Source organism: Bos indicus x Bos taurus, chromosome 5 (genome assembly GCF_003369695.1).
Source record: "Bos indicus x Bos taurus breed Angus x Brahman F1 hybrid chromosome 5, Bos_hybrid_MaternalHap_v2.0, whole genome shotgun sequence".
In the NCBI taxonomy this organism is placed as follows: domain Eukaryota; kingdom Metazoa; phylum Chordata; class Mammalia; order Artiodactyla; family Bovidae; genus Bos; species Bos indicus x Bos taurus.
The window spans coordinates 89,684,108-89,824,238 of NC_040080.1; the positions used below are offsets into that span (position 1 = coordinate 89,684,108).

The window sequence follows — 140,131 nt, forward strand, 5'->3', positions numbered from 1 at the left end:
ATTAAATGTTAGTGTACACTTATTCCACTCACACAACCCATGAGGGTTTGACTCTCACAGTATTGAAAGTAAGAAAAGTCAGTAGTGCTGAGACTGCCAGGGGCCAAGTAAGAAGGAGGCTAGAGGAGAAGGAAAACAGATTTGAGTGGCTAGGGATGCCTTTCTGTGTCTGTGGACTGGGAATGGGGGTGGGGAGCTGATTCCAAGGGCATAAAGACAAGGTTGGCCTCATCTCTTCCTCTCTGTTCTTGGCAATAGCCAGTCTAGCTAGAAAGAGCAATCTGTCAAGTCTAATTAGAGTAGAAGAAAGTGAACAATGAGCGCCCACCTCTAAAATGACAGCCCAGTTTAGTGGTGTGGAGGAGCTTGGGAGGAGGCGTGCTTTGTCTGCTTGGAACTGGTTCCTTTAAATATGAATCCCTTCTGAACTCAAACTGCAAAACAACTTAAACTGGATTCTTACTTACTTCACTAGAAATCTTCAGGTCCCCACGCCTTTGAACATAGGCACATCCAGCAAAAGCAGATGAGAACCTGGCTCTGTTTCAAAGGTGAGGCTGTAATTGAAAATAGTTAGATCATGCGGCGTGCTGCTGTGGTAGGCAACTGATATTTATTAATGTGTTCATGTTTCTCTTTTGTGCTTAATTATATTGGTGATAGTATTTCTCATATTATTTTTGCAATCCTTTTTATTATAAGGTTTATAATTGGCTACTCAAATTTCAGAACAGCCTGAAATTTTAGTAGCACCACAAATAAGCACATTTTAAGATGCAAAAAAAAAAAGTGTAATGCATTTTTGGCTTATACTTTAAATGGCCTCTCTGTTTGGATACTGTAGTTTTTGTACCAAAAGTAGGTTTTATAAGAAAAGAACATATTTTATAGATGGAATCAAACAGATATATTCCTTAAAATAAATACATGAATACAGGTTATTTAAGCTTAAAAACTACACATGTGCATAACTATAGCTTCAAGTAACGTAGGCCTATTATTAGCAAATGTTATCTGAAGATTAATGGTTTGTTAATTTAACTCTGCCTCATTGTGGGGCATTCAGACATCTAAAAGTACATAAAATAATCATTGTCTGAAGTGGAGGAGAGAGAATGGGAAGAAAAACACAAACACATTTATAAATGTCAGTCTGCATGATTTTGTTGTTCTTTCCTGAGCATTATTTCATTTACTCCTCAAAGCACCCTCTGAAGTATGTTACTATTATCTTGATAGATAAGGAGACTAGGGCCCTGAGAAATTAGCCCAAGGTTACAGAGAAATGCAGTCAGGCCTTGGACCCAGTCATCTGGCTCCAAGCCTAGTATACTTCACAGCCCTGTAGTTCTGGTAGAGTCAGGAAACATTACGTTTAAAAAACCATACAATTGATCATGATAATGCCAGCACGAGGAATCTCTTCTAATCTATTGGTCTCTTATGGACACGAATGAGGCAGTGGGTGTTAGTTTGTGTATTTGTATCATTTACTTTTTGTTGCTAACCTTTCATTTTCTAACAGTATCACTTGTTTCTTTTCTGTCCTTTTTTTTTCTCTTATATACACATTATTTGAATAAATTATTTAATAAAAAGATAACAAAGAAGTCTGCCAATACTGTGCACCTCAGCCTGGACCCAGTCCTCTCTCCGGATAAACCTATTATCAATTTGAGGTGTAACCAATTGTTTTCTGTGTGTGTTTGCATAGATGTGTGTGTATTCGTATTACACTGTTTCGTATCTAAAACATAAATGGTACCATTGTTGTACTTTTAATTCTGCAGCTTGCTTGCCTTTCTTTCTTTTTTTAATTTACTATGCCTTGTGGAGATCTTTTCTTAGCCACATATTTAAATCTAATTCATTCTTTTTGTTACATCACATAGCATTTCCTTTTACTGTTTCCTCTCTACCTTGCCTCAGCTTTTGAAATGGCTTATTCCATAGTGAGTCAACACTTAATTGTATCTGCATTTATGGGACAAGTAGAGACAAGCATAAGCTTTATGGCTCACTGGAGTGTTAGTAAGAGAGGAAAGAAACACAAGAAGAACTCGTACCAACACTCTCAGCGGAGGTGAGATGCTTAGGGCAAGGACAGTGTTATCAGATTTGTTGCCTCTCAGTTTAGCATTTACTTTTTAAAAAATTAGCCCGTTCTCCAGAGATATATTCCTGAGATATACCCAGAGATATATAAGAGACAGTAGTAGCATACTTGACAGTGCTATGGGGATTAAATGAGATAACATACAGGAAAGAACATCAAAACCACGCAAACCGAAATGTGTACCTTATGAACTGTGTCTGCTTACTTTCTTCCCTCTCTCCCTCCCACTCCAGATATTATGTTGTGAGGCAACCCCTCAAAGACGGTAGTAAATGGAACTAGAAGTGTCATTATTAGATATTCTGGAGCAGGAATGTACTTCAGAGCATGCACCTTGGAGCTGGATCTCTCTCTAGATTCAAGTCCCTGATGTGACTCTCAATTAGTTGTGTGACTTGAATAATGCCTTGCCATATGTAAAATAACGATAGTAATAATAATAAACCGAGCCTGTAGGGTTGTGGTGAGGTTTAAATGAGATAATTTGTGTGATGTATTTATAGTTTCTGGTCTAGCAAAGTCAGCTGCTATGGTCATTATCAGAGAAGCTGCAATACCCCCACTTTCATTTTCTGTCCACAAAGTACCACTATCCATTTTCTTCAGATGTGACAAAAAAGGCAGGCCTAATCTCAGGATTAAAGCACAGCCTATATATATATATATATATATATATATATATATATATATATAATTCCCTGAGCACCTACTGTCTAATACCCGCTGGACACACTGTGCAAAACGTAAAGGCAGTGCAAGCAAGACATGGCTCTTGCCCCAAAGTGCTTGTTAGTTGTTAAATTGAAATGCCTTAATGTATGAGGTTAACACTGGAAAGAACTTTGAACCGGTCAGATGAAAGGCGTTCTGTAATATACTCTCTGGGTAACAGGTAATAACCTAAACACAGGGTAGTATTATGACTATACGTGCCCAGTGCTATTTTATCCAATTTTTCTGTTAATTACAAAGGTATATATAATCCTTTAACACCTGCTCATTCGTTTCTTGTCTAGCTTCAGAATCATTTTAGAAGCTTAGCTGTAGAACTTGGGCCATCAGATCACGTACTTACACTGGGCTGGTTCCCTGGCTGGAGGTTGTTCTCACTTCCTCTTTAACCTGCTGGAAAGAGCGAGGTTCCCCAGGAGCTGGTAGAGAGCTGCTCTCCACAGGGCCCCAGGATTGAATACAAATGTGCAGATATTCTGTTACTCTGGACAAAATACCTGATATTTAGTGAGCACATAAAATCCCCAAAAGTTGGAACTGTCTTAAAGAGCCTGAGGATGCCACTTGAAGGGACCAAAGGTACTTTATTTTGGGAGGAAATGAACCTACAGCATTTCCAAAATATTAGCCTAGTCCTCAGCCCATTAAGCTTCCTCTGACCAACAGAGCCCATTTTCTGTTGTGTGGGCAAACCCATTCAAGCAGGCCCAGACAGAAATTCCAACTGGATAGAAAAGGCCACCTCAGCTGTCAAGCACAGAAGCCATGTGTAGCTTTGGTTTAAGAATCAGTCCAGGGAGCAGATGCTCCGAGTGCCTGGGGTGTGGCAGGCCTATTCCTGGTACAAGAACAAACATCCTTTCTCTTAATTCCACGCATAAGTCAGGGGCAGACAATACTGAATGTTTTTATCTTTAAAGGAGCTATATTAAATCATTCTTATGAGAAAAAAAAAATCACTTGTAGTATAAAAAAGTGTGACTTCTCAGAGAGCCCGTATTTCTTAGCAAAGGAATATGCTCATTAAATCATACCTCTGTAAGGAAGAGATTCTTAAGAATAGAGTGCATGACATCTATTATTAGGTTAAGAAGGATTCAAAGCACTGTCTCTATTACCCCTTTCAGAAGATGACCTTTTTATTATATTTTTATTTGATAAGGAGGGGCACCTATTTGAAATTTTTGCCTAGAAACCCAGAATAAAACTTACAGCATGTTAGAATTGTAATGAGTTTGCCCCTGCATTTCACAGTCAGAGTTCAGGGCTCTGAAAAATATGCTGTCCAAATTTTTATTGGGAATTAACTTCTTTTTGCCTTCCTCTGAGAGATGAAAGCAGCTGGTTATGAGACTTAAGAGAGAGCCTATTTTCCAAGGAAGAACAAAGAGAAAGCAGGCACCCCTCCCCCTCAGAAAAGCCACTTTGCTTTGTCTGAGCCGACTCCCTCTGAGGACTGTGGCAGGAGAGGCTCAGAGCTCTGTCCCTGCCGATTAGTTTACTAACACATGGTTCAGCAGTCCTGGGGATGGGGAGGTGTGTGCTCGCCCGCACAGTATTAATGTTATCAGCTGCCCTGTTCCTGTGTCCTCGCCCCGAAGGACACTTCTGTAACAGTAACACTGAGGGAGACAGCTCCTCCTTTACTCCTGTTTCTCTGCAGATAAACAAATGTCAGGCATGTCTTGGATCCTGTCCCCGACTCAGTCAAGTTACTGTATATCCATTACTCTTCTTTGTACTCCAGACACTGTGCTCTCAGTGTTCATTTGGTTGGATCCAGATTGTGAAGGCTACAGTAGTCATAAACAGGACTTGGGGGCCCAGCTTTCCTTCTGGACCCTCACGAAGCTTCTCTTCCAGTCAGGTTCCTAATTTCTGGTGCTACTGCTCAAAAGAGAGGGCCTGCTTTGAACCAGAGCCTATAATAAATGCCTGCAGCTATGCCTTGATGGGAGATGGAAATTTTCATGCCAAGAGAACATCGACCTGATAAACAGCATGATTAATCTAAATAAAATTGTCCACCTATGGGTCTTCACTCCCTTAAAAGAAGACAAAGGGGGATGTACAACTCTTAGGCTTAATGCACTGAATCTCTGCAAGTAGAAGGGAGGAGAAGGTTATTAGCACACCATTTGGGCAACGTGAAGGACAGGGCTCTGTAGGGGAAAGCATCAGCTTAATGAAGGGCAACCTAAAACTCTATACAGCATAAAAGGAGGGAGGCTGCGCTTTGGCATCATCTTGCAAGTTAACAGTTCCCAACAATCGCGCTGGGTCAGGAGCAGAGACGCAACCGTCATCTTCTTTCCGCGGGCTTCAGCCATAGGGGGAGAAAGGTGGTACCACACTTCTCTCCCAGTGGATGACGATGACGTATTCTAGGCCGATGACTGCGGAGGCTCCTGTCAAATGAGTGAAGAGAAAAAGGAAGTGGGGAGAGGAGGAGGGACTCTAGAAATGAAACTGCAACAACCCTGGAATAAAAATGAGGGGCCATAATGAGAAATGATAAGCACAATCACCTTGAAATTCAACCTTCTGCCCGTTTTTTCCCAATTTGCTTCTGATCACCTTTTTTTTTTAATTTTGTAAATAAAGCAGGGTGGGATAAATGAAAGAGAGCCCTTATAGGATTCTATTTTTCACTCTCCTTTATGGATTGCTTTAACAATTATATCATAATAATAAAATCCACCATTTTTAGCTTTAGGAAGTGTTAACAACAGTGAAGGTATTTGAAACACTGTATTCCCAAACCACAACGGGCCTCTAAGATTTCTCTTCTCTACAGAAAGACTTATCTGGTTGTGCCCATTACTTTCAGTTTTGTTGGGGAAGGGGCATAACGTGCAGCATCTTGACTGTAAATGTCTGTGGAGAGTAACTGTCCAGGGAGCCATGCTGCAGCCTCTGGGAAGATCCGAGCTTTTTCTCTTTCGACCAGCAGGCGGCGCTGTTTTTCACGGCCACCGCCCCGCCCGCCTCTAAGGTCACTTCCGCTGCGGCCCAGCGAGGCTCTCCCCTGCCACTCCTTGTTGGTCTTTTTGAAGCTGCCTTTCTTTACCTAGCACACACTGCTAGCGTTTCTGAACCACTGTGCTCTTGTGACAGTTTATGCTACTTGAGAACTTCCTTCCGGAATCATTTGTGAGAGTGGAGATTCTTAACAAAACAACCCCCCGCCCCAACCCCGTATTTGGGATTGCGTCATCGCTGATTTTTTTTTTTTAACATCTCAAATGCATTTCAATTTAAGTCAAATTAAAAAAGCTTATGACTCAACAAAGAAGGCAATATATATTGAAACAGAATGCTTTAAAAAACAAATTCCCCTTCCTGTTTATTCCAGACGCTTCTCCGGGTTTAGAGAGCGGGTCGCGAAAATTCAGCTGCGGCGCCATCTGCTGGAAGCGCCGCGACGCTGCAAGGAGCTTGCCGGGGAAGGAGGAGACGAGTTGCAGGTGAACGTCCAGCCCTTTGCCCAGAGAAGGCTCTGACACCAAGGTAACATTCAAATGCAGTCCGCTTGTCTAAAAAGAGACCAAGTTGACCCTGCAAGAAAATGGCCTCAGTTTTGAGGAGCCCTGCGGCCTAAATGAACTGGCATATGGTATATGGGTGTTAGGAAAACCTGGGGCTTCCCGAGAAGAGGAGGCTTAATTCATTTCATTACCCAGCCGCCAGCCCTGCCATATTCTCCGGTGCAACGCTGAAAACTAAAACCGTATTTCCCATCAGTGCACATGAGGAGGTATAAGGTGCAGAAGTCACAAGGCATTTGTTCTGTTGAATGGAACTGATTTTGCTGAATGGAAGGAATTTTAAAAGATGAAGAGGGTGACAGAAATTAAATTAATCTGGGAGTGGGGATGTGTTGGAATGTGGCCTTGGCCATGGTTTGATACAAGGTCACTAAGACGCACTACCATTTTCCAAACTCTTGAGTCAGTTCTGATTTACTTGATGATTTTTCTGTTTAGGAGACTGCAGCCTTTTTCCACACCAGGATCTAAACCTATTTGCAAACACATTTATATACAGACTCCAAAACAAACCTCAATTTACCGTTGCTGGGAACTTTGCTAAAGGCCACAATCAGAAAACTCCTGGGGAACTGGATGAAAGCAAGATTTAGAGCAGAAATACAGTTGGCTCACCCATCTGGAGAAATATGGTGTCACTGATAGGAAACATTTATAATAGGAAAATGTTATCAAACATAGTCCTCACCCTCCAGAGCTTGATAATAACATTCTAACAAAAATGAGTTTTTGTTTTCTGGGATGAGCTCATAATGGGTTTCCTGAAAAAGATGAAGTAGCTTTACCAACAATATAAACCTGTTGGAACCTAACTGGTGATGTAGTTCTTGGGGTCCATGTCATGTCACTTTCGTATGCAGTCAGTGTTTTATAGAGACATCCTTTGGTGCTTGTATATCTAAGCCCTCATGTAGGAGACCTACCTGATTCTACTGCCATAGTGAATTGTGTCACAGAGAAAACGGTAACCCTCCAAGTGGATGCTGGAAGAAAATAAACTAGGAAATCAGGAAGAGAAATAAACTGACAATCCACTGTGATGATGTAAGAAAGGACTGTATCAGAGAAGATTCAGTATATATTCTGTTTTGAATGAGCAAAGAGTTATTGGGTGTCAAATTGTTACCAGTAGAGGAATTATTTAATGGCTGATGCCGCATCTATTAGACCTCGCTTCTACTACGGCATTTGTTGAGGAGAGTCTTTCATAGAAATAAACAACTTATAACACATCAGGAGAGTGAGTGGTGACATGCCATGGAATTGAGCATCTCTTGGTGAAGGTGCTTTCACGGTCTCTGGCTTGGAACAGTGCAGGAGGGCAGTGGAGGTGGAGCACTGAGGCCCAGGCAGTTTAAGCCCTCATGGTCCCTTCCTTTTGCAGGACACAAAGCAGTCCCTAGAAACTGAATTTCTCTCTTCTATGGTGTTTCTTCTTTCATTAACTTGTTTGTTTAGAGGGTGCCTGCACCCTCAGAACAGAGCCACATATACAGCCTGCCCTGGCCTTCCTCACAGATGTCTCAAGAGTATTCCTTGGGCACTATTTCTGGTGAACCCAATATAAAAAGTCTACCCATTCCCCCAGCAGTTGAGCTTGGGATTCAGATATTTTGTGTTTGGCAAAAAAAAAAAAAACACACACACACAAGGGAAATTTTTTCTAGAGATGACCTCTCCCTTGACTTTCAGCCTATTCTAAATTGGGCTTTTGAGAGAAATGTGATCCTTCGTTCAAAGACATGAAACAGATTGAGCTTAGTAGAAGTTTCTGTCTGGACCTTAGGGTTAGGTAAGTGTGTCTCTCGTGATGAAAATCCCGACTTCACAGAGGACTTGCCTTAACAACGTCAGTTCAACTCACTGTTGTTCTCTCAGCACCAGTCAGTCTTCTCCTCCCTCCCTGCAAAATGTCAGGCTAATGCCTGCTCATCAGTGGGTCTTGTCTTTCTGGCTACTTCCTCCAAGATTTCCTTGATTTCCCCGGGTGAAGGGAGGGTGCCCCTGCTGAGCTCCCCTCCCCTTGTGGTTCCCTGTCATCACTCTGTCATAGCATACTGTCATTGCTTATCTGTCTCCCATAACAGACTCTTAAATCCTGTGAAGACAGGGTTAAGGCTATTATTATGTTTATTTTGCATCCTTAATGCCTAATTAGTGCTTCAGATCAAGCAGATAATTAGATAGGCGTTCAGCATACAGAGATGACAAGGAAGGGTATTTCTGATAGAGGGACTAACATGAACACACACAGGTATAGACTTGGAAGAATGGCCAAAGCCTGAGTGTGGTTTGGCCAAAGCCTGAAGCCCCTAGCTCCATTTTTAAATTAAAGGCAAAGGCTAAGAGGAGATTAGGTGGGAAAGAGTCTGAGGTGGTTACGAATATTGTGAATGTTTGTTTAAGGCAGTGGTCATCAGAAGTTGAAATAGTTGCGAATGATGACATTTCTGGTATATTGTCTATCAGATAAGTACTGTACATGTATTTTCATCAGCAAGGAGGAGTCACAGAGCTAGCCCATTTCCCTTATGAAAAATACCACTACGTTGGCAAAACCGATTTACATGATCAAACTAGGCAGTTAAGTAGGCTTATTTTCTATTAGGAAAAGTTAGCCTCCATTTATGGCACCCCACTCCAGTACTCTTGCCTGGAAAATCCCATGGATGGAGGAGCCTGGTAGGCTGCAGACCATGGGGTCCCGAAGAGTCGGACACGATTGAGCAACTTCACTTTCACTTTTCCCTTTCGTGCATTGGAGAGGGAAATGGCAACCCACTCCAGTGTTCTTGCCTGGAGAATCCCAGGGACGGGGGAGCCTGGTGGGCCGCCGTCTATGGGGTTGCACAGAGTCGGACACGACTGAAGCAACTTAGCAGCAGCCTCCATTTAAAAACTTTTTTTGGTAATTTTTGGTGATTTCCTAGCTCTGTTTTTAAATTAAGAACACTATATTACTTTAAGGTCTTCCAGCACCTCACTTGTGACTTCTAATTCTAAGACAGTCACTGTCCAGGGCACAGAGGGTTGCTGGGAATCTGTTCAGGGGATGAAATAAGGCTCTGCCCTTTTTGGCATTTCTTACCGGGATCTCAAGAGACTCTGCCTTGGGCATAGTACATTCTCAAATCATCCCTTCCTTTGGTAACAAATCAGAGTTCAGGGTGGCTGAGGAGTGCCTTTCTCTTGTGAAGGGTTAGAACAGTTGCAAAGAGGAGGCTGGAAAAGAGAAGTCAGCTCCATGTCAGCCGTGATCTGTCCACCTGACAGATCACTTCCAGGAGAGGACACATTTGGTAGCTCAGAATCTGGAAATGGAGCCTCTTATACCATCTATGGGGTGTACCTTAAGGGTACCTAGATCCCAGCTTGAAAGCTGTGTTTCTGTTTTCATTGTTGTTGTTTTAATTATTTATTTGGCTGGGTGCTGGGTCTTAGTTGCAGCACGTGGGATCTTCCTTGAAGCATGCCCGATCTTTAATTGCAGCATGTGGGTGGGCTCTTAATTGCCTTACCAGGAATAGATGGAAGCTGGGCCCCCTGCATTGGGAGTGTAGGCTGTTAACCACTGGACCACTGGGGAAGTCCCTGAAGACTATGGTTTTTAAAAAAACCTGGATTTTATCCTATAGAACAGTGGTCTCCAGAGTGGAGTATATAAAAGGTACAGAAAGGAAATATTACAAATTCTACTTGTTAAATGTCATCCTCTTAAACTCTCTATATTGATAGATGTTTATGATTTATATAAAGTAGAAGTATAATAGTGTATAAATAATTTAAAAATAAATTATGTGTGTGTGTGTATCAGAGGATGTGCAAACATTAGTCTACCGGTAGGCACATGCAATTTAAAAAAGCCTTTGGACTGCTTTTAGGGACAGTGAAGAGTCACTGAAGGTTTCTAAGTGAGGGAGTGAAAATGAGCACCGTCATTGCCTGCATCTGAGAACGAGGAGCAGTGCCCGGCATCCAGGGAGACACATGGAGGTACTGCCTCCTTCAGAGCTGGCAGCCTGGCTGACGGGTACAAAAGCAAGTAACAATAGTGAGTGCTTGGCTAAGCAAAGGGAGGACAAAAAGGCATCACTTTAAAACAATGTGGAGGGGCTTCTCTGGTGGCCCAGTGGTAAAGAGTCCACCTGCTAATGCAAGAGACATGGATTCGATCCCTGACTTGGGAAGATTCCACGTGCCTCGGAGCAGCTAAGCCTGTGTGTCGCAACTACTGAGCCCACGCACCCAGAGCCCATGCACTGCAGCTAAAGAAGCCACCACAGCAGGAGTCCTGAGTACCGCAGCTAGAGTAGCCCCTGCTCTCCCCAACTAGAGAAAAGCCCTCACAGCAACAAAGACACAACTCGGCCAAAAATAATAAATACATAATTTTTAAAAGATAAAAGAATGTGGAAAGAGCAATTGTTTTTTATTGTTTTTAAACATGTATTTCCTACAGAAAGAGCTGAATTTGCAGTAAAGCCCTAAGATGGTGATAGTCTTGCCTTGCTATTTGCATTTCAAATTCCAAGCATTCTGTTTAGTCGTTCCTTTTTCTCTGTCTTTAACCACCAAATTGATGTTTTATTTCTGACTGGGGGGACCATGCTTTTCTGTTCTTAGAAAGTGAAAAAAGTGACAGTTGCACAGTCATGTCCGACTCTTTGCGATCCCATGGACTGTAACCAGCCATGCTCCTCTTTTTATGGAATTCTCCAGGCAAGAATACTGGAGTGGGTTACCATTTCCGTCTCCAGGGGATCTTCCCAAGCCAGGGATAGAACCTGGGTCTTCTGCATTGCAGGCAGATTCTTTGCCAACGAAGCCACTTGGGAAGCCTTGCCATGCTATTTTCATTTCAAATTCCAAGCATTCTATTTAGTCTTTCCTTTTCCTCCATCTTGAACCACCAAATTTATGTTTTATTTCTGATTGGGGCGGGAATCGTGCTCTTCTGTTCTTAGAAGAAATACCTAAAAGCTGAGAGTTTGTGATTAAGAAGGGTTTATCTATTGTGTTGGTCTTTCAGAAGATATCAACATAATGGTTAAAATGTCCAGGGAAAAAGGAAGTTAGGGGAGTAATTTCAGTAGCTTCTCCATATTTAGAAATTCTACTGTGATCAGAAGTTCCCAGAGAGAGAGCCATTTTTAAAAGTTCCCAAAGAACATCATCATAAGGCATAATGATACCTTAATAGTTGTGTATAATAGATGCACTCTCAAAGGATTTTCATGGTATTATCCTTGTTATTCTCACCAGTTATGTCTCTATTGAAGTGTGAGGGTGATAAAAGAGATCCAAAAGAGTCCCAGGCTCCATCTGAATGGAAGCTTAGACTTCCTGAAAAACAAAAACACTGTTGGAAAAGAATCCTGAAACATTCATCCAGATGCTTACTCTTACCCCTCCCTACTCACAGTAACACCATAGGTATTATTTTTTTAATGATATTGATTTTATTGCATCATTTTACAGATTAGAATGCCAGATATAGTGGATATAAATATGAAAAGAATCAAATTCTTACAAATAATACTTTGCTGCTACAGTATTGAATAATTAGTGGAGGTTGTAATTATAGTACAGCTTTAAATAACATTCTCATAATGGATTTAACACAATGAACCAACCAGGGCCTAAGGTTTAAAGTTCTGCAAAGAGAAATCTGGGACAGTGTGAAAACTCAGAAAGTTCATCCTTCAGCTACGTGCTTCATTTAACCGTAAATCCAGCAACAGAAACATTCACAAAACTTGCAGCGACCCCTGATGAGAGATCTTTTAAGAAACAGGCAAAATAATAATATGGAAACCTGGGTTAGTTTCCCAGGTAGATTCATTCCATCCCATCCCTGTCTAGTCCTATCCTTCCTACCCGAGAACTCTGTACCTGAAGTGCATTATTATGTATCCATAGGCGTTGTTTTAGCCATTTAACAGAAGAAAAAAAACAAGACTTGGGCAAGATAAATATACTTCCCGAGTACATAATTGCTAAGTGGCAGACTTAGAATTCACCTGATGTCTGTTTTACTCAAAGCCTGTTTGACTGCCTGGGAGGCAACTGATAATTTTTGATGGGAGAATCTCAGTAGTGTGGTAGAGTAGAAGACAGATAACACAGGGTTTGCTGCTGCTGCTGCTAAGTCACTTCAGTCGTGTCTGACTCTGTGCAACCCCATAGACGGCAGCCCACCAGGCTCCCCTGTCCCTGGGATTCTCCAGGCAAGAACACTGGAGTGGGTTGCCGTTTCCTTCTCCAAGACAGGGTTTAGTCACTCATTATTCAAATATTTATTGAGGATGGTGGGACTTCTAGGTGTGGTAGAGTGAGGCGGTGGGCAAATCAACTCTCCCAAAAAGCAACTACTAAGCTGGAAAAAATGGATGAGGACAACCATTTTAGCACCCTGAAAATCGACCAAAGGCACAGAATAATGTGAGAAGCGTTTGTGTTTGAACAATTGCTGAAATGTAGTAATAACAGTGGGAATCTGTGACACGCTTGCTTGAGGATGCTCCCGTTTTCCAGCCCTGCTGCCAGCCTTGTCACCATGGAGATTTTGCCAGAGGTGGGGATACTGTGAGGACTGGCAGCTTGGCTGCCCGAGTCAGAGGGCTCACTTAATAGGGAGCAGGAAAGGACCAATGGTTCTACTAACGCAAGGTTCTAGTTGTTGGGGGAAGAGTATTCCTGGCTGAAGTGTGTATATTTGCAGCTGAGAACAGAGGGCCTAAGATAGCCGCATACTCCTGGCTGACCGCGAGGATTTGTACATGGAGGAGCTATGAAAGGGCCCAGTGGAAAGTAAAAGTAAAAACTCAAATAGGATTGAAAACAGCCTGAACTTTAAATGTGCTCCCCTGCCCACACACCCATTACCAGAGGACAGAACCAATTTCTGTCTGAACACTAGCTAACCACTAGGCTACTTAGACACAGGAATGACCCCTAGGAAGCCAGACTTAAAAAGTAAAAACAAGAGAAAATAAACTGAGCAGGATATCAGTAGCCATACCCTTCAAAGGGGACAGATTTAATTGATTTAACTAAAGCAACTTGCTAAACACACAAATGCAGAAGATAGCCTGGAGGGAGAAAAATTGGAATCCAGAGTTGCTACAATACAGTATTTAAAAATCTAGCTTTCAAATAAAATATGCGGAGATAGGAAAGTATGACCTGTTCTGAGGAAAAGCAAAAATCAGTAGAAACTGTCTTTCAGTGTCCCAAGAAGTTGGATTTAGCAGGCAAAGATATCAAAGCAGTTATGTTCAAAGAACTAAAAGAAATTGTGTTTAAAGAATCGAAAGAAAGTAGGACAGTAATATTAATAAATGAAGATACTCAATAAGAAAACACATTATTTAAAAAATTTTTAATGATTAAAAATGTAGAAATAATACTTGAAAAATTCACTAGAAGGGCTGAAAAGCAGATTCAAGATAGCAGAGAAAAAGAAGCAGTGAATTTGAAGAGAGAGCAATAGAAATTATGTACTGAAGAACAGAAAGAATGAGAATGGAACAAAAGTGACCAGAGCCTCAGAGACTGGTGGGGCAACAGACCAACATACGTGTAATGGAAGAGGAAACAAAAGGTTAGAAAAAAATACTTGAAAAAATAATGTCTGAAAACTTGGCAAATTTGATTGAAAACATTAATCTACACATGCATGTAGCTCAACCAACCCAACTAGGATAACTACAGAGATCCGCACCTAAACACAGCATGCAAACTGTTAAAAACACACAACAAAAAGTCTTTAAGGCATCAAAAGAAAACCACCATCATGCACAATGGAACATCAGTGTAATTACTAATTTCTCATCTGAAACAATGAAGGCTAGGAGGCAGTGGAATGGAATATTCAAAGTGTGAAAGACAAAACTATCTACCAAGAATTTTTTTTCAACCAAGAATTTTATATCCCACAAACCTTCCTTCAAAAATGAAAGAGAAATTAAGAGATACCCAGATAAACAATTTTGAGGAAACTGCCCTCAAGAAATGCTAAAAGGAGTTCTTCAGGCTGACAGGAAAGGATATCAGATGATATTAATAACCCAAATCCAAAGGAAGAAATGAATAAGTAAAAGTTTTTAAAAAGAAGAAATAAAGAGCACTGGAAATGGGTTAATATAAAGGATTATATAGTGCTATAGCTCTGTACTCAATATTTTATAATATCCTATAAGGGAAAGGAATCTGAAAAGGAGTATATATGTATATTTATGAATCAGTTTGCTGTCCCCCTGACACTAACTCAACATTGTAAATCAATTATACTTGAATAAAAAAAGACAATATAAATATATATTTCTTGTTTCTTCACAAAACGTCTTTTAAAAATATGAAATTGTATGAAGCAATAATTATAACACTATATTGATGAGTCATAATGTGAAATAATAAAATACCTAATAATATATTGAGTAGTATAGATATAACTAGGGAGAAGGCAATGGCAACACACTCCAGTACTCTTGCCTGGAAAATCCCATGGACGGAGGGGCCTGGTAGGCGGCAGTCCATGGGGTCGCTAGGAGTCGGATAGGACTGAGCGACTTCACTTTCACTTTTCACTTTCATGCATTGGAGAAGGAAGTGGCAACCCACTCCAGTGTTCTTGCCTGGAGAATCCCAGGGACGGGGAGCCTGGTGGGCTGCCGTCTATGGGGTCGCACAGAGTCGGACACGACTGAAGCGACTTAGCAGCAGCAGCATAGATATAACTATATGATAAATAATATTAAGTGTTAATATGAATATATATTTGAGATATTAATATATATTATAGCCCAAAGGAAAGTGTGGGTAGAGTTATATTGGACCAAAGTTTCTATATTTTCCTGAAATTAAGTTAGGATTAATCTGCAATAGATAGTAGTGAGTTAAGATGTATTTTATAATCTGTATAGTAACCATTAAGAAAATAATTTTAAAATATATGGTAAACCTACATAAGATTTAAATGGTACACTAAAAATATTTATTTAACACAAAAATGGCGCTGGTTCAGAGTGGCTATAGTGGAGACAATGAAAAGTGGAAATACAGTAGATATATTTCAAGGTAGATCTAATGGGATTTGCTGACATACTGATGGGAGTGATAGTAAAAGACGAGTCAGTGATGACTCCAAAGTTTTGGGCTCAGGTGACAGGAAAAATGACATTGCAATTAATTGAGATGGGAAAGGGAGGAGCATGTTTAGGCAGAAGATTAAGAATTTAGGTTTAAGAATCTATTAGATATCTAAGCAGAGAATTCCAACAGGCAGTTGGATACACGGGTCTGCAATTCTGGAAAGCATTCTAAGTTGGCAACTTACGTATCTATTGGTGTTCAGTTCAGTTCAGTCACTCAGTCGTGTCCAACTCTTTGCAACCCCATGAACTGCAGCACGCCAGGCTTCCCTGTCCATCACCAACTCCCAGAGCTTGCTCAAACTCATATCCATCAAGTCGGTGATGCCATCCAACCATCTCAGCCTCTGTTGTCCCCTTCACCTCCTGCCTTCAATCTTTCCCAGCATCAGGGTCTTTTCCAATGAGTCAGTTCTTCGCATCAGGTGGCCAAAGTATTGGAGTTTCAGCTTCAGCATCAGTCTTTACAGAGAATATTCAGGACTGATTTCCTTCAGGATTGACTGGCTTGATCTCCTTGCAGTCCAGCGACTCTCAAGAGTCTTCTCCAACACCATAGTTCAAAAGCATCAATTCTTCAGCACTCAGCTTTCTTTATAGTCCAACTCTCACATCCATAAATGACTACTGGAAAAACCATAGCTTTGACTAGATGGGCCTTTGTTGGCAAAATAATGTCTCTGCTTTTTAATATGCTGTCTAGGTTGGTCATAACTTTTCTTCCAAGGAGCAAGCGTCTTTAATTTCATGGCTGCAATCACCATCTGCAGTGATTTTATCACAGACAGAAAATAAAGTCTGTCACTGTTTCCATTGTTTCCCCATCTATTTGCCATGAAGCAATGGGACCAGATGCTATGAGCTTAGTTTTTTGAATGTTGAGTTTTAAGCCAGCTTTTTCACTCTCCTCTTTCACTTTCATCAAGAACTCTTCAGTTCCTCTTCACTTTCTGCCATAAGGGTGGTGTCATCTGTGTACATGAGGTTATTGATATTTCTCTCAGCAATCTTGATTCCAGCTTGTACTTCATCCAGCCTGGCATTTTGCATGATGTACTCTACATAGAAGTTAAATAAACAGGGTAACAATATACAGCCTTGACGTACTCCTTTCCCAATTTGGAACCAGTCTGTTTTTCCTTGTCCAGTTATAACTATTGCTTATTGACCTGCATACAGATTTCTCAAGAGGCAGGTAAGGTGGTCTGGTATTCCAATCTCTTGAAGAATCTTCCACAGTTTGTTGATCCACACAGTCAAAGGCTTTGACATAGTCAATAAAGCAGAAGTAGATGTTTTTCTGGAACTCGCTTTTTTGATGATCCAGCAGATGTTGGCAGTTTGATCTCTGGTTCCTCTACCTTTTCTAAATCCAGCTTGAACATCTGGAATTTCTCAGTTCACATACTGTTGAAGCTTGGCTTGGAAATCTTTGAGCATTACTTTGTTAGTGTGTGAGATTAGTGCAATTGTGTGGTAGTTTGAACATTCTTTGGTATTGCCCTTCTTTGGGATTGGAATGAAAACTGACCTTTTCCAGTCTTGTGGCCACTGCTGTGTTTTCCAAATTTGCTGGCATATTGAGTGCAGCACTTTCACAGCATCATCTTCCAGGATTTGAAATAGCTCAACTGGAATTCCATCACCTGCACTAGCTTTGTTTGTAGTGATGCTTCCTAAGGCCCACTTGACTTTGCATTCTAGGATGTCTGGGTCTAGGTGAGTGATCACACCATCGTGGTTATCTGGGTCATGAAGATCTTTTTTGGATAATTCTTCTGTGTACTCTTGCCACCTCTTAATATCTTCTCTTCTGGGATTTAGGTCCCAGAAGAGAAGAATGGTATTTAGGTCCATACCATTTCTGTCCTTTATTGTGCCCATCTTTGCATGAAATGTTCCCGTGGTATCTCTAATTTTCTTGAAGAGATCTCTAGTCTTTCCCATTCTGTTGTTTTCCTCTATTTCTTTGCATTGATCACTGAGGAAGGCTTTCTTATATCTCCTTGCTATTTTTTGCATTCAGATGGGTATATTTTTCCTTTTCTCCTTTGCCTTTTGCTTCTCTTCTTTTCTCAGCTCTTTGTAAGGCCTCCTCAGACAGCCATTTTGCCTTTTTGCATTTCCTTTTCTTGGGGATGGCCTTAATCACTGCCTCCTATATAATGTCACGAACCTCCCTCATAGCAAGACTAGATGAGTACATAGAAATGAAAGGAGACCTTGAACCCTTGACATTAGGAGTTTAGGAGGGACTTTCTTGATGATCCAGTGGTTAAGACGCCACACTTCCACTGCAGGGGGCACAGGTTTGCTACCTTGTCAGGGTACTAAGGTTCCACATGCCATGTGGTGCAGCTAATAATAATAATGAATTGTTGAAAGAGTTTAGGAACCAAGAAGGAAACAACAATAGCAACTGAGAAATTACAGCCAGGAAGAAAACCAGAAAAAAAACTAAATGAAGAAAGTGTTAAGTGAAGTGTTTTACAGTGTCAGATGATGCTGATATTTTAATTAAAATAACTGGGAACTGACCATTAGATTTGGTAAACTTGGGGTCATGGGTGACCTTTTGAGAAGTGATGAGGGTTAAAGGGTGATTCCAGTGGGTTCAAGGAATAAGGGGTGGAAACGAGGTATTGTTGGTACATAATTTTTTGCTATGATGATAAGGAGAAAATGGGATAATAGCCACAGGCAGAAGTGAAATCGAGAGAGGTTTTGGAGATGGAGGAGCAGGTCTTAATGCTAAAAGAAAACATAGACTAGAGGTGGGAAATTGATGCAGAAGACAGAAAAGAGAATCACTAGAGTAAAATCCTTGAGTGGGCAAAAGTGAATGGGATATAATGTTGTTCAGCTGCTAAGTTGTGTCAGACTCTTAGTGACCCTGTGGACTGCAGCATGCCAGGCTCCCCTGTCCTTCACTGTCCCAGAATTTGCTCAAATTCGTATCCATTGAGTTGGTGATGTAATCTAACCATTTCATCCTCTGCCACCCTCTTATCTTTTTGCCTTCCGTCTTTCCTAGCATCAGGCTCTTTTTCCACTGAGTTGGCTCTTCACATCAGGTACCCAAAGTATTGGAGCTTCAGCTTCAGCATCAGTCCTTCCAATGAATATTCAGGTTTAATTTCCTTTAGGATTGACTGGCTTGATGTCCTTGCTGTCCAAGGGATTCAAGAGTCTTCTCCAACACCATAATTCAAAAGCATCAATTCTTCAGTGCGCAGCCTTCTCTATGGTCCAATTCTCACATCTATACATGACTCCTGGAAAAACCATAGCTTTGACGATATGGACTTTTGTCGGCAAATTGATATCTTTGCTTTTTAATATGCTGTCTAGTTTGGTCATAACTTTTCTTCCAAGGAACAAGTGTCTTTTAATTTCATGGCTGCAGTCACTGTCTGCAGTGATTTTGGAGCCCAAGAAAATAAAATCTGTCACTGCTTCCACTTTTCCCCCATCTGTTAGCCATTTAGTGATGGGACTGGATGCCGTGATCTTAGTTTTTGTTTTTGTTTTTTTTTTTAGTTTTTTGAATGTTGAGTTTCAAGCCAACTTTTTCACTCTCCTCTTTCACCTTCATCAAGAGGCTCTTTAGTTTCTCTTCGCTTTCTGCCATTAGAGTGGTGGTGTCTGCGTATCTGAGGTTGTTGATATTTCCCCTGGCAATCTTGGTTCTAGCTGTGATTCAACCAGCCCAGCATTTCACATGATGTACTCTGCATAGAAGTTAAATAAGCAGGGTGACAGTATACAGCCTTGACGTACTCTTTTCCCAATTTGGAACCAGTCAGTTGTTCCGTGTTCAATTCTAACTGTTTCTTCTTGACCTGCGTACAGGTTTCTCAGGAGACAAGTAAGGTGCTCTGTTATTCCCATCTCTTTAAGAATTTTCCATAGTTAGTTGTGATCCACACAGTCAAAAGCTTTAGTGTAGTCAATAAGGCAGAAATAAGTGTTTTTCTGGAATTCCCTTGCTTTCTCTATGATTCAACAAATGTTGGCAATTTGATCTCTGGTTCGTCTACCTTTTCTAAACCCAGCTTGTTCATCTGGAAGTTCTTGGTTCACCTACTGCTGAAGTCCAGCTTGAAGAATTTTGAGCATTACCTTGCTAGCGTGTGAAATGAGCACAATTGTGCACTGTAGTTTGAACATTGGCATTGCCCTTCTTTGGTATTGGAATGAAAACTGACCTTTTCCAGTCCTGTGGCTACTGCTGAGTTTTCCAAATTTGCTTGCATATTGAGTGCAGCACTTGAACAGCATCATCTTTTAGGAGTTGAAATTGCTCACTTTATTTGTAGCAGTGCTTCCCAAGGCCTACTTGACTTCACACTCCAGGATGTCTGGGTCTAGGCACAGACCCAGATCACATCATCGTGGTTATTCAGGTCATTAAGACCTTTATTGTTTAGTTCTTCTGTGAATTCTTACCACCACTTCTTAGTCTGTTCTGCTTCTTTTAGGTCTTTACCATTTCTTCCTTTATCATGCCCATTCTTGCATGAAATGTTCTCTTGATCTCTCCAATTTTCTTGAAGAGATCTCTAGTCTTTCCCATTCTTGTTTTCCTCTACATTTTTTCATTGTTCAGGTAAGAAGGCCTTCTTATCCCTCCTCGCTATTCTCTGGAACTCTGAATTCAGTTGGGTATATCTTTGCCTTTCATATACAAGTGGAAATATTGACCTTGAATGAGAGCATGGACAGTTTATTGTCAGAAGCTAGAAGACAGGCAGGAGTGCGTGGGACAATCACAAATAGGTAAATGTTTAAGAAGAACTATCCCAAATTTTGAAATCATGCTAACAGGATTGCCGGGTATCTTTTTAGTGAAGAGCTGGGCTCTGTCCAGCAGGCCCTCTGGGGATTGTCTCATTTTCTAAGGGCAGCCACCTTTGCTTGACTTTCTACTTATTACTGATTAGGATTGTTTTTTTAGTGTTTTTTTTTTTTTTTAAGGTATATTTATTTATTTTTGTCTGAGCTAGGTCTTTGTTGCAGTGCACAGGCTTTCTCTAGTTGCGGCAAGCAGGGGCTACTCTTTGCTGTGTGCAGACTTCTCATTGGGATGGCTTCACTTGTTTCGGAGCACAGGCTCTAAGCGGGTTGGCTTCAGTAGTTGTGGCGCACAGGCTTGGTTGCCCTGCAGCGTGTGGGATCTTCCTGTATCAGAAATCAAACTCGTGTCCCCTGCATTGGCAGGAGGATTCTTATCCACTGGACTACCAGGGAAGTCCTGATTAGGATATTTAACAACCCTGTTTCTTATAGAAAACTTACAGTGATGCACACTGTTCATCCGAGAGAAATACAAATGGTTTTTGCCCTATGGAAAAGATAGCCTCACAGGTTATGATTTTTTTGTTTTCCCTTGAAGGGCATTATCAGTTTTGTTTCTACCTAGCAGCCTTATTCTAATATTTTTAAGGTACCTTTCCTGATGAAGTATAACAACTCCTGTTCCTTAAATGCTCTTTGCACCAACTTTATAATTTTACTGGTTCCTTAGTCAGTAAATCTTGAGCACATGTTTAATTCTCTATATATATGTTATGATTTTAACTTTTTAAAATATATGTATTTATTTATTTGGCTGTGCCAGGTCTTAGTTGCAGCATGCAAAATCTAGTTTCCCAACCAGGGATTGAACCCAAGCCCCATGCACTGGGAGCTTGGAATCTTAGCCACTGGACTACTAGGAAGTCCCATGATTTTAACTTTTTGAAAATTATGTTTTAGCAAGGAAAGCATAATATTGGGAGCTTGTGGACAGCCTCTTCTGATTGGTTCTATTTTCCCAGTGAATAAAGATGCAAAGTTATGAACTGAGCATGAGAATGGGAAGAACTTTGGAGGGTTTGAGGATCCTGAAGAAGACGTTTAAAAAAATGTTTAGGAGAATGGGAAAGTGAAGGGACTTAGGGAAATACAATATAACTGCTAAGCAATGGAAGGCCCCCTGGAGGGTAGTGATCATGAATTTTAAGTGGATCTGTCAGCTCGCCACAGCCATGCCTGTAGGCATGGGGTAGGTAGAGATTTAATTAGGTTTGAAGTTTTGCTAAGTGAACACGACAAAGAAAACGGAACTAGGGAGTTGCAGGTGTAACCACGAGTGTAAGATTATAGTGATGGACTGTGCGAGGAGAGGCGTGAGGACAGAGGGTAAAGAACAGTGAAACGGTGGCATGATCGGCGTCTCTCAGCCTCCTTAAGGGGAAGCATTGTTGGGATTGATTTTCTCTTACTGGAAAGGTGGAGATGGTAATTGGATGGTGGGATGCTTAAAATGGAAAAATTGACCCCACTGGGGTCAGTGGGGTGGGGATACTTATTAAAGCTAAGCAGTAAATGGGTAGATGGAAAAACCCACTGCTGCTGCTGCTGCTAAGTCGCTTCAGTCGTGTCTGACTCTGTGTGACCCCATAGATGGCAGCCCATCAGGCTCCCCTGTCCCTGGGATTCTCCAGGTAAGAACACTGGAGTGGGTTGCCATTTCCTTCTCCAATGCATGAAAGTGAAAAGTCAAAGTGAAGTCGCTCAGTTGTGCCTGACTCTTAGCAACCCCATGGACTGCAGCCTACCAGGCTCCTCCATCCATGGGATTTTCCAGGCAAGAGTACTGGAGTGGGGTGCCATCGCCTTCTCCGGGAAAAACCCACAAATTTGAATAAAAGGGAAGAGATATAGGATAGTAACTCAAACAGGAAATGACAGTATGGTGGTTTAGGAGTAATTTGTGTAAACAAAGAGAATTAAGGGTCAAGCAAAGGGGTTAATTAATAAAGCAAATTCCCAGAGGCTGTCAGCAGGAATATAAACTAGGGCTCAAGTGGGAGGGATTAGTATTAATAAAATTGGAGGGGACATTAGTGAGAAAAGCGAGAGAATAAGGAACAAGAAAGACAAACAGTTTGTGGAGAATGGGATGAAAGCTATTGGAGCTCAGATTGAATCATTTAATCCTATCACTACATTAGGAATCTAGGTTATCTGCGGGGAATGAGCAGGTAAATGAAGACTAGGAGCTTGAAGGATACAGAAGCAATTGGAAGCACCTCTTTCCTTGGGAAAGGAGTAAAAGATGGATAAGAGTTGTACAGCAGTGAGGGGTGAAGAGTAAGAGAAGTTCAAGTCTTTGAGGAAGGTGATAGATTAGCTTAACTTCCTGTGTCTCTCTGTAAAGGTGGAAAGCACAATGAGCTACTTCTATGGGTTGATTTATATAATGTAACAGGTTATAAAGGGAGAAGGCAATGGCAACCCACTCCAGTACTCTTGCCTGGAAAATCCCATGGACGGAGGAGCCTGGTGGGCTGCAGTCCATGGGTTAACTAAGAGTCGGACACGACTGAGTGACTTCACTTTGACTTTTCACTTTCATGCATTGGAGAAGGAAATGGCAACCCACTCCTGTGTTCTTGCCTGGAGAATCCCAGGGACAGGGAGCCTGGTGGGCTGCCATCTATGGGGTCACACAGAGTTGGACACAGCTGAGGCGACTTAGCAGCAGCAGCTACAGGTTATAAAATTGATCACATAGAAACAATGGTACCTTAAATCATTCTTGAGCTCCAGATACAGACCCCCTTACTTACTAAACCTAGTTGTTTGTTCTGATGGTGTCCAAAACACTCTACTGGAAGGCCAAAATAAATCTAGCTTCAGCCTCTTATATAATAAATTAATAAATAAATAAACAGAAGTAACCCCAACCCCCACCTCCTCTGGTATTTCCTATTATGATTGCCAACCTAGGCTCCAGAGGTAGGAAATTCAGAGCCTTTTCCTATCCCTCACTCTCCAATCCAATTAGACACTAATTTCTACAAATTCTACATTGTAAACACCTCTAAAAGTTTGATACTCCTATTGGGATTACTTATAAACTGTTGTGAAATAACATTCATATTTTATGTCAAGACAAGAAAAATCTAAACATAAAAAAGTCTTTCTGCCTGTTGTCCTCCCCTCCCACTGTGCGTTTTATATCTACATCATGATTGACTAAACCTCCCCCATCAGCAGGAATACCTGCTCAACCATAAAGAGAAACCTTCTCCTAGCATCAACAAGACAGCTCCTTAAAAGATAACATTCCTTCTTGAGCTTGTGAGTGGTCACATGACTCACCACAAGGACACCTAGATCTAGATCATGTAAACTGTCAATAATACTTCATTTAGTGTACAGCCCTCTGTCTCAAAAAACTTACATAACTGTGCCTTGACTGCTAATGGACAGAAGAGTTCTCAGAGCTTTCTGAGTTGTGCTTTCTGGGTTATGATCCTCAAATTTGGCTCGAATAAAAATTTTCATTCCTTTCTTAGATTGATTGATTAATTTTTCATTGGCACTGTCCAGAATCTTAGGTTTGCATATGCCAAATTGGGACATAAGGGAATGAGGCAGATTAGTTATGTTCTAACTCAGGCGTAGAGGAAACTAACTCTCTCAGGTCAAATTCCTTGGATGGCTAAACTGTAATGGGCTTACAGTCTCCAGTTCCAATTTGTACAGGAGCACAATATATGGTCTCACATCAATACATGGGGCCTTGGCACTTCCCTGGTGGTCTAGCAGCTAACACACTAAGTTCCCAATGCAGGGAGCCCAGGTTCGATTCCTGGTCAGGGAACTAGATCCCACACTCCACAGCTAAAAATCCTGCATGCTGCCACTAAGACCTAGTGCAGCCAAAATAAATATTAAAGAAAGAAAAGAAACAAAAACATACACTTTAAAAAAATACTTGAAATGTATTAATACTTGAAATGTCTTAAAATGCATCTCTAGTCTAGACTTCTTTCCTCAAGATGGTTTTGAGTCTCAGTATCCTTTTCTGCTGACGGTTTTGAGTCTCAGTATCCTTTTTTGGATGTGAGAGTTGGACTGTGAAGAAGGAGAATTAATGCTTTTGAACTGTGGTGTTGGAGAAGACTCTTGAGAGTCCCTTGGACAGCAAGGAGATCCAGCCAGTCCATTCTGAAGGAGATCAGCCCTGGGATTTCTTGGGAAGGAATGATGCTAAAGCTGAAACTCCAGTACTTTGGCCACCTCATGCGAAGAGTTGACTCATTGGAAAAGACTCTGATGCTGGGAGGGATTGGGGGCAGTAAGAGAAGGGGACGACAGAGGATGAGATGGCTGGATGGCATCATTGACTCGATGGACGTGAGTCTCAGTGAACTCCGGGAGTTGGTGATGGACAGGGAGGCCTGGCGTGCTGCAATTCATGGGGTCGCAAAGAGTCAGACACGACTGAGTGACTGATCTGATCTGATCTGATCCTTTTCTGCCACTGGGCTGTTGTCAAGCACTCCTAGTTCTACCGAGGCTAGATTCCCTAATGTAGAAACTTGAGAATTCGTGTTGGAAGTCCTGGTTCCTTTCCACCCTAGGATTCTTATGCATATTGATTCATTGCCTCCTTAAGTTCTCCACTTGATGTCTGTTAGGCATCTCATCCTCACCATGTTCAAAGCAAACCATGAACTTCCTGTTCCTTACCACCCTTAGACCTGCTCCTTGCAAACTGTTCCTCATCTTAGTATCAGCTCCACTTTTCCAGTTGTTCAGACCCAAACCCTTGGGGTCACTCTTAAAGTTTTACAATTTTATTTTATATATTTACTTTTGGCTGCACTGGGTCTTTGTTGCTGCATGGGTTTTCTCTAGTTGCAGTGAGCAGGGGCGACTCTCTAGTTGCAGTGTATGGGCTTCTCATTGCAGTGGCTTCTCTTGTTGCAGAGCATGGGCTCTAGGGCCTGTAGGCTCTCCAGTTGTGGCTTGAGAGCACTAGAGCATGGGCTCAGTAGTTGTGGCACATGGACTTAGTTGCCTGTGGCATGTGGGGTCTTCCCAGATCAGGGATCAAATCCATGTCCCATTCACTGCAAGGTGGATTCTTAACCGTTGGACCACTGGGGAAGCCCCAATTAGGCGGGGAGCATTCTTGAATGTTTTCTCACAACCCACATCCAATCCATCAGAAACTCCTAACCCAAATCGGGCCACATCTCATCATCTCCTCAGCTGCTGCCCTGGGTTCCTGCTCAGATTATTACAGTAGCCACTTAATTGGTCACCTGCTTCCATTCTTACCTCCCTAGAGTCTATTCTAAGCATAGAGGCCTGAGTGACCCTGTTAAAACAAAAGTCTAATTTTATCATGACGTTGGGCCAATGACTTCCAACCTCATGCAAAGAGAAAGCCAAATTCCTTATGGTAGCCTCTAAAGACCTGCACAGTCTGGACTCCCCTCTCTCTCTAACCTTTTCTTCTGCTTTTCCCCTCATTCTCACTCTCTAGCCATTTCCTCTGCCTGGAACACTCTTCCCCCAGACAGTCACATGGCTCAGCTCTTCCTTCAAGTCAGAGAGGGCTTCGTGTTTAGCTAAAACAGCACTCATTACTCTCTAGCATCCTCACTAGATTTCATTTTTCTTCCTGCGTCACTTCTCTTCCCCAAATGCAGTATGATCTCCTCAGAGGCTTTGTCTTTTCCTTAATTCCTAGTACAGTGCTTAGTACACACTAGGGGCCAGATAAATATATGTTATGTAAAACAGAATAATGTAATTTTGCATTTCTAGAAAATCTTTATGTTTTCAGGGCACTATGTAAAGTAACTAAATTATATAAGGAAACTTAGAAGCTATGTTTTATTTTACAAATGATGAAACTAAGATCCATTCAGTAAGTTGTGCTAGAACTAGAATCTAGATCTCCCAACCCTGAATCCAGAGATCTACTTATTCAGAGATTTGTTTTAGATCAGTTATTATCCTCACACTGCCAATGGGGAAACTCAGAGGCAATATAGGAAGGGACCTTACCAAAGGTCATCTTATCTATTCACACTAGAAACCAGAATTCCCAGTTCCTAGTAGTTATAATGGCTTTGAGAGTTTACATTCTTGTCAGTGAGGAGTCAATAAAGTTGTTACTTCAATAGGTTGTTATTCTAATCTTTGCCTCCCCAACCTGCCAGAGTCTTTCATTTTGCATTTCACTCTGTCTTTGTCTCTAGAGGTCAGAATGATTCTGTTGCTGTCTCAGTCAATTCAGTCACTCAGTTGTGTCTGACTCTGCGACCCCATGGACTGCAGCATGCCAGGCCTCCCTGTCCATCACCAACTTTTGGAGCTTACTCAAACTCATGTCCATCCGGTCAGTGATGCCATCCGACCATCTCATCCTCTGTCGTCCCCTTCTCCTGCCTTCAATCTTTCCCAGCATCAGGGTCTTTTCAAGTGAGTCAGTTCTTCACATCAGGTGACCAGAGTATTGGAGTTTCAGCTTCAGCATCAGTCCTTCCAATGAACACTCAGGACTGATCTCCTTTAGGATGGACTGGTTTGATCTCTTTGCAGTCCAGTGGACTCTTGGGAGTCTTCATCACTACAGTTCAAAAGCATCAATTCTTTGGTGCTCAGCTTTCTTTATAGTCCAACTCTCACATCCATACATGACTCCTGAAAAAACCATAGCTTTGACTAGACAGACCTTTGTTAGCAAAGTAATGTCTCTGCTTTTTAATATGCTGTCTAGGTTGGTCATAACTTTTCTTCCAAGGAGCAAGCGTCTTTAATTTCATGGCTGCAGTCACCATCTGCAGTGATTTTATCACAGACAGAAAATAAAGTCTGACACTGTTTCCATTGTTTCCCCATCTGTTTGCCATGAAGTGATGAGACTGGATGCTATGATCTTAGTTTTCTGAATGTTGAGTTTTAAGCCAACTTTTTCATTCTCCTCTTCCACTTTCATCAAAAGGCTCTTTAATTCTTCTTCGCTTTCTGCCATAGGGTGGTGTTATCTGCATATCTGAGGTTATTGATATTTCTCCCAGCAATCTTGATTCCAGCTTGTGCTTCTTCCAGCCCAGCGTTTCACATGATGTACTCTGCATAGAAATTAAATAAGCAGAATGACAATATGCAGGCTTGATGTACTCCTTTCCGTATTTGGAACCAGTCTCTTGTTCCTTGTCCAGTTAACTGTTGCTTCTTGACCTGCATACAGATTTCTCAGGAGGCAGGTCAGGTGGTCTGGTATTCCCATCTCTTTAAGAATTTTCCACAGTTTGTTGTGATCCACACAGTAAAAGGCTTTGGCATAGTCAATACAGCAGAAGTAGATGTTTTGCTTTTTCAGTGATCCAGTGTATGTTGGCAATTTGATCTCTGGTTCCTCTGCCTTTTCTAAATCCAGCTTGAACATCTGGAAGTTCTCAGTTCATGTACTGTTGAAGCCTGGCTTGGAGAATTTTGAGCATTACTTTGCTAGTGTGTGAGATGCGTGCAATTGTGCGGTAGTTTGAGCATTCCTTGGCATTGCCTTTCTTTGGGATTGGAATGAAAACTGACCTTTTCCAGTCCTGTGGCCACTGCTGAGTTTTCCAAATTTGCTGGCATAATGAGGGCAGCACTTTCACAGCATCATCTTCCAGGATTTGAAATAGCTCAACTGGAATTCCATCACCTGCACTAGCTTTGTTTGTAGTGATGCTTCCTAAGGCCCACTTGACTTTGCATTCCAGGATATCTGGCTCTAAGTGAGTGATCACACCATTGTGGTTATCTGGGTCATGAAGATCTTTTTTGGATAGTTCTTCTGTGTATTCTTGCCACCTCTTCTTAATATCTTCTCTTCTGTTAAGTCCCTACCATTTCTGTCCTTTATTGTGCCCATCTTTGCATGAAATGTTCTCTTGGTATCTCTAATTTTCTTGAAGAGATCTCTAGTCTTTCTCATTCTATTGTTTTCCTGTTACTGTTGCTGTCTAAGCATTAATAAATAACCACTACTTTCAACCTAGACAGCATATTAAAAAGCTTTAGAGACATTACTTTGCCAACAAAGGACTGTCTAGTCAAAGCTATGGTTTTTCCGGTAATCATGTATGGATGTGAGAGTTGGACTATAAAGAAAGCTGAGTGCCGAAGAATTGATGCTTTTGAACTGTGGTGTTGGAGAAGAGTCTTGAGAGTCCCTTGGACAGCAAGGAGATCCAACCAGTTCAATCCTAAAAGAAATCAGTCCTGAATATTCATTGGAAGGACTGATGCTGAAGCTGAAACTCCAATACTTTGGCCACCTGATGCGAAGAACTGACTCATTGGAAACGATCCTGATGCTGGGAAAGATTGAAGGCGGGAGGGGAAGGAGACAACAGAGGATGAGATGGTTGTATGGCATCACTGACTCAATGGACATGACTTCGAGTAAACTCCGGGAGTTGGTGATGGACAGGGAGGCCTGGCATGCTGCAGTCCATGGGGTTGCTAAGAGTCGGACAAGACTGAGCGACTGAACTGAACTTTTTCTTATACTTGGACTTCATCTTCTTTGACTTCGATAACAATGAGCTTGGGCTTCCCAGGTGGCACTAGAGGTAGAGAACCCTCCTGCCAGTGCAGAAGACAGAAGAGACATGGGTTCAATCCTTGGGTCAGGAAGAACCCTTGGAGGAGGATATGGCAACCCCTGTAGTATTCTTGACTGGAGAATCCCATGGACAGAGGAGTCTGTGGCCTACAGTCCTTGGGTCACAAAGAATCGGACATGACTGAAATGACTTAGCACGCACACAACAATGTGCTTGGGGTTAGGCTGTGGCTTTCTTCAGTCTGCTCTAACAAAATCCCATAAACACGGTGGCTTATTAACAACAGAAATTTATTTCTCACAGTTCTGGAGGCTGGAAGTCCAAGTTCAGGGTGCCAGCGTGGTCAAATTCCAGTGCAGACCCTCTTCCCCGTAGTAGACTGCCATTTTATCCTTGTATCCTCTCAAATGGCAAGAGAGCTCTCTGGGTCCCTTTTATAAGGGCACTAATTCCATTTATGAGGGCTCCACCTCATGACCTAATTATTCCCCCTTAGCCCCACTTCCAAATACCATTACAGTGAAGGTCAGGATTTCAACATATGAATTAGGTCGGGGTCGGTTGGGGGAGAGGGGCAGGGGACAGAATACATTCAGTCCATTGCAGGCTCCCCAGGCCCTGATCAGAGGCCATGAAACCCCTCAATTAAGCAAACCAGCATCAAGGAAACAGGTTTCATGGCTCGTTAGGTGACCTACATTCCAGGTTATTTTTTTTTCCTCTTTGAAACAACTGTGGTTTACTATCAGTTGTTTCAGGCACAATAAAGGGAAAGAGCAGCCTGAATATAAAATTTGTTTCTTTGTTTTGAACACAAAGAATTTCCTCCTCCTCTTTTTCTTTTTCCCACAGTGTGTGAACCTGGCTCTGTCCCTTGGGTTCAGTACAAATAAACGGAGCTGCTGAGGGAACAGGGTAAGCAAGCTGATTTTTGTAGTTACAGGCTGTCCCACATAACCCATTTACAAGGTCAGTAGGGACCACAGCTTACCAAAACAAAGAGGTATGTAATTTTAAATGAGGAACTCTTGATCGATCAGAAACAAGCAAAGACCTTCCAGGGTTTCTAAATGGTTTATATTCCTGACTGTATTGCAACAGAAAATTGCTGGAGGGTAAGGAAAAAAGAACACAGACTAGAGGATCAAAATATTAAAGTGCTGTAAAAATAGAGTTCTGAGTACAGCCGGTGTCTGTTAGAACTCTGTACCAGCCTCTTTCCTTCATTGTATTCTTATAACTGAATGGGATCATTACAGGTTTGGATGATTTGGAGAAATAAACATGTAATTAAAGTTGTAGATATAAAAGTGGTTTCATATGGATGTTTTTAGAGAGAAGAACAGTGGTTAAGACATGAGAGCTTTAAAACCAACCTCCTGAGGAAAGGGCTGAGGATCCCAGCGAGGAAGGCTGGACTGCAGGCAACATGGGCCGGCATGTGCCTTTAGATAAGTTACTTCAACCCACGAGCCTCAATTTTCTCTTCTGTAAAGTGGAGATAACAGTAGTTTCTACCTCATAACCTCATAGACTTATTGTGACAGGTTAACAAGTGAAGGTGTGTAAACTCTTCATCCTGAGGGTGGAAGCTGAGTGGAGACACTGGTCCTGGAGGTGGGATGCTGGGGTGGAGTGTGGCTAAACAGGAGTTGGGGACTTCTATAATCAAAGAAATAAAAGCATTGGAAAAGAAGATGTTGATTGGGATTGGAGGGGCTAAGAGGTAGTAACACTTTCGTAATTTTGAAAGCTGAAATTGGGAGGAGAAGCCAAGCTGGGCTTCTGGGCTTTGGCTGGCTATGAGGAGAGCAATGAATCAAGCTCTGAGACAAAAAAAAAAAAAAAAAAGTCCTTTTTTTTTTTTTTTTTTCAATATCAGAGTTCTAAAGAACTAAGAGAAATGTCCCGATTTGGACTAGAGTAGAAGTAGGGACAATGGAAAAATGTTTTAACAACCAGCTGAGAGTGGAGATGAGAGCCTAATTTGTAGTATTCACCAGTTTCCATGATGTAAATACATCCGTCATTGCTGATTTCAAGCTGCCAATGCGATGTCTAACTGGCTCACCAAATTCCTAAAAATCTAAATTGTTGGCTCTAGTAGGCTCTCTCACACACCAATGAGTAGGAGGATTAGTATTACAAAAGAATCATATGGGGTTCAGATTAGGAAGCAGCCCACTGACTTGAAGTGGGAGAAACAGACACTGCTGCTGCTGCTAAGTCACTTCAGTCGTGTCCGACTCTGTGCAACCCCATAGACGGCAGCCCACCAGGCTCCCCGTCCCTGGGATTCTCCAGGCAAGAACACTGGAGTGGGTTGCCATTTCCTTCTCCAATGCATGAAAGTGAAAAGTGAAAGTGAAGTCGATTAGTCGTGTCCGACTCTTAGCAACCCCATGGACTGCAGCCTACCAACTCCTCTGTCCATGGGATTTTCCAGGCAAGAGTACTGGAGTGGGGTGCCATTGCATTCTCCGGAAACAGACACTGGAAAAGGCCAAGTGCTTTCGGCCAAATTAAACTAATTATGGGCTTCCCTGGTGGCTCGGACGGTAAAGAATCTGCCTGCAATGAAGGAGACCCGGGTTTGATCCCTGGGTTTCCCTGGAGAAAGGAATGACAACCCAGTCCAATATTCTTGCCTGGAGAATTCCATGGACAGGGGGGCCTGGTGTGCTGTAGTCCATGGGGTCTCACACTTTCATTTCACTTTTTCACCTGAGTAACACGAGACTCTTTTACCTCTAAATTTCCCGACTGTGTACAATTTATGCAGTGACTCCCTGGACTTGAGGTACTACTGGACTAATTAGGTAGGAAAAAACAAGTATTCGTGTACTTGAAAATGGCTGGCTCTGTGTCTTAGGAGGAGGTAAAAAGATAGCAGGAAAGTGAAAGAGGAAAGATTATCCTAAGATTCACAGTCTCTGAGTAAACCGCCCCCACCATCTCAGCTGCTGGCAAGGAGGTACAGTCACAAGGAAAGAAGTTTCTCAGGGGCCTTTCCACTTTGGGCTGCCAGGGGCTTTTTAGGTACATGAATAAATAAAATTATTAAATAAACATTGCTATAAATAGAAAAGAGTTCCAGACTCCAGGATATGGTCTACTTACTGAAATAATAATGTAGATGATTGGAGAATGTGAGTAGTTCTTTTTAATTTTCTACAAGAGTATATTACCTGTCTATCCTGAAGGGACAGGGGAGGAGAATCATGGAAATGGGTATTAATTACAGGAAAGATCAGAAAAAGCTTAAGAAGGATTGGCTCTGGGATATAAAGTGGGAATACAGAGGAAACACAACCTACTCAGTTGCTTCATTTGGTCAGTGTGAGGAAACGACCCCCAAATACAGTATTTTTAGGGATTATAAGGCAGGTTTGAAAAAGCCATGGGATGTCTCAGTGGAAATAAAATGTGAACTTTCAGAGATGAAAGCCAGTCTTCTGTGGTAGTCTCACAGAATGGAGCTTACATTTCACATAAAGTCCTAATGGAAGAGAAGGCCAAAACCCTGCTCCAGTCATGAGGGAGGAGAAATTCAAAAGAAAATATTTGCAGAGAACAGTAAGTGAAAGTTAAAGGATCTGAGGATTATTTTTCCCATATTACCTAGAAGATAATGTCCTGCTCTTCTCTATTTACAAAGGGTAAAGAGAAGAAGGGAAAAAAATGCTTCAAAATACATTTATTTTATTTTATTATTATTTTATGTAGAGGGCTCCCATGCCCCCTGCATTGGGAGCACAGAGTCTTAACCATTGGAGGGCCAGGGAAATTCCAAGATTTTAAAAATGCTTATCATAAAGAAGGTGGTTGGACATAACTGTGAGGAGTCTTGGCTGTTCTTTGGAGGTCTTGAAAGTAGGACAGATTCTCTTTTTCTTATTATATTAGCCTTGCCTTGAAAAATTCAACAAATGACTTCTAGGACATCCTTTCCTTGTGAACTAGTGCCAGCAGCAGGCTAACATAGGGCCAAGAAGTAAAAGAGGCAACTGCCATTTTAGGCATTTGTTCTGGGTTCCACCTCTTGTGGTTCAGAGTAAATTATTTCAAGTCTCAAGACCTTATTTCCCACAGTTCCAAATAAATATCCTTGTTAAAAACTTATTTTTGAAAACTTTTCCAAGGCACTATTGAGTTGAGTTCAGTTCAGTCGCTCAGTCATGTCCAACTCTTTGTCACCCCATGGACTGCAGCTTGCCAGGCCTCTCTGTCCATCACCAACTCCCATCTCATCCTCTGTCGTCCCTTTCTGCTCCTGCCTTCAATCTTTCCCAGCATCAGGATGGTTTCAAATGAGTCAGTTCTTCGCATCAGGTGGCCAAAGTATTGGAGTTTCAGCTTCAGCATCAGTCCTTCCAATGAGTATTTAGGACTGATTTCCTTTAGGATGAACTGGTTGGATCTCCTTGCAGTCCAAGGGACTCTCAAGAGTCTTCTCCAACACCACAGTTCAAAAGCATCAATTCTTTGGTGCTCTGGACATGGAACTGGACATGGAACAACAGACTGGTTGCAAATAGGAAAAGGAGTACGTCAAGACTGTATATTGTCACCCTGCTTATTTAGCTTATATGCAGAGTACATCATGAGAAACGCTGGGCTGGAAGAAGCACAAGCTGGAATCAAGATTGCTGGGAGAAATATCAATAACCTCAAATATGCAGATGACACCACCCTTACGGCAGAAAGCAAAGAAGACCAAAGAGTCTCTTGAAAGTGAAAGAGGAAAGTGAAAAAGTTGGCTTAAAACTCAACATTCAGAAAAGTAAGATCATGGCATCCCATTACTTCAAGGCAAATAGATGGGGAAACATTGGAAACAGTGGCTGACTTTATTTTTCTGGGCTCCAAAATCACTGCAGATGGTGACTGCAGCCATGAAATTAAAAGACGCTTGCTCCTTGGAAGAAAAGTTATGACCAACCTAGACAGCATATTAAAAAGCCAACAAAGGTCCGTCTAGTCAAAGCTATGGTTTTCCCAGTAGTTATGTATGGATATGAGAGTTGGACTATAAAGAAAGCTGAATACTGAAGGCACAATTGGAATAGGAAATGTTTTGTTCTAAATTGCTATATGAGCACAAAATATCCCTATACATTACTGCTGCTGCTGCTGCTAAGTCACTTCAGTCGTGTCCAACTCTGTGCGACTCCTTAGACGGCAGCCCACCAGGCTCCCCTGTCCCTGGGATTCTCCAAGCAAGAACACTGGAGTGGGTTGCCATTTCCTTCTCCAATGCATGAAAGTAAAAAGTGAAAGTGAAGTGTCCAACTCTTAGTGACCCCATGGACTGCAGCCTACCAGGCTCCTCCATTCATGGGATTTTCCAGGCAACAGTACTGGAGTGGGTTGCCATTGCCTTCTCCGTATACATTACTTGTAACATGTAATTTGTAACTGGACAGAAATAAGTTCTTCAGTATTACTGGTAGCCTAGCAGAGAAAACACTAAAAAACCCAAGGTTTGATTTTATCTGAATTCACTTCTCTTTACTATGTGTGGATCCTATATATGATGACATAAAGCCCAAGCTTCCCTGAGCTGGAGTAAGTATTCAGCACTTCTTTCCCTAAAGCATTGTAAGACTCCAACAAAAGTCCAATATATAAGAATGTATCTAATGTACTGGTGATTCCAAGAAGACCCTGACTGAAGCATGTTTTCAACTTTGCTCATTTTTGTACAACTCTCATGTACAGCAGAAGTCTCAAGTCAGAGTATTTCAGAATATTAGGGCTGGAGGAGGCCTTAGAGATGACCCTGTGTATGCCCCTGATACTGCACACACAAAGCCTGGGGTCCAAGGAGGAGGAGTGCCCGTCCAAAGTTATAGTGCCAAAAATGGCAGAGCACTAGCTCTCTCTTAATAACTCAATATGTTTGTGATCAGTTCTGGAAACTGTCAGCTAGAAAGTAAGCCTTTCCTCACTCAGTAATTTTTAGACCCATAAAGACCTGTTTACATAAAGGTTAAAATTTTAACTGTCCACGAAGGAAAAAGATTCCCCACCCCTCCAAAAATAAAATCCAGCAGGGGGCAGAAAACTTAAATGTGGATCCCAACTTAAATACGGATGCTTAAAATGATTTTCACATGCAAGATGCAGCTTCATCTCTGAATTTGTCTGCCACCACCACCACCTTAGAACCACGTGGTGCCATACTAGGTGTATGCACTCTGAATTATGTATCTCATTTAGTCCCTACAACAGTGTATCGACCTATGAGTTATACATTGTCCCCATTTTATAAGGGAGGTAATTCAGAGATATTAAGAAATTTGCTGAAGCAAAATTTGCTAGAAAGCAAAAAATGCCAGAATCCAAAACAAGGTAATCAGGACTACAAAGCCCTTAAAGATAGTGTGATTCCTCAGGGGCAATCTGCTTGAATGTGAGGAGATAGGGAGTTAGAGGAAGAAAAAGTATTTTGTTAATGAATCATATGAAAACAGAATCTAAAAATAAAATGCCTATTAATATATTTTTTTAACTTTTTATTTTGTATGGGGGTATGGCCAGTTAACAATGTTCTGACAGTTTCAGGTGAACAGAGAAGGTATTCAGCCATACATATACATGTATCCATTCTCCCCCAAACTAAATGTCAATTTTTCACTCACCACACTGAACTATTCCCATCCAGGTTACTAGTGACTTCTGTGTGGCTAAATCCTTGGTCATTTTTGAGTTCTCATCTTGTTTGGCCTACTGGTAGCATATGACACTGCTGATCATTCCTTCCTTAGTTTCCAGGACTTCACACTCTCAGGTTTCCTCTGAACTCACTGACTGTTCCTTCTCAGTGTCCTTCATGGGATCTGCCTCCTCTCCCAGAGCTCAATCCTTGGTCCTCTTCTCTCCTGTTTCTATACTCATTTCCTTAGTGATCTCGCCCCATGTCATGCCTTTAGGATGGCACTTAGATATATATCTCTACCCAGATCTCTCTCCCTTGAGATCCAGACTCTCATATCTAGCTATGTCCTGAGCATCTCCACCTCTACATGGACATCTCAATGTCTGGATTTAACATCACCAAAGACAAACCCCTGATAATATCCCCTTCCAAGCCTGCCCCATTCCCAACATTTTACATCTGTTGATGGCAAAATCATCTCTTACTCATTCAGGCTACAAATCCTGGAAAAATGCTTGGCTTTTCTTCCCCCTCATATGTGAGCCTTCAGGAAATCATTTTGGCCCTATCTTCAGAATGTAACCAACTGTAACCACTTTCTGCCACTTCCTCTACTACCACTCTGGTCTGAGTTTCCATTATCTCTCAAAGGGCACTGCAGTAAGTTACCATCCTCCTTCTCCCTGTGCCCTCCTATAATCTGTTCTCAACACACCAGAGGGATCTTAAAAAAAAAGGTAGTCAGATCATGTCACCACTGTTTTGTACCCTACTTTGGCTCCCTGTGTCAGGGGTAAAACCACGGGACCTTTTTTTTCTCGGTTTGTTGCTTTACGTACTGAATAGCAAAATCAATCAGCCATGCGTATGCATATATCCCTCCCTTTTGGACTTCCTTCTCCTTAGGGTCACCACAGTGCATTAAATAGTTTCCTGTGCTATACAGTATGTTCTCATTGGTTCCCTATTTTATTCATAGCATCAATAGTGTAAATGTGTCAATCCCAATCTCCCAGTTCCTCTCATCTCACCCCCTTTTCCCTTTGGTATGCATATATTTGTTCTCTGTGTCTCTGTCTCTATTTCTGCTTTGCAAATAACATCGTCTATACCATTTTTTCTAGATTCCACATTCTGTTCTGTTCAGTCGCTCAGTTGTGTCCGACTCTTTGCGAACCCATGGACTGCAGCGCACTCAGGCTTCCCTGTCAGTCACCAACTCCCGGAGCTTACTCAAACTCATGTCCATTGAGTGGATGATAGAATCCAACCATCTCATCCTCTGTCATCCCCTTTTCCTCCTGCCTTCAGTATTTCCCAGCATCAGGGTCTTTTCCAATGAATCAGTTCTTCACATCAGGTGGCCAAAGTATCGGAACTTCAGCTTCAGCATCAGTCCTTCCAATGAATATTCAGGACTGATTTCCTTCAGGATTGACTGATTTGATCTCCTTTCAGTCCAAGAGTCTCTCAAGAGTCTTCTCCAACACCACAGTTCAGAGGCATCAATTCTTTGGCGCTCAGCTTTCTCTATGGTCCAACTCTCACATCCACACACGACTCCTGGAAAAACCATAGCTTTGGCTAGATGAACCCTTGTTGGCAAAGTAATGTCTCTGCTTTTTAATATGCTATCTAGGTTGGTCATAGCTTTTCTTCCAAGGAGCAAGCGTCTTTTAATTTCATGGCTGCAGTCACCATCTGCAGTGATTTTGGAGCCCAAGAAAATTAAGTCTGACACTGTTTCCATTGTTTCCCCATCAATTTACCATGAAGTGGTAGGACTGGATGCCATGATCCTTGTTTTTTAAATGTTGAGTTTTAAGCCAGCTTTTTCACTCTCCTCATATATGTGTTACTATACAATCCCTGGTGGCTCAGATGGCAAAGTGTCTGCCTACAATGTGGGAGACCTGGGTTCAATCCCTGGGTCGGGAAGATCCCCTGGGAAAGGAAATGGCAACCCACTCCGGTACTCTTGCCTGGAAAATCCCGTGGACAGAGGATCCTGGAAGGCTACAGTCCATGGGGTTGCAAAGAGTCAGACATGACTGAATGACTTCACTTTCACTTTCTACCATGTTTATATTTCTCTTTCACTTACTTCACTCTCTATGGCACTCTCTCTAGAACCCCAGGACTTTGTAGTAGCTTATATGAAGCCACAAGATCTGGCTTCCATTGCCTCTCCAACCCTCACCTCCTACTGTTCATCTCTTCCAGTCAAGCTGGCCTCCTGCTCTCCTTCCAGGAACACTAAACTCTCACCCTTGCCTGGGGGGCCTTGGCTCCAGCTTCTCAGTATTCTGCTACTGCTCTGCTCACAGGGTCCTGACTAGCCCCTCAGGATCATCAACTCTGTTCACATCTCACTTAACATTAAGGCTAACCTTGACCATCTTGCTTACATTGCAGCCTCCTCCCACACTCTCCCCTCCCAGCACCCTCATCCCACTTTACTTTGCTCTTTTCTTCTATAGTTTACTTATGTTCATTGTTTATCTTTCTTCCCTATCCTGCTCTAGAACATTCACTCCATGACACAGAGACCTGTTTTGTTCACATACTTATTTCCAAGCACCTAGAAACTCTGCTAAATATATATTTGTGGAATGAATTTAAAAATGGGAAAGCACTACCTATTAAGACTAAAATATCTAACAACAGACTAAAGTGCTAGTTATTCCAAATTTCAGAATATCTCGCCACACAATAGGTGCTCAATAAGCATTTGATGAATGAAGGGAATTATGTACTGTAATTTGAAAAGGAATCTCTGCACACATTTCCACAGCATCCATTTTGTGTGTATGAGTTGGAGTGTATCTTGAGTTCTGCCTATTCAGTATCTGAAACTCATTTTGCCGTTTTCTACTTCAGGAAAACGCTCTTTAACATACTCTTCTACTATTCAGTAGAATATTTCTTTTTTAAATTGAAGTACAGTTGATTTACAATGTTGTGTTAGTTTCAGGTGTAAAGTGCTTGAGTTACATATATATATATGTATTTCAGATTGTTTTCCCTTGCAGGCTATTGCAACATATTGAGTATAATTCCCTGTACTGTACAGTAGGTCCTTGTTCATTATCCATTTTGTACATCAAGTGTTAGTCACTCAGTCGTGTCTGACTCTTTGCCACCCCATGGACTGTAGCCCACCAGGCTCCTCTGTCCATGGAATTCTCCAGGCAAGAATACTAGAGTGGGTAGCCATTCCCTTCTCCAGGGGATCTTCCCAACCCAGGGATCAAATCCAGGTCTCCTGTATTGCAGGCAGATTCTGTACCATAGTGTGTACTTGTTAATCCCAAACTTCTCATTTGTCCTTCCTCTCCCTTCCCCTTATGTAACCTTAAGTTTGTTTTCTATGTCTGTGTCTGAGTATTTCCATAAATTCTATGACTCAGAGGTGGCTGAGGAATTTAAGAATTAGGATAACATGATGAAAGGGTTGCAGGAAGGGGAACCCCTTCCAGCAGTCTAACACTGAGAAATGAATCATCCAAGGAGACACACGTACTTATTATTGAAAGGTAGAGTCTGGCTGCTCGCTGCCCAAAAGTCAATAAACAGGCCCGGTTGGTGGCAAGGAAAGTTTGCTTTATTTCAGATGCTGGCAACTGGGGGGTGAGGGGGTGGGCAGACATCTGTCCAAAGGCTGATTCCCACCCCCTGACAAGCAGGAGGAGAAGCTTTTATACAGAATAGGGTTTGGCTACATACAGAAACAGCATAGTCAGCTCTGACAGTCATCTTCAGATTGGTCATTAGTAGTCTGACTAGCATCATCTTGATTGTTTTAGGTACAGTTAATCTTCAGTTCCAGAGTCTGTTTGTTCCCATTTGTTTGAGAACAGTTCTTGGAATTGTGGCAGCTCATGTCCTGGGTACAGTCTGGTCATTATGTAGTTAACTTTTCCACCTGGGGTTTCAGTATCTGTAAGACAGCTCACAGGATATGGCTCAGAATATTATCTGTAGTCCTTGAGAAGGAACTAAAGGTCCTTGACTATGCTTAGTGACTACATTATTATTATTTCATCTCCTTTGACTGTTTTCCTTTGTTTCTGCATTTCTCACTTCTCTGATGAAATGTATTCTTAATGCTAAAGTTTTCCACAGACAACAGGCAGGCAGAGAACATGGCTGGGGGGAAGGATCATAGTGTCATGCTCAGTTTCATGCTGATAGAGCAAAAAGAGATTTTATTGAGAAGGGGTGCCTGGGCAGAGAGCAGGAGGGTAAGGAAACCCAGGAGGTCTGCTCTGACACATGGCTCACAGCCCAGATTTTATAGTAATGGGATTAGTTTTTGACTCAGGGTCCTTCCTGGTGGTGTGCACATCACTCAGTCAGGATGGATTCCAGCAAGGAGGATCCTGGGAGGTTGGTAGGACACTAGGCATGTCGTTTTGAACTTTTGAACTTTCCTGAATTCTCCGGGTTGGTGGTGGCTTAGTTTCCTGTTCCTTACCAGGACCTCCTGTGGTAAAGTAACTCACATGAATGGTTATTATGGTTCCTGGCAAGGAGGGGGATTCCAGTCAGTATTTCCCTTAACACCTCCCCATTCAGACACTGCATACTCAAGATGCTTCTTGGTAATCAAGGCAGAGGTCTCTTTCTTCTGTAATTACTCCCTGCTGAGATTCTTTGCCAACTGAGCTGGGGCTTTCCTGGTGGCTCAGCTGGTTAAGAATCAGCCTGCAATGTGGGAGACCCAAGGTCTATCTCTGGGGGGGTGGGGGGGGGTCAGGGGGTGCGGGGGGAAATCCCCTGGAGAAGTAAATGGCAACCCATTCCAGTAATTTTGCCTGGAAAATCCCATGGATGAAGGAGCCTAGGGGCTGCAGTCCATTGGGTCGCAAATGGACTTTATTTCTACTTTATTAGTAGAAAACAGAAAAAAGTCTCCCAGGCCTTTCTTGAGTGCCAAAGAGCAAGCGCAAGCAGTTACTAATAGGGCAACAGAGTTACAGGACACCTAGTTCTTCCTGAAGCCATAAAGATAACAATCTGATGCATTATCTTTGAGTTATTCTACAAAAACTAAAGACAGGCACCCAGGAGGCAGTAAATACAAGTCCACCACAAGCACACAGACTCCAGACTGGTTGGAACCAGAAGGTTGAGATTCTGGAAACACCACCCTGTTACCTCACCACTAACCAATGAGGTCCAGGAGCTGGTCAAGCAATCTATGACCCATTTCGCAGTCTTGCCTGAAAGTGATTGGAGGGTTCAGGTCTTTTGTGCACCCGACATCTATTCTTGCTTTTAGCCTTTGCAATAAATCTTTTTCTGCACCAAACTCCCAGGTTCTGGATTGTTTGGCTTCAGTGTGCCAGGGACACAGGAACTTGGGTTCCGTAACAAAGAGTGGTATACTTAGAGTAAGGCAGTGCAAGGCAGTTGAGGGCCTAACTCGCTCCAGCTGTGTGACCTGCAACTAGTTTAATTACTCTAAACCCTAGTTTCTTTATCTGTAAAAACGGGGGTAAGGCACAGCATTTGTCTAATGTATGACATGTGATTAACATTGTCTGAAAAACAAACAACTCTGCATAGTAAGCATCTGAAAAGTGAAAGCTGTTATATGCACGTGTGCTCAGTCATGTCAGACTCTTTGAGACGCCAAGGACCGAAGCCCACCAGGTTCCTCTGTCCATAGGATTCTCCAGGCAAGAATACTGGAGTGGGTTGCCATTTCCTACTCCAGCAGATCATCCCCACACAGGGATCAAACCTGCTTATCTTGCCTCTCCTGCATTGGCAGGCAGATTCTTTACCACTAGCGCCACCTGGGAAGCTGGGGTCAGTATAATTAATTCCAGGCGGGGGAAAAACTGCTTTTGCACCAATTGGAAGGAGTTTGCTGTTGGGAAAGAAAACGTTCATTTAAAAGGAGGTAGGAAAACAAGGGGGAAAAAGCAACAAAAAAGATGAGATTCAAGATTTCAAGTAGGTTTGTGGTGATTAGGACCTGGAATGGGGAACCATAGGTCTTCCTCTTGGAAGTCCCTCAGCTGCGAGAGCTGGGGCGCCGGGGTTACCCGCGGTGGAAGCACTGGATCGTGTGGGAGGTCCTGATTGGGGGTGTGCGGCTGGAACTGGCTGAAGGCCACCTAGGCCGCCCTCCAGTGCAGGGTAGGGGGTCTGGAGCCCGGGGACCGGGCGGGCAGCGAGAGGGGCCGCGCCTCCCTTTACCTGGCGCCCCTCCTCGCTTACGTGTCGCCCACTGCCGTCCCCACCCTTCGCCTCCCTTCGCCTTCCAGTCGCCCAGTGCACCCTCTTCCTCACCCCACCGGCCCATTCTACGGCCCCTGGATTCCTCCTCCCTTTCCTGGTGGTTCTGGCTGGGTCCGTAGTTTGGTTTGAACTTTTGAACCCACCAATGAGCGCCGTGCGCCCCTCCTCTCTCCGCCCGGAGGGTAAAACCCGGCGTAGGGCTGGGAGGCTGGGCCGCGGAGGCCGGGGCGGGGGCGGGTGCCCGCCCTCCTGACACGTGGCCCGGGTAGGGGTTTATAGGATCCCTCCCGGCCCCGGGCCTCTCACTACTTCTCCCCCGGACTCCTTAGTAGTCTGTCAGTGGGAGATCGTCGCGGCCGTCCTCTCCCCTGTTCCAGCCCCGCAGAACCGTACAAGTCTCCGTTATGGTGAGTGGGGGTCCCCGGGCGGTGGTGTGGGGGCACAGTGCGGAGTCCCAAGGGGCGTTGGGATCCCAGTGCGAGTGCAGCCACGTCCACGCCTCCGGGCAAACTGGTTTCTGGTGGCCGGGTTGGGAGAGTCGAGTTCACCTGGCTGACTCCTCGTCGGGCTCGAAGACGCGGCCTGGGTACTGCCTTGAGTGGAAGTGGAAAAGCCACTTGATCCTAGAGAGGGGCTATTCATTGATTCGTTCGGGGCCGCTACTGCCCCAGAAAGGTCGGAGAACCTTCGCACTGGCTCCCAAGGACTTGTGAAAGCTACAAATCCCTCCCATTTCCTGAAGTGATCTCACCTTCCCACAGCCTTCGGCAAAGGACCCCTGGAGCATCCCGTGTGCTCCAGCATAGTAGGTGCAGACGTTTCCTGGCGACCCCTCTCGTGTGCCCTGTGATTTGGTGCTGAGTCCACCTGTGGCCAGACTCTGGGAAAAGTTTCCAATTGCAGCTTCGTCACCTGTGGCCGGGATGGCGGGGGTTGGGTGGGCGAGGGGAGCTCTTGAAATTGCACCAATCCACTTGAAGGATGAAGGCAGGCTCCTCCTTTGAAGGCAATTACTGTCCCGTGTTTAACCCTGCATTTCTCGCGTTAATGTAGTGGGGTGTTTAATAGCTGAAACTTTCTGATTACAGGTTTTAAAAAGTCCATAAAAGAGATATTTAATTATAAAGTCACAGAGTAATCTAGTAATGACATAATATTCTTGCTTTTAAAGAAACATGAAATTACACACAACTTGAGTATTTTCTATTTAGTTGCCACAGGTTTTGGAAACAAGTATCTTAGGAAACATCTGTTGGACGTCTATCTAAAGCAGGCCATGAGTATCAAATGCATCAAAATACCTTTTTTTAAAAAGGAATATAGTGAATAAATATTTACTTTTTTACGGACTACTTCAGTTATCAAAGGATGTCTGACTGTAACACTTGCTTGAGTGCTTTTTACTAAGCCAGACCAAAGGACACTGGTAAATGTGTAATTGAGAAAATAGTGGGAGTGTTTAAAGGGCAGGAAATCAACAATAGCCCCAAACCTATGAAGACATACACTGGTTAGACTCTTATTTCACAAGGGACAGGTGCTGATTATCCTGTTAAGGCTAGACTAAGTGACACCATCACCGGTATCTCACTTCATTTTCCAAGTGGCCAGGGGAGAGTGGAGGGCAAGCAGTGGCCACAGCCTAAGCCATACTGTTGCACAATATGAAAAGTTTTTGAACTCAAAAACTTCATTAGAAGTGCTTCATTACGATGGCAGGGTCTTCTCAGATACTTATCTCCTTGGACCTGGGACTGTCATGGGCAAATATCTGGTTCTTTCGTGGTTTCTAGGGCTGTGGAATGTCCAGAGTCCAGTTAAAGGTAAACACGATGCAGTGGTTAAAAGTCATGGGTTCATCACAACAAACACCCTTTTCTCCCACAGCCTTAGAGCTGGGCAAGTAGATGCAGGTTAATAGTAAGCATGCTGATGTCAGCAGAGGATAATTGCTTTATGGGGAGTATGGTGAGAAGGAGGGAACCATAAGTCAAAGGTTATGAGTAATTGGAGGTTTTGTCTTGGGGTTATGAGACTAGGCCCTTTGACATCTTAGGTGATGTTGAATTTTCTTTAGATTCCTGTTGTTGTTCATTTGCTAAGTCACGTCCGAGTCTTTGCGACCCTACGGACTGCAGAATGCCAGGCTTTCTGGTCCTTCACTGTCCCCTGGAGTTTGTTCAAACTCATGTCCATTGAGTTGGTGATGCTATCTAAACATCTCACCCTCTGCCACCCACTTCTTCTTTTGCCTTCATCCTTCCCAGCATCAGGGTCTTTTCAAATGAGTCGGCTCTTTGCCTCAAGTTGCCAAAGTATTGGAGCTTCAGCATCAGTCCTTCCAATGAATAGTCAGGGTAAATTTCCTTTAGAATGGACTGGTTTGATCTCCTTGCAGTCCAAGGGACTCTCAAGAGTCTTCTCCAGCACCACAATTCAAAAGTGTCAATTCTTTGGTGCTCAGCCTTCTTTACACTCCAACTCTCACATCCATACATGACTATTGGAAAAATCACAGCTTTGACTATGTGGACCTTTGTTGGCAAAATGATGTCTGCTTTTTAATATGCTGTCTAGGTTTGTCATAGCTTTCCTTCTAAGAAGCAAGTGTCTTATTTCATCGCTGCAGTCACCGTCTGCAGTGATTTTGGAACCCAAGAAAATAAAATTGGTCACTGTTTCCACATTTTCCCCATCTATTTGCCATGAACTGATGGGACCAGATGCCAGCTTTTTCACTCCTCTTTCACCCTCATCAAGAGGTTCTTTTCTTTAGTTCCCATTCTCTTTATGGTATCATCTGAGGTTACTGATAGTTCTCCTGGGAGGCTTGATCCAGCTTATGATTCATCCAGCCTAGCATTTCACATGATGTACTCTGCATAGAAGTTAAATAAGCAGGGAGGTAATATACAGCCTTGATATACTCCTGTCTCAGTTTTGAACCAGTCCATTGTTTCATGTCTGTTTCTAACTGTTGCTTCTTGACCTGCATACAGGTTTCTCAAGAGACAGGTAAGGTGGTCTGGTATTCCAGTCTCCTTAAGAATTTCCCACAGTTTGTTGTGATCCACACAGTCAAAGGCTTTAAATTCCTATTAGCAGCTTTCAGAACCCTGAAACTCTCTTATTTGGAGAAAATGTAATAAGAGATATTTGATGTGGATACTTGAAAGACTTTCAAGCAGCTAATTTGATTTATGATGGAAATACAGTAGATATCCTCTTTGTTTTCCTCTTAAGTCTGTGGGTTTAGATTCTATGTTCACTGCCTTCTTTTGCCAAGCAAGAATGAGTTTGGTAACTTACAAATGACCCTGTTCAGCAAGTAAAGGAAAACAAACGCTTGCCTAACATCATTAAATTTATGAAATTATAGACTCTTCTTCCACAGCGCCAGAGACAGATGTACATTTTACTAGAAAACAGCTGATTCCTTAAACTATTAGTGAAGTCTTGGTGACACTTCTAGCTTTTGTTACCCTATCTCCATCTGCCGACCCTCCCCCACTCTCCCCTCAAGGTGTGTGGACAGTGAAGGAAAATATTTTTCCCTAAGATTAAATACTTCCACAGGGATAAAAGGATGCCTTTGACCACAGTTTTTAAAGTCCAGGTAACTGCTGCTTATCTGCTGTTTTCTCCATGAGTCATACAGCTGTAGTTTGCTGGTTTAAGCTGGTTTTAAGGGAGAGGCAGAAGCTGTTTAAAGAACAGAATAAAGAGGGATGGGAATGAGCTGTACTTACAGTCACACAGGGAATGAATCAGAGCTGGAAGGAGGAATTTTGCATGCCTCTAAGGAGTCAGCAGGCATATTTCCCAGGAGTTGGGGAGAATCTATTGCTAGAGTAGCTTGTGTCCTTCTGAAGGTAGACACCTGACCATGAATATCTAATGTGGCTGTAAAGGGAAAGTCTGGTCCCTGGCCTTGTCTAGTTGTTCATTAACATGTCTGTGGTTTTCCAAAACCTTTTCTCTGAATTGGCCTGTTTGTGAAATAGTGCCTGGGCAGGCATGGCCTCCAGAAAGGTGCTGATTTGTCTGGAAGGTTAATAGTCATTTCCGTGTGACTCATTCCTGAATGTCCCATCTGACGGGTCACATTCTAACACTTCCTTCTTCCTTCCCACAGCGTGAGTGCATCTCCATCCACGTTGGCCAGGCTGGTGTCCAGATCGGCAATGCCTGCTGGGAACTCTACTGCCTGGAACACGGCATTCAGCCCGATGGCCAGATGCCAAGTGACAAGACTATTGGGGGAGGAGACGACTCCTTCAACACCTTCTTCAGTGAGACGGGTGCTGGCAAGCATGTGCCCAGGGCAGTGTTTGTAGACCTGGAACCCACAGTCATTGGTGAGTTGACCTCAGTAACCCCAGTGAGATCCCAGGGATCGGGGACAGGAGGTGTGTCCTGGGAATTCCACTGATGCCCTGCGATGGAGCAGACTTGTGTGGGTTGTTAATGATGGGTGGCTGCTTCATTTTCCTTTTCCAGATGAGGTGCGCACTGGCACCTACCGCCAGCTCTTCCACCCTGAGCAACTTATCTCAGGCAAAGAAGATGCCGCCAATAACTATGCCCGAGGTCACTACACCATTGGCAAGGAGATCATTGACCTCGTCTTGGACCGAGTTCGGAAACTGGTAAACGAAGAACTTTTTTTAAAATAGGATGAGCGTTTTCTCTTAGAGTTTTGAGAGACCAGACTATGGGAATCATTCTTTGCGCACCAGAATGAACTTTATACTGCCCAGTGTAACTTGACTTCTAAACCAAACAGTGCTGTGCTATGGGACAACTTTTTGAGGCTGAAGTAGGTGCTGCTTGGCCTCCTCCTATGTCTTCTAAGGCAGATTTGGGCAATTGCTCACTCAGTGAGGCCAGTTTACCTGAAGTCAAGTGAGTACCAGGAAGCCTTAACCGTTTTACTGACACTTAAGCCCATTAAACATCCTTGTTCATCTTAATCAGGCAGCTTCCTGCCTCCAAGCTGAGGCATCCCTTTTTAGGTCATCTTAGTCTCAGGGGTAGGTGGCTAGCTCTGAATGTAACTAATTGGTCAAACTCATAAAAAGTGGACAGCTGCCCTATGTTGGAAAGTTACAGCAAAAGAAGCTGATGTAATACCGACTAGAACTAGCTGGCGTTGGTAACTTCCAGCAACACTGAAGGTGGAGTCAAGGGAGCTCCCTTGTTACAGAAGCAAGTATAAGTCACTGGAACTTTGAAAGTATTAAGATATAACCACAAAAAGTGGTACCCTTGTTTTTCTACTAGAGCTCAGGGCAGTGTAGATTAGCCTTGAGGCAGAAAAATCTAAGGTAACTGTATTCACATCGGTAAGGTTGAAAAGGGTGCTGTTCAGATCATTTTAATTAAGAGTCTGGCAATCAGATGACTCTGTTCCTTAGGCATATGGGCAACTTGTAACTAATTAACTAAAATCAAGAATGAAGGCCTAGGTGGAATAGCTTGTCAGGAAAATCCTATAACACTAAGCCCGGCAACAACAGGTCTATTTTCAAAATAATGGCCTTACATTGTTCTTGGCTTCATACTTTGAGATGTTTATCATAGTCTTCCTAGCAAAATTGGGCTAATGGTTGGCTCCTCTGTTTGCAAGTGAAGCTTCAGCTACAAGCACTGACTTGGAAATCGGGCCCTGCCCTAGGGACAAATAAACGAGTGAAAGTCATTGAGGTTCTATAGTGAAGTTCATTAACCACCAGAACAATTGCATTTGTCCCTGGTGTTTATTACTGTGTCCACAAGAGTCTTAATGGGTGGAAACTGGTAAACTAGAGTCTGCCCCTTACATTGATCTCATTCAGAGGGTGGATAGAAGTGACTAAGGGCTCAGTAGAGAATGTCCACAAATCTTGGAGCACCTTAAAGTGAAGACTGTCCAGAGAATACTCTGTCAGGTTAAGATCATCCTTTCACAGAGGAGCAGTTTGTTAGCCAGAAGAGCTCAATTAAGTGGTGGAAAGCCCCCGTGACACAAGGACATGGATTTGTGACCGTGAATCCCCTTTCCCGGAATGAAGAGACTTGCTGCTAACCTGTGCTGACTGTGCCAGGCACTATTCCAGTACTCATTTAATTCCCAGCAACCTGAAGCAGGTTACTGTTCTCCTCATTTAATAAATGAGAACACTGAGACTGAGAAATGAATTTGGTCAGAGGCACATGGCAAGGAACTGGTAGAGCCAGAGCCAGCCTTATTCTAACACCAGGGCACTGGCTCTTCACTCTGCTCTTGGATTCAGAAAGCAGCTGCCAGAATTTTTGTAAGACATCATTGTATGGGGCCGGTGTGGCCTCAGGCCTGCTGTTGGTAGCTCTCCAACTGATAAGAGGTTGCCTTTGGTCTGTGGTCATGGCACGGGCAGCAGAGGTGAGCCTCCCGGTCACCAAAACTTGTGCCCGGCATCCATTCCAGACTTCGTGATTCCTCTGCCTGCAGAAATGAAAAGAATTCATTAAAAATAGCCTTTTCACAGATCCCCTCCCTCCAGCCCCCAAGAGTTGATTGTGAAAGTTTCTCTGAATCACTTAGCACTTAAAAGCTCTTTAGGTCTGCTTTCTTAGCAAATATTGTTCAGAAATTTTCTGATTGTGTTTATATTTTGAAGATCTTGATCAGTGCGATTATGGATTCAAAGAAATCACTGCAGCTGTCACCAAGACTAAAATTAAAACTTTTTTCTTTTTTCAGGCTGACCAGTGCACGGGTCTTCAGGGCTTCTTGGTTTTCCACAGCTTTGGTGGGGGAACTGGTTCTGGGTTCACCTCCCTGCTGATGGAACGCCTCTCTGTCGATTATGGCAAGAAGTCCAAGCTGGAGTTCTCCATTTACCCAGCCCCCCAGGTTTCCACAGCTGTCGTTGAGCCCTACAACTCCATCCTCACCACCCACACCACCCTGGAGCACTCTGATTGTGCCTTCATGGTAGACAATGAGGCCATCTATGACATCTGCCGTAGAAACCTCGACATTGAGCGCCCAACCTACACAAATCTTAACCGTCTCATGAGCCAGATAGTGTCCTCCATCACTGCTTCCCTGAGGTTTGATGGCGCCCTGAATGTGGATCTGACAGAGTTCCAGACCAACCTGGTGCCCTATCCCCGCATCCACTTCCCTCTGGCCACATACGCCCCTGTCATCTCTGCTGAGAAAGCCTACCATGAACAGCTTTCTGTAGCAGAGATCACCAATGCTTGCTTTGAGCCAGCCAACCAGATGGTGAAATGTGACCCTCGCCATGGGAAATACATGGCCTGCTGCCTGTTGTACCGTGGTGATGTGGTTCCCAAAGATGTCAATGCTGCCATTGCCACCATCAAGACCAAGCGTACCATCCAGTTTGTGGACTGGTGCCCCACTGGCTTCAAGGTTGGCATTAACTACCAGCCTCCCACTGTGGTACCTGGCGGAGACCTGGCCAAAGTACAGCGAGCTGTGTGCATGCTGAGCAACACCACAGCTGTTGCTGAGGCCTGGGCGCGCCTGGACCACAAGTTTGACCTGATGTATGCCAAGCGTGCCTTTGTTCACTGGTACGTGGGTGAGGGCATGGAGGAAGGAGAGTTTTCTGAGGCCCGTGAGGACATGGCTGCCCTTGAGAAGGATTATGAGGAGGTTGGAGCCGACAGTGCGGAGGGAGATGATGAGGGTGACGAGTATTAGCATGTCTGCTGCAATTTCATCTTGGGACTGTATTATTTGTGTTCCGTGGAGCTGCACACTGTGGCCCTGTCTTATCAATAAAGGTGATATTTCCACCTCCAAGGTCACGCTGTATCATAGTAAATATTTACTTACTGAAGGCCAGTTTGGGATGGAGGAGGTTGGCAATTTCGAGGCAACAGGCTCATTGGGCCAGTGCTTTTGAAATTTTAATATGGATGTGAATCTCCTGTAGATTTTAAAAAGCAGACCTCAATCTGTAAGTCTGAAGTGGAGTTTCAACAAACATAGTGCATTTTTTTCTTTTTTTTTTGCCTTTGTTTTTTAAAGCTCTCTGGTGTTTTGATTTTATTTTTAGTTAGAGGATAACTGCTTTCATTATTGTGTTGGTTTCTGCCATACATCACCATGAATCAGCCGTAGATATACATGTGTCCCCTCCCTCTTGACCCTCCCACCCCATGCTACCCTCTAGGTTGTCACAGAGCACTGGGTCTCAGCTGCCTGCATCACACAGCAAATTCCCACTGGCTGTTTTACATATGGTAATGTCTGTTTCAGTGCTACTCTCTCAACTCATCCCACCCAAAGCTCCTGGGTATTCTTGGTCTGCTGTGACCACATGTGGAGGAGCGAGGGGTTAGGTAACATAGCTAATAAATGGTGGAGCCATAACTCAAGTTGCCAGGATGACTGCCAGAACCACTGCAGTCTTTAGTTCATAAAGTGTTGGAATCACATGGGAAGGGCTTGGAACTGTGCTGATTGTTCATCCTTGGCCAAAATCTACAATGGCAAACTAGGACGGTGCTTTCAGAAGTCACTGCTTGGAGAAAGTAGAGCAGGCTGAGACACGAAAGTACAGTTGTCTCGGGTGTTAGGATATTGGTCCCTGACCCAGTGTATGTCATGGGGAATATGTGAAGTAGGGGAATAATAAGGAAAATTGAAGGAGTATGTACATAACAAAGGTTGAAGACCAGAGCTCCCTAATTTGGATGCTTTTCTGAGCAGCTGCTGGAAGCTGTGTGGTTCTTGAGCAGGGCAGGAGGCAACTATGAGAAGCTGAGGGTGGGGGAAGAATGCGCGGGTGGCCTGAGAGCTTGGTGCTCAGGGACCAGTGCTGTGGCCTCTGAGGCTGAACTGAGCAATGAAAGAGGACAGCGATCATCAGAGGGCCAGGTCATGCGGAAGGGAGGAGCCATTTTTGATGCTTAGGTCCTGGCCTGAATGGGAAGGCCAAGCAAGTGGCAGGAGGTGAGGGTGAGTTCAGGTCTGTTCACCTTTGCTCCAGGACTGAGCTTATTCAATGGCGCTCAGCTACCATCTTTCTTTTCCCACTGGTGTTTTCACCTCTTACTCATTGCTAACCTCTGCCCCCTTACTCTTTAAGGACAGCATTTGAAACATGCACATTCTGGGAGTTCCCTGGTGGCCTAGTGGAATTGGCGCTTATCAGTGCTGAGGGCCCGGGTCCAATCCCTGATTGGGGAACTAAGATTCCACAAAGCACATGGCACAGCAACCCCCTCCCTCAGATGCACATTCTGTCTTGGGGCACAGCTTCCAGCCTGAGCTCTCTCAGCTTTGTGCTCGGAACGGTTGTCATGAGAGCAACCGTTGTCTCATGCTTCAGGATGATGCCCAACCTGCCCCATCCTTGAGTACAGCCAGCCACTGCTACTCAAAGTGATGACTAGATCCCTTCTGCAGCCTCAGCCTGGGCGTCCTGGGCTGAAACAATGAACCTCGGAGAGGCTGGCCACTCTAGCTGCACTCAGACCTTCCCAACCTGGGGTATCTGCCAATTGCTACAGTGCGAGCTCTGGAGGGAACAGGACATCCAGGTGTGAGAAGGAAGAGACAGATCATCAGCTTAGCTGAGCACAGCACCCCACGACACCTGAAAGGTCCATTCTCGGAGCCTTCGTGTCCCAAGCTGGAGACTCTGAGAATGGGGTTCAGGGCTTGCCTGTTCTCCTCCTCCTCCCTCAGCCTTCAGGAGAGCCTGGCAGCACCTGCAGAGCCTGAAGCCCTGGGTTCAGTGCACATCCCCACCCCCCGCAGCCCCTGGCCAGGAGCAAGCCCCTCCAATTACCTCCATAAGCCTTACAGGTGAATAATCTGCCAAGATGTGGAAGGGGCTGGAAACCTTTAAGCAGCCGCAATGGCGTGGAGGTGAAAGAAGAGTTTAGCTGAGAAAAAAGATTCCAGTAGAACAGAGCCTGGGGAATTGGAAAGGGCAAAGTGCAGGAGCTTGCAGAGGGATCTGTCCTTGTAGTGATGATCCCCCCACCCCTGTGCTGGCGAGAGTGAATAGAAGTTAGCCTGCAGCAAGAACAAATATACCCCAAGGTCTGTCACTGCTTTGTGGCTGATAATCATCCCATCTGCCCTTGAGCACAAATGGAAAGTCTGCACTCAGAACTGCCCCCAGGGCTGAAGCCACGGGGGTTTGATGGGGATAAATGGAGAAAGTGTAAGGGGGTGCAGCCCCAAAATTGGCTATCCCTGATAGCTCAGTGGGTAAAGAATCTGCCTGCAATTCAGGAGACCGGAGTTCTATCCCTGGGTCGGGAAGATCCCCTGGAGAAGGAAATGACAACCTACTCCAGTATTTTTGCCTGGAAAATCCCATGAACGAAGGAGCCTAACAGGCTACAGTCCATCAGGTCGCTAAGGGTTGGACACAACTGAAGCAACTTGGCACAAGTGGGCGTAGGCATGCACAGGAGGCCTAACAGGGCCCAAAAAGGCAGGCAAATTTTGAGTTGAATTTTGAATGTGGTAGATGCAGAATGTGTCACTTTCTTCTGATTGGTTAGTGGTGAGGTAATAGGGCAGTGCTCCAGGAATCTTGTGCTCAACCTGAAGTTACCATCCTCCACCTGGGTAGGGGCCCTGGTTCTGCAGAACTCAGAGACATTGTTATGCATATTGCTTGAGTAGGAACCAGGCTCCAAGGCTGTACAACCAGTTGACTTCTATTTCTGCATCCCCTCCCTTTCCTGATAATCAACTATTTGAATCCGCCCTTTGGAGTTCAGGGAAGGTCAAGGAGGCCGAATGAAGCCTATATCCTACAAACAAGAAAAGCAAATGAAATAAAGGACGCTTCTGAGGAATAAATCGTTGTATGGAAGGTCAGAGTGAAACTGAGCTGGACCTTGCAGGTCCTGCCCAATTTCAAAAGGCCCTCCATATCCCCTGTATCTTATTTGTAGAAAACAGAAAAAAGTCTCCCAGGCCTTTCTTGAGTGAAAAAGAGCAAGCCCAAGCAGTTACTGATTAGGACAACAGAGTTCACAGGACACCTAGTTCTTCCTGAAGCCATAAAGATAACAACCTGATGCATTATCTTTGAGTTGTTCCACAAAAACTAAGACCCCACCGCCAAGGAGGATGTAACTACAAGTCCACCACAAGCACACAGACTCCAGACTGGTTGGAACCAGAAGGTTGAGATTCTGGAAACACCACCCTGTTACCTCACCACCAACCAATGAGAAGGTCCAGGAGCTGGTCAAGCAATCTATGACCCTTTTCCATAACAGTTGTCTAAAAGTGATTGGAGGGTTAGGTCTTTTGCGCACCTGACATCTATTCTTGCTTTTAGCCTTTGCAATAAATCTTTCTCTGCTCCAAACTCCTAGGTTCTGGATTGTTTGGCTTCAGTGTGCCAGGGACACAGGAACTTGGGTTCCATAACAAAGAGTGGTATACTTAGAGTAAGGCAGTGCAAGGCAGTGAGGGCCTAACTCGCTCCAGCTGTGTGACCTGCAACTAGTTTAATTACTCTAAACCCTAGTTTATCTGTAAAAACGGAGATAAGACACTGCATATGTCGAATGGATGACATGTGATTAACACTGTCTGAAAAACAACTCTGCATAGCATCTGAAAAGTGAAAGCTATTATATGCACGTGTGCTCAGTCATGTCAGACTTAAGAGACCCCCAAGGACTGAAGCCCACCAGGATCCTCTGTCCATAGGATTCTCCAGGCAAGAATACTGGAGTGGGTTGCCATTTCCTACTCCAGGGGATCATCCCCACACAGGGATCAAACCTGCTTATCTTGCCTCTCCTGCATTGGCAGGCAGATTCTTTATCACTAGGGCCACCTGGGAAGCTGGGGTTAGTATAATTAATTTCAGGCGGGGGAAAAATTGCTTTTGCACCAGTCGGAAGGAGTTTGCTGTTAGAAACCAAAAGGTTCATTTAAAAGCAGGTAGGAAAACAAGGAAAGAAAAGCAATTAAAAAAGGTGAGATTCAAGATTTCAAGTAGGTTTGTGTGATTAGGACCCGGAATGGGGAACCATAGGTCTTCCCTCTTGGAAGTCCCTCAACTCCGAGAGCTGCGGGCGCCGGGGTTACCCGCGGTGGAAGCACCGGATCGTGTGGGAGGTCCTGATTGGGGGCTGTGCGGCTGGAACTGGCTGAAGGCCACCTAGGCCGCCCTCCAGTGCAGGGTAGGGGGTCTGGAGCCCGGGGACCGGGCGGGCAGCGAGAGGGGCCGCGCCTCCCTTTACCTGGCGCCCCTCCTCGCTTACGTGTCGCCCACTGCCGTCCCCACCCTTCGCCTCCCTTCGCCTTCCAGTCGCCCAGTGCACCCTCTTCCTCACCCCACCGGCCCATTCTGCGGCCCCTGGATTCCTCCTCCCTTTCCTGGGTCTTCTGGCTGGGTCCGTAGTTTGGTTTGAACTTTTGAACCCACCAATGAGCGCCGTGCGCCCCTCCTCTCTCCGCCCGGAGGGTAAAACCCGGCGTAGGGCTGGGAGGCTGGGCCGCGGAGGCCGGGGCGGGGGCGGGTGCCCGCCCTCCTGACACGTGGCCCGGGTAGGGGTTTATAGGATCCCTCCCGGCCCCGGGCCTCTCACTACTTCTCCCCCGGACTCCTTAGTAGTCTGTCAGTGGGAGATCTTCGCGGCCGTCCCCTCCCCTGTTCCAGCCCCGCAGAACCGTACAAGTCTCCGTTATGGTGAGTGGGGGTCCCCGGGCGGTGGTGTGGGGGCACAGTGCGGAGTCCCAAGGGGCGTTGGGATCCCAGTGCGAGTGCAGCCACGTCCACGCCTCCGGGCAAACTGGTTTCTGGTGGCCGGGTTGGGAGAGTCGAGTTCACCTGGCTGACTCCTCGTCGGGCTCGAAGACGCGGCCTGGGTACTGCCTTGAGTGGAAGTGGAAAAGCCACTTGATCCTAGAGAGGGGCTATTCATTGATTCGTTCGGGGCCGCTACTGCCCCAGAAAGGTCGGAGAACCTTCGCACTGGCTCCCAAGGACTTGTGAAAGCTACAAATCCCTCCCATTTCCTGAAGTGATCTCACCTTCCCACAGCCTTCGGCAAAGGACCCCTGGAGCATCCCGTGTGCTCCAGCATAGTAGGTGCAGACGTTTCCTGGCGACCCCTCTCGTGTGCCCTGTGATTTGGTGCTGAGTCCACCTGTGGCCAGACTCTGGGAAAAGTTTCCAATTGCAGCTTCGTCACCTGTGGCCCGGATGGCGGGGGTTGGGTGGGCGGGGACAGCTCTTGAAATTGCACCAATCCACTTGAAGGATGAAGGCAGGCTCCTCCTTTGAAGGAAATTACTGTCCGGTGTTTTACCCTGCATTTCTCGTGTTTCTAGTGTTAATGTAGTGGGGTGTTTAATAGCTGAAACTTTCTGATTACAAGTTTTAAAAAGTCCATAAAAGAGATATTTACTTATAAAGTCACAGAGTAAACTAGTTCTGACAAAGTAGTCTTGCTTTTAAAGAAACATGAAATTACACACAACTTGAGTATTTTCTGTTTAGCTGTCAGAGGTTTTGGAAACAAGTATCTTAGGAAACATCCGTTGGAGGTCTACCTAAAGCAGGCCATGAGTATCAAATGTATCAAAATACCCTTTTTAAAAAGGAATATAGTGAATAAATAGTTAACCTTTTTTACGGACTACTTCAGTTATCAAAGGATGTCTGACTTTAACAATTGCTTGAGTGCTTTTTTACTAAGCCAGACCAAAGGATACTGGTAAATGTGTAATTGAGAAAATAGTGGGAGTGTTTAAAGGGCAGGAAATCAGCAATAGCCCCAAACCTATGAAGACATACACTGGTTAGACTCTTATTTCACAAGGGACAGGTGCTGATTATCCTGTTAAGGCTAGACTAAGTGACACCATCACCGGTATCTCACTTCATCTTCCAAGTGGCCAGGGGAGAGTGGAGGGCAAGCAGTGGCCACAGCCTAAGCCATACTGTTGCACAATATGAAAAGTTTTTGAACTCAAAAGGCTTCATTAGAAGTGCTTCATTACGATCGTAGGGTCTTCTCAGATACTTTATCTCCTTGGGACTTGGGACTGTCATGGGCAAATGACTAGTTTTCCTGGTTTGTCATGGGCAAATTTCATGTGCAAATGACTGGTTCTTTCCTGGTTTCTAGGGCTGTGAAATGTCCAAAGCCCAGTTTAAGGTAAACACGATGCAGTGGTAAAAAGTCATAGGTCCACCAGAAATAAATCCCCTTTCTCCCACAGCCTTAGAGCTGGGCAAGTAGATGCAGGTAATAGTGAGCTTGCTGATGAGGTCAGCAGAAAATAATTGCTTTATGGGGAATATGGTGAGAAGGAGGGAACCATAAGTCAAAGGTTATGAGTAATTGGAGGTTTTGTCTTGGGGTTATGAGACTAGGCCATTTGACATCTTAGGTGACGTTGAATTTTCTTTAGATTCCTATTGTTGTTCATTTGCTAAGTCACGTCCGAGTCTTTGCGACCCTACGGACTGCAGAATGCCAGGCTTTCTGGTCCTTCACTGTCCCCTGGAGTTTGTTCAAACTCATGTCCATTGAGTTGGTGATGCTATCTAAACATCTCACCCTCTGCCTCCCCCTTCTCCTTTTGCCTTCAATCATTCCCAACATCAGGGTCTTTTCAAATGAGTCAGCTCTTTGCCTCAAGTGGTCAAAGTATTGGAGCTTCAGCATCAGTCCTTCCAATGAATAGTCAGGGTTGATTTCCTTTAGGATTGACTGGTTTGATCTCCTTGCAGTCCAGGGGACTCTCAAGAGTCTTCTCCAGCACCACAGTTCAGAAGCATCGATTCTTCGGTGCTCAGCCTTCTTTACACTCCAACTCTCACATCCATACATGACTATTGGAAAAATACAGCTTTGACTATATGGACCTTTGTTGGCAAAATGATGTCTGCTTTTTAATATGCTGACAAGGTTTGTCATAGCTTTCCTCCTAAGAAGCAAGCATCTTTTAATTTCATGGCTGCAGTCACCGTCTGCAGTGATTTTGGAGCCCAAGAAAATAAAATCTGTCACTGTTCCCACATTTTCCCCATATATTTGCCATGAACTGATGGGACCAGATGCCAGCTTTTTCACTCCTTTTTCACCCTCTTCCAGAGGTTCTTTTCTTTCGTTCTCATTCACTTTCTGCCTTTAGAGTGGTATCATCTGAGGTTCCTGATAGTTCTGGGACGCTTGATTCCAGCTTGTGATTCATCCAGCCTAGCATTTCACATGATGTACTCTGCATAGAAGTTAAATAAGCAGGGAGGTAATACACAGCCTTGACGTACTCCTGTCTCAGTTTTGAACCAGTCCATTGTTTCATGTCTGTTTCTAACTGTTGCTTCTTGACCTGCATACAGGTTTCTCAAGAGACAGGTAAGGTGGTCTGGTATTCCAATCTCCTTAAGAATTTCCCACAGTTTGTTGTGATCCACACAGTCAAAGGCTTTAAATTCCTATTAGCAGCTTTCAGAACCCTGAAACTCTCTTATTTGGAGAAAATGTAATAGGAGATATTTGATGTGGATACTTGAGAGACTCTGTCTCAAGCAGCTAATTTGATTTATGATGGAAATACAATAAAAATCCTGTTTTCCTCTTAAGTCTGTGGGTTTAGATTCTATGTTCACTGCCTTATTTTACCAAGCAGGAATGAGTTTGGTAACTTACAAATGACCCTGTTCAGCAAGTAAAGGAAAACAAACGCTTGCCTAACATCATTAAATTTATGAAATTATAGACTCTTCTTCCACAGCGCCAGAGACAGATGTACATTTTACTAGAAAACAGCTGATTCCTTAAACTATTAGTGAAGTCTTGGTGACACTTCAAGCTTTTGTTACCCTATCTCCATCTGCCGACCCTCCCCCACTCTCCCCTCAAGGTGTGTGGACAGTGAAGGAAAATATTTTTCCCTAAGATTAAATACTTCCACAGGGATAAAAGGATGCCTTTGACCACAGTTTTTAAAGTCCAGGTAACTGCTGCTTATCTGCTGTTTTCTCCATGAGTCATACAGCTGTAGTTCGCTGGTTTAAGCTGGTTTTAAGGGAGAGGCAGAAGCTGTTTAAAGAACAGAATAAAGAGGGATGGGAATGAGCTGTACTTACAGTCACACAGGGAATGAATCAGAGCTGGAAGGAGGAATTTTGCATGCCTCTAAGGAGTCAGCAGGCATATTTCCCAGGAGTTGGGGAAAATCTATTGCTAGAGTAGCTTGTGTCATTCTGAAGGTAGACACCTGACCATGAATATCTAATGTGGCTGTAAAGGGAAAGTCTGGACCCTGGCCTTGTCTAGTTGTTCATTAACATGTCTGTGGTTTTCCAAAACCTTTTCTCTGAATTGGCCTGTTGTTTGTGAAATAGTGCCTGGGCAGGCATGGCCTCCAGAAAGGTGCTGATTTGTCTGGAAGGTTAATAGTCATTTCCGTGTGACTCATTCCTGAATGTCCCATCTGACGGGTCACATTCTGACACTTCCCTTCTTCCTTCCCACAGCGTGAGTGCATCTCCATCCACGTTGGCCAGGCTGGTGTCCAGATCGGCAATGCCTGCTGGGAACTCTACTGCCTGGAACACGGCATTCAGCCCGATGGCCAGATGCCAAGTGACAAGACTATTGGGGGAGGAGACGACTCCTTCAACACCTTCTTCAGTGAGACGGGTGCTGGCAAGCATGTGCCCAGGGCAGTGTTTGTAGACCTGGAACCCACAGTCATTGGTGAGTTGACCTCAGTAACCCCAGTGAGATCCCAGGGATCGGGGACAGGAGGTGTGTCCTGGGAATTCCACTGATGCCCTGCGATGGAGCAGACTTGTGTGGGTTGTTAATGATGGGTGGCTGCTTCATTTTCCTTTTCCAGATGAGGTGCGCACTGGCACCTACCGCCAGCTCTTCCACCCTGAGCAACTTATCTCAGGCAAAGAAGATGCCGCCAATAACTATGCCCGGGGTCACTACACCATTGGCAAGGAGATCATTGACCTCGTCTTGGACCGAGTTCGGAAACTGGTAAACGAAGAACTTTTTTTAAAATAGGATGAGCGTTTTCTCTTAGAGTTTTGAGAGACCAGACTATGGGAATCATTCTTTGCGCACCAGAATGAGCTTTATACTGCCCAGTGTAACTTGACTTCTAAACCAAACAGTGCTGTGCTATGGGACAACTTTTTGAGGCTGAAGTAGGTGCTGCTTGGCCTCCTCCTATGTCTTCTAAGGCAGATTTGGGCAATTGCTCACTCAGTGAGGCCAGTTTACCTGAAGTCAAGTGAGTACCAGGAAGCCTTAACCGTTTTACTGACACTTAAGCCCATTAAACATCCTTGTTCATCTTAATCAGGCAGCTTCCTGCCTCCAAGCTGAGGCATCCCTTTTTAGGTCATCTTAGTCTCAGGGGTAGGTGGCTAGCTCTGAATGTAACTAATTGGTCAAACTCATAAAAAGTGGACAGCTGCCCTATGTTGGAAAGTTACAGCAAAAGAAGCTGATGTAATACCGACTAGAACTAGCTGGCGTTGGTAACTTCCAGCAACACTGAAAGTGGAGTCAAGGGAGCTCCCTTGTTACAGAAGCAAGTATAAGTCACTGGAACTTTGAAAGTATTAAGATATAACCACAAAAAGTGGTACCCTTGTTTTTCTACTAGAGCTCAGGGCAGTGTAGACTAGCCTTGCCTTGAGGCAGAAAAATCTAAGGTAACTGTATTCACATTGGTAAGGTTGAAAAGGGTGCTGTTCAGATCATTTTAATTAAGAGTCTGGCAATCAGATGACTCTGTTCCTTAGGCATATGGGCAACTTGTAACTAATTAACTAAAATCAAGAATGAAGGCCTAGGTGGAATAGCTTGTCAGGAAAATCCTATAACACTAAGCCCGGCAACAACAGGTCTATTTTCAAAATAATGGCCTTACATTGTTCTTGGCTTCATACTTTGAGATGTTTATCATAGTCTTCCTAGCAAAATTGGGCTAATGGTTGGCTCCTCTGTTTGCAAGTGAAGCTTCAGCTACAAGCACTGACTTGGAAATCGGGACCTGCCTTAGGGACAAATAAACGAGTGAAGTCATTGAGGGTCCATAGTGAAGTTCATTAACCACCAGAACAATTGCATTTGTCCCTGGTGTTTATTACTGTGTCCACAAGAGTCTTAATGGGTGGAAACTGGTAAACTAGAGTCTGCCCCTTACATTGATCTCATTCAGAGGGTGGATAGAAGTGACTAAGGGCTCAGTAGAGAATGTCCACAAATCTTGGAGCACCTTAAAGTGAAGACTGTCCAGAGAATACTCTGTCAGGTTAAGATCATCCTTTCACAGAGGAGCAGTTTGTTAGCCAGAAGAGCTCAATTAAGTGGTGGAAAGCCCCCGTGACACAAGGACATGGATTTGTGACCGTGAATCCCCTTTCCCGGAATGAAGAGACTTGCTGCTAACCTGTGCTGACTGTGCCAGGCACTATTCCAGTACTCATTTAATTCCCAGCAACCTGAAGCAGGTTACTGTTCTCCTCATTTAATAAATGAGAACACTGAGACTGAGAAATGAATTTGGTCAGAGGCACATGGCAAGGAACTGGTAGAGCCAGAGCCAGCCTTATTCTAACACCAGGGCACTGGCTCTTCACTCTGCTCTTGGATTCAGAAAGCAGCTGCCAGAATTTTTGTAAGACATCATTGTATGGGGCCGGTGTGGCCTCAGGCCTGCTGTTGGTAGCTCTCCAACTGATAAGAGGTTGCCTTTGGTCTGTGGTCATGGCACGGGCAGCAGAGGTGAGCCTCCCGGTCACCAAAACTTGTGCCCGGCATCCATTCCAGACTTCGTGATTCCTCTGCCTGCAGAAATGAAAAGAATTCATTAAAAATAGCCTTTTCACAGATCCCCTCCCTCCAGCCCCCAAGAGTTGATTGTGAAAGTTTCTCTGAATCACTTAGCACTTAAAAGCTCTTTAGGTCTGCTTTCTTAGCAAATATTGTTCAGAAATTTTCTGATTGTGTTTATATTTTGAAGATCTTGATCAGTGCGATTATGGATTCAAAGAAATCACTGCAGCTGTCACCAAGGCTAAAATTAAAACTTTTTTCTTTTTTCAGGCTGACCAGTGCACGGGTCTTCAGGGCTTCTTGGTTTTCCACAGCTTTGGTGGGGGAACTGGTTCTGGGTTCACCTCCCTGCTGATGGAACGCCTCTCTGTCGATTATGGCAAGAAGTCCAAGCTGGAGTTCTCCATTTACCCAGCCCCCCAGGTTTCCACAGCTGTCGTTGAGCCCTACAACTCCATCCTCACCACCCACACCACCCTGGAGCACTCTGATTGTGCCTTCATGGTAGACAATGAGGCCATCTATGACATCTGTCGTAGAAACCTCGACATTGAACGCCCAACCTACATGAATCTTAACCGCCTCATGAGCCAGATAGTGTCCTCCATCACTGCTTCCCTGAGGTTTGATGGCGCCCTGAATGTGGATCTGACAGAGTTCCAGACCAACCTGGTGCCCTATCCCCGCATCCACTTCCCTCTGGCCACATACGCCCCTGTCATCTCTGCTGAGAAAGCCTACCATGAACAGCTTTCTGTAGCAGAGATCACCAATGCTTGCTTTGAGCCAGCCAACCAGATGGTGAAATGTGACCCTCGCCATGGGAAATACATGGCCTGCTGCCTGTTGTACCGTGGTGACGTGGTTCCCAAAGATGTCAATGCTGCCATTGCCACCATCAAGACCAAGCGTACCATCCAGTTTGTGGACTGGTGCCCCACTGGCTTCAAGGTTGGCATTAATTACCAGCCTCCCACTGTGGTACCTGGTGGAGACCTGGCCAAAGTAGAGCGAGCTGTGTGCATGCTGAGCAACACCACAGCCATTGCTGAGGCCTGGGCGCGCCTGGACCACAAGTTTGACCTGATGTATGCCAAGCGTGCCTTTGTTCACTGGTACGTGGGTGAGGGCATGGAGGAAGGAGAGTTTTCTGAGGCCCGTGAGGACATGGCTGCCCTTGAGAAGGATTATGAGGAGGTTGGAGCCGACAGTGCGGAGGGAGATGATGAGGGTGACGAGTATTAGCATGTCTGTTGCAGTTTCATCTTAGGACTGTCTTATTTATTTGTGTTCAGTGGAGCTGCCCACTGGGGCCCTATATTGTCAATAAAAGTTATATTTGCACATCAGAGCTGAATCTAGGTCTGAAGTGGAGTTTTAGTAAACATACAGCCTTTTGTTTTTAATTTCTGGGGGTTTTTTTTTTTTGCCTTTTTTTTTTAAAAAAAACCTCAGATTTTCTTTAGTTTTTATTTTTAATTGGAGGAAAATTGCTTTGCAGTATTGTGTTGGTTTCTGCCATACATCACCATGAATCAGCCGTAGATATACATGTGTCCCCTCCCTCTTGACCCTCCCACCCCATGCTACCCTCTAGGTTGTCACAGAGCACTGGGTCTCAGCTGCCTGCATCACACAGCAAATTCCCACTGGCTGTTTTACATATGGTAATGTCTATGTTTCAGTGCTACTCTCTCAACTCATCCCACCCAAAGCTCCTGGGTATTCTTGGTCTGCTGTGACCACATGTGGAGGAGCGAGGGGTTAGGTAACATAGCTAATAAATGGTGGAGCCATAACTCAAGTTGCCAGGATGACTGCCAGAACCACTGCAGTCTTTAGTTCATAAAATGTTGGAATCACATGGGAAGGGCTTGGAACTGTGCTGAGGGCTTGGAACTGTGCTGATTGTTCATCCTTGGCCAAAATCTACAATGGCAAACTAGGACGGTGCTTTCAGAAGTCACTGCTTGGAGAAAGTAGAGCAGGCTGAGACACGAAAGTACAGTTGTCTTGGGTGTTAGGATATTGGTCCCTGACCCAGTGTATGTCATGGGGAATATGTGAAGTAGGGGAATAATAAGGAAAATTGAAGGAGTATGTACATAACAAAGGTTGAAGACCAGAGCTCCCTAATTTGGATGCTTTTCTGAGCAGCTGCTGGAAGCTGTGTGGTTCTTGAGCAGGGCAGGAGGCAACTATGAGAAGCTGAGGGTGGGGGAAGAATGTGCGGGTGGCCCGAGAGCTTGGTGCTCAGGGACCAGTGCTGTGGCCTCTGAGGCTGAACTGAGCAATGAAAGAGGACAGCAATCATCAGAGGGCCAGGTCATGCGGAAGGGAGGAGCCATTTTTGATGCTTAGGTCCTGGCCTGAATGGGAAGGCCAAGCAAGTGGCAGGAGGTGAGGGTGAGTTCAGGTCTGTTCACCTTTGCTCCAGGACTGAGCTTATTCAATGGCGCTCAGCTACCATCTTTCTTTTCCCACTGGTGTTTTCACCTCTTACTCATTGCTAACCTCTGCCCCCTTACTCTTTAAGGACAGCATTTGAAACATGCACATTCTGGGAGTTCCCTGGTGGCCTAGTGGAATTGGCGCTTATCAGTGCTGAGGGCCCGGGTCCAATCCCTGATTGGGGAACTAAGATTCCACAAAGCACATGGCACAGCAACCCCCTCCCTCAGATGCACATTCTGTCTTGGGGCACAGCTTCCAGCCTGAGCTCTCTCAGCTTTGTGCTCGGAACGGTTGTCATGAGAGCAACCGTTGTCTCATGCTTCAGGATGATGCCCAACCTGCCCCATCCTTGAGTACAGCCAGCCACTGCTACTCAAAGTGATGACTAGATCCCTTCTGCAGCCTCAGCCTGGGCGTCCTGGGCTGAAACAATGAACCTCGGAGAGGCTGGCCACTCTAGCTGCACTCAGACCTTCCCAACCTGGGGTATCTGCCAATTGCTACAGTGCGAGCTCTGGAGGGAACAGGACATCCAGGTGTGAGAAGGAAGAGACAGATCATCAGCTTAGCTGAGCACAGCACCCCACGACACCTGAAAGGTCCATTCTCGGAGCCTTTGTGTCCCAAGCTGGAGACTCTGAGAATGGGGTTCAGGGCTTGCCTGTTCTCCTCCTCCTCCCTCAGCCTTCAGGAGAGCCTGGCAGCACCTGCAGAGCCTGAAGCCCTGGGTTCAGTGCACATCCCCATCCCCCACAGCCCCTTGGCCAGGAGCAAGCCCCTCCAATTACCTCCATAAGCCTTACAGGTGAATAATCTGCCAAGATGTGGAAGGGGCTGGAAACCTTTAAGCAGCTGCAACGCCGTGGAGGTGAAAGAAGGTGAAAGAAGAGTTTAGCTGAGAAAAAAAGATTCCAGTAGAACAGAGCTTGGGGAATTGGAAAGGGCAAAGTGCAGGAGCTTGCAGAGGGATCTGACCTTGTAGTGATGATCCCCCCACCCCTGTGCTGGGAGAGGGTGAGTAGAAGTTAGCCTGCAGCAAGAACAAATATACCCCAAGGTCTGTCACTGCTTTGTGGCTGACAATCATCCCATCTGCCCTTGAGCGCAAATGGAAAGCCTGCACTCAGAACTGCCACCAGGGCTGAAGCCACGGGGCTTGATGGGGATAAATGGAGAAAGCCTAAGAGGATGTAGCCCCAAAATTGGCTGGCACCCCAGACTCTGGGCATCCCTGATAGCTCAGTGGGTAAAGAATCTGCCTGCAATGCAGGAGACTGTAGTTCTATCCGTGGGTCAGGAAGATCCCCTGGAGAAGGAAATGGCAACTCTTACAGTATTCTTATGTCAACTACAAATTGGCACAAGAGCATTGCCAACAACTGAACAACTAAGGCATTTGCACGTGCCTCTACACAGATTGAACCCCATGCTGCTATAGCCGCGTCCTTCAACAACCCCTGAAGGAGTTCAGGGAGGAGGGAGGCACTCTGTGCCCCAGGGAATCTGGTGGGACAGGTCTTTAGATAGTTCAATGTTTTTAGGAACAGATTTTATGATCTCAGTCCTTGCATCTCCTCATATCTAGAGAAGCATTAAATCCCTTCATGGTGATATCAGACTCTCATGACTAACAAAAAGCCTTTTTCAAAGGAGTGCTTCATGGTATTGAATTCCCCCTTCACCGAAACCTTATATATTGTCTTTCCCCCACTGCCGGTTTGGAGCAGTCTCTCAGAGCTATCTGAGATGCTGCCTCCCAAGCTGCGTCCTCATTTTGCCCCAAATAAAACTTCACTCACAACTCTCAAGTTGTACATCTTTTTTCAGTTGACACTTGCCTGGAAATTCCCATGGATAGAAGAGCCTGGAGGGGTCACAAGAGCCGGACTTAGTGACTAAATCACTGCCAGACTCTGCGTCTGCGCTCAGTCGCTTCAGGTCTGACTCTCTGCGACCCCATGGACTGCAGTCCGCGAGGCTCCTCTGTCCATGGGACTTTCCAGGCAAGAATACTAGAATGAGTTGCCATGCCCTCCTCCAGGGCATCTTCCCGACCCAGGGATCAAACCCCCGAGCTCTCACCTGACCTGACCAATGGAACAGTCTGCTCCCACCCCATGGAGGTTGCCCACCCTGGGGGCCGGCCCGTGGACACCCTGGCAGAGCTGCGATTCGAGTTCAGGTGAGGAAGAGAGAGTAACTGGGAGAACCAGCGATGCTGGCCAGTCTGCCGGTCGTCCTGTTCGGGAAGCAGCCGGCAGGTGTCTCTACTCCAGTGAAAATCTGTCAAACAGGCCCCTTTCAGGCCAGAGGTGGCCAGGTGGGGTTTAGCTCAGAGAGAATGTGTCTTCAGGCCTCTAGGTGTGTGGAGGCCCCGCCTGGGGTTGTGGGAGGAGGGGGAAGCTCTGTCAGGGTGGGGGGAGCACCTTTCCCTTCTTGGGTGTTTCATGATCTTCACAACACCTGTGAGGACAGGACGTCTAACCTTGGAGAGATTAAGCATGTAACTTAAGGCTACAGAGCAAGGAGCCAAACTGAAATCTGATCCCTGAACTCTGACTCCAAAGCAGTACTCCACTCCGCCCAGTAGCCCCAGGGAGGTCTTCCCAGTTCCCTGGGAGGAGGGACACGGAGGCCAGCCCTCCTGTGGAGCGCTGGGTGGAGCCCTGGTTGGAGAACAGAGATCTCGTCCTGCTGTTGTCAGGAGCCCCATTCCTGGGACCAGGTGACCCAGAGGAGCACATTGACCCAGAGGAGCAAAGTCAGCTGCCCCCCACTATCCAGGCTGTAGCTTCGTGAGTGAGGGGGCCTTTTTCAGGTCTTCTTCTGAAGTCAGTGAATCAGCTCTCAGATCATACAGACACAGAGTTTGTCCTTGGAGGGTAGTTGCTGTCGCCCGGCTGCACTTGTGCTGACAGGATGCCAGCCACCACCCAGACAGGACAGCTCTCACCTGGAGCACTGCCCCCCTGAGCACCGGGGCCAGGGGGGTCAGCTCCTGCCAGCCAAGGCCACACTGTGAGGTTGGCAGGGATGACCCAGGCAGATGGCTCCTGGAGCCCACTGCCAGAGTTCCTGTCTGGGAGGCCCAGGGCAGACGAAGATGAAGGGAAAATACACCTAGTGCGTCAGTGTGGGGAAGGTTCCCATTTTCAGCCCCATGGAGAAAGTCCCCTTGGGCTGATATCTCATTAGCCTGTCACTGCCCCATTCATTCCTCTGAGTTTGTCAGCCCTGAGCAGGTTCTGGAAAATGGTTATTTCCTCCTCTAACGCTCCCTCTGACTGCAGCAGGAGAGAACTGCTCAGCAGCGAGGAGTCTTACAGAACTAGAGCTGTGTCTTTGGTAGCCATAATACGGAAAATGCTTTTGAACACTTGTCTCACCACCAGATGACTTCTTTTTCTCTCTCTGATTAAAATGAGAACAGAATATAAAGCATTCCTAATTACATGAGAATTTTATCTACATTCACAAACTAGTTTAATTCATTGGGAAAGAAAGAAAGAAAGTGAAATCACTCACTTGTATCTGACTCTTTGCAACCCCATGGACTGCAGCCTACCAGGCTCCTCTGTCCATGGGATTCTCCAGGCAAGAATACTGGAGTGGGTTGCCATTTCCTTCTCCAGGGGATCTTCCCAACCCAGGGATTGAACCCAGGTCTCCCACACTGCAGGCAGACGCTTTAACCTCTGAGCCACCAGGGAAGGTGAGTATAAATACATAATCTCTTTGCTGTCACCTTTCCCCTCCTCCCACCCGGGTCAGCTCCACTCTGTTCTTATCAAATATCTCATTTGGCTCAAGGGGGATGTCTAGCTCAACAGTAAGCTGATACTGAAATGCCTTTGACAAAGGTAACCATGTCCAATTGTACCATTATAAAAATTATTGCAGTTTTTAAGTTTAATTCATTTTTTTTCAAACTTTAAATTTTTTATTTTGTATTTGGGTATAGCCCATTAACGATGTTGTGGTATTTTCAGGTGAACAGGGAAGGAGCTCCGCCATATACATACACACATCCAGTCTCTTCTCATTCACTTTTTAATTAATTTTCACTGGAGTATAGTCATTTTACAGTGTTGTGTTAGTTTCTACTGTCCAGCAAAATGAATCAGCCATACATATACATATATCCCCTCCCTTTTGGACTTCCTTCCCACTGAAGTCACATTATGACTTCATAATAAGAAGTTCATAAACAAGAGTTCCCTGAGCTCCACAATATGTTCTCATTAGTTGTCTATTTTATGCATGCATACTAAGTCACTTTGGTCATGCCCAACTCTTTGCAACACTATGGACTGTAGCCCACTCACCAGGCTCCTCTGTCCATGGGATTGTCCAGGCAAGAATACTGGAGTGGGTTACCATGCCCTTCTCCAAGGGATCTTCCCAACCCAGGGATCGAACCCATGTCTCATGTCTCCTGCATTGGCAGGCGGGTTCTTTACCCAGCACCACTGGAAAGCCATCTATTTTATACATAGCATCAATAGTGTATATACGTCAATCTCAATTTCCCAATTCCTCCCACCACCACCACCACTCCCATTCATTGTTTTTAAAGAGCCTGTCTGGTTCAAGTCATTATTCTAGGTTCTACAGGGAATATACTTAGCTTTATTGTTCCTCTCAGTTTTTAGAGATAGATCACAAAGGCACAATCCTAATTTGAGGCAGAACAGACCACATGTCAGAAGAGGCAGGCACATGTGGCAGCCACCATCGCGTGGCAGCCACCATCGCGTGTCTACCCCCAAGCCACTCCTGGCTGGTAGTTTTTATCTGCCAACATAACCTCTGGGCCTCTCCAGCACCAGGGTGACTCCTAGTCTAAGCTGATCGAGGTCATTGAATTCCCTCACCAGGGTCTGGTTAAGCAACAGCAGATGATGCAATAATGCAAATGAGAGGTGAGATAAAGTTGGCTGGATAGGGGGTTGGTGGGAAGATGTTCTTGGAAGAATTTCCTTGCTCTTAAAAAAAGGAACACTGGGAAACAATTTTCTTTTTTTGAAACTTTAACATTATTTTGTGAGCACATAACACTTGAAGTTGCTGCAGTTATCTTGTGATCACGAGGGAACTGACATTGTTGTAGCCACACATTCTGGGAAACAAACTCACTCAGAAGGACAATGCAGATAGTGGAGTGCAGTTTATTACACCGGCAGGCCCAAGGCAGAGTCTCCTCTTAGCCAAGGACCCCGAACAGTTTTTCTGAAAACCTTATATACCCTAAGTGTACATGCCCAAACCCACCTCCCCAAGTTCCCTGAAACTAGTCTGAACAAAGGAAAAGAGATACAATCAAAGTCAACCCGTGATTCATACGCCTTAAGCCTAGGTAGTTAACAGTGGATAATTATCAATAGGCCTGTGGTCATACCCCAATAAGCATAACAGAATTTGTGATTCTATTCAGTTACACAGATATTTAGGGTATCCTTTTAGGCAACAGAGAGTCTAGGTACGAGCCCTGGGGCTCTTCCATCCAGGGGGCCTGATTTTCCAGTTGGTATGTTGTTTCCATAGATACTGGGCATAGAGCTCAAAGTCCACAGTCCGGCCCAAGATGGAGTCCCGCTTTCAAGAGGGAGCCTGTTCTGTCTGTGTCCTCTTTCAACACAAGGATAAAAGCAAACATTCCAAGCCTAACAGAACAGAAAGATGTAAAGACCCTGGGTCCTTGATAAGATGCTGCTGCTGCTGCTAAGTCACTTCAGTCGTGTCCGACTCTGTAAGACCCCATAGACGGCAGCCCACCAGGCTCCGCCGTCCCTGGGATTCTCCAGGCAAGAACACTGGAGTGGGTTGCCATTTCCTGCTCCAATGCATGAAAGTGAAAAAATAAAGTGAAGTCGCTCAGTCGTGTCCGACTCCTAGCGACCCCATGGACTGCAGCCCACCAGGCCCCTCCATACACGGGATTTTCCAGGCAAGAGTACTGGAGTGGGGTGCCATTGCCTTCTCCGTGATAGGATGCAGAGAGCCTCAACTGACAAGTCCTGAAACTTCTCTCCATAGTGCATTTTTCATTATGTGAGATTGTAAACCTTTTATTGTTTGGGGGCATTTGGAGTTGGGTCTTCATTACTTCCTGTCAAAAGTATCAATGTTCTAATATAAAGGCCTTATGCAATAGTTCATGGAAACTTTTAGCAAGATAATAATAAAAATATTAAGACTTTAAAAATTGTGTAATCCCCTTGGGACTTCCCTGGTGTCCAGTGGCTAAGACTCTGTGCTCCCAACGCAGGGGGCCTGGGTTTGATCCCTGGTCAGGGAACTAAATGCCACACGCTGCAACTAAGAGGGTGCATGCCACAACTGAAAAGATCTCGCTTGCCGTAACCAAGACCCGGCGCAGCCAAATAAATAAGTATTAATAAAATAAAATGGTACACTCCCCTTTGCAGTGCAAGCACTGGCCTGGGAGAGTAAAGATTCCATGCTTCCCTTCCTTACTTTGGCTTTTTTTTTTTGCCTGTACTGCCTGGTCAACCAAACTGATCTGCTGCTGCTTTTCAGTCTTTCCAGGAGTTCTGGGTGAACTTAAGCTGTAAGTTGAAAGCACGCAGAGAATATCTGCAGGCCTGAGAAAGCCTCCTTCTCTTTTACATGCAGCAGGGAATGGAGACATAGCCTGGTCTGCGGAGATCTGGGTATCTTCTGATACAGAAGAGCAAGGAGGCCCCTCTGGAAGGAGCATCTCCCTCCAGGAAGCCCAGTCCTAAATCTTCCAGGGCCTGAGGTGCTTTGAACTGCCCTTTGAGACAAGGGGGTGGTAGCAGGGGACTCTTAGCACAAGAACCAGGCCAGACTCTAGGGGCTCCAGGGTGTGAATAGGGGTCACTTGACTGGTTGTTTCCTTGTGTTGGAGGGCCCTTGGGTCCTCTCAGGCTTTGGCCCACTTGGTTTCTTCTGCTCTCCCCTCCTGCTCCCCTCTGTATCCCACCCTCATCTTTCCTCTCCACTTCCATTTCTCCCTCCCCTCCCCCTTCCCCATCTCATTTCCTCCATCACCTCCCTTCCCTCTGCTCAGGCGTCAGCACAATAGTGTGCAGAGAAAAGAATTCGCTGGAGACTGAGACAGCGTCTAACAGCGACGGACTGTCAGCCCTCAACAGCTGGGAGACCCACAGGCTCTGAAAGCTCGGGTCCAGCCAGACTCAGCCGTCAGATGAGTACCTGCGTGGCCTGCAGGCAGAGGGCAGGCAGGGCAGTTTGTAGGGCATCAAGCTCTTTGAACTTGTCTGTTCAGCTGCCACCTGGCCTCTCCCTGCAGGACGTGGGGGACGTGGATGGCAGAGTGTCATGATTGCAGAAAAGAGTCTCCTGGTGGCTGGCCTGAGGGGCAGGAGCCCTGTGCTGGAGCATCTCATGCACATGCATGTGCTCAAGAAATTCTTATCAGACACAGTCTCTTATAAGAGAGCTGCAGAACCAAGTGGAGACCAGGATGAGAAGCCTGGGTTCTATTCTGATAAGCGGTGTGACTAACTCTGCAGCTGCTCCTTCTCGGTCACACTTACTCAGGAGCCAGAGTCACTGCCTTGTACTGAAACAACATCAGACTGACTCTTAGACGACATCAGATGTCATTAGACATCAAAGGACAACAGAACTGACTCTCTAGAAAGAAGGTCGTGGACATCATGGCACTTCACCCCTGAACACTCCTGCAGGCACCTCCTAAGAACTACAATATTCTCTTACACAACCAATTCCTGTCTTCACATCTAAAAACAGTAGTAATTCCATAGCATATAATCTACCCAAATTCCTCCAGTAGCATTTTTCTTCTTCAAATCCAGGATCCAATTTAAGTTTGAATAGTGAGTTTAGTTGTTATATCTCTTAGTTTCTTGTCTAGAACAATCTCCTACTATAGTGAGCTGAATGGTGCCCCTCCCCCTCCAAATAGGATATGTCCACATCCCAGAATCAGTGAATATGACCTTGGGAAAAGGGTCTTTACCAGATCAGCTGGGCTTCCCAGGCAGCTCAGTGGTAAAGAATCCATCTACTTGCCAATGCAGGAGACACAAGAGATGCAAGTCTGATCCCTGGGTCAGGAAGATCCCCTGGAGGAGGAAATGGCAACCCACTCCAGTATTCTTGCCTGGGAAATCCCATGGATAAAGGAGTCTGGTGGGTTACAGTCCATGGGGTCACAGAGTCAGACATGACTGAGTATACACGCATGAACAATGAAACAAGATTAGTTAAGGACCGTGAGATTTGCGACCCCATAGACAGTAGCCTACCAGGCTCCGCCATCCATGGGATTTTCCAGGCAAGAATACTGGAGTAGGCTGCCATTTCCTTCTCCAGGGGATCTTCCCAACGCAGGGATCGAACCTGGGTCTCCTGCATTGCAGACAGCTGCTTTACTGTCCGAGCCACCAGGGAAGCCCATTCGGGGTTACCTAGATCCCCAGATTCAGTGACATGTGTCTTTATAGGAAGGAGTGGAAGGCACAGACACAGAGGAGGAAAGGGCATGTGAAGGCAGAGGCAGAGATCAGATCTCTCAGCTGCAGTCAAGGAACGCCTGGAGCCGCCGGAAGCTGGAAGAGGCAAGGAAGGATTCTCCCCTAGGGCCTTTGGGAGTAAATCTTACCAACATTTTGATTTCCAATCTCCATAACGGTGAGAGAATCAATTTTTATTGTTTAAAATCACCACATTTGTGGTAATTTCTTAGGACATCTCTAGAAAACTCATACACTCACTTTTCTTGGAATCATCTTATAGAATGTCCCAAATCTGAAATTGTCTTCAGATAGACCTTTTAAAGTCATAAACCTGATCAAATCATTTGCCTGCTTAAAACCCTCCAATGTCTTTTCATTGTATTTAAAGCAAGCTAGAGGGGAGAAGGAAATGGAAACCCACTCAGTCCTCTTGCCTGGAGAATCCCTTGGACAGAGGAGCCTGGTGGGGTACAGTCCATTGGGTTGCAGAACCGGACACGACTGAGCAACTGACACACACACACAGAACTGAAGAGATACTTGATGGTGCAAGGGTACACTTTATCTACTCTCCCATCTCCTGCAGGAAGCAGGATGGGGCAGGCAGCCCCTGGGAGGCAGGATGGCTCGACTGCCCCCCAATCCCTTCTGGAAGTCTTGGGGCCTCAGTGCCTGCAACAGCTGGCCTTGAGCAAATAAAAGACTAAGTTGTTTACTGTAAAATAATAATAATAAAGTAAGCTAGAGAGAGAGGGAAATGGCAACCCACTCCAGTATTCTTACCTGGAAAACTCCATGGTCAGAGGAGCCTGGCTGGCTACAGTCCATGGGGTCGAAAAGAAGTCGGACTTGACTGAGTGACTAAACAACAAAAACAACAAATATTGGTCTCTATGCTGCTAAGTCGCTTCAGTCGTGTCCGACTCTGCGCGACCCCATAGACCGCAGCCCACCAGGCTCCCCCATCCCTGGGCTTCTCCAGGCAGGAACACTGGAGTGGGTTGCCATTTCCTTCTCCAATGCATGAAAGTGGAAAGTGAAAGTGAAGTCACTCAGTCGTGTCCGACCCTTAGCAACCCCCATGGACTGCAGCCCACCAGGCTTCTCCGTCCATGGGATTTTCCAGGCAAGAGTACTGGAGTGGGGTGCCATTGCCTTCTCCGATTGGTCTCTATACACATATGTAAAAGAAAAGAAATTTGCACCCTTAACATTAACAAACTACTAAATGTAAAATATTAGATAACCAAAAAAGACCACTCTAAAGCACAGGGAACTCTATATTCTATAATAATCTAAATGGGAAAATAATTTGAAAAGGAATAGATATATGTATATGTATAACTGAATCACTGTACACCTTAAACTAACGCAACATTGTAAATCAACTACACTCCAATATAAAATGAAAATCAAGTAAAAAAAAAAAAAGAAACAAAAAGGGTAAGCTGGAGGGACTTCCCTGGTTAAGAATCTGCCTTCCAATGCATGGGACACAGGTTTTGATCCCTGGTCATGGAATTAAGATCCTACATGCTATGGGGCAACTAATCTCTCACTCCACAACTACTGAGCCCATGCGCTCTAAAACCCAAGCACCAAACTAGAGAAGTCCTGGCCACAATAAAGATACAGTGCAGCCGAAACAGACAAACAAATAAAATAAGCTATAAACTTTTCCCCCTGATTTAAAAAGCCCAAAGTGGTCTGACTCCTCCTCACTCTTCTTTACTCACCTTTGTTTTTCTCCTCCTCCTCACCCATCTCACTCCAGCCTCACCTTTCTGCAGTTCCTCAAACATGCCAAGTTCATCCCAGACTTATCCTTGCCCAAGTGGCAACCCAATACAAGTTTTCATCTTTGAATCCTGGGTCAGGGGAAAACAATTATGAAGGACATTACTGGGATCTTTGTGGGGAGGGCAACTATGAATATGGACCATATATTAGATGATATTGTATCAATGTGAAATTTCTTGGGTGGATTAATAGTATTGTGGGTATGTAGGAAAATGTTCTTATGAGATGCATGCTGAAGTATTTAGGGGTGAAATATAATGTCTGGAACTTACTTTCAAAGGAATTATGGGGAAATATTAACAATTGGTAATTGTTATAACCTGGGAAAAAGGTATTGCGTGCATGCTCATTCATGTCTGACTCTTTGCGATTCCCAGTGGACTGTAGCCTGCCAGGCTCCTCTGTCCTTGGGATTTCCCAGGCAAGAATACCAGAGGGGGTTGCCATTTCCTACTCTAGGGGATCTTCCTGACCCAAAAATCGAACCTGAGTCTCCCACATCTCCTGCATTGGCAGGTGGATTCTTTGCCACTGTGTCACTTTGGAAACCCTTAGCATCCTGTGGCCATAAGCTGCTCTCTTGTTCTCCAGGTGACAGGTAGCTGGTTGGAAGTTCAGGCAGGTGGATGGAGAAGCAGTTTTACCATGTGGGCAGGCCTGGAGATAATAAACAGAGTGGAGGATGGTGGCGGGTGGGGAGTTGAGGACTGACTGCCTCCTTCCCTGGCTTTTGGCTTCTGTGGGTGCAGAAGAGGTTTCTAAAGCCCACGGGAAGAATGAAATCAGGGCTCGGGACCCCTAATACCAGTGCTGCTATTTTAATTTACACACTCTTCAATAACTCTCATCTTTAAAAAGGAGATGATAAATAGTTTTGGAGCATCCTCCAAATTTCAGTGTTTTCTGAGCTTTGAGTGTTAAGCTTAATAAACCTGGATGGTTCAGACTGCAGTCATGTCATTCTAACATCTGGCCAGAAGGTGGCAGCAACACACCTCTTTATTTTCCCGACTCCACAACCATGGGAAAATTTTTTTTCAGGCGCCTCTGGGTTCCCTTCAGTTGAACCAACAGTTGTTTGACTTAGATCCTGTACTAGACACTAGGGACACGAAAGTGAATGAGATTTGATTGCTGCCCTCAAATATTGTATTGTCAGGGAGCAGAAGAGTCAGACATATAAACAGATTACTAGTTTACTATTCGTAGCTGTGTGACCTTGGGAACGATGCTTAACCTCTCCATGCTTCAGTTTCTTCAACTGTAAAATGGGAATAGTGTCAATACTTATGTCATAGCATTATTGTGAGGATTAAAAGTTATAATGTGTAAAATGCTTAGCATAGTGCTTGGCACATAGGAAATGAATTGTGGGCTTGAGAAGACTTGAGAGTCCCTTGGACAACAAGGAGATCAAACCAGTCAATCCCCAAAGAAATCAACCCTGAGTATTCACTGGAAGGACTGATGCTGAAGCTGAAGCTCTAATACTTTGGCCACCTGATATGAAGAGCCGACTCGTTGGAAATTATTCTGGTGCTGGGAAAGATTGAGAGCAGGAGAAGAAGGGATTGGCAGAGGATGAAATAGTTGGATGGGGTCACTGACTCAATGAACATGAGTTTGAGCAGATTCCAGGAGATAGTGAAGGACAGGGAAGCCTGGCATGCTGCAGTCCATGGGGTCACAAAGAGTCAGACACGACTTAGCGACTGAACCACAATAGAGAGAGAAGTGATGAGATGGAAAAGATACCCAGGGTGCTCCCTAACTGGGAGGAGTGGAGCTCCAAAATGGAGATTATGGGGAAAGGATTCCACTTTGGCGGAGCCACTCTGTCAATGGGGATCCTGAAGCTGGACCAGCCTGGGATAGCCCATCTGGAATGGAGCTGGACTCCTTCTGGCTGGGGCTCATCTCGCTCCTGCATGCCCAGAACACAGAACACCCGCAGGCCCTGAACAACGAGGATGTGTCTTCCTGGAGAGGGAGCCATTATCGGCTCACTGTACAACCTCAGACTGGCAATTCTGTCCCTCTGGGCCTCAGTGCCTACCGAAGGGATGGGGTGGGTATCACAGGAACCAAAGGATGGTCTCGGGTTCCACATGTGGGACACTGTGGAGAGTCGGCTGTATAGTCAGCCAATTCAGGGACACTAGGGCTTTGCATCTAGGGATGTAAAGATGAAGAAAGCAGGAAGGCAAGGAGATCTGGGGGAGGACACTGAAATTTCCCAGGATGTGGAATGCAGGTTGAGCCAATCCTAGACCTTGAGGGGCAGGGAGACCCCGGTTGACACTTAGATACAACTAATGAGGGTTGTGTCATTGCTTCTGTATGTCTGTTCCCTCTCTGTCATGTAGGAGGGGGAAAGGCATTCAACAATGCTGAGCACCTACTATGAGCCTCACAACATGTTAATGCTTCATGTGCTGCTGCTAAGTCGCTTCAGTCGTGTCCGACTCTGTGCGACCCCATAGACGGCCTCCTACCAGGCTCCTATGTCCCTGGGATTCTCCAGGCAAGAATACTGGAGTGGGTTGCCATTTCCTTCTCCAATGCATGAAAGTGTAAAGTGAAAGTGAAGTCGCTCAGTCATGTCTGACTCTTAGCGACCCCATGGACTGCAGCCTACCAGGCTCCTCCATCCATGGGATTTGCCAGGCAAGAGTACTGGAGTGGGGTGTCATTGCCTTCTCAGAATTGCTTCATGTACAATACCTCAATTAGATCTCATGACACCTCTGCGAGAAAGGTATCATCATTCCTGTTTTACAGATGAAAAAAAACGGAAGCTCAGAGAGGACATGTAACTTGCCCAGGGTCACACAGCTAGTAAGTGCCCGGTCTGGTGACCTGATCTCTTCTTCCATGACCTTTCCCTCCATTCCACCTTAGCCTTAGCTGCCCACTCCCTTAGAAACACCCTGAGAATCTTATCCATAAACGTCCCAGCTCCAGAATCTCGAATTCACACATCCTCCTCTCTGAAAACAGCATCCTACCCTCTCAGTGTCTCTTTTGACCCTTTTATATTGTGACTGTTCTTTGATCTCACCTGAAAGTCCAGCTGTGGACCTCTTTACTCTCCCAATACCCTGCCTTCTCTTGCCTACATGCCCTTCCTTATCCAGCTTTGAGACCATGGCCAGTCATTTAGCAGCTATCTTGCCAGTAACCTAAATTTCATTGCATACCTGCCTTGCAAACCTCTGAATACATCTAATTGTCTGTTCTGAGTCTTCACCAGAGCAGCCAAGGACAGCAGAAGGAGGAGGGGTATTAATAACACTGGCTAATTCTTATACAGCATGTATTACGTGCCAAGCACTAAGTGCTTCACATACTGGAATCCATTTACTTTTCCAACACTGGGGGGTTAAGGTACCATTATTATCATCCCCACTGATGGATAAAGAAAATGGGGTGAACAGAGGTTAAATCACTCAAGCAAACTCAAAGCATACAGCTAATTAGGTTGAGGAGCCACAACCAAACCCATGCAGCCAGTCTGTCCAGTGTCCGTGTCTTAATCAGTGGGTATTTGCCCAGGGCACTGAGGTTACCCTTTCCTCCTTCCATCAGCCAGGAAGTACTGGGCTCCTGCCACCCTTGTCCCCACGCCACTGCTCTTAGTGGAGACAATCCAAAGGAGGTCCAGATCCTTCCTCACTGTATTTGGGGGCTGAGAATATCCCTCTAGAGATTTGTAATAGTAGTACTGGTAGTAGTAAAATTTAGCTTAAAATTTCAGCCTTTATTATATGCGTCCTAAGTATTTTACATGTATTTATGTAACCCTCCTGACAACACTGAGGTGGAAGCCACAATTATCCCCTTTTGGCTGGAGCTCATGAGAGGACATTACAATAATGAGCCTGTATTTGTACAGCAGAGTGTTGGAATCAGACGGGAAGCGTGGCGGCTGGACTACGGCCCTTGTACTTAGCTGTGACACTTTCCTTTCTTCTGGCCCCAGACCTCCCAGGCCCCACTCTTTCTGAGTGTGGAAGAGTAGTCTTCTCCGAGGTGCCAGCAGGCCTGGTTCCCAAACCCAGGTCAGACCCTGGCCTAACAGCTCCCAGGCCCTGCCAAGGTGGCTCTGCTTCCCTCTACTCTGAGGCTTCTGGATGATGAGCTGGGAGCTGAAGCAGGGGAGGGGATGGGAACCTCACCGGTAACTCCTCAGGCCAGCCCCCAGAGTCTGCCAGCAGTTCCCTACAGAGGTAAAGCCTGAGCTGGTCCTCCCCAGGACTTACCCCTCTGCAAGAAGCACCAGCTCAGACTCCCAGTCCCCTCCGAGGACAGCAGACAGGGGCGGGGTGGGGCCTAGGATGGAGTGCACGGGGCTCCAATGGCAGCTGAGGGTCAGGGCTCAGGGCTGCAGCAGAAAGCACCACAGCTTCCCGTCCCCTCCTCATTCTTATCAGGCCCCCCAGCCTTAGCCCAAGCAGGACCCTCCTCCTCCCCACTTTCAAGACCAGCCCTGGTTTATCCATCCCATCCCCTCTCTCCCATCCTCCCTCTTCCCATTCCCCTGGCAACCAAACCAGACTCATCAAGGAGAAGGACCTGGCAGCTGTGCAGGGAGAGACTAATAGCCCGGAAGGAAGGAGGGGCCTGGGGAGGAGCGGAGGCAGCAGGGATGTGAGCGGGAGGGCGTTGGCCCATCTCGGAGGCCATACAAAGGCAGGAGGCTCCTCTGCCCTGCAGTGCAGAGGAGGTGGCCAGCCAGGCAGCCGCCCTTCTTGTCCAGAGATCCAGCCCGGAGTACCAGACCTGATTCCCCAGACGCCCAGCTCTTGTCCTCTGGGCCAGTCTTACGCAGACCTGTCCTTACTGGAGAGCCCTGGAGTCCCCGGCGGCAGCAGCCCCATAGCTCCTGGCAAGCCCAACAGGCCTCAGCACCCGGCTCCTGCAGACCACCCACGCTGCCTCTGTCCACTCCTGAGCAGCCTGTGCCTGCGTTCTGGAAGCCATTTGACATGGAAAGGCCAGACATCAGCCTCCCCACTAACTGTGCAGTGGGGAAGGGTATGAAGGGACGCGTGGTTGTGTGTGTCTAACGTGTACACATAAATATACAGTGCTATTTTGCTTCTGCATCTGTTTGTGTGCACAGGCGTGCAGCTTGTTCTGGGCCTTTTTCCCCTCATCCCTGAACCGGTGGGGATGGGCACCTTCTCTTTTCTCTTCTCTACCCATCCAGCCCCACCCATTGCTGGGTACCTGCAGCTCCTCAGTACTGGACATGGTCCATCTCGCAGGCTTGGCAGCAGCTGCTGCCCCTCAGCCCCCTCCCCTTCCTACCTCAGGAATGGCCCTGGTTCCCGTAAGGCCGTGACTGAGCAGCGGTTGGTTGGGGGGAGGGAGAAGCCAGTAAAGTCAGACAGCACACACTGGCTCACTGAGCTCAGCCTCCTGTGGGATACAGACGTCTGGAGTGGGACCCAGAGCTGGGGACCCTCCACCTCCTCTGATGTGCCCACCTTGTTAGGGCCTGAGATGGATTTGGGATCTGTGTCTTTAAGGGTGAGACATCAGCAGGCAACCCCCTGGCCAAATGTCCAGGGGAGGGGGAGGGGAAGAAGCCAGTCCATTAGCAGCAGAGCTGGCGCCAGGCAGCAACCCTGCCCAGAGCCCTGGGGATTATGGAGAGACCAGCCCTCCCTTACCCACCTCCGCTGCCTCTGAGCTCCTGTCCCCCAGATCTCCCTGGGTGTGGTGACAGAGGGGTAAGCTGACAGCAGTTGAAAGTGAAGCCTGGCCTTCAGGGGACATGTGGAGTCACAGACTCTGGGGCCTAAGCCAGGCCGATTCTCCATCACCTGGGCCACCTCCTCCCTACTCATGTGAAGCCTGCCCTTTAACCTCCAGTCCTTCTATCTCCCTACCTGGCCAGGTCTTTCAGCCAGGGACCCCCAGTTCAAGTCGGGCCCTCCCATCCTAGGCTCCAGCTCTGGATGCTTGCTAGAAGTCACTGGCCCTCACCCCCCTGCCTGTCTGTGGCCTGTGGTCGCCATTCCTGCTTCCTTCCCCGCCAGCAACAGGGGGAATCAAGTGGGCCAGGCGCCAGCACCAGAGAGGGTGCGGCACTCCCGCTGCTCCGCAGGGGTGGGGCGTCCCCCTCCCCACATAGCCCCACCGTCAGGCCAGTGGGAGGAGCAGCCCAGGCCCCCCCCCTGAACCCGCAGGCCTATAAATCCGCCTCGCAGCGGTCTGCGGCTCCTTCCCCGCGCCCTGACCAGCTCTGCCGGCGGTGACTGCCCATCCTCGGCCGCCATGAGCCACCCGTCGGGCCTCCGGTCCAGCGTCAGTTCCACCTCATACCGCCGCACCTTCGGGCCACCGCCCTCACTGTCCCCGGGGGCCTTCTCCTATTCGTCCAGCTCCCGCTTCTCGAGCAGCCGCCTGCTGGGCTCGGCGTCCCCCGGCTCCTCCGTGCGCCTGGGCAGCTTCCGCGGTCCCCGGGCGGGCACGGGCGCCCTCCTGCGCCTGCCCTCGGAGCGCCTCGACTTCTCTATGGCCGAGGCGCTCAACCAGGAGTTCCTGGCCACGCGCAGCAACGAGAAGCAGGAGCTGCAGGAGCTCAACGACCGCTTCGCCAACTTCATCGAGAAGGTGCGCTTCCTGGAGCAGCAGAACGCGGCCCTGCGCGGGGAGCTGAACCAGGCCCGGGGCCAGGAGCCGGCGCGCGCCGACCAGCTGTGCCAGCAGGAGCTCCGTGAGCTGCGGAGGGAGCTGGAGCTGCTGGGCCGGGAGCGCGACCGGGTGCAGGTGGAGCGCGACGGGCTGGCGGAGGACCTGGCAGCGCTCAAGCAGAGGTCAGAGGGCAGGGCCAGGGCTGGGCGGCGACCGTCGAGGCTGCCGCCGGGAGGGAGGAGCCGCCCCTCGCCTGTCCAGCTGTGCGTGTGCAGGCAGCACCCTCGCCGGCGGGCACTCCCCTATCACCACCACTTTGCTGAGTCTCAGGGGAGGTGAGGGAGGGGGAGTTACTGTGTCTCCCCTGTGTACAAAGGGGCCCCACCCCACCTTCCAGCAGTTTACAGAGAAAACGGGGCAAGTCCATCAGGCTGCCTGAAGACCCCTCCCTAGAGGCTGCAGTAGCAGCTCTGACCCAGATCCTGGGGGTCGCGGTCTGCAGGCTGGGCGGTGACCCCGGAGCTCAGTTTCTGCACACTCTTCTCACCAGGTTGGAGGAAGAGACTCGCAAGAGGGAGGATGCGGAGCACAATCTCGTGCTTTTCCGTAAGGTGAGCTCGGTCTTCCCATCCCCACCCCTACCCACCACCTGCATATCCAGGGTGGCATCTGTGGGCAAAGGGAGGTGACCAGAAGCCCCCAGAGACAGACAGGGAGGGCCAGGCTCTCCCTCGACCTAAGCAACCCCTCCCTGCTCTCGAACCCCTGTAGGACGTGGACGACGCCACCCTGTCCCGCCTGGAGCTAGAGCGCAAGATTGAATCTCTGATGGATGAGATTGAGTTCCTCAAGAAGCTGCACGAGGAGGTGGGTGGACCCAGGTGTTAGGTGCGACTTCAGAGGTTGAGGGTGGTCTCTGGAGCTGGGGGAGCGTTGGAAGAGAAACGAGATCCCTGAGTAGACGTGGGCCCTCCCTCCACCCCCTCTACAGGTGGTTAGACTCACACCCCTGCGCCACCTGGTGGCAAGCAGCGGAGATGCACGCCTGAAACCTCGCCGATGACAGTACCCGCGGGGCTCGGGCTGTGCAGGCCTAAGCGCGCTGCGCTCCCTGGCGCCCCCTTCTGTTCATTCAAGTGTTTCTTCTCTTTTCTGCGCTCCAACTGTGTGGCCCGCGTGGAATCTGCGCGGTGAACTCGGCATCTTGCCCTGGGCGACAGGAGCTGAGAGACCTGCAGCTGAGCGTGGAGAGCCAGCAAGTGCAGCACGTCGAGGTGGAGGCGACCGTGAAGCCCGAGCTGACAGCGGCGCTGAGGGACATCCGAGCCCAGTACGAGAGCATCGCGGCGAAGAATCTGCAGGAGGCAGAAGAGTGGTACAAATCCAAGGTGCGGGGGTACGGTGGGGGGGCGCGGGGGTGGGAGGGTTTGGGAGGGCCTGGAAGGGTGGGGCGCTGGGGGGAAGGGCCCATCTGGCCCGCTCACGCCCGAGTTGCCACCCTCGCCGCAGTACGCGGACCTGTCCGACGCCGCCAACCGGAACCACGAGGCCCTGCGCCAGGCCAAGCAGGAGATGAATGAGTCCCGACGCCAGATCCAGAGCCTGACGTGCGAGGTGGACGGGCTTCGCGGCACGGTGAGGACCAGGCTGCGCGCCCCGGCCCCGGGGGTGGAGGACGAAGGCTGGGCTCCCCCTATTGACCCCCCCTCTTCACCCACCTCCCCAGAACGAGGCGCTGCTCAGACAGCTGCGGGAGCTGGAGGAGCAGTTTGCCCTGGAGGCCGGCGGGTACCAGGCGGGCGCCGCGCGGCTTGAGGAGGAGCTACGGCAGCTCAAAGAGGAGATGGCGCGACACCTGCGAGAGTACCAGGAGCTTCTTAACGTCAAGATGGCCCTGGACATCGAGATCGCCACCTACCGGAAGCTGCTGGAGGGCGAGGAGAGCCGGTGAGGGGAGGGTGGGGCGTGGTCGGGATGGGTGGGGGTGGAGGAGAGGCGGGTGGAAGGCCAAGGTCCCCCCCAACCCCACGCCGAGTAGCTGACTACAGGTTTTGTCCCCAGGATTTCCGTGCCAGTCCATTCCTTTGCATCCTTGAGTATAAAGACGACTGGTGAGTCTTCCGCGTTTGAGTTCCAACCTGTCTATCCCCTTGTCCATTTCTACCCTGACTGGACTCTTGCTATGGCTCTGCTCAGGGATTGATTCTTGCCTGAGTCCTAGTCTGTCCTCGCCCCTGATCCTCAGGCCCTACCCCTCCCCACTCCTCTCCTCCCAAAGAGATATTCAGTTCAGTTCAGTCGCTCAGTCGTGTTCAACTGTTTGCACCCCAAAAAGATATAGGGGCTTGGATATCCCAAGACTCCTCCCCTCAACCTCTCATCCTGCCCTTTTCAGTACCTGAGGTGGAACCTCCCCAGGAAACCCACAGCCGGAAGATGGTTCTGATCAGGACCATTGAGACCCGGGATGGGGAGGTGAGATGGGCCACTTGAGCCCAGAACCCCATCACTTCCCCTAGTATTTCTGAGCCCCAGCCTGGTGTAAGTAATCTTCGGGTGTTTGTGGGTGAGTGATTCTTGGGGTGAGAGTGAGACAGGGAGATGGAGGTGGATGTTCAGACGGGAGCCTCAACTGGTTGAGAGGGAGGGGGTACACCTTGCCACAAAGGAGCTAGAGGGAGGGTGGTGCTGAGTGGGTTGTGCCCTTCACATGCCTCACCCCCCAGCAGGTGGTGACAGAGTCTCAGAAGGAGCAGCACAGTGAGCTGGACAAGTCTCCTCAGAGCTACTGAACTGATCAGAGCTCCCTGCCCTGCCCCAGGCCTCTAAGGCCAAATCCTAACACCAGTCCGAAATTAGTCTCCTCCCTTCTGCATGTGTCCAGGGGATGGCGCCAGTCACCCCTTACCTGGCCGGTGGCCAAGCCCTACCCAGCACTGTAGCTGGGCCTCTCCCTGCCTGTCCATGCCCACATAGGCATGATCCATATGTTCCCCACTCTAGTCCTGCTAAGAGTCTCTATGGTCCCCATTTCTTTCCTGGTAAAAGTCTGTATGTTCCCCCATTTCTCATTCTGGTAAGAAGCTGACCAACCCCAGGACGAGTCTATTCCTGCCACAGCCCCAAGGTTAGTGAGTGGGTCAGGGTCTGAGTTTCACTTTTAAATCAAATAAAACTGTTATCAAGGGAACCCTCTTCAGTGGTGCTTATTTTGTAATGTATAAATATACGGAATCACTGTGTTATATACCTGAATGTAATATAATACTATAAGTTAGTTATATTTAGGTTTTTTTAAATCATGGAATTGTAAAGAGAGAGAGAACTCCCCAGTGCACTTGTGTTTGTGGTATGGGAGCGTCCATGCAAAGGAGGCTCAGCACTATTTTCCCCTTGCCTCAAGTCATTTCTTCTCTGACTCTCACTATCTCGCATCTATGACTCCTGTCTACCCTCCTGATTTTCCTCCTACCTCTCTGTCCATTCCTTCTCAAGCTCCATTCCCCATCTGCAACCCTGAATGACCAAAGCAGAGCCCGTCACCTTGCTCTCCACTGTCTGCAGTCATGTTCTTCCTTACGGATTCTCCATCATAGGTGAAGATACCACCAGGACTTCCATTGCTCAAATTACAGCTCACCTCATTTTATGCCCTTTCTTTTCTTCACATGCTCCAATTCTGTTAATTCTGCTTCATAGCTGTTTCAAGCTTGTCTGGCTCTCCCCGTGCCCACTGCCACCCCACTGGTCCAGGCCACTCTCAGCTCTTGCCTGGGTTACATTTTCTGCCTCAGTAGCCCTTTCCCCTGGTATGGCCCTGCCACCCACACGAACCTGTTCACTGCACTTAAGCAAGCAGATCAGATTCTGCTGCCATCACTCCTCCCCATGCTTGGAAGTATCTGTTTCCATACTGTCCTCCACTCCATTCCAACCTACCCTTGTCTTGAAGTCAAAATCACTTCTGAATTTAGAATGATTTTCCTCACTCAATTATAGTGCGAGGTACAGAGAGTAAGCCAGAACTCACAGTCTGGGTGGGGGACATAGGCAAATAAGCACACAATTCAACCCTGTGATAAGTGATGTGACTGGGATAAGGAGATAGTGTCGGGGGAACATGAAGAAGAGCACATAATCCAGTCTTGGGGTAGGGATGGCTTCCTAAAGGAGGCACCATCACAATGAGCATGGGAGAAGTAGGAGTTATTCAGGTGAAGCAGGAAGAGGAGGGGGACTTTCTAGGCAGATACATAAGCCATAAGATGAGAGAGAGGGAGTTTGCAAAGTAAAAGTAGTTTTATGTTGCTGAAATGAAGGCTAGAAAGGAAGGAATGGTGTTGGGGTTGGAAGGACAATGAGGGCCAAGTCATTGAGGACCTTATATGACATATTAAGGCACTCAGAATTTATTCTAAGGAAAAAGGAAAGAAAAGGATTTAATGGGTGAAGTATTCAGACCTGTATTTTAGAAAGATCACTCTGGCTGTGGGGTGCAGAAAGAGTTAGAAGGAGATGGAAGACCAGCTCAGATGCTGTTGCAGTGAAACATGCAAGAGATGATTTTGGGCAAAGAGGTGGATAGATTTGAGACCCGTCACCCTAAGGGGTGATTTTCAGTGTAGAGAAAAGGAAATAGCAAAGGTGATCCAAGGTTTTAAAGGGAACAAGCAGACAGATGGTGGGACCTTTCATAGAAACAGGAAAGATTGGTGTAGGGCAATGAGGAGGCCCTAGACAGCAAAAGTAGTTTCGACTCATTCAGGGTGAGATGCTATGAAACCGCCAAGGGGAAGGGCTGGCGGGCAGTTGAGTCCACAGGTTTGAAGTTCAAGGGTGATGGAATATTTTGAGATACTGAATCTATCAGGATGCTCTCGGCTACAAGTGACAATAACCTCATTCTTTAAGAAAAAGAAATTAAACATGTATCTCATGTGACCAGAAGCCAGAGGTAGGTGGGCTCTGAGGTTGGTTCAGTAGCTTACTACAGTTAAGTCCCCTACGTATGAACTTTCAAAGATGTGAACGGGCCAGCTGTTGTACTGTACTCTGTACTTTTCCAGGTACTGTACTGTAAGATCTAATGTTTTCTTTATTTGTGTTTTCATGTATTATTTGTGTGAAAAATATTAGAAACCTGTTATACTACAGTACACTACAGCTGATTGTTTTAGTTGGGTGCCTAGGCTAACTTTGTTGGATTTACGAACAAATCAGACTTGGGAATGCACTCTCTGAATGGGACTCCTTGGTATGTATGTAGGGGACTTACTATAAAGTCAAGGACCCAGGCTCTGTCCATGGTTCTGCTCAGCCTTCCTCCTTGGAGGGCACTTTCATCCTTGGGATGGTTCTCTTCATGGTCCAAAGCAGAGTGCCAGCAGCTACTGGGTGATGCTTCTGTTTTCACATCCAGTGAAGGAAAAAGAAAACCTTCCTCCCAGGTATGAGATTTAAGTCCTTTCCTTCAGGCTGTCTGGCAAGGATCATGGGTATGTCTGTTCCTAGAGCAGTAACATTCACCAGGGAAAGCCACTTACTGACTTGGGCTAATCGTCTAATATGGAATGGATGCTGGGGATTAACCACAATATCTACTGCAAGTATTGCAACTTCCCACCACCGTCACCCTTCACACACATTCCATATACCCCTTGCCTTCTCTCCTTTTCATTCAGTGGTATTTATAACATCAGAGGAGAAATATCACTGCAGAAAAGCAGACAAAAACTTTAGAGTTTCAAATGTTTAGGTTTTCAAGTGAGCAAAAATTCCAATTTGGAAACATTCACATCAAAGTCTGTGGCCTGGGTTTGTACTGGATAGAAGGAAGGGTTTGTGCTGAGGAGAAGGGCCTCTCAGGTGTTCCATATGAGAGAAAAATGAAACCACTCAAGAACAGTGTATTGGGACTTCCCTGGTGGTCCAGTGGTTAAGAATCCTCCTGCCTATGCAGGGGACCTGGGTTCTATCCCCGGTCCGGGAAAATCCCATGTGCTGTGGGGCAACATGCCCTAGAACCTGTGCTCAGCAACAAGAGAAGATACCACAGTGAGAAACCCAGGCACTGCAAGGAAGAGTAGCCCCCTCTTGTTGCAATTAGAGAAAGCCTGTGCAAAGCAACAAAGACCCAGCACAGCTGAAAATAAAATCTTAAAGAAAAGAATGGTGTATTAAGTGAGAAAAGAGAAGGGCCTTGGGAAGATGCATAGAGGAGCAGAGAAAGTGACTCTTAAGTACTAACTGGCAGAAATGGTAGAAGGCCTTAGGAAGCCAGAGCAAGAGAGAACTTTCACGAGGGAATGGCTAGTCATGTGGGAGGATGCTGGGGACACAGGTTAGCTAATAGCTGGGAAATTCGGGCTTTATCATCAAGGAAGATGTTAGACCTCCAGAGGGCAGCTTCAGGCCAGGGTACCATCAGAGACAAAACATTGTCAACTGAAGAGTGAATGAGAGCTGAGGAAGTGAAGAGCAGACCACTCTCTCCCTAGATGTTTGACTGCTAAAAGATGAGAAACAGCTGGAGCCAAGAAAGATCTGTGTTTGAGAAGTGAAATTTTGAAGAAAGGAGAAACTACACCAATAATTCTCAAACTGCAGGTCATGAAATATTATAATAAATATTTTTAGGTCAAGTCAAACATTTTAATAAAGAGAATAGAAAATTTTAGGGTATTGTGAACGTTTTATTTTCAATGTATTTATATATGTATGTTCTAGATTTTCATGCAAAATACATTTTTTATCTTGGATTTTGGGTGAAAAACTGAAAAAGACAAGATTTGAATGTGTTTCAGTGGTGGGGAGAATTAGAAAGAATCAATTTTTCACAGGTGGATCCAGCCACATATTGAAATGGTACAACCTCAGACTTGGCTGTGACTGAAGAATTTGAGGAAAACTCAAAATCCAATTCTAATCAAGGGATCTGATGTTAACCTCAAGAAGACAGGGCTGGGATTTGATTGTAATTAAGAAAGATCATACAGCATTGATTTTATTGTACTCTGCTTGTTGGAGAAGGGAGGTGGTTTTCATGTCAGCTTGTAAGAAGGTCACCTCAAAAGTGAGGATGCAGCCACAGTTACTCAGCAGTTCCTAGAGGGAACTGGTTGTGGCAGGTGTCCTGGAGCCCAGGTAGGTGCCCGTGGTGGTGGTGGAATAATTCCTCAGGGGCCACCTGCTGGGGGTAGGAAAGGGGGCTCAGTTATCTGATTTGGGAAGAATAGAGACTAACTCAAAATCTCAAGTAAAGGGGAGCTCATTGTGATGTTACACATGGGAATAAGGGGGACAAGAATTGCAGCTGCCTGGGGTGGAGTGGGAGTTGCTTCACGGGACCCGAGAAACGTGTGAGACATGCGCTCTGCAGCCCCATCGGGCCTCACTGAGCATGACAGGTGACCGGAAGCCACCTTGGCGGCAGGAGCACAAGGCTCCCTGACCCGCGGTCCTACTGCTTCTGTTGCTGTTGTCACAAGGAGCCGCACCCTCTGCCCTGGCTCTTGCAGACTCAGTCTCTTCTTACTCAGGGCTTCAATTGTCCTACAGCTTCCATGGCCTGACAGCAATGGTGCGCTGACTTCCAGAGCTTTCTCTGGTTCTGTTCTTACCTCCTATCACAGAAGATGTTCACTTCACCAGCCTCGATAGGTTCATTGACGCTCTCCTTGTCCTCTACAAGACACACTGAGAGATACCCAAAAGCCGACGGGCTTCCCTCCTCCTGTGCACTTCTGTTCCCACGGGTAACAAATGTTCAATGCAAAGCAAATGTCAGTTGTATTTGTTCCTAAATCTTTGACAATTATACTTGTCATAGAATCTCAGAGTTTAAGCAGATTTATTTATTTTGTTAAAAAAATTTTTTGGTGTGGAATTTTAAAAAGTTGTTGAGCTTCCCAGATGGCTCAGTGGTAAAAGAATCTGCCTGCCAATACAGGAGAGGTTGGTTTGATCCCTGGGTGGGGAAAGATCCCCTGGTGGAGGAAATGGAAACCCACCCCAGTATTCTTGTTTGGAAAATCCGATAGACAGAGGAGCCTAATGGGCTACAGACAGTCCATGGGATTGCAAAGAGTTGGACAGACTGAGCAACTGAACACACACACATTTTAGAAGTCTTTATTGAATTTGTTACAATTTTGTTTCTGTTTTATGTTTTTTTGGCCGAGAGACATGTAGAATCTTAGCTCCCTGACCGGGTATTGAACCTGCACGCACTATAGTGGAAGGTGAAGTCTTAGCCACTGGATCACTAGGGAAGTCCCCAAACAAATATTTTTTAAGCTAATGAAAGAGTGTGAACAGAGCAATTTTTACTTACCAGATGGTACAGTGGCTAAGAATCTGCATTTAAATCTTGTGTCTTCTTACCAGTTCACCTTGGGGAAGATATCTGTTTGCCTCCATTTCCTCATCTGTAAAATGGAGACAACAATCATTTCCTAGGTTTGTCATGAACATTAAACAAGATGATTTGTGCAGAACTGAGTGACCTTGGCCACAGTGTAGGCAGGAGAATGAGGGGACGTGGTTCAGAATATGGCCTCCTGAAACTGCTCGCCCCAGGAGGGACCCGTCATAAATTATAAACCAGGGACCACAGTTCTAGTGATCCTTCAACAGTGTAAATGTCAAACATTTGTTTTTGTTTTCTGTTTCAAGGGGACAGCTTGAGCATGTGTTGCACACTTTTTCATACTGGATTAATTCTTATTACTACTGTAACAAATTACCACAAACTTAGTGACTCAAAACAATAAATTCAGTATCTCACAGTGCTGTAGGTCAGAAGTCTAAAATGGGACGGATCTGTGTTCCTGATAGAAGCTCTAGAGAAGCCTTTTCCAGCTTATAAAGATTGACTGTCCTGTGGCTGTCTTCCATCTTCAAAGCTAGGACTCACACCTCAGTTAGCATATCTTCTCTGATCCTGATCTTCTTATAAAGATCCTTGTTATTACATTGATGTACCCAGACAATCTAGAACCACTCCCCCATCTCAAAATCTTTAACTTGCATCATCAAAGTTCCTTTTGCCATGCCAATATTAAGGTTGGTGCAAAAGTAGTTGCGGTTTCGCATTGTTGCACTTTGCTGTTTGACATTGGAATACATTCTTAAATAAATGCAGTTACATACAGAATTTTAATGTGCATTTCTTGCTTTATGTTTTTTGCCAGTGACACTACTTGTTGTTTATTTTATATTTATTTTAGACTATAGAAATGACGTTGGACAAAAAGCAAATTGGAGCAATTTTTTAATTCGAGTTCAAAATGGATCTTAAAGCAGCAGAGACAATTCGCAACATCAACAATGCATTTAGTCCAGGAATTGCTAATGAACGTACAATGCAGTGGTGGTTCAAGAAGTTCTGCAAAGGAGATGAGAGCCTTGAAGATGAGGAATGCAGTGGCCGGCCATAGGAAGTTGACAACAATCAGTTGAGAGAGGATCATTGAAACTGATTGCTTGGCATTTGAAGCAAATTGAAAAGGTAAAAAAGCTCAATAAGTGGGTGCCTGACCACAATTCAAAAAAAAAATCATTGTTTTGAAGTGGTGTTTTCTCTTAATCTACGCAACAACAACAAGCCATTTCTCAATTGGATTGTGATGTTCAACGAAAGTTTTCATATGTTTCAAAGTTTTCGTATGTTTCAAAGTTTCATATGTTTCAAAGTTTCATATTTTATATGAAAACCAGCGATGACCAGCTCAGTGGTTGGACTGAGAAGAAGCTCCAACGTATTTCCCAAAGCGAGACCTGCACCAAAAAAAAGGTCATGGTCACTGTTTGGTGGTCTGCTGCTTTTCTGATCCACTACAGCTTTCTGAATTCCGGCGAAACCACCACATTTGAGAAGTATGCTCAGCAAATGAATGAGATGCACTGAAAACTGCAACATCCGCAGCCGGCACTGGGCAACAGAACGGGCCCAGTTCTTCTCCATGACAACGTCCGACTGCACATCCTACAACCAGTGCTTCAAAAGTTGAATGAGTTGGGCTACGAAGTTTTGCCTTTTCCACCTTATTCACCTGACCTCTTGCCAACCGACTACCACTTCTTCAGGCATCTCGACAACTTTTTGCTGGGAAAACACTTCCATAACCAGCAGGAGGCAGAAAATGCTTTCCCAGAGTTCACTGAATCCCAAAGCACGGATTTTTATGCTACAGGAATAAACAAACTTATTTCTTGTTGGCAAAATCTGTTGATTGTAATAGTGCCTCTTCTGATGAATAAAGATGTGTTTGAGCCTAGTTATAGTGATTTAAAATTCATGGTCCAAAACCTGCTATGTTTATACCAACCTAATGGCACCCCACTCCAGTACTCTTGCCTGGAAAATCCCATGGACTGAGAAGCCTGGTAGGCTACAGTCCATGGGGTCGCAAAGAATCGGATACAACTGAGCGACTTCACTTCACTTCAATAAAACTGTCACAGGTTCTGGGGATTAGGGTTGGACACCTTTTGAGGAGGGCATTATGCTTAGCATAGTCTGCCCTGAGGCCTCCAAAGATCCATGCTTATCTCACATACAACATATATTTATCCTATTTCAAGATTTCCGAAAGCCTCAGTTACAGCAGCAACCAAAGAGCCAAATCCCCTCTAGGTCTTGCTCAGAAGTCCCAAATCTCATCATTTAAATCATCTAAATTAGGTATGGGTGAGGCTCCAGGTATAATCTGTCCTGGGAAGAAATTCCTCTTCATCTGTGGACTTGTGAAACTAGAAAACAAGGCATTTACTCTTAAAATACAATGGTGAGACAGAAATAGGATAACAGTTACAGACATTCTCACTCAAGAAGGGAGAAAATAGGTGGGGGGAGAAGTTTCTGAAGCAATTTTGAAATCCAGCCGGGAAAACAGTATTAGGTTTTAAGGCCTGGGAATAATTCTCTGTGGTCCCTGGCTCCACCTTCTGGCCGCACAGCCCTGCCTTTGGAGTCATCTCTCCTTTTCCACGTGTTTTCATCTTCTTGTTTCTTGGTTGTGCAGTTTTGGGAGTCTGACAGCTTCCTTCTGTTTTGCCCTCTTTCTGTCCCTTCCATTACAAGCTGTCAGTGACTCTGCTTGTGTGGCATCCTTAAGAACCGTGTGGGTTTCCTGTGTATGTCTCTGGGATTTACCCTATTAGAAAAAGAACGTTCACAAATCTTTTTGGATAATCCCATTTCTATGCTTGGTTTTTGCTCAGATGGCTAAAGAGTTCCATGAGTCACATGGCTAATCTCTCCAAATGGTCCTTTGTGTGACTGAATACCTTGACTTTTGATGCTTCCTAGTTGGTAAAGAATCCATCTGCAAGGCAGGAGACCCTGGTGTGATTCCTGGGGTGGGAAGATCCTCTGGAGAAGGGCTAGGCTACCCTAGCTCTTGGGCTTCCCTGGTGGCTCAGCTGGTAAAGGATCCACCTGCAATGTGGGAGGCCTGGGTTCAATCCCTGGGTTGGGAAGATCCCCTGGAGAAGGGAAAGGCTCCCCACTCCGGTATCCTGGCCTGGAGAATCCCATGGACTGTGCAGTCCATGGGGTCGCAGAGTCGGACACCACTGAGTGACTTTCACTTTCACTTTCAGGCACTAACAAAAGATTGTCCCGTTACATTCTTATATTTCTCCTCAGGGCACACTTTCCGGACAGTAAATGACCTAATTTTACCATCTTTTGCAATATGGGTAGGCCAAGAATTTCCCAAATACCACATTCTGATTCTTTTCTTGCTTAACATTTCTTCCTTCAATTTATCTCTTCTCTTTCAGATTTTGCTGTAAGCAGCAAGAAACCAGGTGCCACCTTCAACACTTAGCAACAAAGCTAAATACCCAAGTTCATTGTTACAAATTCTGCTTTTCACATAAATGTAAGACTCAATTCTGCTAAGCGTTCTCTGCTAAATAAAAAATAGTTCTTCTCTTCTGTTTTCCAGTAACGTGTTCCTCATATACTTCTGAGTCCTCAATGCCAGCAGGACCTTTAATGTTCATATTTCCACCAACAGTCTCTTGGTGATGATTTATACATTTTCTAAAGTAATACAAATATTTTCTACAATGCTCCTTGCTTCTTTCTGAGCCCTCACTAGGAGAGTTAATATTCATATTTCTACTAACAGTCTGTTCAAAGCAAGCTAGGGCTTTTCCCCCTATTTTTAATAAATAGTTTATTTATCTAACAGTTTCAACCTGGTATTGAAGCCTGTTGCAGAGTTTCTATTATGCTCCTCAAAGTTATTCCAGACTTTCTGCTGCTGCTGCTGCTAAGTCGCTTCAGTCGTGTCCGACTCTGTGTGACCCCACAGACGGCAGCCCACCAGGCTCCGCCGTCCCTGGGATTCTCCAGGCAAGAACACTGGAGTGGGTTCCAGACTTTCTACATCACCAAATTTCAAAGTCACTTTCACAAAATTTTAGGTATTTACATTTAGGTATTTATTGGCTACAGCATCCATTCTGTGGTACCAAAATCTGCATCAGTCAGGGTGCATCCAGAGAGGCATAAACAGTAGGAGGTATATATTGAGAGACTTACTGCAAAGAATTAGATTATACAATTACAGGGGCTTGCTAGGCAAGTTCATAATTCACAGGGCAGCTTCCTGGGCTGGCAGCTGGTTTCCTCTCAAGGGTGAGTTTTTCCAAGAGAGAGCACCCAAGACAGAACAACAGTCTTTTTATCCCTCAGCCTTGGAGGTAACATCACATCACTCTGTCATATTCTACATCTAAGTCGCCCTCAAGGCGGGGGGATGACACAAGGGCACGTCCACCAGGTGGCAGGGATAACTGGCCTATCTCAGAGGCTTTCTGCCACAGGCAATGGGAGCTGGAAAAGTAAACTACAGTGCAGAACTCTCAACAGAAGAGCTTTCCTGTGGAGATGAGTAGCACAAGGGATGTTCCATCCCCAAAATGCTAGAAGCAGCAGACCAGGAGGAATAAACAAGATGATTACATTGAAGTATCAAAGGAGCAACAACCATTGCCCTGATCCCTGCAGCAGTGATGGAAGGCATGCCCTACTCCTTCCCTGTCTTCACTGAAAATAGCCCAACAGTGAAATTAGCCTGTGAAGCGACACCCTCCTCACTCTATGTGGGCTCTTTAAAAGAAAAGCAAGACTGGCAGTTCCCTGGTGGTGCAGCGGTTAGGATTCTGAACTTCTACTGCACTGGCACGGGTTCGACCATTCGTGGTTAGGGAATTAAGATCCAGAAAACTGCATAGTATGGCAAAGAGAGAGGAAGAGAGAAATGAAGAGAGTCTAACCAGTAATAACAGTTACAAAAGTGAGCACATAAGTAAGAATCACTAAATATTTCAAGAAAGCCAACTCTGTGAAAGAGAGAAAATAAATTTGACTTTAAAAGTAAAAAGAGGATTTTTTTTCAGAAATGGAAAAGCTGATCCTCCAATTTGCATGGAATTGCGAAGGGCCTGAATAGACAAAACAATCTTGAAAAAAAGAAGAACAAGGTTGGAGGACTCACACTTCTAGACTTCAAAACTTATTACAGCTAAAGTAATCAAAATAGTATGATATTGTCATAGGATAGGCACACACGCCAATGCAATAGAACTGAGAATCCAGAAATAAACCCATATCTCTATGGTCAATTAATTTTTGACAAAGATGCCAAATCCATTCAAAATATTATGACTGGGTGGCTTAAAACAACAGAAATGAATTTTCTTACAGTTCCGGAGGTGACAAGTCCAAGATTAAGGTGCCAGCATGGTCAGCTTCTGGTGAGGGCTCTGTTTCTGGCTGGTAGACAGCTGTCTTCTCACTGTGCCTTCATTTGGGTGGGGGAGAGGAAGAGCAAGTTCTCTGATGTCTTATCTTACAAGGGCACTAATCTCATCATGCGAAATCCACCCTTATGACCCCACATAAACCTAGCTAATCTCCCATGGGCTCCATCTCCAAATACCATCACATGGGGGGTTAGGTCTTCAACATATGAATTTGGGGGGATGCAGTTCATTCCTTAGCACTCCCTTTCCCCACAATACAACCTCCACAACTATAACGTATTATAGTATTTTTTTAAGTGAAAGATAAATAAATTTCTCTCTCATTTAAGCTACTGTTACATGGAACTTATCTTTATAATAAACCATATTACAATCTTTCTTTTTCTGAAGGAGAAATGGACTGATAAAGTATCACTATTGTTACTGGATCAAGGTCTGTCTAGCCCAAGAGATAATTTATACATTTTACAATACAGCCAAATTCTTTTATCTCTTTGCCCAGACTCATACATTTACTACCTTTAAAAGTTTATGTTAGAGAATAGAAAATGCTTGGGTTTTTTTTCTTTCTTTTCCATTGTGGTTTATTACAGGATATTGAGTATAGTTCCCTGTGCTATACAGTAAGACCTTTGCAGTTATCTATATTTTGCTAAGTCACTTCAGTTGTGTCCAACTCTGTGTTACCCCGTAGATGGCAGCCCACCAGGCTCCCCCGTCCCTGGGATCCTCCAGGCAAGAACACTGGAGTAGGTTGCCATTTCCTTCTCCAATGCATGTGAAAAGTGAAAAGTGAAAGTGAAGTCACTCAGTCGTGTCCGACTCCTAGCGACCCCATGGACTGCAGCCTGCCAGGCTCCTCTGTCCGTGGGATTTTCCAGGCAAGAGTACTGGAGTGGGGTGCCATCGCCTTCTCCTAGTTATCTATATAGCAGTGTGTATATGTTAATCTCACACTCGTAATTTATCCCTCCCCCACCTCCTTTCCCTTTTGACAACCAGAAGTTTGTTTTCTGTGTCTGTGAGTCTGTTTCTCTTTTGTAAATAATTCATTTGTATCATATGTTAGATTCCACATATAAGTGATACCATATTTTTCTTTCTCTGACTTACTTAGTGTGATAATCTTTAGTTGCACCCTTGCTGTCGTAAGTGGCATTATAATGGCTAAGTAGTACCCATTGTATATATGTACCACATCTTTATCCATTCATCTGTTGAAAGACATGTAGGCTCTTTCTATGTCTTGACCGTTGTAAATAGTGCTGCTATGAACACTGGGGTGCATATGTCTTTACAAATTAGAGTTTTTCCAGATATATGTCCAGGGGTGGGATAGCTAGATCCTATGGTATCTCTTTTTATTTATTTATTTTTTAAGGAATCTTCATACTGTTTTCCATAGTGACTGTACCAACTTACATTGTCACCAACAGTGTACGAGGATTCCTTTTTCTCCACACCCTGTCCAACATTTGTCATTTATAGACTTTAGGAAAATATTTATGTGCCTATTTTTGGTTGCACTGGGCCTTCATTGCCTGTGCACAGGTTTTCTCTAGTTGCAGCGAGCGGGGCTCCTCTCTGGCTGTGGTGTGAGCCTCTCACTGTGGTGGTCTCTGAGGATGTGGAGCCTGGGCTCTAGGCACAGGGGCTTCAGTGGCTGCAGCTCACTGGCTTAGCTGCCAGTGGCATGTGGAATCTTCTCAGACAAAGGACTGAACCAGTGTCCCTGGAACTGCAAGGTGGATTCTTAGCCACTGTACTACCAGGGAAGTCCTGTTATTTGTAGACTTTTTAATGATGGCCATTCTGACTGGTGTGAGGTAGCACCTCATTATAGCTTTGATTTAGAAAATGCTTGCTTCTTAATATCTAAAATGAGGAAAGAAAAGTTGCAAATGATCATCACCACTGTCAGTCAATTCTGTGCTAGTCAAGATTTTAAAGGAGGAATACTAGCACCTTTCTTGTAGGAATGAGTTACCAGGTCAGGCCCATAGAGCTCGACTGTAAGTGAACCTCTTTGCTACCCCTTGTAAGACAAAAAGGAGTCTCAAGTATTTGAAATGAAAGAATAAACCTCTCCAGCAGAGGGCTAAGAAACCACAGTAGGTTATGTCTGTTGGGTATATTACTTTAAAAAATAAATTTAGTTAGTTTTGGCTGTGCTGGGTCTTCATTGCTATGCTGGCTTCTTGTCTAGTTGAGGCGAGCGGGGGCTACTCTGTAGTTGGGGTGCGTGGTCTTTTCATTGCAGCAGCCTCTCTTGTAGCAGAGCATGGGCTCCAGGGCACGTGGGCTTCAGCAGTTGTGGCACATGGACTCAGTAGTTGTGGCTCCCGGTCTCTAGGGCATGGGCTCAATAGTTGGCACACTGGCTTAGTGGCTCTGCTGAATATGGGATCCTCCCAGATTAGGAATTGAACCCGAGTCTCCTGCATTGGCAGGTGGATTCTTTACCACTGAGCCACCAGGGAAGCCCTTGGGTATATGAATCTTCAAATGAAGCAACTATAGAAAAATCCCTTTTTGGCTGATTTCTTTTTATTGTGAAATTTAAAATCTCAATTCATTAACTGGACTCTGGCGAAGAGAAGAGAGCCTACCTTATTTTGGTAAGTTCCTCAGATATTTGGTAAGGACAGTAAAAACCTTTGAAGTATTTTAGAGCAGGTGAATGACACGGTTTATTAAAGCAAAATGCCAGTCTTGAACTCATGGTTTTCAATACATTTAGATATAGAAATACAGGTGTAAATGTACTGAATTTGTGCGTGTGTGTGTGTGTGTGTGTGTGTGTATGTGTGTGTGTGTCTGTATAGAATATATGCCTCAGCTCTGTCCACTGAGAGGGCCTGGGGGTTAGAAATACCCTAATAGCTATGAGCACAGCTAGTGTCCAGCTCTTGGTTTTTAAATAACATTCTCCTCTAAAGGAACCAGAGCTCCTTGGAGAAATGGCTGATTCCAGAGCTGATGCAGGGAAAGTATAAATTGAACCTGAAACATGTTTCTGTGCCAGAAAGGAAAAAAAAAAAGAGCTAAAAAGTGATGAACGCTAAAGAATACAAACACGCTGAAAGGATACAGTGGAAAACTTGAAAGGGCTCCTGCTGACCGAATTAGAAATGACTTGGGGAACAGGATAAGTAATATTAGTAATGGAATAACAGTCCACTGAATATCATAGGAATGTATGAATACATGGTGATATAGTTAAGTAGACAAAGTGAAAGTTTTTATGAGGAATGGAATATTTACATAGTATTATAGTTGTTGTTGAGTCGCTAAGTCGTGTCTGATTCTTTTTTTGACCCCATGGACTGTAGCCCGCCAGGTTCTTCTGTCCATGGGATTTCCCAGGCAAGAATACTGGAGAGGGGTGCCATTCCCTTCTCTAGGGGATCTTCCCAAGTCCAGGGATCAAACCTAAGTCTCCTGCATTGGCAGGCAGATTCTCTACCACTGAGCCACCTAGGAAGGTGGCTCAAATTCAATATTGAAATACTTCACCCTAAATATTAATTACAAAGGATAAAGAGTGATTTATAGTGAAGAAACCTGTCAGATACCACTTCAATCAAATAATCAGAGTTCCGGGAAAAATGGACACAGGCACCACCTGATAGAATGAAGTAGAAGGAGAACAGCATCATTTCTGTGACAGTCCTGTCAGAGATGCATACCCTGAGTCTAATTACGAGGAAACATCAGGACAAACCCGAATTTAAGGACATTCTGCAAATAACTGGCGTGTCATTCTCAAAAGTGTCAGGTCATGAAAGTAGAGGATGAAGAACTGGGAACTTCCCTGGTAGTGCAGTGGCTAAGACTGAACTCTCAGTGCGGGGGATTGGGCTTTGATCCCCGCTCTGGGAACTAGATCCCACATGCTGGAGCTAAGAGCTTGCATGCCACAACCAAAGATTCTGCATGCTGCAACTAAGACCTGGTGCAGCCCAATAAATAAACTTTTTTTTTTTTTTTAATGAAGAACTGTTCCAGATTGAAGGAGACTAAAGAGACATGACAACTAAATGCAACACGTGACTCTGGACCAAATTCTTTTGCTATAGAGGACATCACTCAGAAAGCTGGCAGAACTTGAATGGGGTCTGAAGGTTAGATGATAGGAATGTATAGGTGTTCTTTCCCTGATTTTGATGGCTGCACTGCGGTCATGCAGGAGAATGTCCTTGATAGTAGGAAATACGCCCTAAAGTACTGGGGGGAGATAAGGCAACATATTGGCAACTTACTCTGAAATGGCTGAGAAAAAATTTTGTGTGTACTACTCATGCAATTTTTCATAAGTTTCAGATTGTCTCACAAAAAAAGGCCATTCTTTGGAGAAACTTTAGATGGATTCTCACAAGTCAAGGTCAAGGCACTGTTACTGTTTAATATAATGTTGGAAGTTCACTACAGTGATGTAAGAAATAAACCAGCAAAGTCAAATAAAACAAAACAAAAAAATCTCAACAAAGAGTAAGACTGAAAGGGAATTTATAAAACTGTTTTGATTTGCAGAAGACATAATTATGTCTATAGAAAACCCAACAGAATCAATTGACAAACTAGGAAAACCAAGAAGTTCATTAAGGTTACAAGATAGAAAATCAATTATATTTCACTACAGACCTAAAGGAAATATTTGCAATGTCTAAAGTGGACACGGGATTAATATGCAGAATACACAGTGGCATCTTGTAAATCACCAGGAATAAAGACAGGAAAACCAATAGGAAAAAATGCACAAAGGAAACAAGGAGGCATTTCACAGAAGGAGAGCTCTGTGGGCTAATAAGAATGTGAAGTAACAGTCAAACTTACTGGTAATTAGAGAAATACAATGTAAAATAACATTGTTCACTTATGTCCATTGAATTGTAAACATTAGACATTTGTACAATATCAAATGTTGGAAAGGACAGAGGTAATAACTTTCAAGTAACACTGAAAGCATCTATCAACTTTCAATGTGTAACACACTCTTATACATCAAGAGTGTAAACAGCTTCAGACTTTCTGAATAAATGGTCTGGAAGTACTTAGTGAAACTAAGTTTTCATAAATTTCATGATTCAGAAATTCCATTCCTGTATATATGTCCCAGAAAAATTCATGGACAAGTTTGCACGGGGCAACATATGATGGTTTTCTAGCACTATTAGTAGAAGTAGGGAATAAATAAGCAAAGCATGATGGATGCTTAGCATGGAATCCTATGCAGTTGTCAAAAGCAATGAATTAGATTATATACAGCACTAAGGATTGAGCCTAGAAACAGAGTTGACAAACAAAAAAAAAGAGTAAAAATCAAATCATATGGGACTTCCCTGGTGGTCCAGTGGTTAAGACTATGCTTTCAGGCTTCCCTGGTAGCTCAGTGGGAAAAAAAATCCAGCTGCCAATTCAGGAGGCGCAAGTTCAATCCCTGATCCAGAAAGATCCCACGTGCCACAAAGTAACTCAGCTCCTGCACCACAACTATTGAGCGACTGCTCTGGAGCCCAGAAACACAACTACGGAGCCCTCGTGCCACAGCTACTGAAGCCCACTCACCCTGGAGTCCATGCTCTGCAACAAGAGAAGCCATCGCAATGACAAGCCTGCACACCCCAACTAGAGGGTAGCCCCCGCTCGCCGCAACTAGAGAAAAGCCCACACAGCAACAAAGATCCACTGCAGCCATAAATAAATTAAAAAAAAAATTTTTTTTTAAAGACTGTGCTTTCACTGCAAGGGGCACAGGTTTGATCCCTGGTCAGAGGAAGTTCTGCATGCTGCACAGCATGGCAGGAAAAAAAAAAACATAGTTTGCACATACTCAGTCATGTTCTCAGAGAAGGCAATGGCACCCCACTCCAGTACTCTTGCCTGGAAAATCCCATGGATGGAGGAGCCTGGTGGGCTGCAGTCCATGGGGTCGCGAAGAGTCAGACACGACTGAGCGACGTCACTTTCACTTTTCATTTTCATGCATTGGAGAAGGAAATGGCAACCTACTCCAGTGTTCTTGCCTGGAGAATCCCAGGGACAGGGGAGCCTGGTGGGCTGCTGTCTATGGGGTCACACAGAGTCGGACACGACTGAAGCGACTTAGCAGCAGCAGCAGCAGTCATGTTCTACTCTTTTCAACTCTATGGACTGTAGCATGCCCGGCTCCTCTGTCCATGGAATTTTCCAGGCAAGAAATATTGAAGTGGGTTGCCATTTCCTTTTCCAAGCACACACACACACACACACACACACACACACACACACACACACGGCAATGTTGTTTGTGCAAATTAAAAATACATACACTCATTAACCTGTAGTACTTTGAGTAATGAATCCCCAAAGATGTCCACATCTTAATCCTCTGAATCTCTAAGTTATTAACATCATATATGGCAAAAGGGACTTTACAGATGTAGTTAAGGATCTTAATATGGGGAGATTATCCTAGATTATATGGGTCAGACCAATATAATCACAAAGTCTTCATAAGAGGGAGGCAGGAGATCACAGTGTGAAGTAAATGTGACAACAGAACCAAGAAGTTAGCATTGATGGAAGAAGGGGCAACAAGCCAAGAAGTGCTGGCAACCTCTAGTAGCTTAAAAGGGCAAGCAAACAGATTCTCCTCTGAAGCCCCCAGAAGGAATGAATCCAGGCCAAACCTTGATATTAGACTTCTGACCCCCAGGGAATAAATTTGCATTATTTTAAGTTACTAAATTTGTGGTAATTTGTTACGGTAGCAATAGGAAACAAATATACAACCCTACATATTTTATAAATGTATGTGCTAAGTCGCTTCAGTCGTGTCCAGCTCTTTGCAACCCTATGGACTGTAGCCCACCAGGCTCATCTGTCCATGGGGATTCTCCAGACAAGAGTACTGGAGTGGGTTGCCATGCCCTCTTCCAGGAGATCTTCCCAATCCAGAGATCGACTGTGTCTCTATGTCTCCTGCACTGACAGGAGGGTTCTTTACCACTAGCTCCACCTGGGAAACCCCATTTTATTCACATGCTTAATTAAAAACATATCAGTCATATTATAGTTCCGTCTATGGGGGAAAACAGGGAGTAAAGGGGGGGTAATAGAATAAAACAAGAGAAGTGGCTTCAGTTCAGTTCAGTCGCTTAGTCGTGTCCGACTCTTTGTAACCCTATGAATTGCAGCACGCCAGGCCTCCCTGTCCATCACCAACTCCTGGAGTTCACTCAAACTCATGTCCATCAAGTTGGTGATGCCATCCAGCCATCTCATTCTCTGTCGTCCCCTTCTCCTCCTGCCCCCAATCCCTCCCAGCATCGGAGTCTTTTCCAGTGAGTCAACTCTTCGCATGAGGTGGCCAAAGTACTGGAGTTTCAGCTTTAGCATCATTCCTTCCAAAGAATACCCAGGACTGATCTCCTTTAGGATGGACTGGCTGGATCTCCTTGCAGTCCAAGGGACTCTCAAGAGTCTTCTCCAACACCACAGTTCAAAAGCATCAATTCTTCGGCGCTCAGCTTTCTTCACAGTCCAACTCTCACATCCATACATGACTACTGGAAAACCATAGCCCTGACTAGACGGACCTTTGTTGGCAAAGTAACGTCTCTGCTTTTGAATATGCTATCTAGGTTGGTCATAACTTTCCTTCCAAGGAGTAAGCGTCTTTTAATTTCATGGCTGCAGTCACCATCTGCAGTGATTTTGGAGCCCCCAAAATAAAGTCTGACACTATTTCCCCAACTCCCCATATTCGAGGTCCAGCAAAGACAAACAGAAGCAGGTCACAGGCTGCTCTATAGAAAATGGGTTAGATGCTATTATAAGTGTGGCAGATACTCTGATTATCAGCTCTTTTAAAGGCTTTTATGGTATAAAATCAGTCTCCCTTTTATGTTGATTCTGTGAAGGTAGTGCCCTGAGAAGCAAACATAAATATTTTGGTACCAGAAGGTATGTTGCTCATGGTAAATCACTGAATTTCTCTTACAAATTTGATTAGTGTGACCCCAAGACCGATTCTGGGTAGCCTGACAAACTCAAGTCTCCCGGCGTGTGGACTTGGACCGGGACTGTGCCGACTACCTTAAAATCGTAGAAAGCCCCTGAGCAGCCAGCCTCCAGCTTGGTGTTTCTCTACCCTTCGGACTTCAGCCTTACTCCTCTCTGTGTACTGAACGTCTGGCAAAGGGCTTTACACACAGTAGGCGCACAGTATTTTTCGGCAGCCATCCCTGCTGATCTACTAGTTGGGATCTGGTATATTTGCTGTACCTGTTAGTGGAATGCGGTGACCCCCACCTTCCCGCCAGTCAGACCATCTTTCTAGTTTTATTACCTACTGTCCCATGTTCCATCTACCCCTGAGGACTTACTCTTCTCTGGACAATCCGGGGAAGTGTTCCTAGCCTTTGCAAGCACTGTGCTGAGTGACTAGAGGAGCCTTCCCTGTTGTAAAAAGGAAGCTCAAATATTACTTGTTCTCGGAGGTCTTTGCTATCTCTACATGTATTCATTTGATCAATTATTCATTCATCTCTTGACTCATTCAACAAATATTGAACACCTCTACTGCCAGGAACAATGCAAGGCACTGAAAACATAATGTAAGCCAAAAATAAAAAGGTCACCACCTTCATGGAAGTCTAGCAGGAGAGTTCAGGTTTATAAATATGACATATTATGTTCACATTGGTGAATATACAATTACCAACTGAGATACAAGCTCTGAGGAAACACAGTTCTTTGAGTGCACATAACTAAGGAAACTTTTATTTTTTAGATTAGGGAGTGTTGTGACTAGAGGGGTTCAAGGAAGACCTCTATAAGAAAGTAATAGTGAACATCAATTTGGAGGCGTGAATCGGCATGCTGGGAAGTGTTCCAGACAGAGAGACTAGAAGAACATGACAAATGTCAAGGATTGGGAGTGGCAATGGAGTTGGAAAGCAGAGAAGAAGGGGAAAGTGATATAAGACGGGGAGTTGGAGCGGGGGGAAGTCAAGGCACAGTGGCAATATGATCGGGTTCGCCTTTTGGAAAGCTTATTCTAGCTGCTAGAATTATTATGGATTATTGTGGACAGCAAGAGAGAACAGATGGTGGGAGGCTTTTGCAATCCTCTAGGGGAGATTAGGTTGAAGGTAACGAGGAGGAAGCAAGAAAATGAGTTCCAAAGATAATGAAAAGGTATGAAGAAGAAACTGGAAGGGGAGGGAAAGAGGAATTCAAGAATAACTCCAGGGTCGTGCGATAGGAAACACTGGCATCAGGGAGAGAATGTATGTGTCCTGCACATTTGAAGCCATGGCCCATTCCCCACTAGAGGGTAACCCCTCCCATCCTAACCAGGGTGTTCTAGGTTCTCTCGTTTTCACCCCCCTGCCTGCCAACAGGCAGATGCCACACCTCTCCCCAGTCCTCCAGGCTTGCTGTGCTGAGTTCCAATGATACTGGCCTTTTCTCTTTTTTGGCACTGAACTGTTTTATTTCAACCTTCAAACAATATGAAGAGGTAACAACCTCTGACGCCGAATCATGCAAAGTAACAATAAAGGGACCAAAAAATATCAACAACAAAAAGACAGTCATTTATAGGTGTTTCACAGCAGTGCTTTGGCAGTACTGGCAAGTATTTCTGTCCAATGGTCTTCAACAAGAGGGGTCAGAATGAATCCCTTGACCTCAGCAGAAGAACCCCCACATTTCCCTCCGGATAGTTTACACATTCTGAGTCACCACCACACACCACACCCCTACACTTGCCAGACTTTTGTAGTTCACATATTAGAACAAGTAACTATGCATTGTGTGTAATCACAACAAAACATAAAAATAAAAGTGCGGTAGAAAAGTAAAAGAACTCCCATGTTTCCAGTAAGGCATCAGGGAACTGCTGCTGGCTGGGCCCTTCATTTCACCAGTTTCAAAAGAAGTTTGACTTACATATCTCAGCAAACCCAATATTCAGAAGCTTAACCATCAGGCTCAAGTTGAAAGTTTAAAAAACAGTCTTCCTTGTGTGTGTGTGTGTGTGTGTGTGTGTGTGTGTGTAAATGTTTCATAGAAAACATGAAATCGAGTTTTACTTTATTTTAAAAACTGAGTATTTTTAATAGTAAAAAAAAATATATATATATATATATAAAGGGTTTTACTAGGTGGTAAAGAACCCACTTGCCAATGCAGCAGACATTAGAGACACCAGTTTGATCCCTGGGTCGGGAAGATCCCCTGGAGAAGAAAATAGCAATCCACTCCAGTATTCTTGCCTGGAGAATCCCATGGACAGAGGAGCCTTGTGGGCTACAGTCCATGGGGATTGCAAAGAGTCCAGTGGGACTGAAGAGCCTTAGCACATATACATTTATATCTCTCTTTTTAAAAAAACATGTAATAACAGTGCTTCAGAAGACTGAACTTAACCCTCAACCCCTCACCCTCTCAAGTTGTCCAGCAGGCACAGACACATTAAGGCAAAGGTTCAGAGAGACGTGGCCGCCTCCGAGGTGGGCTGGGAACACGAGAGAAACACACTACACTCCTGCAAGGCCAGTTCAGAACAGCTTCTCCCTCCTGTTCACCAAGCTGTTCTACATCCCGAAGTAGGGTCTCTCCAATATGTTGATGAACAGGCCCATGTCCAGCATGCCTGGGATCATTTTGATAGCTGTGTTCACTTTACTCCATTTGTGGACCCGGTCAAACTTCCAGTCCAGGATAAAGTTCCCATTATCCCTCACCACACAACCTGCCTTGTTGACAGCCAGTGGAAGTTAAATCGCACCCCCAAACTTCTGGGTCCCGGTTCAGCTCACTGCGACATAGGCCATCGGATGACCTCGATGGGAATCCCCTTGTGCCACTGATCCCCGAGGTTCTTTGAATCTTTCCTAAAATCAGAGATCACAATGAAACGGATGGCTTTGCCGGCCACAATTTTCTGGGTGAGGTGGCCTCCACCGCCCTTGTGAGGTTGAGGTCTGCATCTACTTCATCAGCACCATCGATGGTGTGGCGGATCTCTGGTTCACTGAGAGGTAAGTCATACTGTAGGATAAGCTGATGGGCCTGGAAGGAAGTGGGAATACAAACGTGGTTCCGATTCCCTCGTTTCACTCTTTTAGCTATTCGTTGCACTGCGTGGACAATTGTAGAGTCACTACCAGTTCCCAGCACTTGGTTATTCCTCACCTCCTTCTCTGCCGCGGCGCAGCCTGCCAGCTTCTTGGCCTCCTCCGCCTTTGACATCGTGGAAGGGCCCAGGCAGAGGTTGTTAACCTCCTTGCCCCGGGTACTTGTGCTGCCAGGGCCGAGCTGCACGCCTCTTCACGACTGCCCCAATGATTCTCATTTGAGTCTTCTTTCTTTTCTATGAAATGAAGACCATACCTCACCATTCATACAGCTTGAGTGAAAAAAAGAATTTTCTGACGTTGCCAAAAACCTTGGCTTTTTCTGTCCACTGAAGCTGGAAAGAAAAAATATGGAGGGAATTTGGAGGAAATAGAAAGGTGGCTTTAAATCTCGGCCAGCCTGGAGGGGAGAACATGCCTCAAGAACTGTGGCCCCTTCCCGCCCCCGCCAAAGAATCTGGGGGATCATATAGATGAGGGCTCACAGTCAGGGGTCAGTGATGTGGAACAAATGTGTAAGGATCTTGTATTTTTTTTTTCCTCTTGCATTGTTTCAAAAACAGTAACAGACTGGAGTCAGGCTGTTGTTGTCTAGTCACTAAGTCCGATGCGACTCTTAGCAACCCGAAGGACTGTAGCCCACCAGGCTCCTCTGTCCATGGAATTATCCAGGCAGGAATATTGGAGTGGGTTGCCATTTCCTTCTCCACGGTGTAAGGTAGCCCAGCAGTTGGGTCCATTGTCTTTCATGAATTGTACTGTGGCCTCCTTTCTGTAGTATAAGAAAAAAAAAGAGAGAGAGAACTACAAGGGGTGCTCTGCAAAGACTGCTGTAAAGGTGAGCACCAAACACAGGATGTGATTAGCATTGAGTTAGAATGTAACTAACAGAAGCTACAGGTGCACAATGTAGCTCACGCAGAGTTTAAAGGAGATACATATGTAGCTTACATATCAAGTTAGCCTTGATTGCCGACTACAGATCCGGAAGTTAAAGTGAAAAAAAAAAAAGAGCTCAGAAAAGGGCAAGAGAAAAAGGAAAACTTTTTTCTTTTTCACTGTAACCTTTCATTTTTGTTATTGTTAGTTCAATTTTCTCCAGACCTCTCCGCTCGTTTGGAGGCAGTTCCTCGACCCAGGCAGACTTTTCCCACAAAGTGTCTGGACAGGGTCCCCAAAGCTTGACGGCCTAACTCTGATCAGAGCTGAGTCAGTGGCTGGGGCCAGCCTCCAACACTGTCAGCTTGCAGGACGCAAGGCCTTCCACAATGCCGAGACTGGACCTTCCCGCACCAGTCCCGAGACCTCGCGAGAGTTCGCCGGCGCCCGTTGTTGCCCAGACTCAGAGCCGACGCCTTCCTGGACCTCAGAACGGTCTCCTCTTTCTTCTTCCACCCCGCGCTCCACTCTCGGATTGGCTGATTGAGTCGGGTCATTTTTTTTCCTGGCCAGAAAGCGGCTCGGCAACTAGTCCTTCTTTTGGCCCCGCCTCCGAGGCCTGTAGATTGGATAGCTGAATCTTGCGTCACGCGCTCCGCGGGAGCACAGACGAGCCAATCAGGAGCTTGGCGTATTTTACAAACTGGGGAAGTACCTGGAGCAGAGGCCCAGAGAGTCGGGGGGAAAAGCAAAGAAAGTGGGGGAGACCCTGAGGGGTTCAGGGGGAGGTGCGGCACGGAGATCTTGGAGGGAATGAGGGCTGCCGGCGCTCGTAGGGAAGAGAGGCAGTTCGGGGTCCTGGGACGAAAGAGTAGGCTCGGAGTGTCAGGAGATGACCGAAAAGCGCCCTTGCAGGCGCCGGGTCTTCTGGGCGCGTGGATTTGGGCGGAGGTAGGAGTATCTGGAATGTCAGGACCAAAGCCTCGAACTGGCTGACCTTTGATCCCTGATCCTTTTTTCTCCTTTTTAGTTGTAGTCGTCATGACCACCCTCCAAGCCCCGAAGGATCCTCTCCTCCGGGGTGTATCTCCCACTCCTAGCAAGATTCCCGTTCGCTCTCAGAGACGCCCACCTCTCCCCACAGTCAAACCCAGCGCCCTGGACCAGGAGAACCAAGATCCAAAGGTAAGAGGAGCCTGGGGGAACGAAGACAGTAGCTACAAGGAAGCAGCAATGCACCTCAACGCTGAGCTAAGCTTTTTTTCTCCCCTCCCCTAGAGATTGGGGCAGAAGCTCAGTATTCAGCGCCCCCTCGCAGACTCAGCAGACCCCAGGTTGAAAGCCACACGCCAGACAGAGCAATCTGAGAAATTGGTGGGGAGCATTCAGCTCCGGAACCCCTTGGAGGAGCTCAGGCCTAGCCATGGGGGTCAAAATGTGGGCCCTAGGCCACCTCCCCAGACAGGTATCTGTTGGAGGCTGTAGAACTGGGTGGGAGAATGGGTTGGTGCAGTGGGGTTTGGGGGCTTTGTAGTCCTGCCTCTCCTGCTTACTATAATTCCTAGTCTCTGCTCCTAGAAAGCTCTTTGCTCTTAGAGGCCCTTTCTTTTCTTCAACAATGTGTCATCACTTCTAAAGCCTTTTCCGGCTCCTCTAGTCACTATCAATTGCTCTTTGTTCTAATGATTTGCTGAACTTTACTTGTTTGTTTATTCATTCATTTATCCATTCACTCATTCATTCTTTTATTAGATGTAACTTATGGGATCTAGACCTGGGCCAAGGCAGTGAAAGCACCGAGTTCTAACCAGTGTACCGCCCGGGAATTCCCTGCACTTCTCTTATAATATGTCCACACTTTGACTTGAATCTGTTACCCCTCTATAGTTTGATGTTACCTTCCTGAGGATGGGGGCTTTGTCGTATTCTTCTCTGGGTGGCAGTGTCTAGAATAGTGTCTTATGCAGATTAAAGTCCTATGAATGTTTGTTGAGCTGAGTTCAGCTATATGAGTCTCTTTGGCTCATGCACCTCAAGGTGACAATGCTAGGCTCCCCAGCCCCTCAGCCTCCCCTCCTTCCTATCCCTCCTCGCCTTTCCTTCTCTTTTTCCCTTGCAGAGGCTCCAGGGACCATAGAGTTTGTGGCTGACCCTGCAGCCCTGGCCACCATCCTGTCAGGTGAGGGGGTGAAGAGCTGTCGCCTGGGGCGCCAGCCCAGTCTGGCTCAGAGAGTACTGGTTCGAGGGACCCAGGGAGGCACCATCCGGAGGGGTCAGGTAATGAGCCGGGATAGGAGGAGATCAGGCTGGGGTAGGCTGAGGAGGGAATCCTGAGCCTGTACTGAGAGTCTCTTTTGGGGTCCTAGGATGCCCGGGTGTCTGCATATTTGGCCCCCAGAACCCCTACCCATCGACTGGACCCTGTCAGGGCTTCCTGCTTCTCAAGGCTGGAGGGACCAGGGCCTAGAGGTCGGACCTTGTGTCCCCAGAGGTTGGAGGCTCTGGTGAGTGTTCTTAAGGGGCTGATACTAAGTGTTCCTGGGAACTCCTAAGGACACAGCTGGGCCTTGGGATGGAAGGTAGCTCCTGGTAAGCAGAAGGCTTGTATGGAGGCCGATGGGGTTGGTGGTGAAACCTGAAGGTTTGGAGCCTGCTTCTGACTCTCCTTTTTCTTTTGCTCCTGTGTGGCTCAGATTCCACCTTCAGGATCTTCCTCTCACCCCTCTGCTCTTCCCTGTTTCCAGGAACTAAGAAGAGAGACCAGTGGCAGCAGCAAGTAAGGAGGGGGTCATTTGGAAAAGAATGATTCAGTATCTGATACAGGGTCCCTCAGGGCTGGGCCCTCTGGTAGCTTTAGGACTTCCCACCAGCCTGGAGGCGGGGCGGAGGGGAAAATCTGTGAATTCCCAGGGTGAACCCTTGCAGTGAAGTTCAGGCCTTCATAGTCCGGCCTCAATATGGCATCAGTTTCTTCAGGTTGTGAGGGGCGGAAGGGGAAAGAAATGAGAGGTGCCATCCCTTGTGTAGTGGCTAGAGCACAGACTGTGGGAACAAATGGGGTTTGGGTTTGATTCCTGACTCTCAGCACTTACAAGTTGTTCAAGCTTGCCTTACCTGCCAAGCTTCAGTTTCTTTAATCTGTCAAATGAGGACAATGTTTGTATCATCATTTGAAGTTGTTGTGAGAATTAGATGATGTTTGTAAAGCACTTTGCACAGTGCCCAGCTCATATCTGGTACTCAGTGACTGCTTGCCACTGTCCTTGTTGTCCTCAGGACTTCAGTGAGCCAGGCCTCAGGATCCCTTCCGGAGACGTCTGTGCAGCCTGGTGAGTGTGTCTGGCCATGGGGAGAGAACGTCAGCTGGGAGCCTGCTTGTAGGGAGCAAACCGAGAGAAAGCTCAGGAGGGCTGTGGCGGGAAGGCCAGATCAGGAGGAGACAGAGAGGAAGAGATCTTCTTCACAGGCCACAGGTTTGCCCGGTTACACTTGTGTCAGAGGAGGTGGTCCTCATTTGTATCCTCTCTCTGCCACTTCCTGCAAGATTTACCTTCGACTCACTGTCCTACGTCAGCGGCTTAGAGCCATCACCACACCCCTAGCCCACTCAGGGTATTCAGATTAATGAGTGACTTCTGAGTTCAAAGGGGTACTGGATGGGTCCCCAGGCTTGATGGTGCAGTGGTGGCTGTCAAACTGGCATACCCTTTCCGGAGGTTGCAAAACCATGTGCCAGACTTTGATGTGTGTTTCAGACACTACAGCAAATTTCCTGTCTCCTCCTAGCTTCCTCTCTCCCTGAAGGGGAACATGAAGTTGTCACTCAGTCAGATGAAGGAGGAGGTGGCCCCCTCGGCCTGGCCCAGCGGATACCATTAAAAGAAACCCGAGATAAAACCCACACCAGGGTGAGATGGGACCCTCCTGGGATTGGGGAAGGGGCAGAGGATGTACACGAGGGAGTCCCCAGCAGCACTGAGGATTGTGGGTAGAGCCAAACAGTCCCTGCTTGGATCTCAGCATGTTCATTGGGTCCTTGTTTGTCCCAGATGGACCCAAGCCCTCTCCAGAGTGGCACTGGCCCCTGGAGGTCTCCAGAGGTCACAGTCTGATACGTATTTAGGTCACTGTCAGGTCAGTGCTGAGAGTGAGACAGATCTGACAGCTCGTTCATTTCCTCCACACACAGGGGTTTATTGACCAGCTACTGTGTGCCAAGCACTGTTCTAGGTTCTGGATATACAATACGAAATAAGTTCACATTCTAGAAGGGGAGATAGAAAATAAATACTCATGTAAAATATATAGTATGTCAGATGGTTATAAGTTATCTGTTAAAAAAAAAAGGTACTAAATTGTTAGTTGCTCCAGTCATGTCCAACTGTTTGCAATTCCATGGACTACAACCCACCAGGGTACTCTGTCCATTGGATTTTCCAGGCAAGAATACTGGAGTAGGTAGCCATGCCCTCCTCCAGGGGATCTTCCCAACCCAGGGATCGAACCTGGGTCTCCTGCATTGCAGGCAGATTTTTTACTGTCTCAGCTACGAGGGAAGCCCCCAAGGTACTATAAGGGAAGGAGAACTGGAGGGAGTGGGTGGTATTGCAGTTGCAGGGGTCAAGGGAGTATCACTGAGGTGTGGCTACGTGAAGAGCAGAAAGAGTTGAGGGAGTGAGCCCCGCAGATATCTGAGGGAAGAACGTTCCAGGACATGAGAACTTCAGATGTACACAGGGGGTCTACCTGGTGTGCTTAAGAATTAGCAAAAAAGCAAGGCTAAAGCAGAATAAGGAGAGGAAGTAAGAAGTTAGAGCAATGACAGAATCGGGCTGGGTAAGGATTTATAAACAAGCATAAGACCTTGGCTATGACTTGGAATGAGTGGAAAGCCAAGGAGAGGGGAATGACCAAGGGAGGGATATGATTTGATTAGCTCTTAAAGAATCACACTGGCTGCTGAAGTGAGAACAAGACAGAGCAGTGCCAAGTGGGAGGGATCACTCTTCCACCTGGTTCTTCTCCACAGGACGGCTGTGACTCCTGCCTGATGCCCTCCCCTGGCCAAGCAGTGCCACCTGCCATCACCCGGCCATCACCCTTTGGACGGGCTCAGCGTGTACCATCCCCTGGCCCCTCAGCTCCAGTTTGTATCTGTAGCTACTGGGGGCTGGGCAAGGGCAGAACAGTCTGGCTGGGATCCCTGCTGGGTCTCGATCTGTCCCTGCTCAGCCACCCCTGTCTCTCCCCAGATCTCATATTCAGTGTTGCGGCGTCTTGCCACCCGCCCCAGAACCCAGTTCACACCGCTCCCATCAGCCTCCAGAGTTCAGCAGGTAAGAGAGGGCAGGGGAGGTCACAGGCCTAGGCCAGGACTGGGGGAGGAAGAGGATGATGGATGGGTACAGGAAGTCATGGCATCTCACTTCTGACCCAGGCCCGAGGGTTGAGTGGCCTCTCCCCTCAACCTTGCCCTGAAGAGCCTGCCCTGCCCTGGGTAAGTATCTGAACTTCTCCATCCTGAGATACCTGATTCTGTCCTGTTGATCTCAGGCCCAGCGTTTTTGAGGCAGGTGGGCTCTTAAGAAAAAGCTGCCTAACCCTCCAACTCTCCCTGCTTCTCTGTTGCCCCTTCTAATCCAAGTCTGGGGACACTCAGTTAAGGACCTGATCCCTTTCTCATGAGGGTTGGACTCAAAGTAGTCTTCTTCTTACCCCAGCCTGGCTTCCTCATGTGACCCCTCTCCTCCCATGTGGCAGGAGCAGATTGCAGTCCGGTTATTTGACCAGGAGAGTGGTATAAGGTTGCAGGAGGGGCCTGGGAAGCCACCCGTGTCAACTTCTTACGGACCCCACCCCAGTCGAACCCCCAACCTCCAGGAGCTGAAGATGCAGGTGGGCTGGTGTGGGTAACAGCTTCAATGGCTGATGGACACTGACAGGGCTGGGACTGAGAAATAGGAGTGGGGGAGGGTGGGCATGGGAATAGGACAGAGTGGGTACAGACATGCTGTTGACATCAAGCTCTCTCCTGCCTACAGCGCATCAGTATCCTGCAGCAGCTTTTGCGGCAGGAAGTGGAGGGGCTGGCAGAGGGCAAGTGTGCCCCCCTTAATGAAAGCTCCTCTCTGGATATGGTGGAACTTCAGCCCCTGCTGGCTGAGATTTCTAGAACTCTGAATGCCCCTGAAAAAATACCGGGGGCTTTTCACCTTTCTGGACTGTTACAGCACCCTGAGCTGCCAAAACCCTACTTTCCAGAGGAGTGTGGGAAGCCAGATCCCTGCCCTAGAGCGGAGCCTGAGATCGCCCCGCCCTGCCCTCCAGCTGAGCAAGGCCCCCCAGAGTCCTGCCATGGGAGGGGGCCTGAGAAACCAGAGCTCTCCACCCAGGAGCAGCCTGAGGCATCAGGGCCCAGCCCTCCAGCAGAACCTGGACCCCTTCAGGCCTGCCCCCAGGGGCAGATAGGACTCCCAGAGCCCTCCACTAGGGTAGATCCAGGGGTATCAGAAGCCTGCTCCCTGGAACTCAGAAATCCAGAGTCAAGTCCACGGCCCCGCACCAGTCAGTGGGCTCCAGCGACCACCAGCCTGACCTTCTCCTCCCAGCGCCCACTTTGTGCCAGCCCCCCTATCCGCTCACTCCAGTCTCTGAAGCCCTCACCGGGCCCGGCAGGTAAGGAGTTGCTTGGGTGGGGTTGTGAACAAAGGAGGTTATCATCTCTTGCTGGGAGCAGGGCCTGCCCTGCACCAGATGATCCCATGCTTTCCCCTGCCTGCCTTGCCCCAGCCTAGCTCTCCCATTGGGGTGGGCGGGTGGGTGGTATGGCACCTTCAGCCCTGTACTCCTAATTGGCTTGGCCCTGGTGGGGGGTGGGATAGGGCGGTATGTGGTGGGAGTCTTGGACTTCAGAGTCCACCCTGAACTCTCCATGGCCCCTGGCCCTCAGGTGCCAGCCATCCGGCCCCTCGGACCATGGCCCTGAGGCAGCGCCTCAAAGCATGTCTGACTGCCATCCACGGCTTCCACGAGGCCTGCCTGGACGATGAGTGTGCCTTCTACACCAGCCGAGCCCCTCCCTCAGGCCTCACCAGGGTCTGCACCAACCCCGTGGCCATGTTGCTGGAATGGCAGGACGCCCTGGTGAGCCTGCCGTCCACAGCCAGCTGTACCTGCACAGAGGCCTGTGGGAAGTGGGGGCAGGGGGCGGCCTCGGCTTCTTTACAGTGGGAAGAGCTGGGTACAGTTCAAGAATGGCTGGGCTGTGACAAAGTCTTTTTTCTCCTTAGTGTTTTATTCCAGTTGGTGATGCTGCCCCACAGGATTCTCCGTCATGAGGCATCTGCGTCCACTCACCCCTGTCCTGTCTTGCTCCTTCCTTTTAACCTTATTTATTTTCCACACCGTGGATTGGAACTGACACCCTTTTGTCCTTCAATAAAGTTTCTCAAGTGTCCAAGTGTCTTTTCCTGTGGTCCTGCCTAGGCCAGCTACTGCTGTGTTGTTCTTGTCCACATGGTGGCAGTGTTCTCCAACTTAGAGGTCAGCCCTGGGTTCTCCCCCTCCCCCAGACTCCCTCACCTAGGAACTGACCAGGTCACCCCACCTCTGTCCACCCTACCCTCCCAGCAGGCTCTATGAGTGAATCTGTTGGGGGTGGAGGTGAATGTAGGACTTTGGGGACCTGCTTTTCTCCTTCCTCCTTGAAATCTTGGCCACTCCCAGGAGCCATCAGCAACTCACTCATCACATAGAGCTCCCTAGAACTCTTCCCCCCTGCATCATCAGCAAAAAGCAGAAGCACCAGACCCATATCTCTGAGATCATCCCTTGTTAGTGTCACTCTGGTTGGTGTCCCCTCTAGTAGAAGGCCTCAAAGCTCTCCTGAAGCTGACACCCTTGCCATATCAGAGTAGAAACCCTGGGCCACTCCCCTCTGCTCCCAGAGGCAGACCTTGCCAGGGATAATTAAACCTTGGCCTCTGACAGAGTGTAATAGGGTAGGGGTCCTTGAGAGGAGTGAGGAAGGGTTCAGCCACTTTCCCCTATTCTGCACCAAGTTAAGAGGCACCCACATTCTCCAACTTTACTTTATTGGAAGAGGCAGCAGCAGCTGTAGCCCCAGGGCCTAACCCAGATGGGGGTGATATGGAGACTGTACAGGATGAGTTTTAAGTGCTAAGAAAGAACCAACTGGTTCCCCCAGTTCACAGGAAGACTGCCAAAGCTAGAGCCTGAAGCCTGAAAATGGAGATGAGGGAAGAAGAGATGGCAGAGAAGTCATGACAGGACCAGCGCCCACCCCGTCTCCTCTCCCCCCACCCAGATGCGTTCTCCCTTCCCCAAAGCCAGCGTTTCCCTTCTGTTTTCTGCTTTCCATGCCTCTGTGCTACAGCCAGTGAAACTTCCCTAGCTCCCGGCTGAAGAGAGGGCCATGACCTGTGACCCGCGCCGCTCTGCTGCCCCGGCTTTCACAGGCATGTGCAGGGATGCTGGTGGTCCCTTCCCGAGTTGCTCTGCTCCTCCCACCGGCTTGCTCAGCTCCCCAGCCACGTAGTTACACCCCGGAGCACTAAGAGTCCGCCCATTAAGGCCACCTCCCTATCCGGAGGGTCCGGTCCACCGCCAGGCTCTCAAAGGATGGGGCGGCGCCTTGGGTGGAGCAAGCTGAAGGTGGTAGGGAGGGGAGCAGAGGCGAAGGGCGAGCGAGGGCGCCCGGGAACGGAGCCCGGCTCAGTCTGGGTAGATGATGAAGCCAGAGAAGGTGCTGTACTTGTTGGTGTTACCGCCGTGCACCTTCCCGCCGTCCAGCTTGATGAAGACTTCGTCGCCCACATCCAGGTGCAGGATCACGCTGTTGCTGGCGTAGTCGTAGTTCTGGTCGGCATCCTGGGCGATGGCGCTGGCCCGGACCTAGTAGGGAGAACAGGACAACCCACTCACGCTTTCTACGGAGCTAGGGTGAGGAGGGTTCAGTCAGGGAGGTGGAACTGGACCTGTGAAAGCGATACGTTGGTAACAGACTGCAGGGGTCCGGAAAGACAAGGTGCTTCGCAGGCACCGCCATTCATTCGCTCACTGCCGGGAAGTGGGCAAGTTTCACGCTTTCTGTGGTCCTCCATTTGAGCTATAAGGTGGGAGGTAATAATAGAACCTACCTCATCAGGTTGTTTGGATTAAATGAGTTACTACATATGAAGTGTGTTAAAACACTGCTTGGCACAAAGGAAACGCTATATAGATTTTCTATTAGTATTATCATTTAAAAAATAAGAGTTCGATTGTAGAATAATTTCTAAGATTCTGAACCCGCTTTGACCTCCTAAACTCGTGTTCCCATCCCCCGGTGACAGGGCACAGGCATGCCTGTACGTGTGCAAGCAAGGGTGCGGGCTGTGGGAAGGTGCCAGTCTATATATTTGCCCCTCCTAGCCCCCGAGGGTGCCCCGACATGGGGGTCGCTTTCCGCCCCAACAGGTAGCCCCTCCCCTTTCTGGTCTTGTTGCTGCAGGTCGCCTCGAGCCGCCAGCCCCCTCCCAGCCCCCCTCTTCCTGTCCCGCGGGGGCTGGTTATTAACTCATTAATTATTCATCATTATTCTAATCACTATTTACCGTCCCCAGGGCCGCAGCGCCCGCACCACAGAATACAGAGTGGGAGCTGCGGGGCCCTCCCCTCTCGGGAACTGACACACTCTAGATACACACACCCACCCCCACGGCCCCTCACAGACACCCCACATAGACCAGGCACACCAACTCAGTGCCACAGGCAGGTAGACATCGCTTCACTCTCACACCTCCGAACCCCGCACCTACACACTTCATCATGCACATACACTCTACAGTCTAATACACACACACTCTCACTCCCTTTCCCTGGGTTCCTGGGGTGGCTCTGCTGGGAGGAGACCCCAGAATAGTGCCTGCAGGTCTTGGAGGCGAAAGGTGCTGCAGCTGTAGCAAGACCTGGGGTTTGGACAGCTGAGAGAAGCTGGCCAGATGCACCTGGTCAAATGACCCCATGGGACAGCAGGGTGAGGAGGTCACAGCTCAGCCCTAACCTTACACCCCTGGCTTCCAGCAGCCCAGGCACAGTTCCCCACCCCTACCCCAAGGCCTCTCTCCCTCCCTGCTGCGTGTCTGGGGGCGGAGGCCAGACCCTGAGCTGAGTCTTTGGGGCTTTTCTCCCAAGCTAAGGCAGCAGTGACTCCGACTCTGACCACAGGACCCGGCTGGGGTCCGCGGCTTCTGTCCTTTGCCTCCTTCCTTCTCCCAAATTCATTCCTGCAGGCCACCTGGCTGGCCCTTGAGCTGCCACATCTTCTACCTCTGCCTACTGACTCTGTATTAGCTGAGGGTAAAGGCCACTCTAAAACCAGGGACCCCAGGCCTTGGGACTAGCAATAGAGTTGCCTGGGAAATGAGCAAGTGTTTTCTTTCTTTTTTACTTTATTCTAAAAAATCCAAGCTGAATGCCCCCACACGGGAGCAGCTACCAACTGCCCACCACCTGAAACTCAGATTCCATGCTAATTTGAAAGAGCCAGACTCTGGGAACTAGCCCATGGAGTGACTGTGTAACCTGAAGGCCCGCAGAGCTGCAAGAGACAGAATGAGAAAAGAGGCTAGTTGGCAGGGTGAGATACCAGAGAGGTTTGGTGTAAGTTGCCTGCAGATGGACTGTGAGGTAGCAGCTGCTTATACAATAAGATTTGCCTTTTAATTCTGACACCATTCCTAACGTCCCTGTGAGACCCTGGGCAGGTCATTTCCTTTCTCTGGCCCCCAATTCCTTTTCGGCTAAGTGAAGCGATTTCTAAGTTCTTGGCAAGCTGTCCTTCTTGGATTTAGTGACGCTGTTTGGGGAAGAGATTCGGGTTGTGTACTGAAAGCAGGGGGATTTAGAAAGCTTCCCTGTCTTGGGCTGGGTGGGAGAGGGGCATCTCACCTGTCCATTCTTCATCAAGTCGGCCCACATGCTGGTGCCATCACCGCCGCGCATCAGCACATGGTAAGCGAAGAAGTAGACACCCGGCATGGGGCAAGTGAACTTGCCACTGGCCGCCTCATAGGCGTTGCCTACGTTGGTCACCACGTCGTCGAAGCGCAGCACCTCGTAACCCTCATGTGGCCGCCGCAGGCCAGCATAGAAGGCAATTCGAGGCACGTAGCCGGCAGGGGGCGCCACTCCGCCGGGGCCTGGGCCGGGAGGGCCCGGAGGACCCGGCCTGCCCGGCTCTCCTGGAGGCCCTCTAGGACCTGGTGGTCCCGGGGGCCCTCGCAGACCTGCCTTCCCGCGCCGGCCCGCCTCTCCCTTGGCGCCGGGAGGAAAGGGGGGCACGGAGGCGGGTGCGCCGTCGGGTCCTGGGCCTCGCGGCCCGTGCGGGTCGCACACCATGCGGCAGCGACCCAGCATTTCGTAGTGCGCCGGCCCCTGGGAGCTGTGCACTAGCAGCGGAATGGCCACCAGCAGCAGCAGCACCATGGCCACCCCGACGGCCGCGCCCGCCACCCGCTTGCGGCGGCTCAGCCGCGACGCGGCCAGGGCTAGCAGGTCCTCCTCACTCTTGGGCGCAATGGTGCCGGAGGCCTGGGGCTTCCTGCGGGCCCCGGAGGCGGTGGCCGGGCTCGGGCTTGGGTCGGGACCCCCCCGACGGCTGCGCCCGGCACCCCCACCCCTTCGGGCTTCCGCCTCAGCGGTGCCGTTCCCCAAACCTTCCGTCAAGGCGGAGGTTCCCCCGTGGACCAGAGGCAGCTCCAGACGGTTCAGAGTCCGTGGTCCTCTATTACCCTCTCGTTCAATCTAACGTTCCAGGGCGCCTGAAATCGGCGGCTTCTCGGACGGCTGGTTTCTTAACGGATCTAGGATGCCTGCTCTCCGGACAGCTGCTTTCTCGAGGATGGCGGCGCCTAGGTCCCCGGCTACCCAGACGGATCGTTCCAGCTGGAGCTGGGACTGCTCTCCGCGCTCTGGACGTCCCGGGCTCTGCGCTGCGGGTGATGCCCACCGGACGCGACCTCCTCTGCAGGTTTGCGCTCTGGCTCTCTGCGAGCCCTGACCCACCTTTCTACCCTAGCCGCGGCCCCAGCCCCCTGCTGGAGCCCTGGCCCCACGTCTCCCTCCTGCTAGCGCTCTCCCTCTCTGCGTCCCTAACCTTCCTCCCCTCCCTCCCTGGGCGGCAGTGCGGGTGGTGTGAGCCGGCGCGCGGCGGGAGCCGCTATAAGCGGCCGGGGGAGGGGGGGTGCCGAGCGACCCCTGGCGCCCAGAGAGGGAAGCGTGGAGGCGGGGCAGGCCTCGGCCCCAGTCCCGCGTCCCCCCAGCCTCTCGGTTCCTGACCCGCTCTAAGCCAGTTCTGCAGGGATTCACCGCCCCCACCCTATCCTTACTTTCACCCTCTACCCTGAGTTTGGTATTCCCGGAGCTTGAAGGAGGCCACAAATAGCGATGCGATAAAAAGCGGTCGAGATACACATAAGAAGATAGAGGTAGATTCCTGAGCAAAAATGAGCCCTCCCCGGCTCCCCCCACCCCCACCAAAAAAAAAAAAAAAAAGCCCGCAACCAAACAAAAAGGACTAGGAAAGAATCGAAATTTGCCACTCAGTGCCCATGACCAAATAATATATGGTCAAGGGTTCAACGGGTACGTGTTGGCCCGAACTGGAAAAGGCAAATCTGCAGGCACCTCTACTACCCTCGACCCCCAGTGTTGAGGGGCGCAGAGCAAACGAGCGAGCGAGGGAAGAGAGTGAGAAAACAGACCAGCCCGGGAAAGCAAGCAGGAAACCTACAGGGAAGCAGAGAAGGAGCTACAGAGAAATCAAAGGGACGGAAAGCCAAATAGAGACGCAGAGACAGAGACAAAGCTTGGAAAAGAGACTCACTGACAGCCCCAGAGGGGGAGAGGGAGAGACAGAGACGGAGAGAGAGAGACGGGAGCCAAGACAGGTTGACAGATCGAGAGAGAAATGTAAATGGCGCGCTGCAGAGAGACACCCAGGTCCGTGTTCGGACTCCAATGTGACATATCAACTGTGGGGAAGACGCGGAGGCGGGGCGCTTCTTGGAGCAGTGTGGTAGGCTCTGGGCCTGTGCATTGTGACAGTGTGCTGGCAAGTGTGGACGTGTCCATGGGACCCTGGCCTTGTATGTCCCTGGGTGAGTGGGATTGTGGATCGTGTGTTGTCTTTGTGTGTATATATGTGAGGGCTGTTGGAAAGGAGGTTTTATATTTGTCTGTTTCCTAGTCCCTAAATGTGGTACCCCACAAATGTCATCTCTCCTGTCTCAGGACTGAAGTGTTGAGTTTACTGGGGAGAAAGAGTCAGAAGGCCCTGCAGGCCCAGCCCAGCCCCACCACTGCCCTTGTCCTAGACCTTGGCCAGCACCAGGATCTCTGCCCCTTCCCCCTCCCTCAAAGGGCTGTGGTCAGATGGAAACTCAGAGAAGTTGGACCTCATATAACAAATGCTTGGCGGAGGGATTTGAAATTGGTTATGCAAAGTAATAGAGCAAATAATGCAGATTCAGTGCTAGGCATCCTCCTGTGAGAGGTGAGTGGTCATTCCGGTGGCCAAGAGGAAACATCCTTCCTCAGGATCTGGCCCCTCGAGGGGAAATTTCCTACTCACAGGGTCTCCGGGGGCCAGAAGCTTGAAGAAGGAGTCCCAGGACTGGCAAACTGGGATATTTGGAGGCCCTGGAGGTAGACAACTGCAAAGGATCTCTTAGAGACTAGGATAAGCCACTACTGTAATGTATAAAAGTACAATACATAAAATGAGAGTCCAGGATACATCAGGGCATGATTATTGGGTGGAAAGTGATTCCTTCATCTCTTGTTTCCTGTTCCCCTTCTCTGCACCTTCCAGCCCATTATGGTGCAGGAAGAAAGAGGTTGCTGAGGCTTGGCCTGTTGGAGGGAGGCCCCCTACGTGCTTGAAAGGGTTGGGAGAGAAAGGATTGGCAGTCAGTGGGGGAGGGGCCTCCTCCAACCATAAATACAAATTTTATTCAAGGTCTTTGTCGCCATTTGTCTTCCTCGGGGGGCTAAGGGCCATGTCGCCCCGTGCATGTCTAATTCCAAATCTGCTCCCCCAGGCTGGATGATGGATGGATCAGAGAGGAGAGAGCAGGCCAGGGCTCACACTGGCCTCCCTGGCCGATCCTCAAGCCCCATCGACCCCAGGTCCTTCCACCTCTCCCTCCTCCTCCCCCTTCTCCCACCACCCACTCACTAAAGGCCCTCTCTGCTCAGCCCTGCTCCGCACCCCTCTCTCCGACTTACCAAGGCCCTCTTTTTGAGCTCCTCCACCTCAGCCCTTTTCAGGTCCTAGCCCTCTTCTCTCTGGAGCTTGCCTTCTCCTCCTGTCCCCAGCCCAGACTGTGAGCTTCGGTGACCAGCAGGGCTGCAAGGCGGCAGCGGGTGTGTGTGGTGGGGGAAGCAGGCTTGGCTCACAGGAGCCGAGGGGCAGCTCCATGAATTTATTCATGTTCTGTTGCTCTTTCCCCACACTCTGGAATGAAGCTGCCAGCTCACCAGGTCCTTATTGCTTCCCCTGCAGCTGTCACATTCGGCTGAGGAGGGACCTGGGTAGGGTCAAGGCCAGCTAGTGCTCCTGGGGCCAGAAGCCAAGTGTCTGGGCTCAAGAGGAACTGCTGGGGCCCAGGCTGGGTCTGGAACAATTTATTCAGAGCTCCTTGGGCAAACTGAACTGGGAGACCCAGGGAGGTGATGTGGTTGGGAATGGGAAATAGGTAGAGAGATGTGCTTCAGGGCACAGAATGGGCAGTGAAGGAGGGGAGAGGGGAGGAAGGCTTTGAGTCCCCTAGGTGCCCCTTATTGAAAAGCACAGCCAAATCTGAATTCTGCCTTACCCTCTGTCCTTGACTCTGCACTAACCCTGACCCTAATCCCAAAGTATCCACTTGACACTTCTCCAATCGTAAAATAAACCCTAACTCCATAACCTGATACAAAATGGAACTCATCCTCACTGTTCTGTCCTGGAACCCAGGGGTCTCCCAAGAATTTTCCCCAGGGCTTACAACCAGGTGTGTGTCAGAGTTCTGAGGACTAGACTTTAGATTAGCATGTGATTAGCATATGATTTGCATGTGCTATATCCCTTCTACTCTGAGGAAGTTTTCTTGTTAAAATTTTATGAAGTCTAGCTGAAAGGTCCTGGCTCCTTGAAGTTTTTCTCTTTTTATTCCTTCTCCCACACTCCTTGTCACAGACCCCTTCAAGGGAAGAAAGAGAGTGAGGAAATGAGCAATAGAAAACTCGTGCTAGGAAAGATCCTGGCAGTGTGATTGCTTCCTGTCACTTGAAGGATAACCTCCACAAGCCTGTTTCCTCACCTTTAAGAGCAGAGGAACCAGCTGGTTGATGTTACTTTAAGATAAAAGGAAATGCCTCTCTCCCCCATGCACCCTCTCCTTCCCCACCTTTCGGGGCCATTATACTGTGGTTCCTCTCCACTTTCCTCCATCCCACCCCACATACACACACTCTGGCTTTCAGTCCCTACATGCTAACATCACACAGTTCTGGAAGCAATCTGAGTTGCATGGTACCAGACTCCTGGTATGAAGAGAAAGGAAAATTGCCCACCTGAGAGGACAGGGAATAACACAGATAGGGAAATAGTATGATCGAGTGCTTACAGTATTTTAGAGCTGTTACAAGTAAGTTCTCTCATTGCATCCTCGATGCATCCCTGAGGGGTGGATATATTGTCTCCATTTTACAGATGAGGAAACTGAAGCCCAGAAAGGAGAAATGCTTGCCCTGTATCACCCTGTAAGTGGCAGCCCTAGAACTCGAGTTCTGATCTCCTGGCTTCCTTTTCACTGCCCTGAAAAGGAAAGATGACACCCAAGGCGGTGGAAGGGCAAAAAAAGCAAGACAGGATTGGGGAGAGAGATGTGAATGGGTTTCAGGGAAGACCTATGCGTTTGAGGCCAACGCGGCAGGGCTTTGGCTCAGCGTGTCCCCCATCCTCCACTCCCAGCGCTGACACCCAACTGGTGCTCAGTAGTTAGCTAACGGAGGTTGGCCCAAGTCAGCTGCGGAGATGAGCTAAGTCCGAAGGGAAGAGGGAAGAGAAAAAGGAGGGAGAAGGAAACAAAGACAACCGCAGAAAAATGTGCCCCCGAGACGGAAGGCAGGAAAGCCGACCGGAGTTGCTGAGGACCGCTCTCCTCGCCGCACCGGTGGGAACACAGTTGCGGCCCAAGACTCTTCGCACACTTTGCCCTCCCGGGCGGAGGGTCGACAGGCCTCAGTGAAGGGCAGGAGGGCAGGTACGCCGCCGGACCTAGGCCCTCCATTCAGCCGCCGCGCAGCTCGGTGCAGCCTTAGGTTTAAAGGGTCCCCGCCAGAGCTCTTGGGGCTGAGAACAGGCTCATGGCTCCACAGGGAGGGGGTAGAGTTGGCTCCCCATCTATATGTCAGGCCAGATCACACTGACTTCCTTCCGCAGCCCTTGACCCCTTTCCAGGTGCGGCTCCTCGCCCTAGCCTCTCTCTCTACCCGCTTCTGCTCCAGTCTCCTCGCCTCTGTCCATCAGCTCCAGCCTCCAGTTAATGAAATCCGGCGAGCGGCCGCACAGACGGCGGTCGGAACCTTTATTTCTCCGCCGGGATAGTGGATCCCGCGGTGGGAGACCGACGGGTGAGCAGAGGATTGGTGGGGCGGTGAACCGAAGGCCAGTCTCCGACTGGTGAGAGCCCGAAGCGCCGGAGGCAGAGCCAAGCTGCAATCTTCGAAGGCTCGGCGAAACGAGGTCGGCCCCTAGGATGCCCTCTGCCCGGGGTCCTTAGTTCTTTCCTATTGTCCAACAAGCAGGAGACTTCGCAAACCCCATACCCATCGCGCCCTGACCCGTGTCAACCTGGGACTCCTGGTTCCGCACTCTAGGCGGATCTGGCTCCCTTGTGCGAAGCGCTTGGCGGCTCTGAGCCGGCGGCCGCGGCCCGGTGCTTCCTCCCACCTCCTTCCATCTCTTCCTTCTTTCTCCCCCTCCTTCCCGCGCTCCCTCCCCGGCGGCCGCGGCCTTTATTAGGGATTCCGCGGCTGTCGGTCCCGCCATCCATCCTGTCCGCCGGCAATTAGGCGGCCAGACAAAGAGCAGCTTCGGATGGATGAGGGTCCCGGCGGATCGGAAATGTGAAGGGTCAGCGCTGCCGCCCGCGGCGCACCCCGCTCCCCCTCCGCATAATCACCGGCCGCCCGTCACTCAGCCGGCCGCCAGGGGAGCTCCAGGGCCGGGGCTGGGGGAGGGCGGGGGTGGGACTGCAGCCTAGGCGCCTAGGGCAGGGCGAAGGCGGACCGACCTGCAACAGGGGCGCCTCCTGCGGGAGAATGGAGGACTGCAGGAGGCCCGAGGCACCTGGAGGAGACAGAAGGCAGGGCATGGTGCCCCGCGATTTCTGAAGGCGGAAGAGAGGACTGCTGCCTGGGGGCATCCTGTACGGAAGCTAGGACTTTGGCTCCGGGGGAGAGGAGAATGGGGGGCCTACGCGCCCCCTGCTGGGAGGCTGGGGGACGAAGCCCTAGGGCCTTGGGTCTGCAAAAGTGGAACCGAGCCCAGGACGAATCCCCTTAGGGTCTGTAGCCTGGTGCGCCTCCTATTGGATTAAAGCGATACTGCGCTTCTGTTGCCGGATCTCTTAAGTGAAATCTAACCCAAGCACATCAAATCCAGAAAAGCTCCAAGGCTCGGCGAGCCCGAATGGAGCCAGAGGAAGTTCAAGGAGTCCGGGTTTTACTGCGGATTCTTTGGCGCTAGCTCCCAGCTGACAAATCAACATCTCAATCTGACAATTAGTAGTGGAGGTGGGGGGAGAGGGGCTCTCGCCGCCTGGGCCGCTTAGCCCTCCCGGCGGGCGGCAGAGAGGTGGGCGGTGCTGGCAGTGATGAACGACTCCGGGGGGGCCCCGGGCCCCGAGCGCGCATTCATTACTCGACTGACAGGCGGGCGGCAGGCCGGGCGGGCAGCGAGTGGACGTGCCAAGAAAGAGGCAGAGGCAGGAGCGAAAATAAGAGAGGTGTATAGCAGCCCACTGCCCGGTCAGCTCCCGGCTCTTCACCTCGACCCTGGTACTTGACTTCCTTGAGCTCAGCGTTTTTGGTGGAGCTGGCCGTGGTCGCAGAATTTGGTAGCGGGGACAGAGGTTTAAGCCTTCTGCTTAGGTTAGGCGAATGAAGGTCTAAGATGTCAAGAAAGTGTGTAAACAGGCTTTAAGACTAGGCGCTCCCGCCTGACCTCGGAGGAATTGTGCGTGTCTGCGCACACAGGGGTGGTGTGTTGTGACAGGGATTGATGGGTGTGGGTCGCATGTGGGGGTCGGCGATTGTGTGTGTCAGTGTTAGGGATGCGTCGGCTTGATTTTGTCAGTGGAGGTGTAAGTGCTGCGTGTGTCTGAGCTGCCACCTCTCCCTGCGTGTCTGAGCGCTGCCCCCCCCCCCCCCCCCCCCCCCCCCGTCAGCTCGCTGTCTCCACTTCTGTAGGAAACAGCAGTGTGCACAGTGACAGCTGAGGTGTGCTGCTGGGGGTAGGGGGATAATGTTAACTGTGAGGATGCTGGTTCAACAACTGCTTCCTTCCACCATCTCTACCCCAAACATCATCCCTCTCCCCAGCTTCCTGAAAGTACTGGATGCTTTTTCCAAAGTCTGGGGACCCAGTTGCTAAGTTCTGGGGAAGGAAGTGGTGACTACCAGAGTTTTCTACCCTCCACATGCACGTATACATATAGGCAGTCTCCATCTCATATATAGTCGCTAATATAAGATGTGATCCACAACCCTTCTGGCTTCCCCAGGCTGCTGGTGGATAGAGAGGAGGAGGTGGATCTCAGGAAGGGAAAGGTCACACCATCAGACTTCTAAGAGAGCCCACATCTTTGGGGCCTAGGCTAGTCTTCCAGGATCCTTACCTTTTGGGTTTCAGGTCCAATTACTAGTTGACACCTTAGGAGAATGTGCTAATTATATTCTAATTCCTTTCCCTAATAACCCTCTTTTTTCACTTGACTTTGTCTTCACTCTCCTTCCCCCCTCTCAAACACACCAAAAGGTTGACCTTCCCATTCCTGAATCTTCCAGGTCTACAGGGCAGAGAGTTGACCTGATTCTGGGTCTCTGGTCCTCTGTTTTGGTCAATGTGTCTTTGAGCCACTTTCCCTTCTCTTGCTCTTCTTTAAACACAGGTTGTCCCTGGGAACCCTCTATATTTTTGTCTCTGCACCCCTCCTTGTGTCTCCAGGTTTAGGAATCTCTTCCAATTTTTCCCCCCTACATTTAGGGGTCTCTCTTTGTTTTTCTGAGGCTTCACCTCTGGGCATACCCAACGCAACAGTGAGACACATGGGGATGGGAAAGGGAGTAGAACTTCCTTCCTGCCCCCATCCAGAGGCGCCTGCAACCTAAGGATGGGTAGGTAATGCAGGGCCCGGCTATGGCCGGGTAGCTTCTCATTCAGGGCACAGGCACCAGGTCGATGCCCGGCTGTCCGCCCCTCTCCCCACCCCCAAGCCGCCCTCCTCCAAGCTCCCGCCCCCTCCGCCCGCCCGGAAAAGGCAAATTTGACATTTTTAAATCCCGAGCCTTGGAGGGATCGATGCGGCCCAGGGGCCCCGCCCGGGGTCGATATTCCTGATTGGGAAGCAGCCGCTGAGCCGAGCGCGTGTAAATCACCCGGACGGGGGGAGAGGGGGCGGGAGCCGACAGTTTCCCAGACGCTGGGAGCCACCAGAGGTTCCGGCCCGACCCCACCCCAGGGCAATGGAATGAGGAGACAGATAGGCCTCAGACCCGGAGACAAGCCCTCTCTTGGACTCCCGCCTCCCCCGCCCATCTCTAACTCTGTGGGCCGGCTCCGGTCTCGCTTCAGCGGCCGCCACCCTCCGTTGCCCCTGGAGCCGCCGGGGAGGCCGGTGTCGGAGCCAGCCATGCGGCGGCTTCTCTCTGGCCGCTCCCGCGGGGCCTGGGCTTCGGCGGCGGCTGTCACGAAGCCGACAGGCCGGGCCGGCCGGGAAGGGGAGGGTGGCGGGGGAGAGGTGGGGTGACGGCTGGCGCGGATATGGCTCACAGTGGGCGCGCAACAGATGTTTGCGGGATTGAGGGACAGCAAGGCGGCGTGGGCACCGCGCGGCGCTGAGCCGGGGCTGAAGGCGCGGGTGGGGGTTGGGGGCAGCCCAGACCTGTTGGGGGTGAGAATCTGGCCTTCTAGCGGGGGTGAGCAGGCACCCCTGGCGCTCAGGGGAGGCTGAGTTGGATAGACCACCCTCAACCCCGCCACCGGTCCGTGAACCAGGGTAGCAGAGAACAAAAGAGAATGGGGTTGAGAAGGCAAGTTCGGACCCCCCTACAGCCGCCTCCGCAGCTCCTACCCTCCAAGCCTCTCATCTCGCGGTTGGAGAAACCGAGGCAGCGGAGGCTGAGAAGGGTTAGGATGGTTAAAAGTGATGTCAGCCACGAGGCTGGGGGAAGCAACCAGAATTCCCGCGTGGGTCTCTGGATTCACCTACCCGCCCCGGGTCCTCTTGCGGCTAAATACACCGCCACGTTCCCCGTATCCCCACCCCCCGCCACCGCAGCTCAGACCCTTCCCTCCTGCTTCAGCTTGTCAGATCACCCACCCTCCCCGGCGCCAATCCCCACCTCGCGCCAGTTTATAGAACAACAATTTGGGAAAAACAATCCAGGCCGAGTGACGGCCCCGTAATTGTGACAAAGTGAGTGCGGGCGGCTGGAGAGCGCGCTCGGGCGGGAGCGCGGCGGGGCGAGGCGGAGGTAGGGGCGCCTCCAGTTTGCCCCCCCACCCTCTCGTTCTCATTCAGGTCATCTCCCATCCCTCTCCTTGACTCTTCTCCAATTTTTCTTCTCTCGGCTCCTCGCGCCTCCCCTCGCTTGTTCCTCCATGGCTCTTTCCCTTTCCTCTCGGTAACTGCTCTTCTCCAGCCTCCGCCCCCCCGCCCCGCCCCGCCCCGCCCCGCCCCGCCGCAGCCCCTCCCCCGGTGCGCTTTTCCCGCTCTCTCGCTTCTCGCTCTCTCCTCCGCCCTCCACTAGTTTCTTCATCTTTTCCTCGTGCCAGTCCCTCTTGGGACCCTGGCCCCAGCCTACAAATCCACTTCTCTCCCTCCCCAGTTCCGGCTTCCTGAGGTCGAGCCCTGAGCTTCCCTCCTGGGTCCCCACCTTCTGGGAGGCCTGCGCAGCCGGGCACACAGGGGGTTCCTCCCGCCCCAAAGCGACGGCCCCCAGGCCCAGGCGGCCTGCCTATCCCCTCCTACTCCCGTCGCTGCCTCTCCCACCCCTGTATCTGCGCCCGGAGCCAGTTTGTTTGTCCAGCGGCAGCCTCCGCCGCTCGAGCTGTTTGCGGAGCTTAGCGCGCCACCGCGCAGTGCCGGCCCAATTAAGTCTCATTCATTATTCAGCGCCCCAGTGCTCCCGCGCCCAGCAGCTGGCGGCTCCAGCGTCACTTTGATGCCCCTCCCAGCCCTGGCCCCGCCGTGAGTCCTAGGGAGCAGACAGAGAGAGCTGCTTTCCCTCCTCGGACCGGGAAGAGGACTGAAGGGGCTGGGAATGTAGGAGGGAACAGAATCTGTCGACTGTGGGGAGGCGACAGGGGCAAGCCCTCCAGGCCCACCCCACCCCCAAGTCAAAGATGGGGAAACTTGAAGATCCACGCTTTTTCTTTACAGAGGAGGAAACAGGCGCCCCCCTCACCCCCCCCCCTCCCCGCCCGCCAAAGCCAAGGTCACGTAGCAGGGTTGGAGCCCACGACATTGAAATGAGGGGATCTTGCATCCCACTTCCATCCCAGCATTGAGGCGGGAGGACACAGCAGACTATTCTCCTGGTGGGAAGGCCCTCACCCCCATCTTTTTTTGCTCCTGGTTCTCTCTCGCGCCAAAGTCAGCGAGATACAGCTGACTTGGGGTTCCTGAGGGATTCTCAGGTCTCCGGCTTGGATCTAGATGTATTGCCCCTGACTGGCTGGCCTGGAGGCGGGGCAGTGAGGCAAACTTGAGGGGAGAGCCTCTCTCTGCAGCCTGTACCCTGGTGTCTCTGCCTTAGGCAAATTGGAAATGAAGCCATCCAAGGCAGTCTTGAACGGCAATGGAGTAGGGAGAGAGGACTGCAGCCTGAGGTAAGGGAGGTGCCACCCTCCCATTTGTGGGGGTGCAAAGCGGTGACCGAGGGCTTCTTTTTGCTTTTATAGGCCCCCCAACCCGCCCCGCCTCGCCCTAGGCTGCTTTGCCCCAGCATCTAGACAAGGTGAATCTGGGGATCCGCCCGACACCTCCCGTCCGCAAGCGGCAGCGCCACCTGGTGGTCGTCCTGTAGTAATGTAGGCGCTCTTGGCCTGGGGTGGGCGCTGCGCCAGCCGGGTTGAGCCTGGGGAGGCGGAATACGCCAGAAAAACCTAAAATGAAGTTTACCGGAGAGGGCAGGCGAGCGAAGCCCCAGCCTGAAAGGTGATCCCTAGGGGCGAGGGAGGGCCTTGAGGAGGAGGGGCCTGGCCAGGACGGCCCAACTTCCGTTGACACAGCAAACGCTGAAAGACAAAGTCCACTTGGATGAATGAGAGGGGCCATTTTGACTGTGGTCAAAGGAAATGTCTGATCTGGGAGCCGAGGTACCCAGGTACAGCTGCTCACCGTGGGACTAGCGGGTACTGGCTGGTGGGCCTGAGCCCCACAATATGGAGGGACTTTACAAGTTTTTCCTGGAAGGCGGTGGTTGAAATGTGAGGTGCCTGGGTCCAGGTCAAAATGTAGCTTTCTAGAGCTGGAGGGAACTCAGGACCTCTTTCAAGTTTGTCTTTTGTCAAGATTTCTTGGTCTGGAGAGATGGGAGGCTGGAGAAGGGCTAAAATCTCCGCCAGGGGTCTGTGGGCAGCCACAGTCCGAGTTGAGGTGGGGAGGGGTTGTATGGTAGGGGACTTTAAAAGTTGTATAGGAACTTTCCAGGGATAGTGTATTCATTTTTATTCACTCACCCCCACCCGCAAACCATGAGTCCTCCAGGAGGTAGGTGGCCTGAGGGGAGGTCTGCAATTTAAGCATACCCTTTTTTTCCCCCTGTGCTGAGTTCTCATTTACTCTACCGAAAGCACTTAAAACTTCTTCTCCTCTAAATTTGGAGTCATTGTGGTTGTAAAGAACAGAGATGAGATTCTAGACTAAGGATATGGGAGAGCTACCCAGGGACACTCAGGAAGAGCTGGACTTGACTAATACTGGAAGGAGAAGTGTTACTGTGTTGGGGCCTGGACATAATCTTATGACTGCTTTTTCCCATGTCTTAGGGTCTAAGGATAACTCTGGGGCCATGACTGCCATGATTCTCACAGACGACTCCAGATTTCTGCATTCTAGGCAACGGCAGGTGCCACTGGACTTACTGTGAGACCCTTTTCCTAGAGGATGGCCAAGGGCCTCCTAATGACTTACACCCTCTGGGCTGTAGGGGGCCCTGCTGGTCTCCACCACCTATACCTGGGACGAGACAGCCATGCACTGCTCTGGATGCTTACCCTGGGGGGTGGTGGTCTAGGCTGGCTCTGGGAATTCTGGATGCTCCCAAGCTTTGTTGCTCAGGCCAACAGGGCCCAGGAGCAGAGGCAGGGCTCAGGAAGGGGGACACCCCCTCTAAGTCTCATTCGCTTTGTTGCCCAGATGATAGTGGGCATGTATTTTGGCCTTGTGGCTCTCATTAGCCTTTCCTTCATGGCCAGCTTCTATATTGTGGGCCTCCCACTGGCAGTTGGCTTAGGGGTCTTGCTGGTGGCTGCCATTGGCAACCAGACATCAGACCTAAAGAACACTCTAGGGGCAGCATTTCTTACTTCACCTATCTTCTATGGCCGCCCCATAGCCATCCTGCCCATCAGCTTGGCTGCCAGCATCACAGCCCAGAAGCATCGCCGCTACAAACCCTCAGTTGGGTCAGAGACGCTCAGCGTGCGGCTCTACCGCCTGGGCTTGGCTTACCTTGCTTTCACAGGCCCGTTAGTGCACAGTGTCCTCTGCCACACAGCTGTCACCCTCAGCTATGTGGCAGATACTCTTGGCTCCTTCTTGAGTTGGTTCAGCTTCTTCCCCCTCCTTGGGCGCCTTTTGGAGTCTGTCCTCCTTCTGCCTTTCCGAGCCTGGAAGCTGCTGGTAGGAGATCATGGCATCAGCAGCAGCTACTTCCAAGAGTGGGAGAAGCTCTATGAGTTTGTTCACAGTTTTCAGGATGAGAAGCGTCAGCTGGCTCTCCAGGTAAGGTTTCTTCCCTCTCATTGCTGTCTAAGATGGCTCCAGAAGTTAGACTAAGTCTCACTGGAGCTGGTGTGGAGGTACTGTTTTCATGTCTGCTGGGTCAGACCCCAGAAGGGTATCTTGGCTTCTTTGGGCTAATAAGGAGTGGGAAAAGATATATGTATATTATTTTCTTTTTACTGAGGTATAATATGTATATAAAGTACACTAATTTTGTGTAGATACCTATGTAACCACCACTCAGATGAAGGTATGGAATATTTCCACGATTAAGAAGGTTCCTTTGGGACTTCCCTTCCAGTCCAGTCATTAAGACTCTGAGCTCCCTTTACAGGGGTCATGGGTTTGACTCCTGGTCAGGGAACTAAGATCCTGTATGCTGCACAGTGCAGCCAAAAAAAAACAAAACAAAAAAGATTCCTTCATGCCCCTTCCCAATCTATACTCCTTTCCTGGGAAAGAATCTGTATTCAGACATCTATTACCGTAGATTAATTTTGCCCATTCTTGGGCTTCATATAAATGGGATCATCCAGGGTGTACTCTTTTGTGTCTGAGTTCTTTCATTCGACATTATGTTTGTGAAATTTACTCATACACGGGATTATAAATTGTTTTCATAGTTGTTTGATGTCCCATTGTGTGAATATACCACAATTTATCTATCCATTCTATTGTCAGTGAACATTTGGATTGTTTTCAGTTTGGGGCTATTCAGAATAAAGCTGCTGCAAACCCTCTTGTACATGATATGCTTATTTTGCATATATGTAAGAAGGAGACCTTGTCAAGGATGCCAAGTTCCAGGTTGGAAAATGGGCATCTGTGATTAATAGCAAATCCTGGTTCTTGCCATGAGATCTAGAACTTGTCCATGTTTCAGAAGGTTGGAATTCTAATCTGAGGCTCTCTGCCTTTCCTGCCAGCAAGTGGAAGCCAATTCTAGCCTGGTTTAGGAAGGTAGCAAGGAGAGGCCCAGGAGCCCTGACAACTTATGAGGTTCTAATTTGTTAGCTTCTGTTTCCCTAAGGTTTTTGGTCTCTCAGAGGGGGCAACAAATGAAGAAATACATGGCAGATACCGGGAGCTAGTGAAGACCTGGCACCCTGACCACAATCGGTACCAGATGGAGGAAGCTCAGAGGCGCTTCCTGGAGATCCAGGCTGCGTATGAAGTCCTGAGGCAGCCCAGGAAGCCCAGGGGATCCTGGAGGTGGGAAGAAACTTCCTTCTGAGGCTGGACTAGCAGAGTTGGATCGCTTGTCCCAGCACACCTTTGCCCAGTGAGGCAGCCCATCCCCATCAGTGTAAAAGAAACTGTCATTTGCAGTGTGTGCTCCTCTGTCAGTCATGTCTGATGCTTTGTGACCCTATGGACTGTAGCCCGCCAGGCTTCTCTGTCCATGGGATTTCACAGGCAGGATTATTGGAGTGGGTTGCCATTTCCTTCTCCAATCACTTGCAGTAGAGATGAGAAAACCTTAAAGAGGTGAGAAAACTATTGTGATTTTGAATTTCTGAATTATTGGCTATTGTAGTCCTGACTTTTTTCTTAATCCACATAGTGAAATGAAAGACATTATAAAACCAATAAAATATCTTTTAGAGACTAGACCACTTGATTTCACCTCTGGTATATTGATAGATCATGGAGGAGGTTTACTTAACTTTCTTTTTTTTATGTGCAAACCACCAAGTGAGGTGATTGAAGGAAAATATAAGGGTTCTAATACTTCACAAGATGTCCTGTGGCAAAAGGGATTTGATCTGTTCTGTGGACTACCAAGGTGTAAGACTGGGGTTAAGTTTGAAAAGGCTGGAATTCTAATCTTTTCAGGAAAATATTTTAATTCCCCTTATAGGAGAACTTTTTAGAAGCTGTACTTTTTCAAAGAAGGAACAAGCTGCTGTGAGGTAGGGGCTAATCCCCCCCATCACAGACCCTTCTACTTGGAATATTGTGGTGAACCTTCAAACTTAACACAAGTGGTTGGACTGGCTGAATTGTCAGGTCTGCTTGGAACTTGGGATTTGACTTTGAGCTATACACCCTGCTCCCTAGTCATTTACAGTCTGGTGGGGGATTATAACACAGGTACACCTATCAAAGTCCACCGTATTCTATCTTTTGAACTGTGTCCCAAGAGGTGTAAATAGAATGTGTTAGAAAATTGCAGAAGGGATAGATGATACTGTTTTATGGGGACTCATGGGAAAATTCATGATTTTGTATTTCATATGGAAATGGCACCCCACTCCAGTACTCTTGCCTGGAAAATCCCATGGACCGAGGAGCCTGGTAGGCTACAGTCCATGGGGTCGCAAAGAGTTGGACACGACTGAGCGACTTCACTTTCACGCCTTTGTGGGGACTTTGGGGAAACCCTAGGGAACCAACAGCTTGAACATCTCAAGGGGGCCTTAACTCATTCCCAGTTGTAGAAGGAACAGCCCAGGATGCCTCAGTTTGAAGAGGAAGACTGGAGATCAGGAACATGATAGTAAAATCGTGTACCTTTTCTCCAGCTTTCTTTATTTGTGTGTACCATCCTCACACTTTCCTTTATCTGAAAGTTAACTCTGAGGAGTATATGTGCTTTTAAAAAGCAGAATTACTTTGGCTTGTATTCCCTACTGATTAAAAAAATGGCCCAATCAATTGAGAGGAATAAAGTTTATAGATGTTTCTTTTTTCATCCATATATATAAAATACTAGCCAGTGAATTTATGTACTACAATTTTAAGACCAAATTTAACTTTCACACCTTTTTCTTTTACTTTTTTGTTTGTTTTTTGAGGTCGGAATTGCTTTTTTTGGGGTGAGTTCGGCAGGCCTGCCGTGGTCAGGTTAGTGTTCTTCCCTCGGAGGCAGCCAAAGCTTGCTGCCTCCTCCTGCCACCTACCTGAGTTAGTGGAACATGCAAAGCTCAGAGGAGCCGCCAGGGCCTGGGGCCGATGGAACAAGAGCGGGTGGCACCAGCTGGGCTGCCTCAGTCAGCACGGACCGCCCAGGCGGCATCCTGAGCCCACATGGGGGCTGAGGCTCCCTGGGAGAGGCAGGCAGTCAGGCAGGTAGCACCCCAGAGTTGGGGGCCCACAGGCCTTAGGGGGCGCCGGGCTCACAGTAAGCAGAGGTCTGCAGGATCCCAGCCATACCTGGCCAGCACGCCAGAGAGCTGGGCAGAGCCTTTCACCAGAAGGGTCTGTCTCCTACCCTAGGTCTGGGTCCTTGGGGCCTGAGGGACACAGAAGGCACTTACTAGGTGAGGCTGGAAGGCTGAAGCCAGAGGCCTGGGGTCTTGGGGGCCTGGATGGGGGCCTTCATCTTCCCTGAGGAAGGCGCTTCCTGAGCAGCCTAGGAGATTTGCAGCACGGCCTGCAAATCAGCAGGTTGGTCCTGGAGACCTGAGAGTAGCTAGTCCAGAAGGGCGGGCCGGGCGGGAAGAACCTTTCCCAGAGGGATCCTTGGGGAGATGCGAGGGCTAAATTGTTTAATTTACTCAAATGTTTCATCATATCAAGTTTTCTTTTTTTTGTCATTATTTTTTATTGAAGTGTAGTTAATTTACAATGTCACACTTTTTTAAATTAATTAATTATTTCTTTTTGGCTACACTGTCTTCATTGCCGTTAGAGGGCTTTGTCTAGCTGCGGTGCCTGGGCTTCTCATTGCGGTGGCTTCTCTTGTTGCAGGACACTGGCTGTAGGCATGTGGGCTCTAGAATTTGGGCTCAGTAGTTGTGACTCACAGGGCTAAGTTGCCCTGAGGCATGTGGAACCTTCACAGACCAAGTATTGAACCCATGTCCTTAACCACTGGACCCCCAGGGAAGTCCTGTCACACCTTTTTAAAGTGGCCAAAAAATTAATGTATGTATTTTCTTTGAAAAACACAATTTCTCAAATTATCACGTGGAATTTTAATAAGCCATTTTCATAAGCTATTGGTAATTTATTAACATGATATGTAGTACTACATCTGTAAAATGTAAATATATTAAAAATAGTCTATAAGGAAAAAGAGACCAAAGAGTGATTGGGGCTTTACTTGATTTGGAAAATTATTTTACTATTCTCAAATTTTCTTATGAGTTTTTGTTACAAAAATATATTTCAGTTTATTTAAATGAGAGCTATTTATGAGCAGTTTGTACTTTTTCCACAGGAGCAATGCTACAATAAATACCTTTAAACGTGTACTGGGACTTCCCTGGTGGTCCAGTGGTTGAGAATCTGCCTGCCAGTGCAGGGCACACGGGTTTGATCCTTGGTCCAGGAAGATCCCACATACCTCAGGGCACCTAAGCCTGTTTGCCACGACTACTGAGTCCATACTTCCTATAGAAGAGAGAAGCCTGTGCACCACAACTAGAAGAGTTCCTGCTGGCCACAACTAGAGAAAGCCCAAGCACAGCAAGGAAGACCCAGCTCAGCCAGAATAAATAAATAAACATGTGTGCTGCTGCTTTTTGCTTTTCTGAGGCTAGATTCCAATAAGTGATAAAGTGGGATCAAGCAGAATATATGTTTTAGTACCTTGATTGCTATTATATCAGGTTACTTTTGGAAAAGACTAACAATCTACACTTTTACCCGCAGTACAAGTAGTCCTTTCTTTGTTACTGGTATGTACTGTTACCTCTTTGCAATTTTTTGCCAAGATGATGGGTGAGAGATAGTATCTGATGACTTCAATTTGCCTTTCTGTGATTTCTAGTGAAGGTCAGTATCTTCACACATTTTAAACAATTTGTTTTGTTTTGTTTGTTTGTTTTAATTTTGGCTGTGCTGCCACTGCAATGAGCAGCCCTTGCACTGCAACAGAGTAGCCCCTGCCGGCTGCGACTATTAATAGTAGAAAGCCCACCTGCAGCCAAAAATAAATAAGAATCTTTCCCTTTTAGTGGGAAGCACTGTTTGGTTAAACCATCTTTGGATTTCATCTTCACTCTTGTCCTAGCCTGTGAGCTGGTACTGAAATTGAGTGCTTGCCAGAACCAGGCTACCTACCTACCCCCAGTGGACATTTAGATATTCATGTATCTAATGGTGTAGCCCAGCCATTTTTTGAAAATAAAGAAATGGCACAAGTCACATGAATTTGGAACCTCTGGAAGAAAATTCTGCTTTGCCACCAACCTGGAATTAGAGACCAATTAGTCTTCATCACTAAGACTTTTCTGAGAATGTACTTCCTAAAGACCCTGACATAGTGAAAATCAGCTGAAAATAGAAATTCACTATGAAATAACTTTTTTTAAAAAACCAACTAAGATATTAGCAGGTGAGAGATCTTTTTTTCTCTACCTGAGTTGATGTAAATGAAATCCAATGATGTTGTATTCTCCCACTCCTACAAATAAAAGTGTACAGAACCTTTAAAAAGTTGGAAGCAAACTGAGAAAGCCTCTCCCCCAAGTACTCATCTAGTGCAGTGCAGGGTCTAGAGATGACCCAGAGATGACCATCTTCCCAGAGATGACCATTCTGGCTTCTGAATTAATTGGAAATCCCATACATGTCCCACCTTTTGGGCATCCTTAATTGCTGTTCTTTTTTAAACATTTTATTTATTTTTTAATTGAAGGATAATTGCTTTACAGAATTGTGTTGTTTTCTGCCAAACATCAACATGAATCAGCCATAGGTATTTTGTTGTTCTTTTATTGCACTGAAATTTGCTTCCCTGAAATTTCTTTCTAGATTTCCCAATTCTTGTTACAAAGAATAAAAGCCTTTAAGAAACCTTAAAAAAAAAAAAAATATATATATATATATATATTTATTTATTCATTTATTTGCCTGTACCAGGTCTTAGTTGCACCATGCAAACACTTAGTTGCAGCATATGGGATCTAGTTCCCCAACCAGGGATCAAACCTGGGGCCCCCCCTGCATTGGGAGTGAGGAGTCTTAACCACTAGACCACCAGGGAAGTTCCAGAAACTCTTTCTTGATAAGAACTTGCCCTTCCCTTCATGTCCCTCTAAATTTTCCCTTTTCTAGATTAAACATTGTCTTGTTTAAGGATGCACTGTAGTTTGATAGAAAGAGATGGATGAAGTGAGAAGATGGGGTTTTCCTTCTGCCTCTTGCATGACCAGCCTGCTGACTTAGAATGAGCCACTTTACCATTATGGGCCTCAGTTTTTTCTCTGTTAGGTGAGGAAGTTGAATTTAGATAACCTTTAAGATTGCTTTCAACACTGGATTCTGGGTTTCCAACTGTTTGGATGAGGCTTGTGTTAAATAGTTTGGTTTCACATCTCTCTGCCCTCTTGTGGACACTGTCGTGGAAAAAAAATAAAATATTTACTTGCTCAAAGAACAATATCATGGCCACCCCCCAATCAAAAATTCACCTGTATCAAACTCTGTTTTCATTTATTCATGTTCTCTTTTAGTCCTCATCCATAAATGTACATATCGTATCAGGGATATAATCTTATAGTCTTTCCCTTCCCTAAATCATAGGCATTGATATATATTACTAGGAAGATGTCATATGTATGTAAATATTTTTTTACTGAGCTATAATTCACATACCATAAAATTTACCCTTTTAAAGTATACAATTTAGTGATTTTTAGTATATTTATAAGGTTGTAAAGTCATCAACACTGACTCCAGACCATTTTAAACCACCTTAAAACAAAATCCCATACCTATTACAATTCTCTCCTCTCACCACACCCTGGCAACTACTAATCTACTTTCTGTCTCTATAGGTTTGCCTATTCTGGACCTTTTAAGCAAATAGAATCATAGAATGTTTCCTTTTGTGTCTGGCTTATTTCACTTAGTATACTATTTTCAGGATTCATCCATGTTGCAGCATGCATTATTATTATTCTATATTTTTACTTTTTTTCAAACAGCATAATTATACTTTAATGCTATGTAATATTCCCTTCTTGGGAGACATTTAATATATATATATATATTTGCTGATACATATTTGTTGTTATAAAGAATGCTGCATCAATATTTTCATGTTTCTAATTCATCTGTTCTTTTGAATTATTTCAGAATAAATTCCCATGGGTGGGATTACTGGGTCAAAGGGTATGAACATTTTTATGACTGTTGTCAATATTGCTCTTAAATTGTGGTGCCCAGAACTAAATGCAATTCTCAGATGTGTTCAGACAGAACAAGGTACTGTGGAGCTATTAAGTTCTCAAGGTCTGGACAATATATCATCCTTTATATCAAGCAGTCTAAGAATTTATTAGCTTTTTTGGAGGGGGGTGGTTTCTCATGGAGCTTATAGCCAGCTAAGGCCCTTAGGACTTTTCCTAGGCACTGTGTCTTCAAGCTGAGTTTTCATCTACTCTGGGACTTAGGAGGCTTTTGAGGACTCCCTGGCTGGAATTTAGTATTTCTTTGTTTTCTTTTTTTCTCTAACAGTGAGTGTGTGGCCCTAACAAGCCAGCAGGTCTGGGTTTATTGCAGTATTCGATGAGAACTGCAGATGGCGCCTTAAGGCTGTCACAGGGTAAATTATGTCCCTTCACTTTTTTTTTTTTTTTTAGGATCTAGTGGTGGTACCTCCTTCAGTTCAGTTCAGTTCAGTTGCTCAGTTTTGTCCAACTCTTTGCGACTCCATGGACTGAAGCACACCAGGCTTCCCTGTCCTTTACCAACTCCCAGAACTTACTCAAACTCACGTCCATCAAGTCAGTGATGCCATCCAACCATCTCATCCTCTGTCATCCCCTTCTCCTCCTGCCTTCAGTCTTTCCCAGCATCAGGGTCTTTTCCAATGAGGTGGCCAAAGTATTGGAGTTTCAGCTTCAGCATCAGTCCTTCCAATGAATATTCAGGACTGATTTCCTTTAGGATGGACTGGTTGGATCTCCTTGCAGTCCAAGGGACTCTCAAGAGTCTTCTCCAACACCACAGTTCAAAAGAATCAATTCTTCGGCACTCAGCTTTCTTTATAGTCCAATTCCCACATCCATACAGGACTACTGGAAAAACCATAGCTTTGACTAGATAGACCTTTGTTGGCAAAGTAATGTCTCTACTTTTTAATATGTTGTCTAGGTTGGTTATAGCTTTTCTTCCAAGGAGCAAGTGTCTTTTAATTTCATGGCTGCAGTCACCATCTGCAACTAAGTACCTCCTTAGTCGGTTCATTACCAGAGTTCAGTCCCCTCCCTTTGTTGGGAAGGTTAGAGAAACTGAACTTCAAATTAAATATGTTTTGTAGATGTCATTTGATCTTTTGAGAAACTCTGGGGGTAATCTCAGAGCTTTGCTTGAACACAAATTTCATGTCCCTGCTTTGGTTTTTGAAGTTCATACCCCAAGAAGCTGATTTTTTGGCTTCTCTTCATATTCCTTGCCATCTCTTCCTCTTAGTGGCAAGGGATTGAAACTCATTCAGTTAATGGGTTTTGTTTGTTTAGCTCAGGTGGGTTCTAACAACAAATGCAGAAAATTTACATAGGATTCCCGCTAAATGAGGTTATATTTCAATAATTTATTGCTTTCTTCATTTTCCTTTCTTCCCAATTCTCTTTTTCTCCACCTTTCCTCCATCTGCTACTTGCAAACTATTATATTAATAATTTTCAGCAAGACCTTGGATTTCCTAGATTTAAACTTCACTGATAAGTTTCAACAGAATAGAGCAGTGCCCTTTGTGGGAAGAGTTGGAAGGGAATGATTTTAAAACCCATTCTGTGCCAGACCTTAATTCCATTTTGGGATAAGAAGCGTTGCAGGGAACATCCTCTGCTGGGCAGTGACTAACTTAGCATGAGAGCCTGGCTTTGCAAGCATCACTCAAAGGGACATTTTTCTGACCCTCAATAGGTCAGGCACCTTTCAAATGAATTACTGTCAGGAAAGGAATGGGAAGCGTATAGAGGAAATCTAGGTGTCGTCTATTCATATATTTCCCGGTCACAGATCTGAGGGCCACTGAGGCTCATGTTACTCCCCCGCTTCTCCTTCCTACCTATAATTACCAGTTTGAACTTGGCTTCTCTTTTTAAAAAAAAGATTAAAATTTATTTATTTATTTATTTTCGGCCGTGCTTGGTCTGTGTTGCTACACACAGGCTTTCTGAAGTTGCGGATGGTGGGGGTGGGGCTACTTTCTGGTTGGGGTGTGAGGGCTTCTCACTGCAGTTGCTTCTCTTGTGGAGCACAGGCTCTAGAGTGCAGGCTCAGTAGTTGTGGTGCACAGGCTTAATTGCCTTGCAGCATGTGAAATCTTCCCGGACCAGGGACAAGCCTGTGTCCCTGGCAGGTGGGTTCTTAACCAGTGGACTACCAGAGAAGTCCATTGGCTTCTCTTGCTATCTTCCCTTTCATTCCTGGGGTCCACAATAAAGAGTGTATTTACTGCTTTTCTATGTAATTTGAGTTGAAAGCACTTGCTCATTTTATATTGTGTGACTGGGAACTCTTAGCAGTCGACTTTTTTTGTACAGCCAAGAGACTGATCACTTCAGACCCATCTCCCTTCAAACTCTAATTCTTTGCCATCAGTGTGTTTCTTGTTCTCATGTTCATGTCTTTGCTGATGTCAGTCTTCTGTAATTCTTTTTCTCCTCTGCTAATCCAAATCTTTATACTTCTTTTATGATCCAGCTTAAGGTCTATCTCTAAATGATGCCTTCACTGATTAGGTCCATCTCCAGTAATCTTTCCTCTTTGAATTCCTTCAGAATTCGTGTCCACTTTGTACTGTTCTATCAAGCATTTTCTTACATGTTGCCATATAATCATTCTGTATCTCATGTTTTTGAGTCTGGTCTCTTTGACTGTACTGAAGGACTGTTGTTCAGTCGCTAGGTCGTGCCCAACTCTTTGTGACCCCATGGACTGCAGCATGCCAGACTCCCCTGTCCTTTACTGTCTCCTGAAGTTTGCTCAGATACATGTCCATTGAGTTGCTGATGCTATCTAACCATCTCATCCTCTGCCAACCCCTTCTCCTTTTACCTTCAATCTTTCCTAGCATCAGGGTCTTTTCC

The 140,131-nt window shown here is 47.1% G+C and overlaps 6 protein-coding genes, 1 long non-coding RNA gene and 1 pseudogene across 14 annotated transcripts; 5 read left to right on the forward strand and 3 right to left on the reverse strand.

Annotated features, from left to right (window-relative positions):
- The first annotated feature begins 414 nt into the window (after positions 1-414).
- Positions 415-49,679, forward strand: TUBA1C (tubulin alpha 1c). 2 transcript variants are annotated; one of them, XM_027542751.1, is made up of 5 exons: positions 415-551; positions 6,204-6,358; positions 46,009-46,231; positions 46,374-46,522; positions 48,598-49,679. In XM_027542751.1, the coding sequence occupies exons 3-5, from the start codon at positions 46,111-46,113 to the stop codon at positions 49,570-49,572; spliced, it is 1,245 nt and encodes a 414-aa protein (XP_027398552.1). In that variant the 5' UTR covers positions 415-551; positions 6,204-6,358; positions 46,009-46,110; the 3' UTR covers positions 49,573-49,679. The 2 variants fall into 2 exon arrangements, with proteins under 2 accessions (XP_027398552.1, XP_027398551.1); XM_027542750.1 differs by lacking the exons at positions 415-551; positions 6,204-6,358 and adding an exon at positions 42,083-42,280.
- Positions 47,948-55,078, reverse strand: LOC113893091. The gene is made up of 2 exons (XR_003511222.1): positions 54,898-55,078; positions 47,948-48,339 (listed from the first exon to the last, which is right to left on the reverse strand). It is a non-coding gene; the product is annotated as an uncharacterized LOC113893091 (long non-coding RNA).
- Positions 54,367-62,037, forward strand: LOC113893089 (tubulin alpha-1C chain-like). The gene is made up of 4 exons (XM_027542752.1): positions 54,367-54,553; positions 58,358-58,580; positions 58,723-58,871; positions 60,951-62,037. Exons 1-4 carry the CDS (start codon positions 54,551-54,553, stop codon positions 61,923-61,925), a joined length of 1,350 nt encoding a protein of 449 aa, XP_027398553.1. The 5' UTR covers positions 54,367-54,550; the 3' UTR covers positions 61,926-62,037.
- A 14,943-nt stretch (positions 62,038-76,980) lies between these two features.
- Positions 76,981-83,263, forward strand: PRPH (peripherin). 2 transcript variants are annotated; one of them, XM_027542754.1, is made up of 9 exons: positions 76,981-80,250; positions 80,619-80,679; positions 80,840-80,935; positions 81,289-81,456; positions 81,578-81,703; positions 81,795-82,015; positions 82,130-82,179; positions 82,464-82,543; positions 82,795-83,263. In XM_027542754.1, exons 1-9 carry the CDS (start codon positions 79,709-79,711, stop codon positions 82,858-82,860), a joined length of 1,410 nt encoding a protein of 469 aa, XP_027398555.1. In that variant the 5' UTR covers positions 76,981-79,708; the 3' UTR covers positions 82,861-83,263. The 2 variants fall into 2 exon arrangements, with proteins under 2 accessions (XP_027398555.1, XP_027398556.1); XM_027542755.1 differs by having other exon boundaries at positions 76,984-80,250; positions 82,798-83,258.
- A 20,848-nt stretch (positions 83,264-104,111) lies between these two features.
- Positions 104,112-105,172, reverse strand: LOC113893094 (annotated as a pseudogene).
- A 1,391-nt stretch (positions 105,173-106,563) lies between these two features.
- TROAP (trophinin associated protein) lies at positions 106,564-113,314 on the forward strand. Of its 5 annotated transcripts, none has more exons than XM_027542756.1 (15): positions 106,564-106,646; positions 106,889-107,043; positions 107,137-107,323; positions 107,978-108,135; positions 108,225-108,362; positions 108,552-108,634; positions 109,135-109,187; positions 109,645-109,766; positions 110,888-111,004; positions 111,111-111,194; positions 111,296-111,355; positions 111,619-111,753; positions 111,900-112,533; positions 112,808-113,001; positions 113,148-113,314. In XM_027542756.1, exons 2-15 carry the CDS (start codon positions 106,900-106,902, stop codon positions 113,193-113,195), a joined length of 2,157 nt encoding a protein of 718 aa, XP_027398557.1. In that variant the 5' UTR covers positions 106,564-106,646; positions 106,889-106,899; the 3' UTR covers positions 113,196-113,314. The 5 variants fall into 5 exon arrangements, with proteins under 5 accessions (XP_027398557.1, XP_027398558.1, XP_027398560.1 ...); XM_027542757.1 differs by having other exon boundaries at positions 106,567-106,611; XM_027542759.1 differs by having other exon boundaries at positions 106,597-106,615.
- Positions 113,315-113,932: 618 nt separating this feature from the next.
- On the reverse strand, positions 113,933-117,410 carry C1QL4 (complement C1q like 4). The gene is made up of 2 exons (XM_027542762.1): positions 116,809-117,410; positions 113,933-114,771 (listed from the first exon to the last, which is right to left on the reverse strand). Exons 1-2 carry the CDS (start codon positions 117,343-117,345, stop codon positions 114,592-114,594), a joined length of 717 nt encoding a protein of 238 aa, XP_027398563.1. The 5' UTR covers positions 117,346-117,410; the 3' UTR covers positions 113,933-114,591.
- Positions 117,411-128,346: 10,936 nt separating this feature from the next.
- Positions 128,347-134,409, forward strand: DNAJC22 (DnaJ heat shock protein family (Hsp40) member C22). 2 transcript variants are annotated; one of them, XM_027542764.1, is made up of 4 exons: positions 128,347-128,545; positions 129,182-130,139; positions 131,170-131,351; positions 134,305-134,409. In XM_027542764.1, the coding sequence occupies exons 2-4, from the start codon at positions 129,300-129,302 to the stop codon at positions 134,366-134,368; spliced, it is 1,086 nt and encodes a 361-aa protein (XP_027398565.1). In that variant the 5' UTR covers positions 128,347-128,545; positions 129,182-129,299; the 3' UTR covers positions 134,369-134,409. The 2 variants fall into 2 exon arrangements, with proteins under 2 accessions (XP_027398565.1, XP_027398564.1); XM_027542763.1 differs by having other exon boundaries at positions 128,347-128,517.
- The last annotated feature ends 5,722 nt before the right edge of the window (positions 134,410-140,131 follow it).

Coding starts and splice junctions, on each gene's coding strand:
- LOC113893089 (XM_027542752.1), top strand. Junction 58,581..58,722: donor CCTGGAACCCACAGTCATTG/GTGAGTTGACCT, acceptor TTCCTTTTCCAG/ATGAGGTGCGCACTGGCACC. Junction 58,872..60,950: donor TGGACCGAGTTCGGAAACTG/GTAAACGAAGAA, acceptor TTCTTTTTTCAG/GCTGACCAGTGCACGGGTCT.
- C1QL4 (XM_027542762.1), bottom strand. CDS start 117,345: ATGGTGCTGCTGCTGCTGGTGGCCATTCCGCTGCTAGTGCACAGCTCC. Junction 114,772..116,808: donor ACTTGATGAAGAATGGACAG/GTGAGATGCCCC, acceptor TCTCCCTACTAG/GTCCGGGCCAGCGCCATCGC.
- PRPH (XM_027542754.1), top strand. CDS start 79,709: ATGAGCCACCCGTCGGGCCTCCGGTCCAGCGTCAGTTCCACCTCATAC. Junction 80,251..80,618: donor CTGGCAGCGCTCAAGCAGAG/GTCAGAGGGCAG, acceptor TCTTCTCACCAG/GTTGGAGGAAGAGACTCGCA. Junction 82,180..82,463: donor CTTGAGTATAAAGACGACTG/GTGAGTCTTCCG, acceptor TGCCCTTTTCAG/TACCTGAGGTGGAACCTCCC.
- DNAJC22 (XM_027542764.1), top strand. CDS start 129,300: ATGGCCAAGGGCCTCCTAATGACTTACACCCTCTGGGCTGTAGGGGGC. Junction 130,140..131,169: donor AGCGTCAGCTGGCTCTCCAG/GTAAGGTTTCTT, acceptor TGTTTCCCTAAG/GTTTTTGGTCTCTCAGAGGG. Junction 131,352..134,304: donor AAGCCCAGGGGATCCTGGAG/GTGGGAAGAAAC, acceptor CTTTTTCCACAG/GAGCAATGCTACAATAAATA.
- TUBA1C (XM_027542750.1), top strand. Junction 46,232..46,373: donor CCTGGAACCCACAGTCATTG/GTGAGTTGACCT, acceptor TTCCTTTTCCAG/ATGAGGTGCGCACTGGCACC. Junction 46,523..48,597: donor TGGACCGAGTTCGGAAACTG/GTAAACGAAGAA, acceptor TTCTTTTTTCAG/GCTGACCAGTGCACGGGTCT.
- TROAP (XM_027542756.1), top strand. CDS start 106,900: ATGACCACCCTCCAAGCCCCGAAGGATCCTCTCCTCCGGGGTGTATCT. Junction 107,324..107,977: donor TAGGCCACCTCCCCAGACAG/GTATCTGTTGGA, acceptor TTTCCCTTGCAG/AGGCTCCAGGGACCATAGAG. Junction 109,188..109,644: donor GGAGACGTCTGTGCAGCCTG/GTGAGTGTGTCT, acceptor GTCTCCTCCTAG/CTTCCTCTCTCCCTGAAGGG.